The sequence below is a fragment of the Myotis myotis genome, unplaced genomic scaffold (assembly GCF_014108235.1).
Source record: "Myotis myotis isolate mMyoMyo1 unplaced genomic scaffold, mMyoMyo1.p scaffold_m19_p_21, whole genome shotgun sequence".
NCBI lineage: Eukaryota > Metazoa > Chordata > Mammalia > Chiroptera > Vespertilionidae > Myotis > Myotis myotis.
This window is the reverse complement of record NW_023416326.1, coordinates 616,059-724,161: the sequence shown is the minus strand read 5'-3', so window position 1 is coordinate 724,161 and position 108,103 is coordinate 616,059. Positions and strand designations below refer to the sequence as shown.

Sequence of the window (108,103 nt, the reverse complement as noted above, 5' to 3'; positions counted from 1 at the left end):
GGAGGGGGGCTGGGAGGGGGCCCAGCACCAGGGTCTCCGGGGACGTGGGGACCCCGGGATCCGAGGCCCGTGCGCCCCAGGCCAGCTGCATTGTGGGTAACGAGGCGCGGGGTTCGAGGACTGGAGACCATGGCCATGGGTGAGGCCCAAAGTGACCGGCAGGTCCCCAGCCACAGGCCAGGTGGCGACCGGCTCCGAGGATTGGGGGGAGTTTGGGGGAGCTGGCGGGACCCCCACACGGGGGTTTCTAAGGCGGGGGGTGGGGGGTGGGGAACGTCCGGCCCGCGGGCCGGGTAAGGCCCCCGAAATCCCTCGGTCTGGCCCTGCCAAGGCGTCGGGGGTCAGTCCGTTAAGTGTTGGGCCAAGTCCGGCGGCGCCTGTTTTTTAAAAATATTTGTATTGATTTCCGAGAGAGAGAGGGAGAGAGAAACATCCATGAGGAGAGAGGACCGCGGACCGGCTGCCTCCTGCTCGCCCCCTGCTGGGCGTCGACCTGCAGCCGGGCCTGTGCCCTGACCGGGAATCGAACCCCAACCTCCTGGCTCCGGGCTCCTCAACGGCTGAGCCAGGCCGGCTGGCGAGCAGGCTCCTGTTTAAGGGGCCCTTGTGTGTGGCCCGAGAATGAGGTTATAAATGTCCAAAGGGGCAGGAAAAACGCACCCCACCCCTGACCTAGGGGGTGCTCGTCTGGGGACCCCAAGGGCAGGGCGAGGAGACCCGGGTCAAGCAGTAGCTCCCGGTCCACAGCCGTGTCCCCGGGCCGTGTCCAGGCCTCCGGGGGCCCCTCTCCTAGGGCAGCTGGGATTGCGAATTGGGGACCAGGACAGGACGGGACGGGGGGGGGGTCTCTGCTCAGGGGGTTGGAGGGCCTCAGCGCGACTCCCGGGGGCAGAGCCATGGACGCCAGGACTGGCGGTCACTTCCAGGTCTGAGATGTCCTCCCACGGGGAGGGCCCTGGGGAGCTGGGGTGGTTCGGGCCTTCGGAGGGTCCCCCATCTTCCACAGCGAGGGACAGGGAGGCTGGAGGGGTGACCCGGCCCGGGCGCTGCTCAGCCGGCTCCTCTCCTCGCCCGGGCCCAGCGCTGCCTCCCGCGTCCTGGCCCGTCCAGCGCACCCGCTGCGTCCCTCCTGGGAAGGACCGTCTGCCCGGCCCGGCCTGGCCCCCGTCGTCATCGGGAGCTGCAGGCCACTGTCCACAGATGAACCCCGACCCCAACAGGCCGAGAGCCGGCACCAAGTCCCGGAGGCACGCCCCCTGCCTGCCTAGCCTGACAGGTGAGCCGTGGGCCCGCCCGGTCTCAGCCATGGCCACCGCCCTGCCCTCCCTCCAGAGAGAGGTCCCCGGACGGACGGACGGACGGACGGATGGCTTAGCTCAGTGATGGCGAACCTCTGACACGTGTGACACGCGAACTCATTATTTTGGTTGATTTTTCTTCATTAAATGGCATTTAAATTTATAAACTAAATATCAAAAATATACGTCTTTGTGTTACTATGGTTGCGAATATCAAAAAATTTCTCTATGTGACACGGCACCAGAGTTCAGTGAGGGTTTTTCAGAATCCTGGCACGCCGAGCTCACAAGGTTCGCCGTCCCTGGCTTAGCTCCTCTCATCCTTGCGACCAGGACAGATATGTCATCTCCCCGCTTGCACCCCCGGGAAACGGAAGTGGGGGCTCCCCTTTGCTGAAGGCCACGGGCTCATAGAGAGGAAGGCCTGAGCTTTGCATCTGGCGGTTTGACATTTCGCTGCGGACCTGGGGCTCCCCTTGGCCGGGGCTCGGGGTGTGGCCTGGGCGCACGTGTGGTTTCGGGTCCGGCGCTGACACCGTCTCTGCCCTCTCGCTTCATCCCCTCCCGACGCCCCTTGGGGTGGACGGGCTCTGTTCTCAGCCTCACGTCCTCCTGGGCCCCTGCTCAGGGAGGGTGGCCTGGATGGAGGCTTTCCCACCCCATTACAAGGGGGGGGTGGTTCCAAGGCTGATCTTTAAAAAATATATTTTTTTATTGATTTCAGAGAGGAAGGGAGAGAGAGAGAGAGAGACACATCAATGATGAGAGAGAATCACGGACCCGGTGCCTCTTGCATGCCCCACACTGGGATGGAGCCCGCAACCTGGGCCTGTGCCCCAACCGGGAATCGAACCCGACCTCCTGGTTCATAGGTCGACGCTCAGCCACGGAGCCACGCCGGCCGGGCTGATTCGGGGATTTAAGCCCGTTCACACTCAAGAATGTCAATGCCCGTGTGGGAGCAGCGTTGTGGCCGCAGGGGGTGACCCCGAGGTCTCCCTCTTCCCACGCTTCCATCCCTGGCCGCTGGCGCTGAAACCCCTGAACCAGGCCCCGCATCCTTGTCTTCCCACTGAGCTTCCGAGGTCCCGGCGGGGCCGCGGGCCTGGAGGAGCGGCTTCTCAGAGCCGGGGTCCCCACTCCTCCCCCCAGGGTCCCTGCTGGTTCCTGGGGCTCCGGGCAGAGGGTGGGGAGGGGCTCTGCTCCCCGGCGGCGTCTCAGGGGGCAGCCGAGCCCCTTGCTCCCTCCCGGTGATGTCCCTTTGCAGGATTGCGCCAGTCGGAGAGAGAGGCCTACCAGTCCATCCTGAGGTTCCTCCGACCCGGAGAAATGGTGAGGGCGTCTTTGGGGACGTTTCCTTTCGAGAGCTGAGCCGGGAGCAGGAAACAGAGGCCGCCTCCTGGGTTCTTGGGTGGTTTTTTTTGTTTGTTTTGGATTTTTTTAAATCCTTACCTGAGGGGATATATTTATATTTATATTTTTTATATTTATATTTATATTTATATTTATATTTTTTATATTTATATTTATATTTATTAGTATATATTAGTATATTTAATATTTTTTATTGATTTCAGAGAAGAAGGGGGGAGAGGGAGAGGGAGATAGAAGCATCTATGATGAGAGAGAATCAGTCATGGATCGGCTGCCTCCTGCACGCCCCCCACTGGGGATGGAGCCCGCCACCCGGGCCTGTGCCCTGACCGGGAATCGAACCCTGACCTCCTGGTTCACAGGTCGACGCTCAACCACTGAGCCACACCAGCTGGGTCTGAGGATATTTTTTCCATTGATTTTTTTTTTTTTTGAGTGAGAGTAGGGTGGGGCGGGGTGGAGAGAGAAACATCGATGTGAGAGAGAGACATCTATTAGTTGCCTCCCGCTTGCACCCTGACTGGGCTAGGGGATCAAGTTCGTAACGAAGGTACATGTTCTTGACTGGGAATCGAACCCGGGACCCTTTGGTCTGCGGGCCAACGCTCTAACCACTGAGCAATCTGGCCTTGGGTTTGGCCTAGGAGCCCTTGGCTGGGAAGCACCTGGGTGCAGCCTGTAGGCGCCTCCCCACCCGGGCGTGTGGGGTGGTCAAGACCCCAGACTGGTTGTTGCTCACAGACCCTGAGCCTGGGGCCCCGGGGGCGGCAGAGGGGCCGGGACCCTGGGGAGCGCCCGGCCGGGGGGAGTCAAGTGAGCACCCACACCTGCTGGTCTGAGGGGGGCTGGGCGTGAGCCTCCCAGGTGTGGCCGGGAGCAGGCGGGGGTCGGGGGGCAGACGGCTGCGTGCTCTGTCCTAGTCCGAGTTGGACAAGATGACGTTCCTGCGGGCTGTGGACACCCTGGCCGGCGCCGTCCGCGCCCAGGCCAGCGGCTCTATGAACAATTACATACCCAAGACCCTGCTGGCCAAGAAAATCGAGGTGAGGGAGGCCCGGCCCCGCTCCCCTGGGCGGGAGGTGGCCCCCTGGGCTGAGGGCGCAGGTCCCAGGCCTGAGGCCAGCGCCTCTCTCTTTCTCTCTCTCTCTCTCTCTCTCTCTCTCTCTGACGGGATCCCTGACTCTTCCCGGCCCTCCAGACCCTGATGCTGGAGGAGGGCGGCGGCGAGCTCTTGACCAGCAGCGTGCGTCAGCAGGCCATGCTCTCCATCGTGGCCCTGAGGTTCCCCCTGCGCCCCACTCCGGCCCCGGGGTCCCCCTGCTCAGAACACGGGGTTGGGAGGAAGGGCAAGGGTTTGGGGGTGTGGGTGTCAGGGCCCCATGACTGCCCCCTCACCTACCAGCATCCGGGGTAGGGGTGGGACCCCCGGTTCCACTACTGGGAGCCTTGGAGGATGTGGGTGTGGGGAGGGCTCTGAGGGGGAGCTCACGAGAAGGGTTTTGGGGTTCAGGACCCCATCGTTCCCTGTGCCCCCGAGACAGCAGCTGAGAAGGTCCCTCCGCGAGGTCCCAGGCCCCGGACCCGGCGCCCCCCACAGCCCCCCTGTCCTTCCCGCTGCCCCCCCCAGCCAGGTGGACCCCCCCTTCCACCTGGACCAGAAGCTGGACCTGGTGAACGCGGCCGTCGCCTGCGTGTTCTCGCTGCCGCTCATCGTGCCCAGCCAGAACCGGAAGGAGAGCGCCAGCCTCTACCTGCAGGTGAGCCCCCACCCCCTGGGGCGCCCCGACGTCCAGGCCGGCCCCAGCGCCGGCAGTCTTTCCACTGCACTGAGCTGCGTCTTAAATTCGTCTAATACGTGTGGGCTGCTTCCGTGGACTTCTTAAAACTATGTTTTTATTGATTTCGGAGGGGAAGGGAGAGGGAGAGGCAGAAACACCAACAGTTAGAGAGAATCGTGGACCGGCCGCCTCCTGCACGCCCCACACTGGGGATCAAGCCTGCAACCCTGGGAATGTGCCCTGACCGGGAATCGAACCCTGACCTCCTGGTTCATAGGTTGATGCGCAACCCCTGAGCCAGCCGGGCGGGCCACAGCCTCCGTCTCAAGAGCAGTCTAATGAGGAAACCCGGGTTCTTAGGCCTCGCGGATCATAGAATACCAAATCCTCCCGGTTTTTCGAATAGAAGTTCCCTCGATCCAGTGGAACGACTCCCATGGGGAGGGTCCCGGGGGCTGTGTGTGAGGGGAGAACCCCGACGTGCCCGCCTTCCGCTACTTGGCCGTCCTTTGGGGAGGGGGCCCGGAGCTCGGGGAGCCTGGAGTGTGGCGGCCGAGCTGGAAGGGCCCCCACTTTCTTGGCCCCTGAGGAGGGCCCGGGGGGTGGGGGGTTGCCCAGGAGCCGACGGGGACACCATGGCTGTCTGTCCCCCAAACCCCACGTGTCCTGTTTGTCAGACGGTCCAGGCCTTAGATGACATGCTGCAGGCCCTGGTGATGGACGGCCGGGACCCCAACATGGCCATGCTGCAGAGGATGCTGGAGGTGAGTGTCGGGGAGATCGGACAGGGACAGGGGACGGGCTGGGGGTCCCACCGGCCCAGGGGTGGGGAACCGTTTTTCTGCCGGGGAGCCTAGCCCCAAACAACGGGGCCCAGTCCCTAGCGTACCCCAGGGAGTCCAAATACCCATTTAGAGAGAGTGGAAGGGAGAGGGAGAGACAGAGAGAAACATCGATGTGAGAGACACACATCGATGGGTTGTCTTCTGCACGCGCCCCAACCAGGGCCCGGGCCGGGGAGGAGCCTGCAACCGAGGTCCGTGCCCTTGACCGAAATCGAACCCGGGACCCTTCAGTCCGCAGGCCGACGCTCTATCCACTGGTCCACACTGGCCAGGCCCATCTGTGTGTCTCTTTGGCCTTCTGTCGTCAGGGATGAGGGCTCAGGCCGAGGCGGGAGGGGCCGTGGACGGAAGGTGCTGACGCCCCTCCTCCCTCCAGATCGTCCTGCCGTGGCTCACGATGTCGGAGAAGGAGCAGGAGCAGGGCCGGGCGGCCTACACCATCTCCCACCTGCTGCGCTTCACCTGCAACTTCCCGGAGCTGTTGGTGAGCCAGGCGGGGCCGGCTCAGCCTGTGGCTCTGAGGGCGGCACCGGAGGGTGGGCAGGGCGCTGCTACTGCCCGGCTCGTGCCTTCTCTGCTCCTGGGGGCATTGACTGCGGCTGAGTGAGCCCCGATGGGCAGACACGTTGGTGGGGGGCCTTGGCCTAGACCCGTGGTCGGCAAACCGCGGCTCGCGAGCCACATGCGGCTCTTTGGCCCCTTGAGTGTGGCCCTTCCACAAAATACCACGTGCGGGCGCGCACGGACGGTGCGATTGAAACTTCGTGGCCCGTGTGCAGAAGGCGGTATTTTGTGGAAGAGCCGCACTCAAGGGGCCAAAGAGCCGCATGTGGCTCGTAAGCTGCAGTTTGCCGACCACTGGCCTAGACCTAGATCCACAGCTAATGGGTTTCAGGGGTTTTTTTTTTTTTGGTTTTGTTTTTATGGATTTCTTGTTTTTCTCTGTGTGTGTGTGTGAGTGTGTGTGTGTGTGTGTGTGTGTGGTTTTGGGTTTTTTTTTTTTTAATCCTCACCTGAGGACATCTTTCCATTGATGTTTAGAGACAGTGGAAGAGAGAGGGAAACCCAGAGAGAAACATATCCATTGGTCGCCTCCTGCACGCGCCCCGACCAGGGCCCGGGCCGGGGAGGAGCCTGCAACCGAGGTCCGTGCCCTTAACCAGGATCGAACCCGGGACCCTTGGTCCGCAGGCCGACGCTCTACCCACTGAGACACACCGGCCGGGCAGTTTCAGGGGTTCGGCTGCCCCATCTCCCTGGGGGCTGAGGCGGAAGGGCTCTCCCTGTGTGGAGCTGGCCAGGTGGGGGCTGCCTACGGGGTGGTGATTGAGTGAAGGTTGGGGAGGGGGCCGGCGGTCCTGGTGGGGAGACGCTGCCTCCAGAGGGTGCCCGGGGGACCGCCGCCGCCTCTTCCCGCAGCACCTGGCGGACTTCTCCATCAGCGGGAGGCTGATGGCCACCTTGGGCATCTTCTGCATGAGCCGCAGCCCCGACGCCAGTGCGGGGGCCTCGGAGGGGCTGCACTACCTGTTCAAGGTGTTAGTGCTTCACAGAAGTAAGTGAGGGGGGCCCCTGGGAGGTGTGGGGGGGCCTGTGACTGCAGCTGGGGGAACCCACTGACCCACCAGCCCAGCTCAGTGAGGGGCGGGTCCCGATGGCCAGGCACTGGCGAGCTTTTGCCGCAGGAACTCAAAACCCATGCCTGCTTCCCCCGACCCTGGGCCTGGGCGCGCTCCCCGTGCCGTTGGTCACACGTCCGTCCGTCCATCCGGATCTGAGTGGAGGGGCAGGGGCCAGGCTGTGCTCCTTCTCCCCGTGGAGGCCCTGCCCTGACGGCTGCTCTGGGTTCAGGCATGAAACACAAGACGGAGCTGATCCTGAGGGAGCTGCAGAAGCATTTCCGTGGGGAGTGGCTTGTCTACATCGAGGACCTCGCCATGGTAACGCTCCCTGCCCACGGCGTGGGGGGTGCCCGGATGGGGAGCGTGCGCAGGGGAGAAGGAGGGCCTGGCCGGGGCCACAGAGGCATAACCCGCCCCCGCCCCCCCAACACATACACACAGACAGACACAGGGGCATGTCCCCAAGGAAGGCCCATCCCCCTAGCCCAGTGACGGCGAACCTTCTGAGCTCGGCGTGTCGGCGTTTTGAAAAACCCTAACTTCACTCTGGTGCCGTGTCACATATAGAAATCTTTTGATCTTTGCAACCAGAGTAAAACAAAGACTTCTATTTTTGATATTTATCTTATATATTTAAATGCCATTTAACGAAGAAAAATCAACCCCAAAAATGAGTTCGCGTGTCACCTCTGACACGCGTGTCACAGGTTCGCCATCGCTGCCCTAGCCTCTAGGCTAGCAGCACGCGGTTGATTGAAGTTTGAGGTCACACGTTTTTCTGCGCTGCAGTCAGACAAGTCTTTCTAAGATACAAATGCCAGCCTGGTATTCCCCATCTGACTCTGCACTGACTCCCAGATTTTCTTTTTTAAATAGATTTTTATTGATTTCAGAGAGGAAGGGAGGGGAAGAGAGAGAGAGAGAAACATCCATGATAAGAGAGAATCATCGATCGACTGCCTCCTGCACGCCCCACACTGGGGATGGAGCCCGCAACCCGGGCCTGTGCCCTGACCGGGAATCGAACCCTGACTCCTGGTTCACAGGTTGATGCTCAACCCCTGAGCCCCGCCGGCCGGCCGGGCCCTTCTTAGCATGGCTCACACTCACCTCGATCAGCTGTTTACCTGATGGTCAGTTCCATGAGGGCAGAGGCGGCGGGCGTCTTGTGTGCGGTCCCCTGGCTCCCGGCAACAGGGCCAGGCCGCCTGGGGACTCAGCCCTGGGGAAGCGCCCGGAGGATGTGCAGCCTCAGACACGAGGCCCTTGCTGCCGGCGGCCAGTCGGCTCACTCTGAGCATCAGACTCACGTCCACTGGGCCACCTGACGGACTGGGTTCCAAGTTCCACACGGAAACGCCTTTTGCATGGTCCCCTGTGTCGCGTGGTCCGGGCTCTCGTTCCTACCCGGGGGGCGTCAGCGCTGGAGGCTCCTGGTGCTTGGCCAGGGACCGGCCCCCGCTGCACCCTGGTGGCTGGACTCTGGGCGTCCAGAGGCCTCAGGGGACCCCAGGGCTGGGAGGCCCCACGGCAGCGGCCACAGCGCCTTTTCTTTCTCCAGTTCTTCAGGGAATTCCTGAGCCCGGAGGAGAGGATGGACGCCGTCATGGTGTTCATGGAGGCCATGGCCAGCGACAGGGAGGACGACGTCAGGGCCGCGTCCAAGATCCTAAGAATGACCTTGAAGTCCTCGATGCCGGAAATCGGGAAGGTAGCAGACGTGAGGGGCTGGACGGTTCAAGGCCAATGTCAGGGTTCCTTCTTCCTGTTCTTTTTTAAAAAAATCTTTTGATTTCAGAGAAGAAGGAAATGGGGGGAGGGGGGAGAGAAACATCAATGATGAGAGGGAATTGCCAATAGGCTGCCTCCTGCACGCCCCCTACTGGAGATCAAGACGGCAACCCCGGTCAGGGCACATGCCTGGTTTGGCTGGATCCCCAGTAGGGGGCATGCAGGAGGCAGCCTATTGGTGGTTCTCTCTCTCTCTCCCTCTCCCTTCCTCTCTGAAATCAATAAAAAATATATTTTTAAATTTCCGTTGATCTGCACCCTGCCCTCTGCAGGGGTGCCTGGCTATGAGGGTGCCCGGCAATGGGGGTGCCAGCTATGGGGGTGCCCAGCTATGAAGGTGCCCGGCTATGGGGGTGCCCGGCAATGGGGGTGCCCGGCTATGGGGGTACCTGGCAATGGGGGTGCCTGGCAATGGGGGTGCCTGGCTATGGGGGTGCCCGGCTATGGAGGTGCCCAGCTATGGGGGTGCCCAGCTATGGAAGTGCCCAGCTATGGGGGTGCCTGGCTATGGGGGTGCCCGGCTATGGAGGTGCCCAGTTATGGAGGTGCCTGGCCCTGGGGGTGCCTGGCTATGGGGGTGCCTGGCTATGGGGGTGCCTAGCTATGGAGGTGCCCAGCTATGGGGGTGCCCGGTTATGGAGGTGCCTGGCCATGGGTCTCCTGATGAGCAGGGGTTGGGCATCCAGGAAGGAACCTTTGTCTCCCCCCGCCCTCCCATCTCAGGTCCCGGAAATGGTGGAATTCATTTACCACAATATGAACAAAATCACCGAGGCCACGGCCCAGGAGACCATGAGGAAGGTCCTGCAGCTGCTGGCCCAGGCCTACGCCGACGACGTCATCCTGACGCTGCTCCAGATGCAGGACCAGTCCCACAGGTGGGCCCCCGGCCAGCTCCAGGCGCGAGCCCCACAAACTTCTGATTCGCCCCTTCTCAAATGGATCCGACTCCTTTTTGTCCCTAATCCTCACCGGAGGACGTTTTCCCGTTGATTTAGAGAGAGAGGGGAAGAGAGAGGGAAAGACAGAGAGAAACATCGATGTGAGACAAACACATCGACTAGTTGCCTCCTGCACGCGCCCAGACCAGGGCCTGGGCTGGGGAGGAGCCTGCAACCGAGGTAGGTGCCCTGGACCGGAATCGAACCCGGGGCCCTTCCGCCCACAGGCCGACGCTCTATCCACTGGGCCACACGGGCCATTTGCTCCCCTATGGGTTTCCTGTCCCCACTTCGCTTTCTTCTGCTCGCATCGCATCGGGGTGGTGGCCTTGCTCTGCCGGCTGTGAGTTTGATGGGCAGCGGGCGGGGAGCCGCGGGGCCCCCGGAGGGTGACAAGCCGCTGCGCTGCTGCCTCCGCAGGGGGAACCGCAAACCCTGGGAGATCCTGGCGTCCATTCCGCAGAGCTACGTGGTGATCATGGAGCACCTGCTGCGGAGGCTGACGGTGCACCTGAAGCACAGGGCGCCCGAGGCCAGCGACAGGACGCAGATCTCCCCGCTGATAGTAGGCGGGCGCTGGGGCTGGGCGGGGCCATGTGGCTGGGCGGGGCCTTGGCTGGGCGGGGCCCTGTGGTTGGGCGGGGCCATGTGTCTGGGCGGGGCTCTGTGGTTGGAGGGTGCCCTGTGTCTGGGCGGGGCTCTGTGTCTGGGCGGGGCCCTGTGGTTGGGCGGGGCCATGTGTCTGGGCGGGGCTCTGTGGTTGGGCGGGGCCGTGTGTCTGGGCGGGGCCCTGTGTCAGGCGCTGGGCGGGGCCGGCCTCCTCGCTGCCCCGGCCTTGCTGTCCTGAGCTCCTTGGGCCGACGCCTTCTCCTCTCTGTCCGGTGGGCAATTGCAGAGTCTGGGGTGCGATCCGTGGGAGGGTTTCGCAGTCCACCGTGCCTCCTAGGGGGACAGGGTAGCTTCTATTTCTCCCCAGGGGGCTTAGGGAGGACCGACACCCCAGGCCCTGTTAACTCTCTAGGATGGTGAGACAATAAGCAACGGGCAGTGGGGGGAGCACTTTACTAGTAAAATCATGGCATTCTGCACAGCCCGTGTGGCTCAGCGGTGAGCGTTGACCCAGGAACCAAGAGGCTTCCAGTTCCATCTTGGCCAGGGTGCATGCCCAGTAGGGGGCGTGCAGGAGGCAGCTGACCCATGGTTCTCACTCATCATGGATGTTTTTCTTTCTCTCTCCCTCTCCCTTCCTTTCTGTAATCAATAATTTTAAAAAAAGCATTCTAAAGGGGGAAAAAAAAAGAAAAAAGAAATTAAAATAATAGCATTCTAGGAATTTCCCTTGATGTTTCCTGGCTCTGATGCCTGGGATTTCTGGACCAGCCTGTCATGGTCACTGTGGGTAGACCCAAGAGCTGAGACCAGCGTTGCCCACGCGCCCGCTCTCCGTCCACCCCAGGCCACCAGGGCCATGCATGAGCTGCTGCTGGAGCCCAGCCGGCGGATGGAGGTGCAGACGCTGTTCCCGCCTCTGTTCATGGCGCTGCTGATCCAGACGTCCTTCCTCGTGGTGGAGGGGGGTGCCGAGGCCGCCGGGGGCAGCGAGCATGCCACCAAGTGGATGGACCCGGTCAGGTACCTCTGGTCCCCAGGGCCCACCCTCTGAACACCCCCATCCAGGTACCCCCTGCCACCTCCCGACCCCGTCACACCCCCGGCCAGGGCACGCGGTTCCCCACACTCCACTGTAACACGTTTCAGTGGGCTTTTAATTTTTTTAAAAATATATATTTTATTGATTTTTTACAGAGAGGAAGGGAGAGGGATAGAGAGTTAGAAACATCGATGAGAGAGAAACATCAATCAGCTGCCTCCTGCACATCTCCTACTGGGATGTGCCGGCAACCAAGGTACATGCCCTTGACCGGAATCGAACCTGGGACCCTTCAGTCCGCAGGCCGACGCTCTATCCACTGAGCCACACCGGTTTCAGCTAATTTTTTTTTTTTTTTTTTATGTTTTATTGATTTCGGAGAGGAAGGGAGAGGAAGAGAGAGAGAGAAAAACATCCATGATGAGAGGGAAACATGGATCGGCTGCCTCCTGCACACCCCACACTGGGGATCGAGCCTACAACCCAGGCGTGTGCCCTGACCAGGAATCGAACCCTGACCTCCTGGTTCATAGGTTGATGCTCAACCACTGAGCCACACTGGCTGGGCTCAGTGGACTTATAATTTTTTTTTTTTAATTTAGTTGTTAAATCCTCACTTGAGGATATTTTCCCATTGATTTTTAGAGGGAGGGGAAGAGAGAGGGAAAGACAGAGAGAAATATCGATGTGAGAGAAACACATCGATGGGTTGCCTCCTGCATGCGCCCGGACCGGGGCCTGGGCCGGGGAGGAGCCTGCAACCGAGGTAGGTGCCCTGGACCGGAATCGAACCCAGGACCTTTCGGTCCACAGGTCGATGTTCAACTACCGAGCCACGCCGGCTGGGCTCAGTGGACATCTTAGAAGACGGTAGTTCTGGCTACTGGGCCGAGGCTGAGATTCTGTGATGCCGCTCCTGAGCCCACAGCCCTGGCCTCAGGCCCTGCCCCCTGCTGCCTCCCTGCCTCCCCTCGGGCCTCGTCCTCATGTGTGAGACGGTAGCCTGGTCTCCAAGGGCTGCCCCACCCCCAGCAGATCTCAGGGAGTTTCCAGTGGGCAGGCAGGGGAGGGGAGCTGAAGGGTGGGTGCCCCCCTGTCTGCTCTCGGTCCCTCCCCAGCTCCACCGTCGAGGCCCTGAAGACCCTGATGTGGAGCACGGGGTACGGGGACTACGTGTCATATGTGCAGACCCAGGAGGGCTGGGAGCTGCTCACCAGCCCCGAGAGGCACTACGAGGGCGTCACCGTGCTGGCCAGGTGAGCCCGTGCTGCGTGCCTGCCCCGAGCCCTCCAGGGAGTGGCCCTGTGTGCCTGCCCAGGCTCCCCCTGGGTGCCCCCTGCTAAGCCTGGGTTGCCTCTGCCCCCAGCCCTCCCGTGGGTGCCCCTGTGGGCCTGCTCAGGCTCCCCCTGAGTGCCCCAGCTAAGCCTGGGCTGTGTCCCTGGCCCCGGGCCCTCCCGGGGGTGCCCCCTCTTGTGCCCCTGCTAAGCCTGGGCTGTGTCCCTGGCCCCGGGCCCTCCCGGGGGTGCCCCCTGGGTGCCCCAGCTAAGCCTGGGCTGTGTCCCTGGCCCCGGGCCCTCCCGGGGGTGCCCCCTGGGTGCCCCAGCTAAGCCTGGGCTGTGTCCCTGGCCCCGGGCCCTCCCGGGGGTGCCCCTGTGGCCAGGCCTGACCCCCGCCCCCCGCCCCAGGGCCATGGCGACCAGGGACTGTTGGCACAACTGCCCGGTGTTCAGCCTCATCATCCAGATGCTCCGCGAGCAGGAGTACAGGGACCACCTCACGGCCTTCGTGCTCCTGGCGGAGGTGGGTCTTCCAGCTGTCAATCAAAGATGCCCATCAGAGGCTTCCCCGTGGGAACAGCGCCGCCGCCCCGGGGGCCACACGTCGGAACGCGGGCACGCACCCCCCGGCGTGGGTGGGCCCGGAAGCCGGCGCGGCCGGTCTGAACGTGTCTGGTTAGCTTTCGTCCTTTTCAATTGCGTTTCAGAGACCGCATGGGCACGTGTAGACGTAGGCAGATAGACACACGAAGTCACGCGTGCTGCGATCTTTTTTGTTGTCCCTTTAAGAACATTTCCCACTTCAGCCTTCTCCCTCCTATGACATCGGTCTTGCGCCCCTTCTGCGCGTCTCCCGGGTATCTCGCAGGCACGCAACCAAAGGCACGTCCTGCCATAGTTTTCCCCAGGCTCACGTGATCACACACAGACAGATCGGTATCTCTAGGTCCCTATCTATCTATCTATCTATCTATCATCTATCACCTATAATCTTTAGCTACCCATCCATGTATCTCTCTCTCTCTCCCTCTCTGAAATAAATAAAAATCTATTTTATCTCTATCTATCATCTATCTATATCTATCATTTATCTATATCTATACCTACCCATCTATCTGTTATCTATCTATCTATCTATCTATCTATCTATCTATCTATCTATCTATCTATCTCTCTCATCTGTCTATCATCTATATCTATCCACTAGAGGCCCAGTGCACGGATTGGTGCACCAGTGGGGTCCCTAGGCCTGGCCTGCGGGGATCGGGCTGAAACCGGCTCTCCGACATCCCCTGAGGGGTCCCAGATTGTGAAAGGGTGGTTCTTGGGTGACGCACCCCAGAATCAGGCTCCCTCCTCTCTGGTTCCGGCTGCGTCACCTGAGAACCACCACTGCCAAGTCACCGCAGCTCGGCAGCTCCTGCGTTGAGCGCCTGCCCCCCCTGGTGGTCGCTGTGTGTCATAGCTACTGGCTGGCTGGTCCGTCAGTTGCTTAGGCTTTTATATATATAGATTATCAACATCACCTATCTCTATCAACTATAGATCCGTCAATTGATCATCTATGTCTGTCTCTCTATCATCGATCTACCTACCCGCCATCTCTGAGTGCGTTCACCCCTCCAGCTCCCGGTGGGTGTCACAGATGCCCGAGGCAAACTTGTAAAATAAACCAAGGTCCCGGAGAGACAGGATACGGAGTTCCCTTCCCTGAGCTCGGCCTCTCGCCGGTCCCCCCACATCCCTCGGCACAGGTCTGTCCTCACGCCCAGCCAGGACCCCAGAGTCCACGCCGCCCCTCCATGCCTACTGTCTCCGTCCCTCTCGTCTCCTTCGCCAGCTGCTCCGGTGCCGGGAGGTGGTGGCCACCGTGGACGAGGCCACCACCCGCGTCCTGGCCAGCTGGTTCCAGTGCGAGGAGCCGGCCACGGTGAAGCTCCTGCTGCGGGTGGCCGAGACCTTCGCGCTGCACGGAAACATGGTGAGGCGGCGGGCGGCTCCCTCTGGCCGCCGCCCAGTCGGTGCCAGGATGAGAGCCTGGTCTCTCGGGTGACCGCGGCCCTGACCCGCGGGCGGGGCCGAACCGGCACGGGAACCCCTGGACTGTCCCTCCGCAGACCAGGCAGCTGGGCCTCCTGCAGCCCTACGTGCTCAACTGCTGCCACTCCGAGGATGGCGAGGTCGTCACCGAGACCTTCCTGGTGCTGAGGTGCCTGGTGGAGCACCTCACCTGGCAGAAGCTCCCCTCCTTCCTGGTGCAGCTGGCCTTCACACTCGGGCCCTTCTTCGAGGCGGTACGGCCCCCCCCTCACCCCACGGCTCATTGCCCAGCTCCAGGCGGCTGGGGAGAATGGGGTGGGGGGAGGGCGGGGGAGTTGGGGGGAATGATCTGGAAGGCCCTGCTGGCTTGGCCTGGATGCCGGGGCCGTTGGCTTTTGTCCTCTCTTTCTTCTTCTTCTTCTTTTTTTTAAAAAATATATTTTATTGATTTTTTTACAGAGCGGAAGGGAGAGGGATAGAGAGTTAGAAACATCGATGAGAGAGAAACATCGGTCGGCTGCCTCCTGCACACCCCCCACTGGGGATGTGCCCACAACCAAGGTACATGCCCTTGACCGGAATCGAACCTGGGACCTTTCAGTCCACAGGCCGACGCTCCATCCACTGAGCCAAACCAGCTAGGGCTCTTTTTTTTCTAAAATAGATTTTTATTGATCTCAGAGAGGAAGGGAGAGAGAGAGAGAGAGACATCCGTGATGAGAGAGAACCGTGGACCGGCTGCCTCCTGCACGCCCCGCACTGGGCATGAGCATGTGCATGCAGCCCGGGCCTGTGCCCTGTCCGGGAACCGAACCCGGACCTCCTGGTTCATAAGTCGATGCTCAACCCCTGAGCCACGCCGGCCGGTGGCTTGTGTCCTCTCGAATAAGGATTATAAGGGGGAGAAGGGGGCAGTGTCGGTGGGGAAGGGAGGGGCCTGGGGGGCATGCGGTCAGGGGGGTGAGATCCGGGGCCGATCCCCGGTGACGGGCCGGCGGACGGAGGCGGAGGGTGTCACCTCGCTCAGGAGTCGGAGCCCCTGCGCCTGAAGGCCTTTGAGATCTACGGGATGCTCCTAGCCAAGGTCAAGAGGTCGTTCTTTGCGTCCCCCCTGAAGCACCAGGTGCTCAACTCGCTGGTCCTCCTGGTGGTGCACCTGGCGGACAGGGACGCCCGCGTGGCCCAGGTGAGCGCCAGGCCGGTTCCCGCAGGAGGCCGATGCCGCCGGGATGGGGAGCGGGGAGCGCTCGGGAAGGGGCTTCGATTCCCCTCAAGGGCACATGCCTGGGTCGCAGGCTCGATGCCCAGCAGGGGGCGTGCGGGAGGTAGCTGATGGATGTTTCTCTCTCGTCCATGTTTCTCTCTCCCTCTCCCTTCCTCTCTGTAAAATCAGTAAAAATATATATATTTTAAAAAGTAACCCCCCGGCTGGTGGGAAAACTGCCTGGAGATACCGCCCTTCTCCCAACCCTTTGCCCTCTGTGCGCCCCTCTGCCCCTCCTGGCCCCCTCCCGGCCCCCCTCCCGGCCCCGCTCCCAGCCCCCCTCCCGGCCCCCCTCCCGGCCCCCCTCCCAGCCCCGCTCCCACTCTGGCCGCCCTCCACCAGGTCTGCCGGCTCGCCCTCTGCCGCACGGCCTCCATCCTGGGCTGGTGGCGGCTCCGCGCCGTGTTCGCCGACAGGGACCTGTGGACGATCCTCAGGGCCCTGGTGAGCGGCGGCCCCGGGGCGGGGACCCAGGCCAGGTGGTCTCCCTGCCACGCGGGGTCCTGACCGGAGCCTGTCCCCCAGCTGGAGCGGGAGGCCGGCCGCGGCCTGTGGCTGCTGACGCAGAGCCTGTCCCTGCTCCGGAGCCCGCAGGCCCCCGTCCGCCAGGCCGCCGTGTGGTTCACAGGTGGGGCCCCTCTGCTCCCAGCCACGGTGTCCTCGTCCCGGGGTCCCGGGGTCCCCCGCCACCCCCCACCGATGGCCCGGCCCTGGGACGCAGGGTCTGGGGGGCGGGTGGACTGTCTGCTCTGGGAAGCTCCTTCCTGGGGCAGAACAGGCCTCGTCCTGGGAGGCAGGTCCCAGGAGGCCGGGCCAGCCGAGCTCCCAGGCGTGGGTGTCAGGGCTGAGGGTGTCAGGGCTGGGGGTGTCAGGGCTGGGGGTGTCAGGGTTCGGGGTGTCAGGGCTGGGGGTATTAGGGCTGGGGGTGTCAGGGTTCGGGGTGTTAGGGCTGGGGGTGTCAGGGTTCGGGGTGTCAGGGTTGGGGGTATTAGGGCTGGGGGTGTCAGGGCTGGGGGTGTCAGGGTTGGGGATATTAGGGCTGGGGGTGTCAAGGTTGGGGGTGTCAGGGCTGGAGGTGTCAGGGTTGGGGTGTCAGGGCTGGGGGTGCTCTGTGGGATGCTCAGAGCCTGGTGGGAGCACAGGGGTCCCCTGTCCGTCCCCCGCCCTTCAGAGAAGCAGGGACGTCATTTCAACCTCCTGGGAAAAGTCTGAACGGGACGCTGGCCATGTCCAGTTTGGGGGGGAGAGACAGACCAGGGGCGGGGTGGGGGAGGGGCCGAGCAGGTGCAGCCAGGCCCCTCCCCCCCCCACGGGGGGCCCTGAGGTGCCGTGTGCCCCGCAGGCCAGGTCATCCAGAGCCTTGAGGTGGCCCCGGCCGCTGACATTGAGGAGGCCTGCACAGGTGAGTGGCACAGGGGCTCCCGGAGTCACCCCCGGAGAGGAGGGACGAGAGAGGCTCATCCCCAAGGCGCTGAGGTTTGGGGTGCTGGTCGGGGCTCTCCTGCCCCCCCTCCCCGTGTGCACTCACTGACCCCACTCCCACGGAGCCGTAGACCCCACCCCTGAGCCTGTGGCCCCCAGAGGAACTGAGGCTCATATTGCAACGCCACCAGCACCCCCACTCCCGTTTCTGTGCACAGCCTCCCTGGGGGGCCCCTTTCCGCTCCCAAGGCCTGGCCCCCTCGCCCAGCCCACAGCGTCTCTGTGCCAAGCACCCGGCATTTCATTTGTTTTTTTTAAATAATATATTTTTATCGATTTCAGAAAGGAAGGGAGAGAGAGAGAGAGAGAGAGAGAGAGAGAAACATCCATGATGAGAGAGAATCATGGGTCGGCTGCCTCCTGCACGCCCCGCACTGGGGATGGGGCCTGTGACCTGGCTTGGAGCCGTGACCTCCTGGTTCGACCCCTGAGCCGCACGGCCGGGCGGCCCCTCACTTCTGTTCCAGCCCTGAGGGCCATGAGCGAAGACCCCGACCCCTCGGTCCGCTGCCTCGCCACGCAGACCCTGCACGTCCTGGAAGCCAGCAAGAGCCGGCCGGCCCGAACCCGGACGCCCTGGCTCTGCTGCCGGCGGAGATGCTGAGGGAGCCACTCCGGACGGACGTACGGACGTACGGACGTACGGACGCCGTGCCCTCGGGTGGTGGCCCAGAGCGGGCGGCTCCTGAGCCCTGGGCTGGAGGTGGAGGCCTGACCTGCGCCACCTTCGAAATAAAAGGAGGAACTTCTGCCCTGGCCGGTGTGGCTCAGTGGATAGAGCGCCGGCCCAAGGACTGAAGGGTCCCGGGTTCGATTCCAGTCAAGGGCACGGACCTGGGTGGCAGGCTTGATGGGTGTGGGAGGCAACCAATCCCTGTGTCTCTCACATCGATGTTTCTCTCTCTCCCCCCATTCCTTCCACTCTCTCTAAAAATCAATGAAAAATACCCTCAGGTGAGGATTAACAAGGAGGGGCTGCTGTGGGGCAGGTCTCCTGGCCTTTCCACGCGAGTCCGTGCCCAGCGGGTGGGCGGGCCACCCCTTAAGAGCGGTCCCCGGGGCCCAGGCTCTCCCAGCCGCCCCTCCGCCCTCTCCCGCTCTGCCAGGGGCGCTGAGGCCAGAGCCGGAGGTTCTTGGGAACGCCCCCCTGCCCTCGTCCTGGGAGCTGAGTCTGCAAGCCAAGCTGGGGGTTCTGGGCGGGGCTCCTGGTTTAGGCCGGAGAGGGGTTGATTAACGGGCATTGCGAGCTCGTAACCCGCCCCCCATCCCCGGGGAGGCCCGGCCCCCACGAATCACACCCCACAGCCCTGGTCATTCGGGTTTTATTATGACAACTTCCGAGAGCACACACATCGGTCTGGGAACAGAACTGTACAGCGGGCGGGAGGCTTAAATAACTTTCATACACTATGTACAGTCGCGGGCGGAGGTACAAAACGTACATACACCTTGTGCTGGCCACGCGGGCAGGAGCGCGAGCCCAGGGAACCCTGCCGGGGGCCTGGGCAGGGCAGGGGAGGCGGCTAGAGAAGAGCTGGTGGGCGGGGCCGGGCCCGGTTCGCTGCAGGGGTCTTCTCTGACCCTTTGGCTCTTCTTCGTGGGGCAGGTTCCACTCCTGTGCAAGGACCTCAGGACTGGCCTGGGGCGTGGTCGGGTGGGATTGGGCTCATCTGAGTGCTGGGGAGGGGTCAGGGGTGGGGGTAGAACGAAGATGCCACGGAAGAGAGAGAACTTTCCTCGTCCATGGGAGGGCGGGCAGCTCAGGATCTGGGAGCCAGGAGAGGGGGCGAGGCTCGGGGGGCCTGGCCGAGCTAAGAGTATGACCCGCAGCTCCCAGTTGGGGATGGCAAGGGGGGGGGCGGAGGCCTTGGTTTGGGGCGCCCCCTGGGAAGGAGCTCGGTGCTCAAAGGCACAGCAAGGGGCCCAGGCAGCTGGAGGGGTGGTGCCCGCACCCCACCCAGACCACATGGGAGGGAGCCCGGGGCGGCCTCTGATGGAGCTGGGCACCCCCACGGCCCAGCAGCTGCCGCCTGCGTCCGGCCAAGCGGGCGGCGTGAGAAAGTGCGGCCGTGTCTGGCTGCAGCTGTTCGGCTCTTTCCTGCCTTCCAGGCCCCAGGCCCCAGAGGGCGGCAGGCGGCTGGGCTGCAGCTGCCGTGAGGGTGGGGGTCCCAGCCTCTGCCCCTGCCTCCTGCCTGGGCAGCCTCTGGAGCCAAGGCCAGCGGCCGGCCTGGGGGACTCCGGCGGCCAAGGGGAGTCACTCCACTGAGGCCAACACCGAGTGGTTAATACTGCGAACGGGGCTGGGCCAGGACGGCGCCGAGGAGGCCCCGGGGCAGCAGGAGGGACACCGTCCCCCACCCGCCCCCCGCCCCCCCAGGAGCTTGCCAAGGGCCCGGCCGGCGTGGCTCAATGATTGAGCATCGACTTATGAACCAGGAGGTCAGGGTTCGATTCCCGGCCGGGGCACAGGCCGTTGCGGGCTCCATCCCCCGTGTGGGGCGTGCAGGGGGCAGCCGGTCCATGGTTCTCTCATCATGGGTGTTTCTCTCTCTCCCTCTCCCTTCCTCTGAAATGGAAATTAAAAAAGCACTCACAGGGGTCCAGGGATGTGGGTCCGGACTCACAGGGACTCCGCATGGAAAGATTTGGGGTGCGGGGTCCAGACAGGGTGCTTGCTCCCGGGCCCACGGCACTCCCATGCGGCCTGGCCTCAGGTCCTTGCGGGGTGGGGGGGGCGGGTAGGAGGGGGTACAGAAGAGGAAGAAGACGGTGGCCCAAAATCAGGCTGAGCCCCTGGTCTGAGCAAGGCCAGCCCCCCAGAGTCTCCAGGCCCCGTGTGCGCGGCTGCCGCCATTGTGCTCAAACCACACCCATCTGTGCTTCTGACGCGCGGGATGCGTGTGCGAGGAGGCGGGGGGCCCGCCCCCACCTGTGCCCCTGGCCTCGCCCGGGCGCGGGCGGAGAGGCCGGAGCTGGGGGAGCTCAGAGGGACTTCAAGTGTTGCCAGGACGGCGGAGCCGGCGCCGTGAGGTGAGGTAGCGGACCGAGCACCGTGAGGCCTCCAGGTCACCCCGGACGGTCACCCGCGTGCGAGACGCCGGCAGCCACAGCGCGGTCGCCCCGGGCCGGCCCCCGCCCGCCCGCCCGCCCGCCCGGCGAGGACAGCAGTCTCTCTCGGAGTCTCTTCATCACTGTGTGAACATCATGCATGCGAGTCTTCCTACAGGGGGAGCTCTCTGTGGAGGTGGGGGGGCCGGGGATGCCCCTTGAGGGCCGGGAGAGGGGTCTCCAGCGTGGAAGGCAGACGGTCCTGCGGGTCGGCAAGGGCGCGTCTGTCTGCACGAGGGAGAGTTCATGCGCCCGTCCAGCTGGCCATGCACGGCAGGACTGTTCTTGGCTGGGCGGCCCCAGTAGAGCAGGGGACAGGTGGGAGCAGGTGGGAAGAGGTGGGAACAGGTGGGAAGAGGTGGGGACAGGTGGGAAGAGGTGGGGACAAGTGGGAACAGGTGGGAATAGGTGGGGACAGGTGGGAACAGGTGGGAACAGGTGGGAACAGGTGGGAAGAGGAGGAAACAGGCGGGGACAGGTCTCAGCAGGTGCGTTCCGTTCACAGCTAAGACTGCCTCCCTGCCCAGCCTGCGTGGCTCAGTGGTTGAGCGACGACTTAGGAACCAGGGGGTCACGGATGGGGGGGCGGCATCCGAGCTGCTTCCCACGGGGCCCTGGGCTGGGGGTGGGGCACCCCGCCTTCTGGGGGCGTGGGCATGACATCCCCCGAGTGAGAAGACAGGAGGCTGGTGTCAGGGTGCCCAGCGCGGTGCCGGGCCCGGACGGGTGAGGAAGGCACTGGAGCGCCAGGCGGCCGGGGGTCGGGTCACCAGGGTGGCCCCGGGGCAGTGTGGTGGCAGCCTGAGCTGCAGTCAAGAGACGGGGTGGCCCCGAGGGCCGGTGGGGTGGGTCCCAGTGGGGTTCCTGGCCCCCAAAAGCAGAGGGACAGCCGCAGGGAAGAAACTTCAAGTCCAGGAGGCGTCAATAAAAATAAATAATGGAGTGAGGGCTGCCCGTCGGCCCGAGGAGTCTTTGCAGCGGCCCCGCCCGGGCCCCGTCAGACAGGGACCCCGAGAATCGCCGTCAGAGAGGGACCCCGAGAATCGCCGGGGCGGCCGGGTGCAGCGCCAAGGGGCTGAGTTCAGCGGCAGGGCCAGCCGCCCACCCCTGTTTCCGTGGTTACCTGAGGTCTGTGGTTTGGGCTCAGAGGCAGGAGCAGTGTCCAGAGGCTTGGACGGGGGTGGGGTGGGGTGGGGAGCTGCTTGGCCAAGGAGAGAAACAAGAGGGGGAATGCCCGTGGGCGTCACAGCTTAAATGTCCCCCCACCTCTCTCTCCCCCCAAGAGGCAGGGGGTGGGGGGAGACAGGGGTCATGTCCATCATCGGGAGGCCGAGGGGGGAGGAGAGCAGGGAGGGGCCGCAGCCACGGTCCACACCCAGGCCGCTGGCCCCATCGGCCCCGGTGTCCCCTCCACGCCTTCCAGGCTGTGGGGGCCGAGGCGTGGGGTGTCCTCCGGCCTCAGCCCTAGGGTGGGCCCCGGGGTAACCGCCGCAGGCTCCAGAACTTCACCGTCAGGTCACTGCGGGGACAGCGAGTGGCTGGTCAGCTCGGACGGGCCTGGCCGGCCAGACCCGGGTGCCCCCCACTCCCCAGACGTGGCCGGGCCCAGGGGCGGGCGCTGTGAGGCCCAGGGCAGAGGGTGCCGGGCAGGGGAGGGGCCTGCTTTTCCTGATCGTGAGTTTTTCCCACTGCTGGTGGGTTCCGTCCGGCCCTGGACGGGCCCCCACTGCCGTCCACTGCCTGGCCCCCTGGCCCGGGGCCTGTCCCACTCACTGTTCATGCTCGGAGGGGGGGGCTGGAGTAGGAGGGAGGCTGGAGGAGGGGGAGGCTGGAGGAGGGGGCTGGAGCAGGAGGGAGGCTGGAGGAGGGGGGAGGCTGGAAGAAGGGGGAGGCTGGAGGAGGGGGGAGGCTGGAGGAGGGGGGAGGCTGGAGGAGGAGCGAGGCTGGAGGAGGGGGGAGGCTGGAGGAGGGGGGAGGCTGGAGGAGGAGCGAGGCTGAAGGAGGGGGGGAGGATGGAGGAGGGGGGAGGCTGGAAGGGGGAGGAGGCTGGAGGAGGGGGGAGGCTGAGGGGGGAGGCTGTGGGAGGGGGGAGGCTGGAGGAGGGGGGGCTGGAGGGGGGGGGCTGGAGAGGAGCTGGAGGAGGGGGGAGGCTTGGAGGGGGGGACTGGGGGTGAGGGGGAGCGAGGTTGGGGCGGGGGGCGGCTGGCGGAGGGGGGCGGCTGGCGGAGGGGGGGCGGCGGAGGGGGGGCGGAGGAGGGGGCGCGGCTTGAGGAGGGGGCGGCTTGAGGAGGGTGGAGGGTGGGAGGAGCGAGGGGGTGGGCGGAGGGGGGGGGCTGGTGGCGGAGGGGGGAGGGCTGGAGGAGGGGGGAGGCTGGGAGGAGGAGCGAGGCTGGAGGGGGGGGGGGGGGTGGTGGAGGAGGAGCGAGGCTGGGGAGGGGGGAGGCTGAGGCGGGGGGAGGCTGGAGGAGGGGGGCGTCTGGCGGAGGGGGAGGCTGGAGGGGAGGGCGTGAGAGTGGGGCGGCTGGAGGAGGGGGGGGCTGGAGGAGGCGGGGCTGGAGGAGGTGGGAGGGGGCTGAGGAGGAGGGTGGGGTGGAGGAGGGTGGAGGCTGGAGTGAGGGGGGAGGTGAGGAGGGGAGGGCTGGGAGGAGGAGGGAGGCTGGCGCTGGGGGGGGAGGCCTGGGGGAGGGAGGCTGGAGGAGGGGGACCTGGGACCTGGATGGAGCCAGGAGGAGTAAAACAGACTCGTACCGTGGAGAGCAGCTCAGATCGAAGTGGAGAGAGGGGGAGACAGGGGGGAGGAGGAGAGAGGAGGCGGGGTCAGGGCAGGGTGGTGGCTCGGCCCTTTATGGCCAGCACCCGGCGCGGAAGGCAGGGGGTGAGTCCGGGGACGTAATTCCACAGCTTGACCCGGCAGTCACTGTGGCGGAGAGAGGCAGAGCGAGAAGACGGGAGCGGAAGGGGAGAGAAGGGTCAAGGTCAAGTTCGGAGCCAGAAGGGAGAGAAGAGGCCTCTGTGAGCAGCGCCCCCTGGACCGGACGGAGCTGGGTCAGGCGGGCGGGTGGGCTGCGCTGTGATGGGAGATACCTGGACAGGTGTGAGGGCAGCCGGGAGTGGGGGTGGGGGGTAGGGTCTGGGGATGGTGGGCAAGGCCTGGCCGGGCCGGCGCCTGCCTGCTGCCCTGCCCCTGGGCCCTGGGGGTCCGCCCTGCACCCCTTCCCAGCCCATGGTTCTCACCGGGACCCCGCCCACCGCCCGCCCGCCCACCTGGAGGCCGTGAAGATGTGCTTGCTGTTGGTGCAGGCGGCGTTGATGGGGCTGTCGTGGCCCTTGATCTCGCCGACGGGCGTGAAGTTGTCCACGTTCCAGACCTTGATGAGGCCGGCGCGGCAGGCGCTGAGCAGCATGGGCCGGCCGGGCACGAAGGCCAGGGCGCACACCCAGTCCTTGTGCGCGTTGGGGATTTGCTGGGGTGGGGGGAGGGGAGCGTTCGGTGAGGGCCGGCAGGGGACGCGGGGACAGGACCCGCACCCGGCAGCCGCCTGCCCCGCTGCCCCCCCCCCCCCCCCCGGGTCCCCAGGAGCCAGGGCCCCAGCCGAGCCGGGACTTCTGGGCCCAGAGAGGTCATAGTTCGAATCCCGGTCGGGGCACAGGCCCGGGGTGTGGGCTCGATCCCCAGTGGAGGGCGTGCAGGAGGCAGCCGGTCCGTGATTCTCTCTCATCATGAATGTTTCTCTCCCTCCCTCTCCCTCTCCCTTCCTCTCTGAAATCAATTTAAAAAAAATATATATATATATAGAAATCAATCCTCTGGGAGAGGGGACAGGGCTGGACTTCCCCGTCAAGCCCAGGGCTGGGGGAGGAGAGGGGAGGCGGGCAGGTGCAGGGGGTTGGGGGGGAGGGGGGGCTCTGGCTGGGGCTGGGGGAGGAGAGGGGAGGCGGGCAGGTGCAGGGGGTTGGGAGGGGAAGGGGGGGGCTCTGGCCGGGGCTGGGGGAGCCCCACCCGTCCTCCGGCCACACCTGGATGAGCTCCTGCTGCTCCAGGTCCCACTTCTTGATGCCGTTGTCCCGGGAGCCGCTGAACAGCACGTCCCCGTGGATGGCCAGGCACTCGATGCCGTCGTAGTGTGGGGGCTCGAAGTTGTGGGTGGGCCCGATGGTGCCCCCCACGCACTCCCCCAGCTCGAACATCTGCGGGGGGAGGGAGGGTTGGCCCAGAGCCGCCCACTGGGGTGCAGCCCCGGGCCCAGGAGCCGGCGACCCCGAGGTCTGGCCTCCGGTGGCAGCCCAGCCCAGGGGTGCGGGAGCTGCCCCTGCAGGCGAGGGGCCCTTCCCAGGGGCGGGGTGTGGGGGGACGAACTTAAGTCCTGCAGGGGGACCCCCCAGCTCAGCATAGCTGCTACGGAGAAAGGTGGGTGCCTCCGTCTAAAATTCTCTTTATTTTTTAAAAACATATTTTTATTGATTTCAGAGAAGAAGGCAGGGGAGAGGGAGCTATCAACATCACTGTGGCCCTGGCTGGTGTGGCTCAGTGGATAGGGCGTCGGCATGGACTGAAGGGTCCCGGGTTCAATTCCCGGTCAGGGCACATGCCTGGGTTGTGGGCCCCATCCCCAGTAGGGGGTGTGTAGGAAGCAGCCAAACCATGATTCTCTCTCATCATTGCTGTTTCTCTCCCTCTCCCTCTGAAATCAATAAAATAGCCTATATAATAAAAGGCTAATATGCAAATCGACCGAATAGCAGAACGACCGGTCGCTATGACGCGCACTGACCACCAGGGGGTAGATGCTCAACGCAGGAGCTGCCCCTGGTGGTCAGTGCGCTCCCACAGGGGGAGCACTGCTGAGCCAGGAGCCGGGCAGCGCTAAGGAGCGGGCATAAGCCGTCATGGAACATCCCCCGAGGGCTCCCAGGCTCCGCGAGGGTGGGGGCCAGGCTGAGGGACCCCCCCCCCCCGAATGCATGAATTCCGTGCACAGGCCTCTAGTGTGGATATAGTTTAACCATCCCAGGAAGGGCATTCTTCCCACGGGTGTCCCGGTGCCGCAGAGGGAGGGGTGGGGGGCTGGGGGGGTGGGGGGGAGACACGGCAGTGCCCTGGGCACCTTCACGTAGTGGTCCTTGGAGCCGGTCACCACCAGGTCGTGCTGGCTGGCCGTCTGGGTGACCGTCAGGCACATCACGGGCCCGATGTGGCCGGTCAGCTTGCCGATGGGCTGGAACCTGTGGGAGGGCCCGGCAGGGGCAGGGGGGTCAGGGGGACCTGGGCTGGGAGGGGGTGGGCCCGGGAGGCATGCACCCGGCCAGGGGCCTCTCCTCCCTCCGGAGCTGCCCATCCCCGGGGGTCTCCGAGATCCAGCTGGCCTTGCGGGGGGGGTCACCCCGAGCTGAGGCTTGTGCGCCCTCCCTCGGCCATGCCCAGCCTGCCCCCCCACATCTCCCCAGGCCCCCCCCGGACCTGCTGAGCTCCCAGATGCGGACGGCGTTGCCCGAGGCGGCGTACAGCATGGTGCCCGAGGGGCTGAGCGCGATCTGGTTGATCTGGTGCTCGCCCTGCGCGCTGGTGAGGGCACGCGTGGAGGTGGCTGTGCAGGCGTCCCCCGAGATCACCTGACCTGAGGACCTGCCCGGGAGGGAGGGAGGGAAGGGAGGCGAGGTCAGAGAGGAAACCGGTCCGTCCGCACCGGCCGGCAGACCCATCTCACCTCCCTCCCAGCAGGCCCGTAAGCCACTGCCTCCAGGAAGCCCTCCCTGATTGACGGACGGGAGCCGCCGCTTCCCCCGAGACCCACGCAGAGCTCAGCTCCACTCCACCTCGGTGGACGACAGGCCCTCAGACCAGGCTGTCCTGAGTAGGGCCCCCGGGCGGCCAGCACCCCCTGCCCCTCCCCCCTCCCCAGGGAGGGGCACCTACGTGAGGGTGCGGATGCACTTGGCCGAGTCCCGGATGTCCCACACCTTGATGTAGGAGGTGGACACGGAGAAGACCAGCCCCGAGTGGCTGCAGTACTTGATGGAGACCACGTTGTTGGGGTGGCCCTTCAGGGCGGCGATCTCCTGCCCCGTGACCAGGTTCCACATCTTGCAGCTGCGGTCTGGGGGGTGGGGGGGAGAGCGGGGAGGGGAAGGCGTCAGCGCCAGGGCCAGCGAATCCCAGGCCGGGGCTGGGCGCCAGGTCCCTGGGGTGGGGACGACTCAGAGAGAAGGGGGCCCGGGCGTCAGGCAGGCCCCCCGACGCCGTCCATGCCCGCTGCCCTGACTGCTAAGAGCTGGCATCATCATCATCATTATTATTATTAAGAACTACTTTTATTTATTTTTCTAAAGAAATCTTTTTTAAAAAATTCATTTTTATGGATTTCAGAGAGGAAGGGAAAGAGAGAGAGAAACCTTGATGATGAGAGAAGCATGGATCGGCTGCCTCCTGCCTGCACACCCCCTACTGGGGATTGAGCCTGCAACCCAGGCATGTGCCCTCGACCGGAATCGAACCCGGGACCCTGTGGTCCACAGGCCAGCGCTCTACCCACTGACCCACACCGGCCGGGGCGACACCCACCTTTGGAGCCGGTGAAGAGCAGCTCGTCCGTGGCGTCCAGGCAGAGGATGGGCTTGGTGTGGCCCTCGGCCATGGAGACGCACTGCAGCGGGGCCGTCCGCCCGCCCTTGGCTGCTCCGACCGGAGTGATGATCCCCCTTCGGACAGAGGGAGAGAGGACGCCGTCAGTCAGCCGGGGACCCCGCGCCCGGCCGAGGGGGCTCCAGAGCCGCCAGCCCCGCAGGGGGAGGGGGGCCTGCCTTCCGTGGCCCGGCCGCGAGTCTCGTCCCTGTCTAGGCGCAGCCCTGCCCTCGGCCAGTTGCCACCCACGCCTGCCTGACCGCATCCTGAGACATAAGAGCGCCCAGGCCCACCGGCCGGCGTGGCTCGGGGATTGAGCCTCGACCTATGAACCAGGAGGTCACGGTTGGAGTCCCGGTCGGGGCACAGGCCCGGGTGGCGGGCTCGATCCCCAGCGTGGGGCGTGCAGGAGGCAGCCGGTCCATGATGCTCTCTCATCACTGATGTTTCTACCTCCCTCTCCCTTCCTCTCTGAATCAATGAAAATAGATTTAAAAACAAACGCCAGCTGGGCAGGCGGAGACCAGGGGCCGGAGGGGCTCCTGCAACCCCCCGACTCCCCCAGGCTGCCTCCGGGGACCCAGGGAGACCGGGTCGCCGCCCCGCACCCCGTCCCAGCATTTCCCTCCGCCCGGGCCTGTCTCCCACGCAGGGGGACTCCCACAGGCGCACACCCCACCCACGGCCCTGGGACCAGCACGGCCGGACCTGTGAGGGTCGCTGACAAAGGGCTCAACCCTTTAGGGACCTGAGCTCAGCTCTGGCTGGGGGAGGGGATGGTCTGAGCTCCCCCCCCCCCCTCCAGCCCCTGCAGGCTCAGGATGGAGATTTTATTCCTCAACGAGGGACCCCTGGGCGCGAGGCCCCCTGAAAACATGTCCTCGCTCTTCCCCAAAGAGAACGCCGTGTGGACCGACGGGGCGCGGTGGCCGAGGACGGGATGAAAGGACCCATGTCCCTCCCGCAGGCTGCTCATGGCCCCAGGGACGCAGGCAGCCCAGCCCCAAGGGCGCGGTCAGACAAGGGTCCGACAAGGGTCCGACAGGCCCAGTGCCGGTCAAGGGCGCGCACAACAGCCTCCCGCGTGTCCTGGCTCCCGCTTCTCCCCTCGCCGGGGCCCAGCTGTGGCCGGGAAGGACCGGAGGGCTGTGGGCAGCAGGTGAAAGGGCTAACCCTGCTCTCGAGGGGCTGGCAGCGTCCTGGGGGGGATGCCTGGGCCCCGGGTGGGAGGACGACAGGATGCGGCCACGGCGGGCGGTTAGCGGAGGGCTTGGCGGGAGAGCTCTCAGCTCAGCTCAGGGCCCCTGGGGCCTGGGACGCGCTCTGTGTGTGGGGTGCTGTGAGGGCCCCCCGCCCCCCGGCACTCCGGGTCCTTGTGCCAGGAGATGGGGGTGGGGGCAGAGCTGGGGTCTAAGTGTGCGGCACCGACGCAGGCAGAGCGACCCACAGACTTTCCGAGCATGGCATCCACACCCGCTCGGCCCGCCCCCCCAGGCCCCATGCCCCCCCCACCCCCCCGGCCCAGGTGACGGGAGCAGAAGACAGGCCGTGACAAGCGACCGCACGCCCCTCCCCGCGCGAGCCCCCAGCTCCAGCCGGTCGGTCAGGGGGGCAGTCAGAGGCCAGGCAGCCGCCAGGAGAGGAGGAAACAGGGGCGGGAAGGGGCCTGGGGGGCCGAGGAGAGGAGGGGTGCATGCTGAGGACAGGGTGCAGGCGGAGGGGCCGAGAGAGAGAGAGAGAGAGAGAGAGAGAGAGAGAGAGAGAGAGAGAGAGGGCTGGGAGGGGTGCGCGGCCGTCTGTGTACCTCAGGACCTCGGACATAGAGGAGTCGCTGTCATCAGACCTGGGAGGGCAGAAAGTTAGCCGGATTAGGGGGGGCGGGGCGGGCACACACAGGGCGCAGAGCAGCAGTCAGGGGCGGTTATTCTCGGCGAGGGGAGTGGAGAGAGGCAAAGGGGGGAGGCGCCGGGGGACAGCAGGGTGGGGGAGGGGGGCGGGCTGGCCTGGGCGCTGGGGAGGCCCGCAGCTGACAGGGTAGGATGGGGGGCCCCCTCCCGAGGACGACGCGGGATCGCCGGCCCCACACTCTGGGGAGACTCCTCCTGGGATGTTGTCTGCCCCATCCACAAGCTGGGGGCCCCCGCACCCCCGCAATGCTGGGGCCTGCCTGCTCCTCCCACCCGGGAGGGGACCGCCTGAGCTGGCTGTGCACCTCACATGAGCCCCAGACCCGGACCCCCGGATGGGATTGAGGTCTGGATGACCCCTGGATGGACTGGGGTCTGGACGACCCCTGGATGGACTGGGGTCTGGACGACCCCTGGATGGACTGGGGTCTGGACAACCCCCGGGCGGGACTCAGGTCTGGACGACCCCTGGATGGATTGGGGTCTGGACGACCCCTGGATGGACTGGGGTCTGGACGACCCCTGGATGGACTGGGGTCTGGACAACCCCCGGGCGGGACTCAGGTCTGGACGACCCCTGGATGGACTGGGGTCTAGATGACCCACAGGCTGGGATGGCGAGAGACTGTGAAAGCGGGCGGGAGGGGGCACTTGGTTGGGGGCACTTGGTTGGGGGCACCAGGTTGGGAGGGGACCCTGGTTGGCGGGGGCCAGGGCGGGGCCAGTAGGGAGTGTGAAGAGGAGCGCATGGAGCACAGGCCCCCCGCCCCTGGGCAGAGCCCCCGTTAGGGACACGGGCAGCTGGGTCCCAGCCCCAGGCCCTTGGCCGGCTGTGCGCTTCCTAGGCGGACACCCGCGGGCCTGCCTGAACCTCATTCCTCTCCTGTGAGGCGGGCAGGTCGTGCTCACAGCTGAGTTGTGGCTCAGGGGAAACCTTGGGGTGAAAGCAGGTGCTACATGGGATGGCTGTCACCCCCCATCACACCAGCAGGGGGCGCACCGTGGGGTGAGCCGACCCGGCCACGGGAAGGTGACAGGGGACAGTGCGCGGGGCCCGTCTGAGTGTTTGGGGAGCAGAGGGGACTGGTGAGGCGGCAGGAAGGGGCTTCCGAGAATCCAGGCACCAGCCACGGAGGATTCGGGGTCGTCTGGGGGCCTGCGGGGGCCTGAGCGCCCCTGTCCGTCCCTGCTAGCTCGCTCCCGAGGTCCCAGCTCCCTCAGGGAATAGACGGGTCCCCGGTCAAGACGGAAAAGACAGAGATGCCAGGAGTGGGGCCGGAACAGAATGTCTGGAGACTGCCCAGCTGTGCCAACCCTGCCCACGCCCACGCCCACGCCCACGCCCACGCCCACACCCACGGCCACGGCCACGACCAGTCCGCGGGCTCCCTCCCCTCAAAGAGCCCGCCCAGTGCCGGCTCTTACTTGTCCAGCGCGGAGCCCTGGCTCTGATTGCTGGTCAGACGCGAGAAGACGTTGCGATCGTTGCGTGGCCGTGTGGGCGGGGACGAGGGGGGCGTGAATCCCACGTCTGTGGACCTGCCAAACGGGGACAGAGAGCGGCATGTCAGTGTCGGACCCATTCTGACTCCGTCCGACCTCAGACACACATGTGGCTGGTGGTTCCTGGTGGTTACAGCATCGACCTAGGAACCAGGAGGTGTCGGTTCGATTCCCGGTCGGGGCACAGGCCCGGGCTGCGGGCTCGATCCCCAGTGTGGGGCGTGCAGGAGGCAGCCGGTCATTGATTCTTTCTCATCATGGATGTTTCTCTCTCTCCTTCTCTCCCTTCCTCTCTGAAATCAATAAAAATCTATTAAAAATAAAAGAAGGGGCTGAAGGACATTTGGGCAATGATGGAGACACCAGCACGGAACCCACACCCACCAGCGATTTTAGCTGCGGGCTTGGCCCCGGTTCTAGGTGCCGACAGAGGTTGTGCGTCCGGAGTCCATGCAGGACGGGGCGGGGGAGGGACCCTGGGGGCGGATGGGTGACGGCGGGGACTGGCCCGGACTAGAACGCGCCCGAAAGGATCCGTAGCGTGGACGCTGCCGCCACTCACGCCGCCCAGGCCCCGATGGGCAGCCACACTGGTGCCCAGCCCGGGACCCGCTCTCACCTGACGGGCTGCCCGCGGTCGTACGACTTCCTCCGGGTCAGAGGGGACGTGTCGGTGGCTCGGGACTGCCGGGGGCTGGAGAAGGGAGGCCAGTGAGTCCGGGTGAGCCCGGTGGGCCAGACCCCTGCCCACCCCCCGCTGCCCGCCCGCCCCGCCGCCCGCCTTACAAGGTGCTGCCTCTGGTGGGCAGGCTGACGGTGCGCGAGACCTTGTCGCGGGGGTAGGGGTCGCGCACGGAGAAGCCCACCCCGTCCTCCGTGATCTCCACCAGCGAGGCCAGGGACTTGGTGATGTTCTTGGTGGAGCTGTCCAGCGGGGGCCCCAGGCACTCGGCCGACGCCGCCTTTATCTGGGCCGACAGCTTGGGCTCGCCCTGGAAGGGAAGCGCCCGCAGGTGTGACCCGGGAGTCCCGGGGGGGTGGGGCGGACGGTGGGGCCTGGGCCGGAGGCAGAGCAACCCGGGAGGTGGACGCACCAGCCATCACCCTGAGCCCGTCTCTCAGGGCTTCTGGCCAATGCAAGGCAACAGACATGGATTGTCTGCCCTTATGTGGACTGTGTACCCCAAACGTGTACCCCAACCTGTGCACAAGTCTCTCTTAAGAAAGCCTGTTCGTGCCCGGCCGGCGTGGCTCAGTGGCTGAGCGTCGACCTAGGAACCAGGAGGTCAGGGTTCGATTCCTGCTCAGGGCACAGGCCCAGGTTGCGGGCTCCATCCCCAGTGGGGGGTGTGCCGATCCATGATTCCCTCTCATCATTGATGTTTCTCTCTCTCTCTCTCTCCCTCTCCCTTCCTCTCTCTAAAAATCAATCAATAAAAAAAAAAATCCCTTTTCTTGGTTCAAGCCTACCCGTGGCCGCACCCTCCCTGGCCCCCAAATGCCCTTACTGCCGCCCCTGCTGGTGGCCGACGGGCTGCGTGTACGACAACCAGGATCTGTTCGGTGAGTTGCTGACTTGGGTCTGGGCCGGGTAAGAGGGAGGTTTTGAAAGCGGGAAGCGGGGCCCTTGGTTATGGTGACGTCACCAGACTCGGGCTGCTCCTTCCATTTCTCTCCCTCCCCCCACTTCAAAAAGAGCAGGCTGCCCCGGGTTACACACCTGCACCCCGGGTGCCCGCCCCTCCCGTCCTAGGCTAGACCCGTCCCCACTGGAAGCAACACGGGGTCGGGCTTGGGGGGCGAGGGTAGAGGGGCCTCGCCGGCCTCCCGAGGGGGCTCACCTTGAACTTGAAGTCGTCGTGGCTGCTGGAACCTTTCATGGTGAACGACTGGGAGAAGCTAAGGGAGAAGCAGGGGGAGTTCAGGACCCCGAGAGCCCGTGTGCGCCCTGGTGCTTGGGGACCCCCCTCGGGCTGGGCCCCGGACCCCGTGGCTCCCCCACCCCCAGGTCCGCGCCGAGCTGGGACTCACCTGCCCTCGGAGAACTCCGACACCTCCTCATCGGTGCTGGCGTAGCCGTTCTCTTGGGGGGGGGGGGGAGTGATGGAGAGGGGGGGTCAGATGGGTTTGGGCAGAGTTCTGGGGAAGCCAGGGTCCCTGGGTCGGAGCCCTGGGGCCCGGGCCGCCCCCCCGCCCCCCGCATACCTTGCTGCACGTTGTAGATGAGGGCCTGCAGCTCGGGGTGCGCCTCCGCCTTCTCCCGCAGGGCGTCCAGGAGCAGGTGGTTCTGGGAGGAGCCCGCGAGGTCGGTCTGCCTCAGCCGCCCCTCCAGCAGCCGGATCTGGGCCTCCTTCTGGGCCACCTGCAGCCCCTGTGGACGGGGAGCGGGCCCAGGTGACCCTCCCCGGCCTGGGACCAGGGGCACCCCCGCCCCTGCCCTCACACCACCGGCTCCCACCCAGGGAGACACGCTGGAGGGCCCCCCCCATAACTCCCAGACGTCGCCTGTGCCTGGCTCAGACCTGGGGTGCACCCCTGTGCCCCCTGACTTTCCCCACACAGGACCTCAGAGTGTGACTGTCTTTCATGAATCATTAGGTTAAATGGGGCCTTTTGGGGGCTCCATCCCCAGCGGGGGGCGTGCAGGAGGCAGCCGGTCCAGGCTTCTCTCTCAGCATGGACGTTTCTATCTCTCTCTCCCTTCCTCTCTGACATCAATAAAAATATATTTAAAAAAAGAAGAAGAAGAAGAGGGACGGGTGAGGAGTCCGGGGTGGGGAGGGGCAGGCTCCCCCCTGTCCAGAGCTGGACTGCATGCTCCCCACGGGGTGCCTGTCCCCGAAGGCCGCAGCCCGGGACCCTGCTGTCCCAGCATAAACCCTGCTGGGGGGAATGTGGCCCGTCCGTCCGTCCGTCCGCGCTGCCCCACCCAGCACACGCGCGCACACACTTGCCCTCCGCCTCCCGCGGACTCAAGCCCAGCCCTGCTCCGGACGGGCCTGGGCCGGTGCGTAGGGTCCCCTTTACGGGAGGCCCTGCTGCGAGCCAGGCAACGGGCCAAGCTGCTCACAGGCGTCATCTCGTTAAAGCGCCGAACCAGCCACAGCCTCGGTCCGTCTGTCGTCAGCCCGTTCCCTGGGCGGAACCGGGGCTGGGCGTGAGGCGGCGGCGGCTTGCCCGAGCCTGTGAGTGACGGACGTGGCTCTGAGCAGCCAGGTGGGAGGGGGCGGGGGGGGTCCCGTCCAGGAGGCGCGCGGCCGCCCACCTGGCCGATGGCCCACCTTGTCGATGGACGCCTTGAGGAAGTTGTCCAGCAGGAGGCGGGCTTCGGCCAGGGAGCAGGAGCTGATGACCACCGACGTGTCCGTGGAGTCCAGCTCCTCCTGGGGCCGGAGGCAGAGGGCCCGGGTCAGCAGGGCTGCGCCCCGCCCCGCACCCCACTCCCTGCATCCGCACCCCCACCCCCACCCGCCCGCCGCCCCCCGCACCTTGGTCTCCTCCAGCTGCACGATGGTGGCCTGGCAGTCGGAGATGCTGTCGTTGATGTAGTCGATGTTGGCCGCCAGCGCCTCCATCTCCTCCGCCAGCTCCTGCAGCCCCTTCTCCTCGGGGCTCTCCGCCTGCAGCCGCTCCCGCTTCCGCCGCAGCGCCTCCTGCAGGAGGAACAGCTCCTCCCTTTTCTGGGGGGGGGGGGGTCGGGGAAGGCCTCAGGGTGCTGTTCAGCCCTGCCCACAGCTGCCCCCACCGGCCCCCGCGTAGCCTCATGGGGACCCCCAGCACTTCTGCATTCGAGAGCTACCATGAGGATCAGGGGACGGGGGACGAGAAAGGTCGGAAGAGCCTGCCTGAGCCGTCAAAAGTGACAGCGGACAGCCTGGCCGGTGTGGCTCAGTGGTTGAGCATCCACCTAGGAACCAGGAGGTCAGGGTTCGATTCCCGGTCAGGGCACAGGCCCGGGTTGTGGGCTCGACCCCCAGTAGGAGGCGTGCAAGAGGCAGCCGATCCATGATTCTCTCTCATCATGGATGTTTCTAACTCTCTCTCACTCCCCCTTCCTCTCTGAACTCAATAAAAAAAAAATATATATATTTTAAAGTGACAGGAGATGGCAGAGGGTTGCAGGTGGGAGGGAGGGGTGCAGAGGGAGGGAGGGGTGCAGAGGGAGGGAGGGGTGCAGAGGTAGGAGGGGTGCAGGCGGGAGGGAGAGGGAGGGTGCAGAGGTAGGAGGGGTGCAGGCGGGAGGGAGAGGTGCAGAGGTAGGAGGGGTGCAGGCGGGAGGGAGAGGTGCAGAGGTAGGAGGGGTGCAGGCGGGAGGGAGGGGTGCCGGGAGGGACAGCGCCCACCTTGATGAGCCGCTCCATGTCGGCCTCCAGGTTGACAAGGGTCATCCTCTGCATGACGATGTCGATGACCCTGCGCTCCAGCGACTGCCACTTGAGCCGCGCGGCCTTGCTGAAGCTCTGGCCGGCGCCCTTCTTCTGGAACTTCTTCCTGGAGACAGAGGCCAGCGGGTTGGGTGGGCCCACGCCAGGAGCTGACAGCCAGGGGGCGCCACGGGGATGGGGTGGGGGTGGGGGGCCCTGCTTCCCTGGGCTCGCCTCTCCCGGGCCCCCCCTCCCCCCACCTGGCAGGCCGGGTGCCGTGGACAGCGGACTGGTCCCCCACGAAGTGGTTGATCTTCCGGTTCCACTGGCGCACGATGGTGGACACGGAGCGGGCCCCCGACTCGGCCTCCGACGAGGTGGTGCTGGCGGACACCTCGGCGCCCGAGTCCAGCATGGGCGGCTTCGGCACCACGCGCCCCGCCACCCTCTCGGACATGGGCTTGGCCAGGCGCCTCAGCGCAGACACCTGGGGGCCACGGAAGGAGGGTCCCAGTGAGCGGGGGACACGGAGCCCCGAAAATGCCCAGGTCGGGGGAGGGGCAGGGAGGGAGCATCTAGGGGCCCCTCCGCCCCGGCCTGGGCTTGGGACTGAGCCAGGGGCCTCTGTTTGTTGTGAAATGAACACAGAAGAGACTTGTTCTGTTTTGTTTTGAAAGGAGGGACCAGAGCCTGCAGCCGGCCCTCCTGCCTCCGCCCAGGTCGGGCCTGTGTCCGCCGGGAAGGAGGGAGCCGGGCCCAGGCTCCCAGCTCGGGCGGAATCCGAAGGGGGCGGCCTGGGGGGGAGGCACTCCCTCACCTCCTGGGTCTTCCTCCGCAGCACCAGTTCCTGCTGTCGCTTCTGGGACTCCAGAGCTCGGATCTGAAACTGCGGGTGCGAGACGGGGGTCCCCACTCAGGGCTGGTGGGCAGAGGCCTGGCGGCTCAGAGGGGAAGGCTGAGGCCTAGGGGCTGGCCCCTGTCCCCAAGGGGCTACTACCCGGCCTCTGGTCCCCACCCTGAGCCAGGAGGCCCGGGCTGGGGGCTCTGCTTGCTGGTGACCTCGGGCAAGTCCTGCCCCTCCCTGGGTTCCGGTCTGTCCCCCCAACAACAAGGCAGGGCTGGACACACTGCTGGAGAGTGACGGGGGGCAGAACCTCAACGAGGCCCCGCCCATTGCCCCGCCCCCTGCTCCAGGCCCCGCCCACTGCCCACCGCAGCTCTGCCGGCCCCGCCCCTCCAGCTCCCCACTCCCACCCCCCAAGTCTGCAGGGCCCCGGACCCTGGGGGGTGGGAGGGTGGGGAGGGCGCCCTCACCTCCTGTCGCCGCTGCTCCTTCTTGAGCTGCGCGATCTCCCGGTTCCTCTTGGTCTCCACCAGCCGCCGCCGCTGCTGCTCCTCCCGCATCTGCTTCATCAGGGCCACCTGGCCGGGCAGAGGGGGCACCGGGACCGGGCTAAGCAGGTGTCCACTCGCTGCAGGGACTGAAGACGCTGGGCCGGGGGTGGGGGGGACGGGGCAGCCTACCAGGTAGCCCCTGAGGTCCGCCCCCCACCCCCCCGCAGGGGCTGAGCTGCCTCACCTCCTGGGCCACCCACCAGCCCAGCCATGTCCAACCCTGGCCCCCCTGCTCACGGCCCCTGGTCCCCGTCCCCCAAAGCCAACGTCCTGGGTCCGCTATTCTAGGACCTGATGTGGACGGAGCACTCTCTCTCTCCCGACAGCTGGGATGCTGACCGGGGTGGGGGTGAGGGTGTGGGGTGTGGGGGTGAGGGTGGGGAGTGGGAGGGTGGGGGTGGAGGGGGTCAGGGTTAGGGACAGCCCCAGGACCAGGTCAGGGTGCAGGAGGCGAGGGAACGGCAATGACTGCTCACCGCGGTGGGTGGGCCCTGAGGTGACACCCCGCAACCCGCCCCCTGGGCCCCACCTTGGCCTTCTTCATCTCCGCCACCTCGGCCTGCAGCTTCTTCAGCTCCCGCTCGTAGCGCGACTGGTTCTTGAGCAGCCGCGCGTGCTCCTTCTGGGCAGCCTGCAGCTTCTGCAGGTCCCGGTGCATCTCCCGCAGCCGCTTCTCGTAGTCCGCCTTGATCTTGTTGGCCTTCTCCTCCGTGTAGCACTCCATGGTGCCTGCGGGCCGGTCCCCGAGAGAGGCGGCCTCAGGATCCGTCCCCACCCGCCTGCCTGGCCTTGGGGAAGCCACGCCCCTCTCTGCACGTGTGGGCGGGGCTTGAAAAGCAGGAGGGGGCGGGGCCTGCGGAGTTGGGGCTGTGGTTGGGACCCAGGGAGCAGGAGGGGCGGGATCGGCAGAGCTGGGGCGGGGCCTTGAAGCAGGAGGGGCGGGGACTGCAGGGCTGGGTCTGTGGGCGGGATCCAGGGAGCTGGAGAGGCGTGGTCGGCAGAGATGGGGCGGGGGAGTGGGCGGGGCCTCGGGGCTGTGGCCGTGGGCGGGGCCTCGGGGCTGTGGCCGTGGGCGGGGCCTGTGGAGATGGGGCTGTGAGCGTGACCCGGCGAGCAGGAGGGGCGGGGTCGCAGAGATGGGGCGGGGCCTTGAAGGAGGAGGGGCGGGGCCTGCAGGGCTGGGCGGGGTATGGGGCGGGACCCGGGGAGCAGGAGAGGCATGGTCAGCAGAGATGGGGCGGGGAGTGGGCGGGGCCGCGGGCGGTGGGCGGGGCCTCACTGAGGTTCTGCAGCACGCGGTCGCGCTCCAGCTGCGTGTCGCGGATCTTGTTCTGCAGCAGAATCAGCTTCTCCTCGTACTGGTGCTTGAGCGTCTGCAGCCGCCGCTGGCTGTTCTCCAGCTCGTCGATCAGCTTCTGCTTGATCTCGATCTCGCACGTCAGGTCGGCCAGATCGGCCTGGAAGTTCACCTCTGCGGGCAGAGACCGGCCTGACCCAGGGCGCCAGGGTGGGCGCCAGGGCCCCGGGGCGAGGAGCGGGCAGGGGGCTGAGGGGGCCCCCAGCCCAGGCGCACGCCACGCACCCTTCGCCTCGGGGTCCGAGTCGGAGTCCACCAGGCTCTCCTCGCTGCCCGAGTCCTCGTCCTCGTCCTCGCGCCCCTCCTCCTCCTCGCAGCCACTCTCATCCGGATCTTCCTCCTCCTGCGCATCAGGCGCCATTAGGGGGATATAGGGGGGCGGGCGGTCCCTCCCCCACAAGCTGGGCCCCGCCTCAGGGAGGGGCACCCAGAAGCAGAGGCTGGTCCAGGCATCCCCGCAGGTGGGAAACGGGGGTGAGGCCCTGTCGGGGCCCCTTGTGCCCACCTCCATCCTGGAACGGAGCTTCCCATCCCCCCAGCAGCCTGGGATGAGGGAGGGGACTGAGGGATGGCGATCACCATGGCAACCCAGCAGAGAGCAGGAGGCAGACCAAGCGCAGTCCCTGTTCCCGCGGTGCACAAGGAGGTGCTGGGGCCCCACCCGGCGGGAGTGGGGTGAGTGTGCGAGGGGAGGGGAGGGGAGGAGAGGGGCGGGGAGGGGAGGGGCGGGGTGGGGAGGGCGGGCTCACCTCCTCCACCTCGTTGTCCTCATTCTCATCCGTCTCCTCGCTGTTTTCCTGTTGGAGCTTCGCCCTCTTTTTGAAGGCCTCCTTCTCCGGGCTGCCCGGGGGGAGAAGGGCAGGCGGGGTTAGGGGGCTGGACCTGGCTGAGCACGTGGCGGGGGTGTGTGTGGGGGTGTGGGGGGTGGGGGGGCAGGTCTAGTCCGGAGCTCACAGGACAGGACCAGGTTCCTGCTCTGCAGAGTGTGGCCGCCCTTCTCGTCCCCCCGCCCACAGTCACCGGGACTGGCCGCCTCCCTCTCCCGGGTGGACAAGAGCAATCGGTGGCTGTGCCCCAAAGGCGGGCTGTCTGCTCAGAGGCCCCAGGGGACCCCGGACGGCGACCGGGGGGGGGGGGGGGCACCCGGCGAGATCCCGGGCGCTCACTCGCCTCTTCCTCCGCTGCCGGACCTCCTTCTTCTTGAGCCGCTCCAGGTCCTGCTTGGCCCTGCGGATCACCTCCGAGGCCTCCTCCATGGCGCTGGCCGGGCTGCCCCCCAGCCCCGGGGCGGCCGGGGAAGCCCCCAGGGAGTAGGGGCCCCGCGCCGAGGCCCGGGAGAGGCTGCGACGCAGGGACTCGTTCATGGCCTCGCTCTCCAGCAGCTTTGTCCTGCGGGAGGGGGTGGGGGGTAGGGGTGAGGGGGCCGCCCTCGCCTGGCCAAGGCCCCCGGGGGTCCCAGGGGTGCCGGGCTCACTCACCGCAGCTCCTCAATCTCCCGGATGTAGGTCTGGATCAGAGCACCGATGGCCTCGTTGCCATCACCTGGGGGAATAAGTAACAAAAGCACCTTCAAGCCCGGCTGGCGTGGCTCAGTGGTTGAGCCTCGAGCTATGACCCAGGAGGTCAGGGTTCGATTCCCGGTCAGGGCACGTGCCCGGGTTGCAGGCTCGATCCCCAGGGCGGGGCGTGCAGGAGGCAGCCGGTCCATGCTTCTCTCTCATCACTGGCATTTCTCTCTCTCTCTCTCTTCCTCTCTGAAATCAATAAAAATATATATATTTTTAAAAAGCTAAAATTGAGTGGAAAAAGATGCATGAATGAACCGATCTGTGAGCTCCTGGGCTGGCCCAGCCCGCCCGTCTCCTGGCCAGGGGCGGGGAGGGAGCCCTAGCCTCGGTGCGCCCAGCCGGCCCGGGCACCCACTCACCGGCCTTGGCCAGCAGCAGGTTGGCCTCCTGGCTCATGAGGTGGGTGACGCGGCTGTTGATGGCGTCGATGGCGTCCTGCATGGCCTTCACCCGCAGGCGCAGGGCGCCGTTCTCCTTCTGCAGCATTGCGTTCTCCCGGAACAGGTCGCTGTAGCCCTCGCTGCCGTCCTCCCCGATCACCCTCTTGCCCTGGGAGGGGGGGCGGGCGGGGGATGGGGGGGAGTCAGAGCCCCAGGGAGTGAGGGCCCAGTGTCCCTAGAACACAGCTCCTGTCTCCCACGCTCAGAAGCCATACACGGTCGGTTTCTATAGCGACAGAAAAGCCCAAAGTCTGTGACCGGCCGTTCCAGGCTTCCCCTCAAGGTCACCTCGACCTTCCCTGCCACAGCCCACCTTCCTGTCTCCACAGACTCTAACCCAAGGGTCCAACCCGAGGGGACCTGGGCAGCTGGTGTGAGTGAGGAGGTCCATCTGGGTGTTAGACAATAGGGAGTTGGGGGGGATTGGGGCCAACAGAGTCCTTCTAGCCAACGTGGTGCCCTGCGTTGTGACATCTTCAAATATGTCAACCCAAACCCACTTGTGTGCCGGATCCAGGCCCAGGACCACTAACCGGTGACTTCCGCCTTAGTCACAGGGAACGGGGTACGTCCCCCAGGACACACGTTCACATCCCACAATGCCTGCTCCTCTTGCTTCTGCCGACAGCTCACTCGTGCTTCAAACTCCATGGAAAAGGACTCCTCCTCCATGAAGCCCTCCCTGACCACCTGAGGAAGTAGGGCCAACTCTCTCCTCTGCCTGCCCCGACCCCACCCTGCACACTGGGCGACTCGTGCGGTGCTACCCACTATCCTGATTCTCATTCTGGGCCTAGGAGCCTCAGCCGGTCAGCACAGCGGACGTGAGTCTGGGCGTCGTGAGATCCGCACCACGCAGGCCGCGGGCATGAGCTCACCGCCTTGTACTCCATGAGCTCCATCTGCAGCCGCGCGATCTCGGCCCGCAGCGCGCTGATCTGCTGGCTGGTCTTGTCCTGGTTCACCACCACCTTGTTCTTGATGTTCCGGGCCCGGTTGGCGTATTTGAGGGTGTTGAGTGTCTCCATGAAGTCCCGGTCGGAGGGGCTCACGCAGGCGATCATGATGGTCTGGCTGGGGGTGCAGGAAGCGGGGGTGAGGGTCCCAGGGCCCAGCCGGCTCCTCAGAAGCACATCACAGAGCAGAGCTCCCGCTGCCCCCTCTGCACCCCCATTTCCTGAGGACTGGGCTTCACGGGGCAGAACCTGGGTGGTGGGGACCTGGACCCCCCACAGAGCAGGTGGCGGGCAGACTGTGAGGGGCCAGCGCCAGAGAGATGGCCCTGCATCTCTTTACCATTTTCCATCTATTACCCCGGCTGAGCTCTATCACCTTTTTATTTTATTTTTTAAAAAATGTATCTTTATTGATCTCAGAGAGGAAGGGAGAGGGAGCAATAGAAACATCCGTGAGGAGAGAGAATCGTGGACCGGCTGCCTCCTGCACGCCCCCTGCTGGGGATCGAGCCCACAACCCGGGCCTGTGCCCGACCGGGAATCGAACCCTGACCTCCTGGTTCACAGGTCGATGCTCAACCACTGAGCCACGCCGGCCGGGCTGTCACTTCCTTTAGGGACTATCCCTCCCTGGGTGCAGAAGAGTCCCATCCTATTGGCCCGAGGTCAGGGGGCATCTCAGCCCAGAGCAGGGGGTCTCCTTGTCCCCGGGGGCCTTCACCCTCAAACCCTCCCACCCTGACCCCCAGGAAGCCCCGCCTCCCCGCCTGGTACCTGTTGCCCCCCAGCGAGTCCTGCAGGAGCCGCGTGAGCTTGGAGTCCCTGTAGGGCACGTGCACCACCTTCTTGCTCTGGTCCCCCAGGGCGCTGATCACATTGCCCAAGGCCAACTGCGAAGGCAGACCCGGCGCTGGAGGGGGGCCAGGGAGGGACCGCCCGGACCCCAGGCCACCTGCACCGACCCCCGACCCCACCCCCACCCCCTGCCGCCCGCCCGGCGCCTACCAGGCCGCAGTTGATGGAGATGCCCTCCTTTGCCCGCTCGCCCGTGGCCCCCGTCCGCTTCAGCCGCTCGGAGCCCGCCAGGTCCACGAAGTGAAACTTGGCCGTGAGGGTCTCGTACTCCCTGGGGGGCGCCGCGCCCTCAGGAAGCCCGGTCACCCCCTCGTGCACCTGCAGAAGGCGGGAGGCGGCCGCTGACTCGGGGTCCCGCATGGGCGTGGCTCCTGCCTCCTCCACCCTCCAAGCTGCCGCCCCCCACCCCCTTCCCGCCGGGGCCCGGGGGTCCTCACCGGGTCGGGCTGGGTGCAGACGCGCATCTGGCACAGGTGGATGGTGAAGATGGCGTGGGAACGGGAGCTCTGCACGTTCATCTGGGTGCTGGCCGTGGTGCGCGACAGGGCGCCCTGCCTCAGGCACTGGATCAGCTGGGAGGGAGGCGGCGGTCAGGCCACCCCCCCATGGCCACCCCGCCTGCCCCGACCCTGACCCCTGACCCCGGGGCACGCCCACCTCCTCCTGGGAGCTGATGAGGCGGGACGTGACGCCCGTGGTGTAGATGCCGCCGTTGGCGTCCTCATGGATCTTGATGTTGGACCGGCGGTGACGGGCGTCAGGGTCCCGGGTGGCGTCGAAGAGGTCCAGGATCTCCTCGTTGTAGAGCTAAGCAAGGAGGGGGAGGGGGGGACGGCGGCTGGGCTCACATCTATAGACCAGCTCCATTCTGCAGATGGGGAAACTGAGGCCCTGGGAGGTTCCCGGGCCGAGCCTGTCCCTCAAGTTCTGGGTTCCACGGCCTTTGGCCTGGACAGGGGTGGGGGCGGCGGGGCCCTCCCGCGGCTGCTCCCCCTGGGAACCAGGCTTCGGCAGGCCCGGCAGGAGGCCGGGAACCAGCGCCAAGGGGACTCGGGTTCTAGGTCCAGATACAGACACGACCAGGATCTGGGCAAGTCCTGTGATGTCGCTGCCTGGGAAGGACGGGATGGGGGGGCGCTCCCCGATTTGGGGGGAAGCAGAGCTCAGTGGGGGTGGTCCCTAAGGGGCCTGGTGGTGATGACGTCACAGCGGGGCAGGGACACGCCTGTGTGCCCAACATGCAGGAGCGAACATGGCCCAGCCATGTGGGGAGACCGTCACGGGAGGGGGCCTGGCCGGGAGCGGTCACCCCACTTCAGAGGGCCTGGGCCTCGGACATCCCTGCGTTTGGAATTGCTGGCCCAGGACGAGGCGGGGGGGAGGGGGTGTGGCTGGGGAGGGGAAAGGGAGCAGAATCCTGCAGGGGGAGGGGCGGCTGCAGGCCTCACACAGCTGAGGGGTTGGTGGCCTTAAAGGACAGAAATACCGACGGGAAGGGGGAGAGGAAACGGAAGGGGGACTGGGTGCCACGGTGTCTGTCCGTCTGTGTGTCCGTCGGGACAGACAGGGCACCATTTAACCCCTCCCGGTTCACCCTGGACCTGGGATTTTGCAGGAGTCGGAGTGAGGCAGGCGCCTTCCGGAGCCTTTCCTTCCGGGGGTCAGAGGGGACTCAGAGGGTCAGGAAGGACCTCAGCCAGAATGGACAGGGCCCGGGGCCGGGGAGGCCGAAGGAGGGGCGAGAGCCACGGTCCTCAAGCCCCACCAGACGCAGGAAATCCCTTCGCGTGTCCCACCCTGCGGCCTTCCAGCTCTCGCTTGGATGCTCCCAGCAGCGGGGAGCTCATCCCCTGAAGATGCCTGCGTGGCTCCCGCGGCTCATTCCTCTGCCCCGGAGGAGAGCCCAGCTCCCGTGCACGGTCTTGCGGCCCCCGTGTCCCCCACCTGCCCACCCCGCGAGGCCGCAGTACCTCCAGGAACTGGGCGCTGACTTTGAACTCGGGCCCGGCCACGCCCTGCTCCTGTGCCCGCCGCTTGCGCTCGGCGATGCCCCCAAAGAGGTGCGCGATGGCCCTGGGGATGATGCCCTGCTCCTCCTCCGTCGCCGCCGTGTCGAAGCCGGTGCCCATGGTGTACGTCTTCCCGGCCCCCGTCTGCATGGCAAAGACCCAAGGAGGGGTGAGCCGGCACCCCAACTCCCCCGCCCGCACCCCGTGGCAGTCCCTCCGGCTGAGAGCCCGCCCCTCTGTGGCATCCTGGGACGACTCGCGCTCCTGGTCCCGGCTGGTTCTGGGTTCCACAGACCCAGCTGCCTGGAGGCGGAGCTCTCGCCCGTCGCCAGCCGGTGAGGCTGGCGTGGCCGCGGTGGGTGCGCGGTGGGCTCACCTGCCCGTAGGCCAGCACCGTGGCATTGTAGCCCTCGAAGCAGCCCTCGATGAGCCTGCGCACGCAGGTGGCGTACACGTGCTCCTGCCAGGCGTCCAGGTCGAAGACAAAGTCGTAGGTGAAGGCCTTGTCCTTCCCCAGGAGCACCTGGGGCTCCCCCGGGGTGACGGAGGTGCAGATGTGACATCCCTCAATCTTCTCCTTGGGCAGCTGCGGCCGGATCCTGCCGGGAGCGGGAGCCCCGGTCAGCCCTCCGCCCGGTCTCCCCCCTGCACTTCCACTCCCCAGCCCCCCCTAGCGCCCCCCAGCACCCCCGGCTGGAGGAGAGGGGAGGGAGTTTAGGTGCACTCGTTCCCCCTCCGCCATCGCTCCCCCAGGCAGAGGACAGAGGCAGCTTCTGTAAAAGTAAAATAATAAATCCGCCCGGCGGGGCTCGGTGGCTGAGCGTCGACCTAGGAACCAGGAGGTCAGGGTTCGGTGAATCCCTCCCGTCAGCCCGGCCTGACAGGCGAGACTGGGGCGGAGGGGTTTCCATGACTGGGCCCAGGCTGAGCAATGGGAGGTGACAGCCCCCCCCCCCCCCGCCCTTGCCGGGCTGACACGAGCACGCACTCCTGCCTCCATGGGGAGCCCCCGGCAAAGCAGGGAGCTGGGTGGGGACGGAGGGACAAGCCTGGCCGCTCCCGGGGCTCCGTTCTGGAGGAGACCAGAGCCTCGCCGAGGCCTGGGGGGCCGGAGCACCTCCAGCTCAGACGCCCCCCTCCCCGAGGCAGGGCCTGGCGGACATTCTTGGGAAGCAGCTCTGGTTTCTCTCCCAGCATCCCCCCCACCCCCCCTTGCAGCATCGAGCAAGGCCAAGTTCGCTGAGGAGGGTGGGGACCTGTAGCAGGAACCCCAGACCAGCCACAGGGGGGCCCCACAGCCCAGATCCCGGTGGGGGGCGAGAAGGGTTCCCTTGCAAAAAGGAAGAAAAGTGTCATCAGTTTGAGGGGGGCGCTAGGCATGGACGGGGCTACCTCCATCCCTCAGCTGCTTCCCCCCTCCTCCAAGCAGCCGTTGCCATGACGACGTCACCATGGCAACCAGATGTGAGTCAGTGAGCATGTGCGGAGGGATTGGCAGAAAGCACCTCCCAAAATGCCTAAAGCGAAAGGGGGTGGGGTGGGCGCGAATGCCCCCGGGCTCCCCCGCACAAGCCAGCCCTTGGCTGCCAGCTGGGCCCTCACAATGAGCTGCTTGTCAGGCCCGGCTCCCTAAGCCAACATTTACCCGGAGAAGAAGAGAGAGAGAGGTCGGGGCCAGCACCCACCCGGGGCCGGGGGCGCCGGCCACCACCACTGAGCCAGGGCCTCCCGCCCCCCTGCCCCTGCCCCGGGCTGGCCCTGGCCCTGGGCTGTCTGGGAGCTGCAGGCCTGAGCTCACCTGAGCCCATCTGAGCCTGAACCCCGCTCCGCGCTGCGAGGGCCGGGGAGGGCCTGGCAGGTGCTCCGGGCCCAGAGCTCCCACAGACGGTGGCCTGGGGTCATATATATAAAATATTTTATTGATTTCAGAGAGGAAGGGAGAGGAAGAGAGAGACAGAAACATCAATGATGAAAGGGAATCATTGATTGGCTGCCTCCTGCACGCCCCCTGCTGGGGACTGAGCCCGAAACCCGGGCATGTGCCCTTGACCGGAATTGAACCCGGGACCCTTGAGTCCGCAGGCTGACGCTAACTGGCTAAGGCTATATATATATATATATATATATATATTGATTTCAGAGAGGAAGGACGAGAGAGATGGAAACACCAATGATGAGAATCATGGGACGGCCGCCTCCTGCACGCCCCGTACTGGGGACCGAACCCGCAACCCAGGCATGTGCCCTGACGGGGAATCGAACCGTGACCTCCTGGTTCCTAGGTGGATGCTCAACCACTGAGCCATTCCGGCAGTGTGTTTGCGAATCTTAAGTGACGCCGCTTTACTGTGTGGCCAAGGGCAGGGCTCAGCGTGCGGAGGGGAACGGGGTGCCGTGGCCTCGGAGCCACAGTGACCTGTGCAGGCTGTGGTGCCGGGCACAGGCACCGGGCAGGCCCTGAGCTCTGGGCCTCGGGACTCAATGTTCCCCGCCCACGGCGCCCAGGTGCGCCAGGTGCATGGGGTCAGGCCTGGGCAGCTTTGCCGGTTGGACCAGCTCCCACAGACGCCCGCCCGGCCCCGTGGGCCGCTTTCGATGGGATTTCTGGATCCAATTCAAACACCATTTAATTACCCCAGGCAGATGGCCATGCTGGCGATTGGAGGAAATCGAATCAGGGCCCCTCGAGGCCGGGGTGGTGGGGCGCAGGGGGTGGGCAGAGGGACGGCTGCTGCCCTGCCCATCAGAGCCCATCAGAGCCCGTGGGGAGGCGAACAGTCCTTCACCAGCAGCCCCGAGGCCACGGGGACCCCGCCTGCCGGGAACAGGAGAGCCGGCCCGCAGGGGACAGTGACGAGGGGGCGCCGGGATGTTAGGGCCCGGGAGTTGCGGGTCCCCTTAGGCATTCACCCCGGGACCCTCGGTGGGCCCAGCCACCTCCTGTGGGGTCCTCTGTGGTCAGAGAGGCCCCACACCAGCCCATTCTCAGCACCAGGGGGCTTTGCGGGGCACAGGAGGGTGAGGGTGGTGCCCAGAGAAAGGGGCGCGGCCGGGAGGCTGCGGCCACGGCCACGTGTGTCACTAGTTTCCCCGAGCAGCTGAGCAGGATGCGGGAGAGCGCGGTGCCAGGAGTGGGACGCGGAGGAGTGACTGGAGACGGAGGCGGAAGAGAAGGGAGATTCTCTTAAGTAAGAGATGCTCTGAGCAAGGGGTTTCTCAGCCCGTTCTCCAGGGAGCATGGGCACCAGTTCCGTGGGGGTCCCACGGCAGCCACAGGCCGAGGATCCAATTCAAACACCGTTTAATCACCGAGGAGTGTGGGCCAGATCCAGGGCCGGGGTGAGGAGGGGGAGCACAATTTAAGGTGCATGAAAAACGCAGTGGTTGAGCGCCGACCTGTGAACCAGGAGGTCAGGGTTCGATTCCTGATCCAGGCACAGGCCGGGGTTGCGGGCTCCATCCCCAGTGTGGGGTGTGCAGGAGGCAGCCGGTCCATGGCTCTCTCTCATCATGGATGTTTCTCTCTCTCTCTGTCCCTCTCCCTTCCTCTCTGAGATCAATAAAAACACACATTTAAAGAAAACCTCCATCCTCAAGGTAAATTACGATTTAACGCAATGTGTGCGAAAGTCCCACTGGCTCACTGCGGCCCGCGGGTCTGCTCCCGGCCTTTGTCAGTAACGTTTTGGGGACCGAACGCCCATCTTCGTGCAAGGACTTCGGGGATCTGCCCCTCGGGCATCTTCCCCGAGCCCCACGCCTCCCCTCCGGGGCCTCCATCCTGCAGGGAGGCCGCCTGACCCCTGCTCAGCGAGGCCTGGAACCTCCCAGAACAGAGCGAGGTCTATTCCCCGCTTGGCAGGGGCCGCCCAGCACGGCGGGAGCGGGGAGAAAGGGCCGAGCTTTTCAGAGGCAGGACTTGGCACGGGCGGGCGGGCATGGGCACCGGCACCGGCTTCCCCAGCTAGCAGCTGAGCCGGAGCTGGGCGCTGAGGGTGTGATTGGCAGATCCCTCCCCCACCGAGAAGTGAGCCCGGGCCGCGGGGACCAGACCGCACGCAGGGCCCACCCCCAGCTCGGAGCCGAAGAAAAGCTGAGCTCAGCGGTTCCTCAGACCTCGGGGAGCCAGGCGGACAGGGCAGGAGGGGAGGACAGAGGAGAGAGGGAGGACAGAGGCGGGAGGAGGCGGCCGGGGACGCACAGACACTGCCAAGGAGAAAAGGGTGCCCCGGACCCCCACCAGGCTCCATGGCAGGAGGGGGGGGGATGGGGCCAGCTCGCCGCACGCCCACCCCATCCTTAGTGACAACACGCAGCCAGCCAGTCGCGGCCCCCCAGGCTCCGCCCGGTGACCGTGGGGTCCTGGGGGCTTGCTCAGCTTTTAAGGGGAAATTCGTTCCACCCAATCCGCTGGCCAGGCCCCCCTCCTTTGTCTTCTAAGCGACCTGCCCCCCCATCTTGACCTTGAGCTCCTCAGGGTGCAGCCAACTGCCAGGTGACGGCTGTGATATTACAACAAGGAACTCGGGGCACGATGGAGGTCAGCTTCGTTCCCGGCCCTTTTCTCTGCAGGCCCCAGAGCTTCCTCCACTCCCCCCGTGGCTGAGCCCGCCACACCCAGGGGGAAATTAAGTAACTGGGTTCAAGGCCACATGGAGACAGAGTAACACGGTCCCAAGGCAGACCACCTTGACCAGCCCTCCGCCCTGACCCAGCCCAGGAGGAGAGCTGGGAGCACCCGTGGCTGGAGCGGTGGCGGCCTGCGGACTGAAGGGTCCCGGGTTCGATGCCGGTCAAGGGCACGGGCCTCGGCTGCAGGTCTGGGGCAGGCGGGAGGCAACCAATCGATGTTTCTCTCTCACATCCGTGTTTCTCTCTGTCTCTCTCCCATCCACTCTCTAAAAATCAATGGAGAAATATCCTTTGGGTGAGAATGAAAAAGAACCGAGATCTGGGCTGGCACCACCTCTCAGGAGGCCCAAATCACCACCGAGACCAGCGGTTCTCCACCTTCCGGCCCTTTCAATACAGTTCCTCACGTGGTGACCCAACCATACAATTATTTCCGTGGCTACTTCGTCACTGTCATGTGGCTACTGTGATGAATCGTCATGTAAATATCTGATCTGCAGGATGGTCTTAGGCGACCCCCGTGAAAGGGTCGTTCGACCGCCAAAGGGGTCGCGACCCACGGGTTGAGAACTGCTGACCGAGACCCTCAGGAGAAGCTGTGGGGACTTGGGGGGTAGAAGCCCGTCTGTTCTCTTCTCCTGTGGGACTCCGAATACCTGTCTGAGTCCTGAATTGGAGCCCCGAAGGCCAGTGGGCCGGCCGGCCCAGGAGGGACAGGGAAGTGAGAGGCGCATCCATCGCCCCGTCGCTGGGCGAGCGGCCTTGGAGTCCGAGGGACCGAGCAAAGGTTGCCTCGACGCCCGGCCTCCCCGCCCGGCCTACAGGCAGCCGGTTGACGCTCTTTCGTGAAGGTGTGTGTGCGTGTGTGTATGTGTGTGTGTGTGTATGTGCGTGTGTGTGTGTGTGTGCGTGTGCACGTGGCAGGGACATGGCACGGCCCGTGACCTCGGGTCTGCCTGGCTCTCTGAGTCACTGAGCTGCAGGGTGACCTGTCAGGGACCAGCTCAGAGACCAGCCAGATCAAAGGGGAGCCGGCCCGCCTGGCGGGAGGGATTTAGATAAGCTTCCTGCCTGCTCGCTCCTGCCGATCCCGGGAGGGGGCCGGGCCGGCCAGACACAGGCTTCTTCCTGGAAACCCTGGTCCCCGAGGGCACTCAGAGTCTTGGGAGCCTGTGCCCAGCTCAGGGGTGCAAGCGAACCCCGTCATGGGTTAGGACGACCCTGCAACACGCACCTCCCCATTTCCCCGAGGCTCTCACGCGCCCCAAGTCACGTGAGACTCGAGCCATCCTGTGCGGAGCCGGCTGAGGGCCCCGCACCCGGGCGGGAGGGCGGCTGGAGAAACCGGACCCCCCCCCCCCCCCGAGACCGCCCGGCTGGTCCGACCGGCAGCCCCGGGAGGGGAGCGCGGAGCCAGAACCCGGGTGCGCCTGCCCGCGGAGGCCTTCTGAGCAGACAGAGCATCCTCCTCCAACGCCGGGCAGCCCGCCAGCCGGGAGGCGGCTGAGGCAGGATCCGCTCTCCCGGGGGAGTCTGGGGCGCAGACACCGGGCCATGAGCTGACTTAGCCCCGAGGAGGAGACATCTACGCCTCCTCTTCCCACAGAGGCCAGAGAGCCACCCGAGGAACCAGGAGGTCAGGGTTCCGTTCCCGTGGCTCCGTGGTTGGACATCGACCTATGAACCAGGCCACGGTTCCATCCCAGTGAGGGGCGGGCAGGAGGCAGCCGATCAGTGATTCGCTCTCATCACTGATGTTCCTCTCTTTCCGAAATCAAGAAAGAAATACTTCTTTAAATTATAATAATAAATATATTAAAAATCGAATCATCAAACAGGGTGTGAGTCCCATCGGGGGTGCTGGCCCTTTCGCTGCAGGGGTGCAGAGAGGGGAGAGCACAGAGCCCGTGGCAGCCAGAGGGTCCCGCTGCCCGTCCCCCTCCCCCAGACCTTCTCCTGGCCTCTCAGACCCTCCCCGCCGCCCTCAGAGAAAGGACCCCAGACAAGAAGGCTTTGTGCTGTGGGGTCAAAGGGCATGGGTTGCGGAGGCCCCTGCAGGCCCGGGGAGAGGGGCCTGGGCTCCCCCGGGAAACCTCCGCGAAACCTCGGGTGTCAGCTCAGGGAGCACGGGGTTCAGAGCTGTGACCCACTCCCTCCTGGGGGGCGGGGGTCCTGGACCTTCCTCTTTCACCCCAGAGTCCGGCTCAGGGACAGGCGGTCCACTGGGGGGGGGCACCTGGGGGAGAACCTTGTCCAAGGCCCCCCCAGGGTACCCCCAGAAAGGCTGAAATCAGGCAAGGGGAGGAAACGGGCCAGCAGAGCGGGATGACAGTCAGAAGTCGGGGAGCAGACAGGGGTGCGAGGAGCCGAGAGACGGGGCCAGACCCTGCCCGGAGCTGGACAGACCCCACATGCTCCGCCCGTGTGAGTCCGAGGCCGGGGCCGGAGCCTGGGAAGCACAAGCCCAGCTCAGGGACCCGTTCAGCTGCCGCCGGTCTCAGGGCATCTGGCGGGGTTTCCCATGACCTCCCGGGAGACGGAGCTGCGGCGCCCAGAGCTGGCGTGTGACAGCATCAGCACGTGGGGGGCGGGGGGGGGGGGAGCTCAGGGCAGGGGCCCTGGGGACGGTCCCTGCGGAGGAATGCGGAGCAACAGGCAGGGCTGAGCGCGGGCCGCGGGGACGGGGAGCCTCGCCCCCCACATGGGCCCCGGGCCCAGGCCACCGTCTCGGGAACAGGACGGAGACCGCACGTCCAGGGGAATTGACGCTCCCTCAGCACGAGAGGGAAGCGGGATTTGTTTTTTATCTTATTTTTAATATATTTTTATTGGTTTCAGAGAGAGACACACACATCAATGATGAGAGAGAATTGTGGATGGGCTGCCTCCTGCATGCCCCCCACTGGGGATCGCACCGTGACCTCCTGGTTCCTAGGTCGGTCGGTGCTCAACCACGGAGCCAGGCCGGCCGGCCGGGCAGGGCTTATTTCCAAACACTTTATGCCCACCCACTGCTGAGGAGCCGACCCGCTGTCCCCATTCTGCGGAGGGTGAAACTGAGGCCCAGATGCGGACAGAACAGGCACCCGGGGCCCCGCCCTGCCCTGCGCCCCGCGATGGAAGAGTGAGGGTGTCGCCCGGACACTTCCCCGGCCCGGCCCCACCCCACCTCTCTCCGGTAGAGGTTTTGAAAAGCCTTCATCCAATCAGGTCGGCTGCCGGGCGGGGGAGGGGAGCGGCTTCCGGGGCTGTGGTTCCTACAGGCCACTTCCTTGCGATGACATAAGCCCTGTGCCTGCACGGGAGGCCTCCCCAAGGGCTCAGGTCTGGGGGGCCGCCTGCCCGGGGCCCGGGTGGGACGGCGCGGCCCTTACACGCTTGTTTCTGTCTCCTCGGTCTCTCCGTCCCGTCACCGATTCTCTCTCTTTTTTAAAAAAATATTCTTATTGATTTCAGAGAGGAAGGGAGAGGGAGAGAGAGAAACATCAATGAGAGAATCATCCATCGGCTGCCTCCTGCACGCCCGCTACTGGGGGTCGAGCCGGCAGCCCTAGGCATGCGCCCTTGACCGGAATCGAACCCGGGACCCTGCAGTCCCCAGGCTGACACTCTATCCACTGAGCCACATGGGCCAGAGCAGTCACCAATTCTCTCGATCCAAAATTCAGATGGACACGGACGATGTCAGAGTAGCGGGAACTAGGGAAATATGGCAGCCCCTCCCCCCCCCCCCGCCCCCCAGTCCTCTTCCCAGTCCCTGCTCCGCTGGCCGAGGCCCCCCCTCCCAGCAGCCTGAAGGAAGGAAGCTTAAGGAAATGGGGCAGAGATAAGGGGAGGGGGTCAGGCCGCACTGAGGGCGCCCGTGGTGGGGGCCCAGAGGCGGCGGGGGGGGGGGGGGGGGGGGGGAAGAAGGGTCTTAAATAAACATGCCATGTGGTTGGCTTCCTTCCCCAATTTGAACTCTGCCAGCTTGCACTTCCTAGCAGCTGCCCCCCCCAACACACACACTCTCTCCCGCCCTGAGGCAGCGGCGCCCCCTCCCCCGGGGAGGCCGGCTCTAGGTCCTTATCCTGCAGGGGATTAGTGGAGGGAGGGAGGGCGGGCAGATGCGCCCTGGCCTGGCCATCTCCTGGTGCCAAGGGTGCAGAGGCCGAGGGGCCAGGATCCAGGAGGCCTGGAGGGGGGGGCTCTAGGGGGGGGTCTCACACCTAGACCTTCCTACCCCCTTCCCCACAGCCCAGGTCCTGAAAGTGCCCCTCAGGCTCTGCCCCAGCCCAGGCCTCCTCTGCAGGGACCGGCGGACAGGACAGCGGCTCTGGCCCTGGTCCCTGGAGCTCTGGGCCTGGCACTTCTCAGCTGGGCTAAAAGCTGCCCCGCAACCCCCGGCCCTGGCCTCCGGGCCCCATGAGCTGGACCTGGGCTCGCTGGACGCTGGGCTCAGGGCAAGTGATGCTCACAGGGCGTCAGAAAGCAGCCCAGTTACAGACAAGAGAGGACTCCAGCCTGGCTGGCACGGCTCCGCGGTCCAGTGTCGACCTGTGAACCAGGAGGTCACGGTTCGATTCCCGGTCGGGGCACAGGCCCGGGTTGCGGGCTCCGTCCCCAGTGTGGGGCGTGCAGGAGGCAGCCGGTCCACGATTCTCTCTCATCATGGATGTTTCTCTCTCTCTCTCTGAAATCAGTAAAAATATATTAAAAAACAAAAAAGAAGGGACTTGTACAAAGTCCGAGAGCACGGCACCGGTGATGGGCAAGCCTCGGTGACCCCCAAACCTCGGTCGTCCCCAGTCTATTCCAGCCCCCCATGCGGTGCTTTAGGGGGGCAAGAGGTTCCTGGGGGTGGGGGTGGGGTTGGCGGGGGACCCGGGAACCGAGGAACTCTCCCTGACAGCCGGGCCCGTCCTCAGCTGTGTCCGGCATGTGTGCCTTCCACGGCCCGCTGCCCATTGAGGTCTGCCATGTGCCAGGCCGTGTGCCAGGCCGTGTGCCAGGCGGGCACTCCCGCTGAGGTGGGAGGGCGACCCGGGCGGGCCCTCACCTTCCAGGAGCCCTGAAACCGGGGCTTGTCTGATTCTCGAATCCCCCCACCCGTCACCCAATCAGCAGCTCAGGCGAGGAGTGGGCACCCCCCTCTCCCTGGGCGAGCTGAGTGGGCAGCAGAGATGAGGCCAGTCCCTGCGAAGAATGGGGTGCAGTGGGCGGGCCCAGTCCCCTTTCTGTGGCAAGCATCCCAGGGACCTCTGTTGGGGGGGAAGGGAACCCCAGCTCTCTCTCCCTCAGTCCTCCACCCCTGGCCGCGCCCCGGGGCACCCTCTGGCACAGGGAGGGGGCTTTGGCTGGCGCTCTCCTGCAAGATGGAGTCGAAAGCAAAGACCCCCCACCCCCAAGCCTGGTTCCTGGTGGTGGGTGGGGGCTTTTCTGGGCACACGGACTCCTCCGGTCTGCTAGCGATGCCAGACTTACACTTCTCGCTCCTACCCCACCCCCACCCAGACCCCCATCTGTCCGTCTTCCCTCCCTCCCTCCCTCCCTCCCTCGACCTCCACCGCTTCCTGCTGCAAAGTCAGCCCTGCAGCAGCCTGGCCCCGCCCGCCAGCCCACCAGGCACCTGCGGGCTCCCCTTTGTCTGCTGGGCGGGCAGAGCTGTGCCCCAGCGACACCCCAGTGGTGCAGCCTGGCACGTGGCGGTGTGGGGGGAGTGGGCACCTTGGTCTCCCAGCCTCGACCCCAGAGGCCCAGCGGTAGCCCCCCTGACCCCCCTCTCTCTGGGCCGCAGGGGCCTGGCCAGGTGGCTGGGGACTTGTGTCCTGGGGCAGGAGGGGGGGCGCTTTACCACCGTCTAGGTGACCCCCCCTTTCCCGGGCTCCTGGAATATGGGTCACTTACCACCTGGCTCAGAGACCTGGACCCCAGACCCCCACCCACCACCCAGGGCTGGGCATTCCTCTCCACCGCCCCTGCCTCATGGGGACCCCCCTCCAAGGGACAAACCCAGCACGAGGACAGCGAGAGGGCGTGTGGTCTAGGGGGGTCTTCCCCCAACAAAGGGCACCTGGTGCTCAACTTTGCAGCCTTCCCCGCCCCCCCAGCCTGTCCGCTCCCCAACCTCAAAGGTCAGGCCATCCCTTCAGGTCCCAGACGCGCTGGGCGGCCCCTGAGGCGGAGCCCCAGGTACATCCCTTCCTCTGTCCCCAGTTGCCCTCTCCGCCCGGGGCAGGGACAGCGGGGTCCTCGCCTCCCCACGGAGCAGGCACCAATCTTTGTCTGCAGGCTCCCGGGCGGGGAGCTGCCGGCCCGGACTGACCCAGAGCGAGAGACCCAGCCCGCCCGGGCGAGGGGGGAGGGGGGACGAGGGGAAATGTCCCCCCGACATCCCGCTGCGAGACAGCAGCCCCGTGGGGAGGCGAAGAGGAAACACGCCGACGCCCCGCCTGGGCCAGGGCTTGGGTGTGAAATACCGGATTTCCTTGTTTGTTCGATTTTCGGATCATTAAGGGCTCCCCAGAGGGGGCCCGGCATGACCACCCAAACAAAGCCGCCTTCCCGCAGCCCGCGCTCGGGGTGCCCGCGGGGCCCACGCGGCGCCTCCTCCGGGGCGGGGGGTGCGGGGTGCGGGCTCCGGGACCCAGCGGCCCCTCGCCCACGCGACACAAAGCCCGAGCCCCTCGCGCGCTCCCCGCCCGCCGGCCCCTACCTGACGGCCACCTTGACGCAGCAGTCCCCCTGGCCGGCCATGGCCGGGGTCGGGGCGGGGATCGGGGACCCGGGTCCGGGGGGGCCGGGGCCCCAGGCGGCGGGAGGCGGGAGGCGCGGCGCCGCAGCGGGGACGGCCGGGGACCCGCGCGCACACCTCCCGCCCGCGCGCACCGCCCACCTCGCCGCCACCAGCGCGCACCACCGCGCGGACAAAGGGGGCGGGGGCCGGCCCGGTCCAGGCCCCGCCCCTAGCCTAGGCCCCCGCCCCGCCCTCGGCCCCGCCCTCGGCCCAGCCCGCCAATCGAAGGCCGGATCCGGCAGCAGGGGGCGTGGCTGGAGCCTTTAAAACGACCTCTTGGCGCGCCTCCGAGCCGTGCGCTGGGTATGGGGAGGGGGGCGCCGGCGGGAGTGGGGGCCCCGGGGGAGGGGCCACGCGTGGCGACCCGTGGGCCGCGCGGGACCCCCGGCTTGGAGGGGAACCCCGGCTTGGGGGGGAACCCCGTTTTCTAAATGAGGAAGCTGGGACGCAGAGAGGGAACTACCCAGGGTCACAGCGAGTTAGTGGCTGCACGCGGGTAAGAACCCAGGTCTCCCGGCACCGCAGAGATGAGCAGCTGTGGGGGGGGCCCCCCCCTCTGTCCCAGCGAACCTGCCGGCCTGGAGGGAGGGGGTCCAGGCCGGTGTTTCCTGTCCCTGCCCCTCCAGCCTGCGGCTCCATTCAGCCCATCTTTCCGCGAGTCCCTGGCCCGGGCCTTGCCCTCCCAAGGTGACCTTTGCGGCCACAGGCTCACACTCTGCTCCTTGTGGTCTCGGGGGGCAGAGGGCCCGTGTGGGAGGCCCCAGGTGCCCCGAGGACAGGAGGGGACAAAGGGGCCACTCAACTGGGCACCTGGGGAGGGGCTGGGGGGCGAGGTGGGTGGGGGATAGGGGCATAAAGGACAAGGGTGCCCTGGGCCTTTAAACGCAGGGAGATGATGGCGGAGAAGTCTGTCCATCTGCCTCCCCTCCCGCTGAGCCCAGGCCCCTTCTCTCCGCCTCCGATGCCCAACATTGGGGCCATTCACAGGCCCCCTCGCCAGCTGCCTGCCCACCCTCGTGTCCACCAGCGCCCTTCCTGGGCAGGGACCCAGCCCAGGACCCAGATGTGGAGGGAGCTCTCTGGGGTGGGGGTGGGGAGGATGGGGAGCCTGGCCCCGAGCCTCTTGCATCACCCGGGGATGATGAAACCACGTGAGCGACTGGGGCGAGGGTGCGGGGCGGGGTCTGAGGGTGTACCCCGGGGTGCCAGCCTCTCTCCCCTTCTCCCCACCCAGCCCACAGGTCCCTGCTCCATCCGGGAGCCCAGATCCCTTATAAACACCCCCGCCTCCTTCCTGATGGAGAGCAGGATGGGAACCTGCAGGTGGAGGCGGGGAGCGAGGCCCCGTGGGGCCTGCACCTTCCACTCCCTGCGGATCTAGAGGGAGCTGCAGGGCTGGTAGGTCCTCCGCCCAGAGCAGGCGGCCTGGGTCACGTTCTGGGCATTCTCTCCCCGTCCATCCACCAAAGGGGGGGTGCGGGGGGGGGGTGGCGGGGGAAACCACGCTTATGGGCCATGGACGTGAACAAGGTACTTTATTATATGCATGTTCTTTCATTAAAAAATGTATTTTTATTGATTTCAGAGAAGAAAGGAGAGGGAGAGCGAGAGAGAGAAACATCCATGATGAGAGAGAATCCTTGATCGGCTGCCTCCTGCACGCCCCCCCACTGGAGATGGAGCCCGCAACCCAGGCCTGTGCCCTGACCGGGAATCGAACCCTGACCTCCTGGTGCCTAGGTCGCTGGTCAACCCCTGAGCCACACCGGCCGGGCTGCGTGTTCTCCTTTCATTCTCACAACCTTGGGAGGTAGGCGTTATCACTCCTGTGAGGTTTTGCAGAGGGGAAACGGGTCTCACCCAGCATAGAAGCAGCAGACGCAGGATTCGAACTCGTGTGCCTGGGTCCAGATTCCCCAGATCGCTTCCCAGCAGCTGCCCGGGCGGCGGGAGCCAGGCTGGCCCTGGCCTTTGCTGCAGGGCAGCCCTCCCCATGGCCCTGGCAATGGCGAGGCTGCATTTTGTAAAGCCTCCTGCCCGCCCAGTCAGACTGTGCATTCTCTGGGGCCCAACTCGGGCTTCCTGCCTCCAGGAAGTCCCCCCGTCTTCCGAGAGTAGGTGACCCTCTGACACACAGCCTCACTGCCAGGAAGTGGCACCAGAGCCGCTGCCTCACCCACCCTCCCGGCCACAGGGTGTCAGGTAAACCTGAACCGGGAGGCTCAGCAGCTGGAAACTCCTGGAGGGCCTCCTGGAGGCGGGGGCCTTGGGTCAGCCACACCAGCCCCTCAGCGTGCCTCCTGGGCTTCCAGGGAGCGGCAGGGCAGCCAGAGGTCCAGACCCCGACTCCCGGGCACTGCTGCCCGGAGGCGAGGCGGTCACTGGTCACAGCGGTCAGCGGTCAGATGCAGCCCGAGAGGCAGGGAGAGGTTCAAACAGCAGCTTGGGGAGGCTCAGGCAGGCAGGTCAGAGGCAGCCTGGGACAGTCCCCTCCGCCTCTGTCCAGCTTCAGCGCAGCCAGGGCCTCCTCGCTGGGCCGTTCCCACCCCACCCCCCTCCCAGCTGCCTTCTCTGCTCCCTCCTTCCCAAACCCCGAAGTTCCTTCAGATCAGACGCCTGTATGCATTTCCCACCCACCCCAACCCTGTCCTTGGGCCCAACAGACAGACAGACACACACACTCGCACACCCACACACTTACACTCACTCACACACATACACACACACACACACTGCCCTGTGCCTGGCCCTGAGCCCCTCATGGACTGGAGTTTGGGCCCCACTCATGCCCTGAGCTGCGGCCCTACCCCCAGGCATCCTGGGCCTCCATCATGACTCCTGCCAGGGATCCGGGGGAGGGGGGAGTGGGGTGGGGGGTGCTCTCCAGGCAGGAAGCTCCCACGCTATGGCAGTTAAAATACTCAGCGGGACTGGGGGCCGCCATCTGGCCCAGATCTCTCAGGCGCAGACCCACAGCGACAAATCAAAGCCCCGAGAGCTGCCCTCAGGCCCTAGCAGGATGGGGGGGGGGGGGTGGCCTGGCCTTGAGTCCACTTCCGCTTCATCTTCTGTCTTTTTTTTAACCCTCACCCAGGGAGTGAGGACATTTTTCCCATGGATTTTTGGAGAGAGTGGAAGAGAGGGGGTCGAGAGAGGGAGGGAGGGAGGGAGGGAGAGGAGAGGAGCATCGATGTATCAGAGACACATCGATTGGTTGCCTCCCGCACATGCCCCCCTCCCCCCGCCCCCGACCCTGACCCTGACCCTGACCGGGGGCAGGGATCAGACCAGCAACCCAGGCAGGAGCCCTTGACAGGAATCGAACCCAAGACCGTCTGGTGTGCAGGCCGACACTCTAACCACTGGGCAACACCAACCAGGGCCCCTCTAGGGCTAGAAGTAGGCGTTGGCACCTGCAGGAGCCGTCTGAGCTTTGACCTAACATCCTGGGTGGCAAGTCCAGAGTTCGGGGCCGCCAGCCCCACCCCAGCAGCTGTACTCGGTTCCGTGGGAGACCCTGCGGGCAGCGGGCTGGCCACACCCTCCAGTGCCCACCCGGAGGCGGAGCCCAGACGCCCCCTGTCCGCAGGGCCCCAGCCCCCCGAGAGGGTCTGTTATCGGGGTGCAGACTCTGAGGTCTTAGCTCGGACGCGGGCTGGGCCTGACTTCCTCTGTTGCGAAGGAGACAAACTTAGCCGTAGAGGAAACCAGACTTGGTTATAAATAGCGAGGGAGAGAGAGAGAGCCGCTGTGGATCACCAACACCCCAAAAACCAGCTATTTTTGGTTTCAAGTGTTACTGGGGGTTTAATGGCGACCCGTATCCCCTCAGACACAAGCTCTATACCCAATCCTGTCCCCAGTAACAGCTTCTCTCTCTTTTTTTAAATCCTCACTCAGGGATATTTTTCTATTGATTTTTAGGGAGAGCAGAAGAGAGAGGGAGAGACAGAGAGAAACGTCGATGTGAGAGAGACGCATCAATGGGTTGCCTCGTGCACGCGCCTGCAACCGAGGTCCGTGCCCTTGGCCGGAATCGAACCCGGGACCCTTCGGTCTGCAGGCCGACGCTCTACCCACTGAGCCACACCGGCCGGGGCTCCAGTAGCTTCTATTACAGTTCGGGGGCCAAAGGCAGGAGCGGGTGTGGGTGACCCTCACTCTCACGGACCCTCGAGTGGGGAAGAGCCCCCCCACGACCACCTAGTGCCACCCCTTCACCTTCAGGTGGAGAAACTGAGGCCCAGGGAGGTGGAGAGACTTGTCCAGACCGGGGCGTCTCCACGGCCCCACACGCGCCAGGACCAAAGGTCAGCCTCTGACGCGGAGCCGCAGGGGAGCTCACAGTTCAGGTCAAAGTCCAGTCGGCACAAAAGGACCAGAGACAGCCGAGAAGCCACCGGGCGGAGCCCCGAGTCACGGAGATGCCGGGTCGAGTTCCAGCCCCGCCCCTGCCCGGCCCCGAGACCTGGGCGGCCACGGGAGGGACTCCCCGTGTCGGGTCCCCGGCCGCAACGCGAAGATGACCACGTGCTCCTCTCGCCATGGGACTGAAGGGAGACCCCAGGTGAGCACGAAAGGGGGTCATGAGGGCAAGCGCTCTGTAGGGAGGAGGGGGGGCCCGGGGCGAGGCCTGTGGCTGGGGTACAGGAGGCACTGGGTCCCCTGTGGCCAGAGGGGCCTGGCGCTGGGACCTTGGACGCCCACGGCCACACACAGGCACAGCTGGCCGCTGAGGCCAGAGCGGGCAGCGGCCTCCGTCCAGTGAGACCCGGTCACGGCCGCCAAGGAGGGGGCTGGGCTGGCACCTGCCCTCGGGCCGCCGGGCTCTCCCCGCAGAACGACCGTCCAGATGGCCCCTCTGGCCTCCCTGGGCCTGGCCCCCAGCCACGGCGGGCTCCTGGGGAAGGGACGGGGGCGGGGGAGGGGAGGCCTGGAACAGGAGACAAGCAGAGGCCAGGTGCCCGGTCTCAGGCCTGAGACTTTAATGTCCAGACACGACGGGGCAATGATGCTGGGACCGACCTGGAACTGCGCCCCCTGCTGGCGAGGAGAGGGGCCTGCGGCCTCCTCCAACTTCGCTGTGAGACGGGCGGCTGCCCCGATGGCTGACAATGTCCCTCCTGCACCCCCCCCTCACCCCACCCCCTGGCGCGGAGGCCCCAGCCCAGGCCGAGGCCGAGGGTTTCAGGGCCCCGGGGGAATGAGGGTCTCCTGGGAGCCCTGACGCTGGTCGAGGCTGCCCACGGAGGACCGCAGGCTCGGGGGTCCCAGGGCGCCAGCCGTGACCTTGGGGGACTCTCGTCTTCTCAGTAGCTCGGTGGCCGCCACCTCCACCTGCTCCGGCTCCATCTGGCAGGCCTCCGCCAGGGCCTGGCCCGTCGCCGACACGAAGCCGGCGTCTGCCGCCAAGCTGTCCAGGCCGCCTCGAAGCAGAGCCTTCAGGGAGGAGAGGAGGTGGCGGGTCTCGCTGGGGGGCTGCCCCGGGGTCCGGCCACCCCCACCCCAGGGCCCCCCCTGCATGTAGCCCAGCCTCACCTGCTGGATCAGCAGGGCCGTGGCTGGAGCCAGACCCCTGGACGGGCTCTCGGGGGTCCGGCTTCTGGGGGCGGCTTCCTCGGCCTCAGACATCAGGGCCTCCGCCCCGGGGCGCTGTTCCAAAGGCACAAAACAGACCCCAAGAGGACGCTGGAGCCCAGGGGGACCCAGTGAACCCCAGCTCTTCCGAGGGGACCTTAGCCCAGACCCACAGAAAGGGGTGGTCCCGACGGCCGGCGTGGCTCAGTCATTGAGCCTCAACCTATGAACCAGGAGGTCAGGGTTCGATTCCCGGTCAGGGCACAGGCCCGGGTTGCGGGCTCCATCCCCAGTGTGGGGCGTGCGGGAGGCAGCCGATCCGTGATTCTCTCTCATCATTGATGTTTCTCTCTCCCTCTCCCTTCCTCTCTGAAATAAATAAAAAGTATGTTTTAAAAAGAAAAAAAGGGGGTGTCCCAGGACTGGGGTCCCCTCTGTCATTGATGGGCAGCCCCTGCCACGCCCCCACCATCTGCACCCAGTTCCTCCCAGGCTCTGCCCCTACCTGGCCGGGGGCTGGAGGCGCTTGGTCTCGGGGCACCGCTCTCAGGGAAAGCTGTCCTTCCCGCCTTGGCTGTTTCACGCGGGACTGGCTGCGGGGTCCTGTGGGCAGATGGGCGAGGCCAGGACTCGTGCCTGCCCTGAGCCTGCGGAGCCTGCCCGCCCTCAGCCCCTCTGAGACCGGGGGGAGCAGCATCCAGAGGGTGGACTGTGCTGGGGGCCAAGTCCGCACTGTACCACCTTTCCCCCCCCCCAGAAGGCTCAGCCTCTGGCCGCCCAGAGAGACTCACCCCGGACCCCTCCTCTGGCAGCGGGCATCTCGATCTCCCCAGGGCACTCCCGTTCACAGCGGACCCTGGAATGGAAGGGAAGGAAGGCCGTGCAGCGGGGAGGGCGCCCGGCCTCCCGCCACCCTGCCCCTCTGTGGGCCACAGGGGCTCCCCCTGAGGGTCCGGCCCCAACAGCTCATCAGCATCAGCGTCATCCGTGGCTGCAGCCCAGACTCGCGGCTGGTGCCCCGGCTCTCCCACACCAGGCCAGACCCATCCCGGCCTCGCGCCCCTGCTCCCGGGGTTCTCCCGGCAGACACGCCCCTGCCCCCTGCCCACACCTGTCCCCCAGCCTCCAGGCCACCGGTTCTCGGCCAGGGTGGCACCTGGCTCACCTGGCAGCTTTCAGAACCAGGAGTGACCGTGTCCCACCCCAGAGCCTGCCGTGGGGGCCAGGCACAGCCCCCCAGATGGTCCCCGATTCTGACAGCCCCCCAGATGATCCCTAGCTCTTCCCTGAGCGCCCAGCACCACTCAGCATTGGTGGCCACGCCCACAGGAGCTGCCCCTGCGCCCAGGCCTGCCTCTCGCGTTCAGGCGCCTGAGGGACTCACAGGGGCACAAAGGCGAGCCAAGAGCACCCCACACACTTTGGGGCGACGCCTCCCAAACCAGCCTGGGGCCCACTCACCAGGCCTTCCCAGACCTAACCCCCCAGAACCCCGACACCCAGGGCTGGCAGTGGCCGCCTCTACCTGGAAAACGCCTGGCGGTTGCTATGGCGGCTGGTGCCCGTGGCAACGTTGGCGTTGGCGTTGTTGGTGTTGGCGCGGGCCAGCGGGTGGGTGCTGGGGTCCTGGGGGAAGTCCTCCAGGAAGACGGGCGACTCCAGCTCCTCCATCTCGATGTCGGAGAACTGCAGGGGCCTCTGGTTGGCCAGCACGGGCGCCAGGGAGCTGGGCCGGTCCAGGAAGTTGTCCACTTGGCCGAACAGGCCTCCGGTCCTCTAGGGGCGGGAGGAGGGAGGGAGGACTGAGCGCGGGCCGGGCGAGGGCTGGGCGGGGATATTGGACATCGCAGGTGCCCTCCTGCGTCACCATCTCCTCATGGAGACCCCAAGAAGGGCCCGGCCGGAGTGGCTCAGCGGTTGAGCATCGACCTATGAACCAGGAGGTCACGGTTCCATTCCTGATCAGGGCACAGGCCTGGGTTGTGGGTTTGATCCCCAGTGTGGGGCGTGCAGGAGGCAGCCGATCCATGATGCTCTCTCATCATGGATGTTTCTCTCTCTCTCTCCCCCTCTCCCTTCCTCTCTGAAATCAATAAAAAAGAACCCAGGAAGGTTTTGCCAGGCGGTCTTTAAGGGGCCGTGGGGCACTAGACAGAGCTGAGGCTGGAGCACAGGTAACCAGGACAGGTGGGCATCTGACCACGGAGGGCTCGCGGGAGACGAGGGCTGACTGGGGCTGGGGCGGGAGGAAAGGGCGAGACTTGGTGGGGCGGGCAGGCGGGGAAGGAAGCGTTTTGTTATATTTGTTCCCTCGAGGAAGTTGGTTCATGGATTCTGAGCCCTCAGAGCTGTGGGTGGTGGGCGTCTCCGGCTTCCACGCCCCCCTCCTGTGGGGTCTCCCGTCCGTGATAGGTGGCTCCCCCCCCCACCCCCCCACGCTCACCCGGAATATCCCCTCCTCCATGGCGGCCTCCACCATGGCCCGCTCCAGCTCCTCCTCGGCCGTGAGGTCGCCCGAGATGGTCCGGCGGATCTCGGGCGCGGCCTCCTCCTCTATGGTCCGCAGTCCGGCCTGGGGGATGGAGAAGGGACCCCCTGACCCCTCCGGCCCAGGAGGGGGACCCGACGACACCCCACGGCCTCCCTCGTTTCTAACCCTTGCAACGGGGGCTTCGGCTCCGGCCCCACCCTCTCTCCCTCGCCCTTCCTCTCGGAAATCAAATAAAAAAATTTTTTTTTTAAAAAAAAAGGTTCTTGCATTATATGTGTGCAACTTTCTAAATTGTAAGATTGTTTCAAACTAAAAAAAAAAATTGCTGTAGAAATATATTTATGGGCACACAACCCACGGGCATGTGCATTTTTTGAATTTATAAATTATGTGCATCATAATGGACACCAAAGACTGGAAACAGCCCGGCCGGCCTGGCTCCGTGGTTGAGCGTCGACCTAGGAACCAGGAGGTCAGAGTTCGATTCCCACTCAGGGCACAGGCCCGGGTTGCAGGCTCCACCCCCAGTGGGGGGCGTGCAGGAGGCAGCTGGTCCATGAGAATATTGCTCTCATCCAACTCCTACCTCCCCTTTGGACAAACCCTGTCACCCTGAGATGGACCGGCTCCTGGTTCTTCTCTTCAGATTGGAACGTCTCCCATCACAGCCACCCCCTCATCCCCAGAACTGCCTTCCTGTCCCGTCTCCACCCTGGTCCCCTTCTCCCCTCCGCTGTGCCTCCATCCCTGGCCCTCAAGGATGCGGGGCCGCGGGGCCCCAAGGCCTGGCTCAGCCACGGGCCCGGAGCCGCCGGCTCACCTGGATCTGCACAGCGTCCTTCTTGGGCCGGTAGCCGTAATACTCCTCCTGGCGCTTCATGAACTTGCGGAAGTGCTCCTGGATGAGGAAGGTGGCGTAGAACTTGCCCACGGTCACCTCGTCGTCTGCGGGGGGCCGACAAGGGGTGTCCTGAAGGCTGGGGAGAGCCGGAGGGCGGGGGAGCCCCAGGTCGGGGCAGAGGAGCCACCCCTCTTGTCTCTGACCTGGCCTGAGGCCGCCATGGGGTCCGTCCAAGGTATTTAGGGCCAGGAGGGTCTGGGCCATCCCCAGGCGTGAATTCTCTCTCTCTCTCTCTCTCTCTCTCTCTCTCTCTCTCTCTCTCTCTCTCTCTCCCTCTCAGAATTCTCTCCAGGCCTGGAACCCCTTTCTTGGGCTTTGCTTGAGCTGGTTGGGGGCTCCTGGGCCGTATTAATAGAGGTAGAGGGTATGGACCGAGGGAGGTGGAAGTGCACCTAGGACCTGTCTCATGGGCCATCGTGCGAGGGGTCGCTTCTGCGTGGGCAGGTGTCGGAGTGAGGAACTCGGTGCCTCGCCGGGCACTCAGAGTGTGGCCCCCTGACCCGCAGCCCCTCCTCAGCCGCCCCTGGACCCCGGACCCCGGGCCCCACGCACCTCCGATTGGAGGGATGACCTGGTCCAGGAGCTTCATGCTGGTCCTCTTCCAGATCTTCTTGATGATGGCCCGCAGCTCCTCGTTGGCCTGCTCGAAGTTACCTGGGCGGAGGGCAGGCAGGGATGGCCCTAAAGCCACCCAGCTGGGCCGAGCCAACCCCGCTGGACGCAGCCGCCTGGGGCTCTGCCACCCTTTCACCTTCCCTCTCATTCTCTCTTTTTTTAAAAAAAATATGTTTTTATTGATTCCAGAGAGGAAGGGAGAGGGAGAGAGAGAGAAACATCCATGATGAGAGGGAATCATGGACCGGCCGCCTCCTGCACGCCCCACACTGGGGATCGAGCCCGCCACCCGGGCCTGTGCCCCGACCGGGAATCGAACCCTGACCTCCTGGTTCCTAGGCCGATGCTCAACCACGAGCCACGCCGGCCGGGCTCACCTTCCGTCTTGATCTTGAGGGCCGTGCGCACCAGGGCGAAGAGGGTGGCGTTGAAGGTGACGGTGCCGTCGCTGTTGAGGGGCATGTTCATGCCCACCAGCCGCTGTGCGGGGAGAGGGGGGGTTCGCTGCAGGCGGGACCCGGCCAAACCGGGCAGGCCACCCTCACCCGGTCCTTCTGGGGGCCAGGAGGGGCGGGGACATGAGGGCTTGGGGGGGCAGGATGCCCTTCACGGGGGTGGGGGAGGATAGAAGGATGAGTTGGGGGCGTTGTCAAGACTGTAGGTCCTGGCGGGGGGTGGACCTGGGAGATGACCGCTCTGAAGTGGCTCCCCAGCTCCCCGCCCCGGGATCCTGTGCCTCTGCCCGTCCCCGGGGCCCCTCCCTGGTGCTGGGGTTACCTTACAGGCCACCCGGTGGGGGCAGAACTTCCCGAAGCCCAGCGGGGGCTGGATCCGCCGCAGGAGCGTCACCACGTCCAGGTGTTTGATGCGGCCCCTGCGGAGACACGCCGTGCACCTGGGGGCCGCCCACAGCCCCTCCCGGCTCGGGGAACGGGCGCGGGGCAGGGGCGGGACAGGCGAGCGCGGCCTTATTTCCCAGCCAGGCTTTGGACGGGGAAACAGCCTCCCTTCTTGATTTTTTAAAATATGTTTTTATTAATTTTGTTTTCAGAGAGAGAATCATCATCCATCGGCTGCCTCCTGCACGCCCCCCGCTGGGGATCGAGTCTGAGACCCTGACCTGGTGCATAGGTCGACGCTCAACCACTGAGCCACACGGGCCGGGCCACCAGCTCCTCTCTCTCTCTCTCTCTCTCTCTCTCTCTCTCTCTCTCTCTCTCTCTCTCATAGAAGCCAGAATTCTCTCTCTCTCCAGGCCTGGAGTCTGGACCTCGTTGGGGCTCTCGGGCTGTATTAATAGAAGCAGAGGCTATGGGTCCAGGGAGGTGGAAGTTCACCTACGTGTGACCCGTCTCCTGGGTCGCTGTTAAATGAGATAATACACGCAGGGGCCAGCGCAGTGCCTGTCGCCTGGGAGACAGCCCTCAAACGTGGACTGTGGCGAGGCAGAGCCGGCCCGGTCTGTCTGGGTGGGGCCGGGTTCTGCGTTTTGATCAACGCTGATGGTCAGGCCCTGGCTGGTTTGGCTCGGTGGATAGAGCGTCAGCCTGCGGACGGAAGGGTTCCGGGTTCGATTCCGGTCAAGGGCATGTACCTTGGTTGTGGGCACATCCCCAGTGGGGGGTGTGCAGGGGGCAGCTGATCTATGTTTCTCTCTCATCGATGTTTCTAACTCTCTATCCCTCTCCCTTCCTCTCTGTAAAAAGTCAATAAAATATATTTAAAAACACACACACACACACACAAAACTGATGGTCAGATGGCCACGCTCTGAGAGCCTGGTCCGGCACTGAGCTCCCCGCTCCTACCCCCGTCCACTCAGACCCTGGGTGGCCATTTCCCAAGAAAGCCAGGAGGGGGCACTGTGGGGTCCCTTCCGACCCCCCGGGAAGTCCCGTTCTCTGAGCGGGGACCTCGGATGTTGAAGGGACAGGCAGCCGGCTCCTTCCTAGCCCAGCAAACTGGTCGCCGGACGGGGTCTGAGATGGCAGCGCGCAGGCGAGGGAGGGCCCGGCGTCTGCGGCCTGGACTCACGTGGCCTCCGGGTCGTACTCCGCCCAGATGGCCTTGAACTCGTCCAGGTGGTGCGGGCCCAGGATGGACCAGTCCCGCGTGAGGTAGTCGAAGTTGTCCATGATGACCGCCACGAAGAGGTTGATGATCTGTCAGAGGGGACCCAGGGCCCCAACACGGAAGGGGACCAGGTGGGGGGTGCAGCCTGTGGCCTGAGACACCCAGCCTCCCACCGCCCGCGCCCCTGAGGCCGACCCTGGAGAGAGGGTGCCGGCCAGGGAGGTCGGCCCGGTGCCTCCCGCCCGCCCCGAGGCCCGCCGTGCCCCCCGCCCGCCCCGAGGCCCCCCGTGCCCCCCGCCCGCCCCGAGGCCCCGTGCCCGCCGCGGGCTCACCAGGAAGGCGCAGAGCATGTAGAAGCTGATGAAGTAGTAGTAGGCGAAGTTGGTGCCGCACGAGTACTCCTCGCCGGGCGCGTACTCGGACGCGGGGTCGCACAGCTTCCCGTAGCTGCTGGCCAGCAGGACCTCCTGCCAGGCCTCGCCGGTCGCGCACCTGGAAGGGAGGGGCTCGTGGGCGGGGGCCGGTGAGCAGACCGGGGCTGCCCCCGAGTCGGGAGGTCGTGTGAGCTGGGCCTCGGTTTCCCCTCTGCACCGCAGTCCCCCTGCTCTACCTATCGGGGCAGCAGGAGCAGGAGGTAACAGATAAAAACAAAAAAAAGGGGGTGTTTCCTGGATGGAGGGGCCAAACCACTCCATGAGGCAAGTCGCTGGGAGGGGGCGGCAGGAGCGAGCCCTGTCCAGACCCAGCGGAGGCAGGGTCAGAGGTCTGCGAGGCCTCACCGTGCCTCTGTCTCCCGCTCCTGGGATGGGGTTCGGGGAACAGATGCATGCGCTCCGGCCCGGCTACGTCCGGCTACGTGCGGATCCCGGGGGACATGGAGACGCCCCGGATGTGATGGGGACAGCAGAGCGCTAGCTGCCTGAGCGCAGGGCCCGTGTGGCCGCACGGCCAGCCCGGCCTCCCGTGCAAAGGCCCTGGGGTCCGCGGGGCGGGGCCTCGTGCCTGAAGAGCAGCAGCACGGCCTGTGGGAAGGTCTGGAAGTTGTTGTTGCGGTTGATTTGGGTCCCGTCCACCAAGGCGATCTTCCCGAACATCTGCAAGCACACGGGGCTGCCTGAGGGGCCGGGCAGGGTCTGCAGGCCGCTGCCTCCCGCCGGGCCCAGGCCCCCCTCCCCTGAGCTCCTCCGGGCCCCTCCCTCCCGGCCGCCTCAGCCCTGAAGGGCGCACATGGGCCCGTTAGCGAGGGTGGGTGAGCTTCTTTAGGTTGAGCCCAAGCAAAGCAGGGGGGTGAGGGGTGGGGAGGGGGGGGGGACAAGCTTCCCTACCAGCGGCCGGCGGGGGGTCGGGGCTCGCTGCAGAGAAGGGGCTGCTCTCACGGGAGGTGGGCTGAGCCCGCCCGGGCCTCTAATGGGCCCCAGACACAGTCTGGCCCTGGGGTTGCCTCCGCCTGATTCACTCACACGGCAACACTGGGGACCACAGGCTGCCAGGAGGGGCCGGCAGGAGGGGGCGCCCAGCCCCCCAGGACCCACCGGTGCCTCTGACGTGGGAGGCCCTCGGCGCCCTCACCTGCATGCCGATGACGGCGTAGATGAAGAACAGCATGACGATGAGCAGGGCCACGTAGGGCAGGGCCTGGGGGGGGTGGTGCATGAGGCTCTCCGGCTCCGGACCTGCCTCCCCCAGCTCAGCAGGGACCCCAGGCCCCCCCGGACCGGGCAGGCGGGCGGAGGCCCGGGGGTCCCCGCGGGCGCACCTGGAAGGACTTGATGAAGGTCCAGAGCAGCGTGCGCACGCCCTCCGCCCGGCTCAGCAGCTTGATGAGCCTCATGACCCGGAACAGGCGGAAGAAGGCGCTGGAGATGCGGGCGCTCTCGTCGGGGTCCTGCGGGCGGCAGCCCCAGAGGCCGGGGTCAGGGGTCAGGGGTCGGGGCGGGAAGGCGCAGGGGCAGTGTGTGGGGGCGACAAGAGCCCCCCGTGGGGCGTGTGGCCCCAGCGCTGGCCCTGCCTGGGCTCCAGGAGGCTCTGGGCTCTCAGCTGGGAGGAGGGAGGTGGGAGGAGCGCTGAGCAGGCCTGGGCCACCCCGTCGCGGGCCTGGGCCTGGGTGAGGCTGTGACCAGGCCGGCCGCCTGCCCTCTGGGCCTCCTGCCTCATCTCACCTTATCTCTCTCTCTCTTTCTCTCTTTTTTTTTAAAAAAAAATATTTGTATTGATTTCAGAGAGGAAGGGAGAGGGAGAGAGAGACATCCATGATGAGAGAGAATCATGGGTCGGCTGCCTCCTACACGCCCCACACTGGGGGTCGAGGACAACCCGGGCATGTGCCCTTGACAGGAATCGAACCCGGGACCCTTCGGTCCGCAGGCCGGTGCTCTAGCCACTGTGCCACACAGGCCAGGGCTCATCTCACCTGCTCTTGAAGCTGCCCCTGAGCAGCTCCCCCCTCGCCCCGCCCCCAGGTCCTCCCAGCGCAGAGCGTCCCTACGGCTCACTCACAGCTCTGTCCCGAGACCTGGCCACGCCCCAGCCAGGCGGCCTCTGCCCTGTGCTCCCCTCAGATGCCCGGTGACCCTGGAGGGGGAGAGCCCCCCGCCTGGTTTCCAGGGCGCTGGGAACCCCACGACATCCACGCGTGACCCATGCGTGTTCTGCCACAGAGCCTGCCCCACCCGGACCCGGGCCCTGGGCGGGGGGGACACTGCTCTGGGGGAGGGAGTCCTGAGTGCGGGTCCCGCCATGCACCCGGCCAGGCCTCAGCGTGCAGGCGGCAGGCGCATGCAGCCGGGAATTACCACGGTGCCGCAGCCGCCACCCAGGCAGTACAGCCCCCCGCTGGAGGCCAGGAAGGTCTGTGGAGAGAAGCAAGGGGTGGGGGGGGGGAGGAGGGACACGGTGGGAGGGCAAGAGAGAAAAAGACAGTGAGGCCAGGCATGAGACCCAAGGGGCAGCCCGTCGGGGGTGCGAGTGGGGGGTGTGGGACAGGGAGGCCACAGCCTGGGGGGGGCCGGGGAGCAGGAAGAGGAGGGGAGACACCAGACCCAGGTCCCGCCTCACCCCCACCCCCACTCACGTCGATCTCGCTGAGGATCACGTCGATGATGCTGCCGATGACGATCAGGAAGTCAAACACGTTCCAGGGGTCCCCGAAGTAGCCCTGGGGGGACAGGGACGGGAATGGGGGTGAGGCACGGGGAGAGGCGTTCTGGAGGGAGGCCAGCGCGGGGGGTGGGGGGGATTGCAGACTCAGGGCCAGGCCCAGGGGGCTCCCCTCTCCTGGAGCTCCTACCTGGTGGACTTGGGAGCCAAGGGGATCCCCCCACCCCACAGCCATGGGCTGAGCCTCAGAAGCCAGGCTCAGGGGGTGGGGGGTGGGGCGCAGCCTGACTCTCTTGCCCGTCCACGTCTGAAGGTGGACATGGCCACGGGGGTGAGTAGCTTGGGAGCCCATGAAGGGCCTTCTGTAGAACAGGCCGGGGGGCGTGGGGTAGGAGAAGGCCCCTCCCCGGCCTCAGCCGCTTGCCAGCACTGGGGCCGGCGCTCACCTTGGCCTTGAACGCCAGGAGCTTCAGGATCATCTCCAGGGTGAAGATGATGGTGAAGGCCACGTTGAGGATGTCAGAGATGTGGTTCATCTCCTCCGACTGGTTGTAGTGCTGGGGGGGGGGGCACAGGAGAGGGCTGGGGGGGGGGTCTGGCTTCTCCATCCCGCAGATGGCATTCCCAGATCCTCCCCCTCCTCTTCCCCAGGCCCCCGGCCCACTGCTCTCTTTAATCTCAAAATCCTGGGAGCCAGCCCGGCCGGCTGGCGTGGCTCAGTGGGTGAGCGTTGACCTATGAACCAGGAATTCACGGTTCGATTCCCGGTCAGGGGCACACGCCTGGGTTGTGGGCTGATCCCCAGCAGAGGGGCGTGCAGGAAGCAGCCGATCCATGATTCTCTCTCATCATGGATGCTTCTCTCTTTGTCCCTCTCCCTTCCTCTCTGAAATCCATAAAAATGTATTAATAGATCCTGGGCAGTTCACGCCTCTATCCCGAGGGGCACTGGGAAGAGGAGATGGGGTTCCAGTCCGGACCCCGGCCCACCCCGGCCCCAGCCCGGCCCCGGCCCCTCAGGCCTTGCGTCCGTGCCTCACCTGCATGCCCAGGCAGATGGTGTTGAGCATGATGAGGGCGAACATCAGGTACTCGAAGTAGGACGAGGTGACCACGTACCACACCTGGTACTGGTACGGGTTCTTGGGGATGTAGCACTTCAGGGGGCGGGCCTTCAGGGCGTACTGCACACACTGGCGCTGAGACACACACACACAGGGGCCGTCAGCCGGGAGCGCCCACCCCCTCCGCGCCCACACCCCCCGGCGGGAGGGAGGGGACACCCCCTCTGGCACGTCCGGAGCCTGTGGCTGAGGGTCTCTGCTGGACCCTGCAGGGCAGGGGTGGGGAACCTTTTTTCCTGCCAGGGGCCATTCGGCATCATTCGTGGGCCATACGAAACGATCCACTCAAACATGAGCCCGCTACAGCCTATCGATGATTCTCTCTCTCTCTCTCTCTCTCCCTCCCTTCATCTCTCAAATCAATACAAATATATGTTAAAAACAAATCGGCCTGCTATCTATTTGGTCAAACATTTAATGACCTCACCCCTAACGCCTCGGCAGGGACAAACCAAATGATTTCACGGGCCTTATACGGCCCGCGGGCCGGACGCTCCCCGCCCCTGCTTTAGGGGAAGGGTCTGTGGGTTGGGGGGCTCCCCCTTGGTCATCACGGGCCTTTGTTAACATGACCCTTGTCCAGAGCAGGGCTCTGAAGGGCTTCCCTTCCTCTGGGCATCACAAGGGTCCTATGAGAAGACCCCTACCCATCAGCTCGTATGGCTTCCCATTGGCGATGGGGGGGAGACGGGGTGGGTGCATGGAGGCTGCAAGGGGAGGATCTGGGTCACCCCAGCCCAGGACTCTCCAGAGAGAAAGGGAGAGGGAGAGAGAGAGAGAAGCACCAATGATGAGAGAGCATCGTGGGTCGGCTGCCTCTGCACAGCCGCCTGCTGGGGGTCGAGCCCACAGGAGCCGGGACGGGAATGGAACCGTGACCTCCTGGTTTATGCTTTGATGCTCAGCTGCTGAGCCGGCCGGGCTGGGCCGGGCCGGGCACCTGGTTCTTGTCCAGCTCGCAGTTCTTGTACTCGGTCTCGCCCTGCTCCTGGAAGGTGACGATGACAAAGCCCACGAAGATGTTCATCATGAAGAAGGCGATGAGGATGATGTAGACGATGAAGAAGATGGCCATCTCCACCCGGTGGTTGTAGACGGGGCCCTTGTCCTCCTCGTACGCGTCGATGGCCTTGTACAGGAGCCTGGGGCGGGCGGGCGGGCGGGCGGGGGAGAGGAGACGGGCTGGGCGGCCGGGCAGGGGGCCAGGCCAGGGCGGGGGCTTTGGCCCCCGGGGGAGCTTGTGCGCAGTGAGCGAAGGGAGAGCAAGTCAGATCGCGCCGGGGAAGGTTGGGACCGATCCCAGGATGCACCTGCCTTTCCCCGGGGTGTCCCTCTCCCCCATCCCTCAGCCCTACGCCGATGGAGACATGGCTCCGAGCCCCTGCTCTGGCTGCCTTTGGAGTGACAAGTCCTCTAGACCGGTGGTCGGCAAACTCATTAGCCAACAGAGCCAAATATCCACAGGACAAGCACTGAAATTTCTTCTGAGAGCCAAATTTTTAAAACTTAAACTATACAGGTAGGTACATTGTTATTCACTTAATTAGGGTCCTCCTAAGGCTTAGGAAGAGCCACACTCAAGGGGCCAGAGAGCCGCCTGTGGCTCCCGAGCCGCAGTTTGCCGGCCATGGCTCTCTAGACCAGGCATGTCGACTCAAAGGCTAACACGGGCCAAATAAACGAGGCTTGCGGCCCGCTAGCCTCGAGTTTGACATGCTTGGTTTAGACCAGCGGTTCTCGACCTGTGGGTCGCGGCCCCTTTGGGGGTGGAACGACCCTTTCACAGGGGTCGCCTCAGACCATCGGAAAACACATCTATCATTGCATCTTGTTGTGGTGATGAATCACTGTGCTTGAATGATGCCCCATGTGTCACGATGGCATTGGGGTCACCACCACATGGGGAGCTGTATGAAAGGGTCGCGGCATGAGGAAGGCTGAGAACCCCTGGTCTAGACCATCGGAGCCTGGGGCTGGCTGAGCATCCCCCAGGGGCCGGGGGGGCTGGGGAGGGACCGGGGGACCCCTGGCCCTGCCCCGACCAGGCCCTGGTGGCCCCGGGCCCCGCCCTCACTCACTGCGGCCACCCCTCGAAGGTGGAGACCGTGAAGAGGGACATCATGGCCGACAGCACGTTGTCGAAGTGGAAGTCGCTGAGCACCCACTCGCGGTGGCGCAGCTCCACCTGCGTGGGGTCCCCGTCCTTGTAGACGTAGTAGTAGCCCCTTCAGGGGGTTGCGGGGGAGTCACTGCACTGGGCATGGCTGGGCCGCCCCCGTCCCCGCCCCCCATGTCCTCCGGGCCCTGGGCAGTGAGTGTGCAGGACAAATGGAGATCCAGATCGGACCTGAGGGGACATGGCTGGGCACCCCTCCTGGGACGAGGGGCTTCGTCCGATTCCCCCAGCCTGAAGGGCTGCCTGCCCCTCTCAGGTGTTCCCACAAGGGGCCCTTCTGCCAGTTACACCCCCCCACTTCCCCCCAGACCCCTGCCCCAGAGCCCCGCACACCTGCATTCCTCCTCCGTCATCTTGGACAAGTCAGTGCAGCTGAAGAACTTCCCCTGCACCCAGGACAGGGAGGGAGGGAGGGAGGGAGATGTGTTGTCATGGTAACAGCAATCCAATGATGGGCAGGAGAAGGAAGGCAGAATGTCCGGACCGAGGAGCCTGGGTCTTCCTCCCAGAGGGTGGCCCAACCAGGGAGCGGGGCCCAGACCAGTCCTCCAGCACCGAGGCCCACGCCCTCAGCCTGCTCCCGGCCCCCAGCCCAGGCCCTGACCCGGGGAAGCAGCCCTGGGCCTGTGTGATGAATGAATGAATGAATGAATGAACGAATGTCATTGCATGTCTACGCCTGGCTGAGGCTCTGTCTGGTGATTTTGAAACAGGACACGTGGGGGCAGGAGACGACCAGGTCCTGGGAGGAGGAGCCGCGGGGTCGGGGCCAATCGCTACGTCCCGCAGGTGGTCCCAAAGCCGGGTGTCCACAGGGACACCCAGCAGGGCTGGTCCCTGGAGAGGAACCAAGCACCAAGCGCCGTGCTCTCCCCGAAAGTGAGGACAGAATGGGGTCGGCGCCCAGACGTGTGAAGATGGGGCCCCTGCCCTCGGTGCTCCTGGGAGACGGAATGAGGCCGGACACCCCAGCCGGCCCTCGGGGTGCAGGAGCCCAGGCGACGAGGAGGGGGATCTGACGGGCTGGGAGGGGTGGGTGCAGGCCGGGAGGGTGTGAGGTGTCACCTTCCTCCTCAAGGGGAAGCCAGGAAGACAGCGGACACTCGGGGAGCCTTGAGGACCCCTGTTTCCCCAGGTGGGGGCTCCCTGGGCTGAGGCAGAACGGCCGGCCGCTCTGGCCTTGGCCCCTGGCGGGCACCTGGGGGTCACCTGGGCGAGGGGCTCACCTTGAAGAGCTGGACCCCGACGCAGGCGAAGATGAACTGCAGGAGGGTGGTGACCAGCACGATGTTGCCGATGGTGCGGATGGCCACGAACACGCACTGCACCACGTGCTGCGGAGGGAGGGCGGTGGGGCCGGGGGCAGCAGCCCGCCCCCTCGTCCGGCGGAGGGGACCCCGAACCGGCAGCCTCCCGGATCCCCGATGGTTGCAGGCAGCGAGGTGGGTTGGGGTGGGGTGGGGTGGGGTGGGAGTGGGGGGGCCCTAGCTGCCCAGCCTCATCCTCAGCCCATAGGACGGGCAGAGGCCACGGGAAGTGCCCAGACGCTGGGTTGAGGACCCTGGAGGCGCCCCCACGCCCACTGGGTGCCGCCAGGTCCGCTCACCTTCAGCCCTTTGGCTCGGTTGATGGCTCGCAGGGGCCGGAGCACCCTCAGCACCCTCAGGATCTTCACCACCGAGATGGAGCTGGACCTGGGGGGTCGGCAGGGCGGGGCTGAGGACGAGAGGGTGGGGGCGGGGCCTAGAGTGGGAGCAGGGCTGAGGACGAGGGGGTATGGCCAAGAACAGGACAGGGTGGGACCTAGAGTGGGGCTTGGTTAAGGGCGGGGCCAAGGGTGGGACTGGAGGCGGGGCTAAGGGCAGCAGCTCCAGCCTCCACCTCCTCTACCATCCTGCTCGCTGGGGCCTCTTTCTGCCTCCTTCCCGCCTTTCCCTGGGCTGGGTGTGGGCCGCCCAGGTAAAGCTGCCTCCAGCTAAAGGGCCGAGTTCCCGTCCCCCACTAGCAGCACAGAGAGGGCCTCCTGTATGGGGAGGGGGTGCAGTCTTGGCCCCCCCATCAGACTGGGAGCACCAGGCGTCGGGGCCATGCTCCCCCCAGGGCTCTGCTGGGACTGCCTTCTCCTCGCTGATCCCCTCCTGGCCACCAGCTCTGCCCACCAAGCATGGGCAGTCAGTCCCGTGGGTGACACCCTGGGGCCTGGATCCTGTCAATGTCTGTGGGCGCCCCCCCCTCGCCCCTGGGGCTTGGTGCCCTGAGGCCCTGGCTCAGAGCAGAGGGGCCCGCGCCCCAGCTGGCCGGCCCTGCCCCAGCTCACGGGAGCCCCATGGAGATGAGGGACACGGCCACCACCAGCAGGTCCAGGATGTTGAAGTAGTTGCGGCAGAAGGAGCCCTTGTGCAGGAAGGCGCCGTAGGTGGTCATCTGGGGAGATAAGCAGCACCCTGGCTGGGACGAGCTGCCGATGGGCCTGTGCCCCCCGAGGAGGGGCCTCACCCCGGGCTGTGAGCTGAGCCCCCATCTGCTCTCCCGGGTTCTGCCCTGTCCCCACCTCTCTCCACCTTCCCTCACCCCTGCCACCGGCCCTGGGGTGAGTGCTGAGTCAGTGACAGCCACAGCAGGTCGGTTCCCCGGCCCAGAGACACCACGCCCAAGCGGAAGCCACCCCAGGGCCTTCGCTCACCTTGAGGACAATCTCCACAGTGAAGACAGAGGTGAAGGCGATGTCAAAATACCCGAGGATCTGGGGGCAGGGCCGGGAGAGGAAGTCAGTGAGAGGAAGGGCAGAGCAATGATATCATTACAGCCACCATCACCATGACCACCATGACCACCATCATCATCACCACCACCACCATCATCACCACCATCATCACCACCATCATCACCACCACCATCACCACCATCATCACCACCACCACCATCACCATGACCACCATCATCACCACCACCATCACCACCATCACCACCATCATCATCACCACCATCATCACCACCATCATCATCACCACCACCATCATCATCACCACCACCACCATCATCACCACCATCATCACCACCATCATCATCACCACCACCATCATCATCACCACCACCACCATCATCACCACCATCATCATCACCACCACCATCACCACCATCACCACCATCATCATCACCATCATTATCATCATCACCACCACCATCACCACCATGACCACCATCACCATCATCACCATCAATCACCATCATCACCACCACTACAACCACCACACCAACATCATCACCATCACCGTCACCACCATCACCATCACTGTCACTGTCACCATCACCATCACCATCACCATCACCATCATCCTCACCATCACCATCACCATCACCATCCCCATCCCCATCACCGTCACTATCACCATCACCATCACCACCACCATCACCGTCACCGTCACCGTCACCACCATCCCCATCCCCGTCACCATCACCATCACCATCACCGTCACCGTCACCGTCACCGTCACCATTAAACTCAAGCAACAAGAGCCCGTCTGTGCCGCACGCTGTGACAGCTGTTGAGAAGGCGTGGACTGGGCGTCTCGGCCCTCCAGGGACTTAGAACTCTGAGAGCCACATAGAGGATGCCGCTGACATCAACACAGAGTGAGGCGTGCGGAGCCTGAGGTCTGGGCGGGGGGTGCGGAGCCGCCCTCACCTGGTTCCTCATGGACTCGGCCTGGATGGGGTCCTCGGCGGCCAGGGCGGCGCTGCTGAGCATGATGAAGAGCAGGATGAAGTTGGTGAACCAGGTGGCGTTGACGATGCGATGGCAGAGGACGCGGAACCTGTGGGGACGGGAGGGTCCGGGGAACTGAGTTCCTGGGCACTCGGGCCTCCCCGGCTGCCTCTGTCCTGCAGGGGGCACTGGCTCCCTCCCTCCCGGTCAGGGGAGAATAGCGGGCACCTGGGCGGCCCTCTGGCTGGCCATGCAGCGGCCCTGCCACCATTCTGTCCCAGCAGCCTCAGCTCCATCTCCCACCCCGCCCCTCCCATCACCCTCTCCTCCCCAGGACTCCACCACCTACAGCTTCCCCCCAAAGAAGGGGACAGGCCCGTCTCCATCCCAGAGGCAGGCGGAAGGAACTCTTTGAAGACTATAGTCTGTGTGTTGTTAAAGGCGTGAAGTTGGGACCTGGCTGGCGTGCTCAGTGGTTGAGCCGCGATCCATGAACCAGGAGGTCAGGGTTCGATTCCCGGTCGGGGCACAGGCCCGGGTTGTGGGATCGGTCCCCAGTGTGGGGCGTGCAGGAGGCAGCCGATCCATGACTCTCTCGCGTCCTGGATGTTTCTCTCTCTTTCTCCCTCTCCCTTCCTCTCTGGAATCAATAAAAATCTATTTCAAAAAAATTAAAAGTAAATAAAATTACTCTCAGAAAGGAGCCAGTGTAGCCAGTCTCATAGGTGCCAGTACTCCCCCCCCCCCCCGCCCCCCAGGGATGCTGGCGTGTTAGACGGGGCACAAGGCCTTCAGCTCAAGGAATGAGGTTCTCCCAGTGCAACTGCACCATCACCACCACCACCACCATCATCACCATCATCACCATCTTCCCAGAGCAGGAGGCGGCCCCCCTCAGAGCCTGCACGGCCCCCCGCCCCCAGCCCCAGCCCCCCAACGCAGCCGTGAGGGGCCACCCACTTGTTGGTGGGGCTGAAGATGAAGAAGGAGCTGGCTTCCGGGATGGGCACCGCCTTCTCTTTCAGCTGCAGCTCGGCCAGGGGCCGCGGGCGCGGGCTTGCTGGGATCTCGGGCTCATCTTCTTCATCGTCCCCTGTGGGGAGGGAGGAGAGGCCCAGGAGCCTCGAGGTGGCACCCTCTGTCCCGGATGCTCACAGCCCGGGGGTGGGGGAGGGGGCATGGGGGAGGGGGCGCACGAGGGCCTGTCCCCCAAGAGGAAGCCGGGCCACTCACCCGGGAAGTCAGCCGAGGGGTAGGGGTCCTTCACCTCATTGACGTTGGACTCGAACTCATCGACCTTCAGCTGCCGGAAGGGGCACAAGGAAGAGGATGGTGATGAGGGAGACCTGCAGTTGCCACGCGGGGGGGACGTTCCCTGGGGGCAGGGCCGGTGTCGGCTCTGCCCACTAACTCTCCCTGCTGCCTGGGACACGACGCCATTCCCTTTTTATGTTTTAAATATATTTGCATTGATTTCCGAGAGGAAGGGAGAGGGAAACATCCATGATGAGAGAGGATCATGGGCCGGCTGCCTCCCACACGTCCGCACTGGGGATGGAGCCCGCAACCCGGGCCTGTGCCCTGACCGGGAATCCAACCGTGACCTCCTGGTTCCTAGGTCGATGCTCAACCGCTGAGCCCCGCCGGCCGGGCTGGGCGACTGTACTTCTCAGGACGAAGGTCCCGCTCCTGCGGGCGCTGTCCCCAGTGGAGTGGAGGGCGGTGCCCCCACCTGGCTGAGAGCCTCTCTCTACCTCCCCCCCCAGCACCCCCAGGCTCGGGGGGGGGGGGGAACCAGGGGACTTCCAGAGTTGAGCACCCCTGCCTCCCACCATCACCAATCTCGGGAACCGCCCGGGGCCCAGCTCACCTTGGCCGTGGTCGGGATGCCCTCGCCCTTGGGCTTCTGGTCTGGCTTCTTGGCCACGGCCGCCTTCTCCTCCTCGGGCCGGCCTGGGAGACCCCTGGTGGGAGAACAGAGAGCCGGACACGGAGGCCCAGCTAGAACGTTCTCGGGGGTCTGCTCAGCCTGGGGACGCCCCGGGGGACCCGCACCAAGGGCTCAGGGGGCCCCGTGGGGTCAGGGCAGGGCCGGCCACCAGGTGGGACCGGCTATGGGCACTGCCAGGGCAGCATGTCCTGGCCCCGGTGCATTGGGCCCCAGGGAGCCGCCTGCCCCCCCCACCCCCACCCGCTGAGCCCTGCAGGTCCCGTGCAGGAGGCCGCTCTCACTTGGACATCTTCCTGCGCTTCCGCTCCTCAGCCTTGGCCTTCTGGGCGGAGGTCAGGCTCCCGGCCTCGGCCAGGTTGTCCACGGCGATGGCCAGGAAGACGTTGAGCAGGATATCTGAGCGCCGCGGCTAAGGAGCCTGGCGTGTGGGGGAGGGGCCGGAGCTGCCCTGCCCTCCCTGGGGGACCATGGAGACCCTCCTCCTGTCAGGGCCCCCCCACGGGAGGGCTGGAGCACAGGGACACGGCCAGCATCCTCCAGGAGCGCCTGAATCCACGCGGCCCTGGGCACCATCAGCTCCCGCCCGGGACTGGCCCAGCCCTCACACCGGGCAGGTGGGGCGCCGAGGCCCTCAGGGGAGACCCTGCCTGGCCCCCAGGAGCTCAGGGGCTGGGGTTCCTGCCCTCCCTTGCTCAGGACATCACATTCTGTGCTGCAGGCATCGGCCCGGCACTGCGGTCCTGTCTCCCGGGTCCCCGCCCCTCCCAGCCTGCACCGTCCTCTGGCTCACCTGGCCCAGGGCCCCGGCCCCACCCACCTGCCTCCGCCTTCGCACCTGCCTGACCCACTATCTCATGGCTCCTCGCCAAGCCCTGCCCTTTCTCCTCCCTGCTCCAGGCTCGTCAGCCTCCCGGGATGCTGTCCTCCACCTGTACCCAGTCACCTGGCTCTCCTGGCTCTCCTGGCTCCCCTGACTCCCCCCTGGCTCTCCCCCGGCTCTCCCCTGGCTCTCTCTCCCGGCTGCTGGAAGGACTCCTCCCACAGCTCTACCCGGCTGCCTGGCTGAGGCGCCCTTGGCCCCCGGGAAGCCCTCTCCCAGCCCCTCCCTGAGCCGGTCCTGCACCTGCTGGGGGCGGGCGGGGCGGATACAGTTGCCGCAGACGAAGAGGATGATGAAGTAGATGCACACCAGCACCCCGGGGTAGGAGGGCCCGCCGTAGGCCATGATGCCGTTGTACATCACGGAGTTCCAGTCTTCCCCTGTCAGGACCTGGGGCGGGAGGGGGGAGGGGGCACGTGGGATGGCGGGTCCTCCGTGGGGGCCTCTGAGGGGGCTCCCAGGCCCCGCCTCCCGAGAGAGAGATGGTGTGAGCTTCCCAGGGGAGACCGGCCTTGCGGGGGGGGCGGGAGGGCTCATCCTGCCCAGCTTTGTGCTCAGAGGCACCTGGGAGAGAGAGCAGGCGCCTGGACGCCCAGCCCACCCCGACACCACTCATTCATAAACTGCCATCCGGCTGTGCGCTGGCACACTGCCGGGCACCGGGGACAGGCCCGTGGCACAAGCTGGGCAGGGCTCCCAGCCCCGGAGCGCGGAGGAGACGGGCAAGCCGCCCGAGAGCCTGCAGAGGGACCTCGAACCCCAGCCCACAGATCTGGGAGGGCTCCCCGGAGGAGGCGCCCCCCTCCGTCCGGCCCGCAGGCAGGCGGAGGGGCAGGGAGCGGCAGGGGCGGCCCACCTGGAAGACGCTGACGAGGGCCTGCGGGAAGCTGTCGAAGTTGCTGCGTCGAACCTCCGTGTCCTCGAAGTCGTAGCGGCCCCCGAAGAGCTGCATGCCCAGCAGCGCGAAGATGACGATGAAGAGGAAGAGCAGCAGCAGCAGCGAGGCGATGGAGCGGATGGAGTTCAGCAGCGAGGCCACCAGGTTGCTCAGCGACGTCCAGTACCTGCCGGGGGGGGGGGGGGGGGGGGCGTGGGGTGGAGCCGGGCAGCCCCGCTCACAGGTGTGCGTGCGTGGGGTCTGGGGGAAGGAAGGCTCAGGGCTGGGGGCAGGCAGGGGAGAGGGCTGCCTGGAGGCGGAGGCCCTGGATTTGTGGCACCCCCCCCTTCTTCCCTTCCTTCCCAGCATGCCTCTCTCTCTCTCTCTCTCTCTCTCTCTCTCTCTCTCTCTCTCTCTCTCTCTCTCCTCCCTTCCAGCCTCTCTAGAAATCAATGGGGAAAACATCCTTGGTGAGGACTTAAGAAATAATAATAAAAATAAAAAGGGAGGACTGAGGCCCCGAGCTGGGGGTGGTTTCGTGTGAGCTTGCAGGACCTGGACCGGGGGGATGAGCTGGGCCCGCACCTGCCGGTGGCTGAGCCCCCCGCCCGCTGGCTGGTGCCCGTGGCTGGTGCCTGTGGCTGGTGCCCGTGGCTGGCGCCCGCTCACTTGGTGACCTTGAAGAGCCGCAGGAGGCGGATGCAGCGCAGCACGGAGATGCCCAGGGGCGTCATGGCGCCCGACTCCACCAGCAGGATCTCCAGGAGCCCGCTGCACACCACGAAGCAGTCGAAGCGGTTGAAGACGGACATGAAGTACTGCCGCAGGCCCAGCCCGTACATCTTCAGCAGCATCTCCAGGGTGAAGAGGGACAGCAGCACCCGGTTGGCGACGTCTGGGGGGGTCACAGCGCGGGCTCAGCGTCGCCCTCCGTCCCCGCCCACCTCCGAGCCTCTGCCTGGGGGAGCCCTCCCCCCAACACCCAGGGGCGCCCGGGGCGTTTTTGCCCATTGGACGAACACTGACCCAGCCTGGCCCGCGTGGCTCAGGGGCAGAGCGTCAACCTAGGAACCAGGAGGTCAGGGTTCGATTCCCAGTCAGGGCACAGGCCCGGGTTGCAGGCTCCATCCCCAGTGTGGGGCGTGCAGGAGGCAGCCGATTAGTGTATCTCATGGACCTCATGGACCTCTTATGCAAAGCCCAAGGCACCACTCCCTGGCTGGCTGTGGCCATCGGCCCTGTCTGGCTTTTTCCCGGCCGGCCTCACCCTGCAGGTGGGTGAGCAGGTGGGTGAGCAGGTGGGTGAGCAGGTGGGACTCTCACCTTGCAGGTGAGTCAGCCACAGCGGCTGGTTGTGGTGCTCAGAGGCGATGGACAGGGTGTTGAGGGCCACGATCAGGATCACCAGCCAGTAGAAGGCCCGGGACTTGACCAGGTCGTGGCATTTCCAGCGAAAGATCCGGTTCCACTGCCTCCAGTGTCGGCTGCGGGGTGGGGGGGGGGGGGGGGGGGGGGGAGACAGAGCGGAGGAAGGCCGCTTTACCAAGCCCCACCTTCCCGGCCGCCCCTGGCCACACTGGGTCTGACCACCCCTCCCTGTAGTCACGTGAGTGGTGGAGCCGGCTGTTCTACAATCTCAGGTCTTTTTAAAAATATATATTTGTGTTGATTTCAGGGAGGAAGGGAGAGGGAGAGAGAAACATCAATGATGAGAGAGAATCATGCCTCCTGCACGCCCCCCACACTGGGGACCAAGCCCGCAGCCCCGGGCATGTGACCTCCTGGTTCATAGGTCAACGCTCAACCACGGAGCCACGCCCGCTGGTGTGCAGTCTCGCCTCTTACTCGCAGGTCCTCCCTCTCTCAAAGGCCTGTGATGACGGTGCCAGCCTCAGAGCGAAGCGGAGACACCCACAGTGCCGGGCACGGAGCCCCACGATCAGTGTCCAGTCCAGCGAGGCCCGCGCTGGCCCGCTCCGCCCCGCCCGCCACGAAAGCACTCCCGTCACAGCGAGCGGTGCCCGGCCCTGGGAGGCTGTGGACAGGCCCTGGGGCAGCAGGTGCCGGCTTTTGGGAGAGTTTACCAAGGTTTAAAACCTGCACACCGTGTGACCCAGCGAGTCCTCTGGGGGGATCTGCCAGCAGCTGCGCCCCGGGGCCTGTTGGTGTGTGGCCCCAACTGGAGAGCTCGCTTGGATCTATGTAGCTGAGTGTCCGAACCGTGACACTGAGTGTCCACACGGGGGCAGGGGGTGGGGGGCAGGGAGGAGCCCGGGGCAGGGAGTGGGGGGGCAGGGAGGAGCCCAGGGCTGGGAGGACCCTGGGGCTGGGAGGAGCCCGGGGCAGGGAGGAGCCTGGGGCTGGGAGGACCCTGGGGCTGGGAGGAGCCCGGGGCAGGGAGGAGCCTGGGGCTGGGAGGAGCCTGGGGCAGGGAGGAGCCTGGGGCAGGGAGGACCCTGGGGCAGGGAGGAGCCTGGGGCAGGGAGGACCCTGGGGCTGGGAGGAGCCTGGGGCTGGGAGGAGCCCGGGGCAGGGAGGACCCTGTGGCTGGGAGGACCCGGGCGCAGGTAGGAGCCTGGGGCTTGGGGGAGCCTGGTCAGGGAGGACCCTGGGGCTGGGAGGAGCCTGTGGCTGGGAGGACCCTGGCGCAGGTAGGAGCCTGGGGCTTGGAGGAGCCTGGGGCAGGGAGGAGCCTGGGCAGGGAGGAGCCTGGGGCAGGGAGGACCCTGGGGCTGGGAGGAGCCTGGGGCTGGGAGGAGCCCGGGGCAGGGAGGACCCTGTGGCTGGGAGGACCCTGGCGCAGGTAGGAGCCTGGGGCTTGGAGGAGCCTGGGGCAGGGAGGAGCCTGGGCAGGGAGGACCCCGGGGCTGGGAGGACCCTGTGGCTGGGAGGACCCTGGGGCTGGGAGGAGCCTGGGGCAGGGAGGAGCCTGGGGCAGGGAGGACCCTGGGGCAGGGAGGAGCCTGGGGCAGGGAGGACCCTGGGGCTGGGAGGAGCCTGGGGCTGGGAGGAGCCCGGGGCAGGGAGGACCCTGTGGCTGGGAGGACCCTGGCGCAGGTAGGAGCCTGGGGCTTGGAGGAGCCTGGGGCAGGGAGGAGCCTGGGCAGGGAGGACCCTGGGGCTGGGAGGAGCCTGTGGCTGGGAGGACCCTGGCGCAGGTAGGAGCCTGGGGCTTGGAGGAGCCTGGGGCAGGGAGGAGCCTGGGCAGGGAGGACCCCGGGGCAGGGAGGAGCCTGTGGCTGGGAAGACCCTGGCGCAGGTAGGAGCCTGGGGCTGGGAGGAGCCCGGGGCTGGGAGGACCCTGTGGCTGGGAGGACCCTGGGGCTGGGAGGAGCCTGGGGCAGGGAGGAGCCTGGGGCAGGGAGGACCCTGGGGCAGGGAGGAGCCTGGGGCAGGGAGGAGCCTGGGGCAGGGAGGACCCTGGGGCTGGGAGGAGCCTGGGGCAGGGAGGAGCCTGGGGCAGGGAGGACCCTGGGGCAGGGAGGAGCCTGGGGCTTGGAGGAGCCTGGGCAGGGAGGAGCCTGGGCAGGGAGGAGCCCGGGGCAGGGAGGAGCCCGGGGCAGGGAGGACCCTGGGGCAGGGAGGAGCCTGGGGCAGGGAGGAGCCCAGGGCAGGGAGGAGCCTGGGGCTTGGAGGAGCCTGGGGCAGGGAGGAGCCTGGGGCTTGGAGGAGCCTGGGGCAGGGAGGAGCCTGGGGCAGGGAGGAGCCTGGGCAGGGAGGACCCTGGGGCAGGGAGGAGCCTGGGGCAGGGAGGAGCCCGGGGCAGGGAGGAGCCTGGGGCAGGGAGGAGCCTGGGCAGGGAGGAGCCCGGGGCAGGGAGGAGCCTGGGGCAGGGAGGAGCCTGGGGCAGGGAGGAGCCCGGGGCAGGGAGGAGCCTGGGGCTTGAAGGAGCCTGGGGCAGGGAGGAGCCTGGGGCAGGGAGGAGCCTGGGCAGGCAGGACCCTGGGGCAGGGAGGAGCCTGGGGCAGGGAGGAGCCCGGGGCAGGGAGGAGCCTGGGGCTTGAAGGAGCCTGGGGCAGGGAGGAGCCCGGGGCAGGGAGGAGCCCGGGGCAGGGAGGAGCCTGGGGCTGGGAGGAGCCCGGGGCAGGGAGGAGCCCGGGGCAGGGAGGAGCCTGGGGCAGGGAGGAGCCCGGGGCAGGGAGGAGCCCGGGGCTGGAAGGACCCTGGGGCAGGGAGGAGCCTGGGGCAGGGAGGAGCCCGGGGCAGGGAGGAGCCCGGGGCAGGGAGGAGCATGGGGCAGGGAGGAGCCCGGGGCAGGGAGGAGCCTGGGGCAGGGAGGAGCCCGGGGCAGGGAGGAGCCTGGGGCTGGGAGGAGCCCGGGGCAGGGAGGAGCCCGGGGCAGGGAGGAGCATGGGGCAGGGAGGAGCCCGGGGCAGGGAGGAGCCCGGGGCAGGGAGGAGCATGGGGCAGGGAGGAGCCCGGGGCAGGGAGGAGCCCGGGGCAGGGAGGACCCTGGGGCTGGGAGGAGCATGGGGCAGGGAGGAGCCCGGGGCAGGGAGGAGCCTGGGGCTGGAAGGAGCCTGGGGCAGGGAGGAGCCCGGGGCAGGGAGGAGCCCGGGGCAGGGAGGAGCCTGGGGCTGGGAGGAGCCCGGGCAGGGAGGAGCCTGGGGCAGGGAGGAGCCCGGGGCAGGGAGGAGCCTGGGGCAGGGAGGAGCCTGGGCAGGGAGGAGCCCGGGGCAGGGAGGAGCCTGGGGCAGGGAGGAGCCTGGGGCAGGGAGGAGCCCGGGGCAGGGAGGAGCCTGGGGCTTGAAGGAGCCTGGGGCAGGGAGGAGCCTGGGGCAGGGAGGAGCCTGGGCAGGCAGGACCCTGGGGCAGGGAGGAGCCTGGGGCAGGGAGGAGCCCGGGGCAGGGAGGAGCCTGGGGCTTGAAGGAGCCTGGGGCAGGGAGGAGCCCGGGGCAGGGAGGAGCCCGGGGCAGGGAGGAGCCTGGGGCTGGGAGGAGCCCGGGGCAGGGAGGAGCCCGGGGCTGGAAGGACCCTGGGGCAGGGAGGAGCCTGGGGCAGGGAGGAGCCCGGGGCAGGGAGGAGCCCGGGGCAGGGAGGAGCATGGGGCAGGGAGGAGCCCGGGGCAGGGAGGAGCCTGGGGCAGGGAGGAGCCCGGGGCAGGGAGGAGCCTGGGGCTGGGAGGAGCCCGGGGCAGGGAGGAGCCCGGGGCAGGGAGGAGCATGGGGCAGGGAGGAGCCCGGGGCAGGGAGGAGCCCGGGGCAGGGAGGAGCATGGGGCAGGGAGGAGCCCGGGGCAGGGAGGAGCCCGGGGCAGGGAGGACCCTGGGGCTGGGAGGAGCATGGGGCAGGGAGGAGCCCGGGGCAGGGAGGAGCCTGGGGCTGGAAGGACCCTGGGGCAGGGAGGAGCCCGGGGCAGGGAGGAGCCCGGGGCTGGAAGGAGCCTGGGGCAGGGAGGAGCCTGGGGCAGGGAGGAGCCCGGGGCAGGGAGGAGCATGGGGCAGGGAGGAGCCCCGGGCTGGAAGGACCCTGGGGCAGGGAGGAGCCTGGGGCAGGGAGGAGCCTGGGGCAGGGAGGAGCCCGGGGCAGGGAGGAGCCTGGGGCTGGGAGGAGCCCGGGGTAGGGAGGAGCCCGGGGCAGGGAGGAGCATGGGGCAGGGAGGAGCCTGGGGCTGGGAGGAGCCCGGGGTAGGGAGGAGCCCGGGGCCGGGAGGACCCTGGGGCTGGGAGGAGCATGGGGCAGGGAGGAGCCCGGGGCAGGGAGGAGCCTGGGGCTGGAAGGACCCTGGGGCAGGGAGGAGCCCGGGGCAGGGAGGAGCCCGGGGCAGGGAGGAGCCCGGGGCAGGGAGGACCCTGGGGCTGGGAGGAGCATGGGGCAGGGAGGAGCCTGGGGCAGGGAGGAGCCCGGGGCAGGGAGGAGCCCGGGGCTGGGAGGAGCCTGGGGCTGGAAGGAGCCCGGGGCAGGGAGGACCCTGGGGCTGGGAGGAGCATGGGGCAGGGAGGAGCCCGGGGCAGGGAGGAGCCCGGGGCAGGGAGGAGCCTGGGGCTGGAAGGACCCTGGGGCAGGGAGGAGCCTGGGGCAGGGAGGAGCCCGGGGCAGGGAGGAGCCCGGGGCTGGGAGGAGCCTGGGGCTGGAAGGAGCCCGGGGCAGGGAGGAGCCTGGGGCTGGGAGGAGCCCGGGGCTGGGAGGAGCATGGGGCAGGGAGGAGCATGGGGCAGGGAGGAGCCCGGGGCAGGGAGGAGCCCGGGGCTGGGAGGAGCCCGGGGCAGGGAGGACCCTGGGGCAGGGAGGAGCCTGGGGCAGGGAGGAGCATGGGGAAGGGAGGAGCCCGGGGCTGGGAGGAGCCTGGGGCTGGGAGGAGCCCGGGGCAGGGAGGAGCATGGGGCTGGGAGGAGCCCGGGGCTGGGAGGAGCATGGGGCTGGGAGGAGCCCGGGGCAGGGAGGAGCATGGGGCAGGGAGGAGCCCGGGGCAGGGAGGAGCCCGGGGCTGGGAGGAGCCCGGGGCAGGGAGGACCCTGGGGCAGGGAGGAGCCTGGGGCAGGGAGGAGCCGGGGGCTGGGAGGACCCGGGCGCTGGGGTGGGCCCACACTCACACAAACTGGATGATCTTGTTCAAGCCCTCGATCTCATACAGGCTCTCGGTGTCCGAGCCGCCTTCCTCCAAGGACAGCTTCCCTGGGGACGAGAGAGGCACGTGGGCCGGCTTGCTGGGCCCCTGGGGCTGGACGCACCTGGGAAGGGCCACGGACCCAGACGCCTGGACAGGGCCCGCGTGGGCCGGGCTCTCTCTGCCTTCCCGAGGGCGGATTCCCGGGGACCCCAGAGGGAAGGGGCCGTGAGGACCTGCGTGTGGTACCTCGTACCCCAGGAGGGGCCCCGGGAGCCGCGAGGCTTTAGGCCAGTCCCGAGCCCTCTCGGCCGTGGTTTCCTTCTCTGCAAAGCGGCTCCACCTGCTCCACGGCCTCCCAGGTGTGCAGGGGTGGGGGGGGGGGGGGGGTCAGGGAGGCGGGGCTCCTGGGAGGGCAGATGGGGAGGGGCCTGTGACCATGGCCTCGGCTCGCACCTTCTCTCAGGTCGTCCACGTCCATGACCTCGCCCTGCGTGATCCAGCTCATGTAGCCCCGGAGGTCCTCCTCCAGCTGCTGCTTCTCCCGCAGCTTCTGGAAGGTTCCCCTGGACTTGGCCTTCTCCCGCTCCTTGGTGAACTCCCTGCAGGGGAGGGGGAGGAGGGGGGAGGTGGGGGGTGGACCCCCAGGCACAGAGCGGTTAGGTCATAGGTCACGCAGCCAGGAGGCCGAAGCACAAGGATCCGAACGGGACCAGCTGGCCCCAGAGTCGGGGCTGAGCCGGAGCCACCCTGACACCTGGTGCTGAGCCCCGGCTCCTCCAGGGCCAGGGGTGGGGCGTGAGGGACAGAGGCAGCCGGATGGAGGGGGCTCCAGGGGCGGGAGAGGAATGAAACAGGACGGGCTCCCGCCTGCGCCCTCTGCCTCTTCCTCGCTGACCAGGGAGCAGGCTCCTGGCTCAAGGGGACCCGGGCATGAGCGGAGGTTCTGATGCATGTCTCCCTGTCCTGGTTCTGCTCCTCCCTCCTCCTCCTCCTTCCCCTCCTCCCCCCTCCACTGTCTTCCTAATCCCCCTTCCTCCTCCTCCCTCTTCCTCCTCCCCTCCATCCTCCCTCCTCCCTCCTTCTTCCTCCTCCTCCCCCTCCCCCTCCCCTCCCCCTCCCTCTCCTCACCCGCTCAGCACACCCAGCACCAGGTTGAGGATGAAGAAGGAACCCAGCAGGATGAGGGTGACAAAGTAGATCCAGGGCCACTCGTTCCCGATGGCATCGTTGACCTGGTGGGACGAAGGCGGGGGTCTCACCCCCTGACCTGAGGCCTCGGGCCCCCTGCCTGAGTGGCCCAGCCCACCAACCCCGGGGACCAGGAGGGGGGCCGTCCAGCCGCGGGAGGGCGCCTGTTCTCTCCTGAAAACCTGGAACCGGGAGATCCAGGGCCTCCAGAGGGCGGGGAGGAGGGGGTCACCAGCTGGGCGTAGGGACCAGCTGGGAAGTGCCCGGCTGCCACCTCTCCTCCTCTTGCGTCCTGCAAGGGGCTTCCCAGGGCGCTGGACACACCTGGGGGCCAGGGCCGCGCCCCTGCACGGGTTTCGCAGGGAAGGGTGAGGGGAGCAGGACACGCCCTGCCTACCCCGCGGCCCCGGATGAAGGGGGGAGAAAGCGGGGTGCTGGGGGGGGGCGGGCCGGGGGCCACGCACCCAGTACAGGACGTCGGTCCAGCCCTCCATGGTGATGCACTGGTACACGGTGAGCATGGAGAAGCCGAAGTTGTCGAAGTGGGTGATGCCGTGGTTGGGCCCCGGCCAGCCGCCCCGGCACTCGCTGCCGTTGATGGTGCAGGGGCGGCCCGAGCCCGTCCGGGCGCAGGGCGATGGCTTCTCGTTCTCCTCCGTGGCCACGATGTCTGCAGGCCGCAGCACCGGACGGCGGGAGGCCGGGGACGAGGCGGGGAGAAAAGTTGTGAAAATGATCATGTCACCGCCAGCCGGCGCAGCCCAGGGATTCAGCGTCGACCTATGAACCTGGAGGCTGCGGCTCGATTCCCGGCCAACGGGATGTCTTATCTCCTTTCCTGCTCAGGGATGGGGGTCGCTCCCCAGAACTGAGGCCCGAGGTCACGGGCCCCGGCCGGCCGGGCTGTCCTTCCTCCAGGCCCTGGCTCCCCAGGCCGGCAGGGCACCGGAGCCCTCAGACCTATCGCTCACGGGCTCCGTAACCGTGGGCAAGTGGCTGAACCTCTCCCAGCCTCAGTTTCCCGCCCTGTGAAATGGGAACAACGCCTTCCGTCGAGGGCGATTGATTCTCTAGGAAATGCAACCTCGCTCTTGTGGCTTCTTTTTAGTCTTTCTCAAATATATTTTTATTGATTTCAGAGAGGAGGGGAGAGAGAGAGAGAGAGAGACATCCATGATGAGAGAGAATCATGGACCGGCTGCCTCCTGCACGCCCCACCCTGGGGATGGAGCCCACACCCCGGGCCTGTGCCCTGACCGGGAATCGAACCGTGACCTCCTGGTTCCTAAGGCGACGCTCACCCACTGAGCCACGCCGCCCTGGGCTCCTGTGGCGTCTTCATGGCGGTCCCCCTGAGCTGTCCCGGGACCTCGTCTGGCGCCCGCCCCGCCCGCCCGCCTGCCCTCACCGGTCCCGACATAGTAGCAGGTCTTGTGCATCTTGCCCTTGAAGAGCTCGAGGCCGATGATGGCGTAGATGGTGACCATGAAGAGGACCAGCAGGGCGATGTGGAACAGCGGCAGCATGGCCTTGAAGATGGAGTTGAGCACCACCTGCAGGCCTGGGGGCCGGGGGGGGGGGGCGGGCGCAGAGAACGAGGGTCAGCCCCCCGCCGTCGCCTCCCACTCGCCACACCCCGGGAACCCTCCGGGACACCCAGGGAGGAGGAGGACCCAGAACCGGGCCAGGGCGCAGGCTGGGGAGCAGGAGGGGCTGCGGGGAGACGGGGCCACCCACTGGGCACCCCCGACACCAGCCGGAGGGGGCGCAGCACGCGGAAGGCTCGGAGCGCCTTGACGTCCAGGCCGGCGCCCTTGCTGCTCAGGGGCGTGGTGTTGCTCTGGATGAGGTTCACCTGCTCCAGGATCACCGTGAAGACCCTGGGGGGCGGGGGGGCGGTGAGCGCAGGCCCAGTGCTGGGGACCCTGGGCGCCCCCTCTGTGCTCAGGGGCAGGTACGGTTTGCCCACGGCTAATGCTGACTCGTAAGGTAACATGGGGGGGTGGACAGAGAGAGAGGAACATCTTGTGAGAGAGACACATCCATTGGTTGCCTCCTGCATGAGCCCTCACCCGGGCTGGGATGGAGCCTGCAACCCAGGTACGTGCCCTTGGCCAGAATCGAACCTGGGACCCTTCAGTCCGTGGGCAGATGCTCTAACCACTGAGACACAACAGCTGGGGCTGGGCCTGAGTGATGCCTCCTGCCAGGGCCTGTCCCTCCCGTCCCTGGCCTCCTCGTCTCTCTATGGTCAGACTTCACAGTCCAATAGCCTTTGAAATCCACCCAAGTCCTCCCTCACGAAACCTGCTTTGGACGCCAAACCCTCGGACCCACTGTGCGGGGCAGAGCCGAGCCCCCGGACGCACTGGGCGGGGACAGCCGAGCCCCCGGACGCACTGGGCGGGGACAGCCGAGCCCCCGGACCCACTGTGCGGGGACAGCGAGCCCCCGGACCCACTGGGCGGGGACAGCCGAGCCCCCGGACCCACTGTGCGGGGACAGCGAGCCCCCGGACGCACTGGGCGGGGACAGCGCTCTCTTGGGGGCCTGTCTCTGACGCCCTCGTTCTGGACGCGTGTGTCTGGGGCTCCAGGCAGAGGCTGGATGGCGAGGGTTGTTCCCTTCCTGCACACCCCCCACCCCCCCGCAAGGCTGCTCCCCGGCCCAGAGCTGGGGTCTGTCTTGCCTCTGGGGTGCTGGCCCCTTGGACCTCCCCCCTCCACCGCTGCCACCCTCCCCCGCCCCTCCGCCAGGCCTCACCCCAGGAAGACAATGATGAAGTCCAGCACGTTCCAGCCGCTGCGCAGGTAGGCGTCCGGGTGGAAGACGAAGCCGTAGGCGATGATCTTCATGGCGGCCTCGATGGAGAAGACGATGAGGAAGAAGTACTCCAGCTTCTCCTGTGGGGGCGCGAGCGGCCGGCCGTCTGTCCTCTGAGCATCCCCAGCGCACGCTGCCCTTCCCCCCCCAGGCACACTGTTCCCAGCGGCCTCCGGACCTCGGCACCTGCCCGAATTCCCTCCTCCGCCCCCCACCTCGCGGCCACACAGGCCTCCCTTGGGAGGCATCCCTCCCCAGGCCTCTGCTCACATTCACGTCTCTCCCTCTGTGCGCGTGGACCCCTCGCTGAAATAAACCCCCGGGCCCGTTTCTGTCCCGTTGGCCTTCACTCCCACCCACTGAGCGATCAACTCTGTGAAGTGGGGGGACTGTTCGTTTTTTTAATTTAATTTATTTTTTATCCTTCTTCTGCCGGAGCCCAGAATTTCGTGAATAAGGGAGTCGTCTGGAGCCGGGGGTGGGGAACGCCCGGCCCGCGGGCCCTAGAGGGCCGTGAAATCCGTTGGTCTGGCTCTGCCAAGGTGAGGGGTGAGTTCATTATGTGGTTGACCACATACAGCGTGGCTCCGTGGGTGAGCATGACCTGGGAACCAGGAGGTCAGGGTTCGATTCCCGGTCGGGGCACAGGCCCGGGTTGCGGGCTGGATCCCCAGTGTGGGGCGTGCAGGAGGCAGCCGGTCCATGATTCTCATCATCCATGTTCCTCTCTCCCTCTCCTTCTCCCTCTCCCTTCCTCTCTCTGAAATCAATACAAATATATTAATAATAATGAAGAATATACAGAGCTTTCTTAACAACAAAAACAAGGTGGTGGTGGGGGTGGGGGGGACACGGTCCCAGAATCCCCCCGACATGCTCTTCAGAGCCGTTCCCTGGACGGGGTGGGGGGAGCCTGCTGTCCCGGCCGCACCGCCCACAGGTGTCCGGGCCCCGCCTGGGTCTCCGTGGCCACCTCAGCCTCCAGGTTTGGAAGATGAGCCGCTGGGGATGAGGGAAGCGGCTATATTTAGCCCGATGGACTCCGGCTCCAAAGCCAAGGCCTGACCGGGTGAGCCCTGCCTCCTGCCCCCACCTCACCCCAGGCCTGGGCTGGGGACCTTGTCGGGGGGAGGGCTGGGCAGGCAGAGGAGCACAGAGGGGCAGCTTTCCCGAGCCCCTCTGAGCTCAGGCGGGACAGGAGTGGGCGCTCGGGGGCAGCACTGCCTGGAGGTGGACACTGGGGTCCTGGCCACAGATCGGGGGACAGAGGCCCAGGGGCGGGGTGGGGGAGCCACCGTAGGAGGCGAGCGCGGAGGCGGGAGGGCACAGCTGGGCAGGGTGCTGGGGTGTCCCTGTCCATGCTCAGTGGGGGAGGGTTGGGGGTGGGGGTGGGACAAGCACTGGGTATCTCTGGGGGGGCGGGCAATCTAGAGGTGGGGTCTCCGGCCATCTCGCCAGGACTCTTGTGGGGCGGCCCCGCCCCCGGCCTGTGCCCCTCGAGGCCAGCACTTCGCCCTCCCGAGGTGAGCGCAGCCACCCTGGCACATTCCTGACCCTATAAAAAGGCCCCGGCCTGGATGCCAGAGGCTCAGCCGCAGCCTCTCCCAGGCTGTGCAGCAACCTGAGCCCAGGACGGTCCCGGGGGCTGGACGCCACGGTGAGGCCCGGGCGGGGGGGGCGGGTGGCGGGGCCCCGATTCGGACCATCCCTCCAGCTGTGTGTGTCTGTGGCTCTATCACGTGTTACAGACGGGGCAAGGATAAAGGGGTGCAGAACCCCAAAAGGCCCTCTGCTGCCCGTCCTCGGTGGGAAAGGGCTCTCCCGAGTCTCACCAGGAAGGGACACGGGCAGGCAGCACTGGCTGAGCCCCTGAGCCTCAGTTTCTGCATCTGTGAAATGGGACTTCTCTGCGGGGCTGTGCTGGGAGGTGCTGGCCCAGGGCGCCCCCTGGAGGGCGGGGGGCAACGTTACCGAATCAAGGAGAGCAGCCCAGCCGGTGAGGAGGCCTGCAGGTGGTTTGGGGGTTCCCTAGCCTTGGGGGTCCCAGGCACGCAGCCCACCTGGGGGAGGGGGCCCCAGCCCGGCGCAGGCCCAGGGCGGGGGCGGGAGGGAGGGCCGCTCACCAGGCCGACGTTCAGCGAGTTGTTGTCATCCTCGGGCATCGGCAGGTACACGGCCAGGGCCACGCAGTTGGCGAAGATGGTCAGTAAGATGATGGTCTCGAAGGGTCTGGGGCCCGAGTTAAGGAGATCCCCCGAGGGAGGCGTGGGTGTGCCGGGCGAAGGGTCAGAGGGCGCCGGGGGTCAGCCTGGAGGAGGCTGTAAGGCCCGGCTGCGGAGGCGGAGGGAGGCCTGGTCCCCGCTCTCCCGGGAGCAGGGAACTCACTCGCAGCTCTGAGGCCGCGAGGTCCGGTTCTGGCCCAGAAGCCTCAGCTTTTCGGGCATCTTAGGGCTCCTCTCTCAGCATCTGCCCCCCACCCCCACCTGCCCGCTCCCCGGAGCCATGAATTTCTGAGATTCTGGCCAGACCACGGGGGAGGGGCTCCCTCGGAGAAATGGGGCGGATCGGGGACAGGCCAGGTGCCTGCAGGCCCGACCAGGAAAGGGGGTGGTGGGCAGGTGACACCCGAACCTCAGAGCCTGAGGAAGGAGGGGCTGGCCAGCCCCTGGACAGCACCCCCAGATCCCCACATCCCTCAGACACGCCCCCCTGAATAACCGTCTCCCAGAGGCAGCCCAGGCTGGGCCAGGGCGGGGTTGCTGAGGGAAGAGAGCGAGGGAGGGCCCGCCGGCGTGGCTCCGTGGCTGAGCATCGACCTGTGAACCAGGAGGTCACGGTTCCATTCCCATCAGGGCCCAGGCCCGGGTTGTGGGCTCCATCCCCAGTGGGGGGCGTGCAGGAGGCAGCCGATCCGTGATTCTCTCTCATTGGTGTTTCTATTTCTCTATTCCTCTCCCTTCCTCTTTCTCTAAAAAAAAATCAATAAAAACATATTTTTAAAAAGAGAAAGAGGGAGGGAGGGGGTGGGAGGCCCGCTGTGGAGCCGCCTTGGGTGGCCACCCCGTTCCCCAGGCGCTGCAGGTGCAGAGCAGGGAGAGAGCCCCCCCCCCCGCCCCCCAGGAGGGAGGCCCCCGAGGAGGGAGGAGATCCTGCCCCCCCAGACCTGACCAGGCCCGAGAGGCAGGGCGGTCGGCCGGGGGGACTGGATGGGGTGTGCGCAGCCATGGCGGCAGGGCTGGCTCTGACCCCAACGATTCCAACCTGGGCCCACATTTTCCGTGTCTGTCTCTTCGCCCATCCTCCCGGGGACAGCTGGCCGGAGCCCGGCTCCCAGACCCTTTAGAAAAATCTAAACTATTCCCGACCCTCCCTGACAGTCCCCCGCCAGCCTCCTCCCTCCCTCCCTCCCTCCCTCCCGCCTCTCCCCTCCCCCCTCCACCAAGTAACCCAGACACCCCTCGCTCTTCCTCCCAGAGCCCATGCCACACAAGAGGGGCCTCCAGCCCCCCGGGTCCAGGTGGGGTGCGCCCTGCGCCTGGCCGCCCGGTCCCCGCACCTCCCCCACCCCCAACAGCGGCTCCTGCTCAGCTCCTGTCTCCCCCCTCCCTCTCTCTCTCTCACACCCTCCCATCAAGGGGAAGGTTTCCTTGCAGGCCCCCCCACTCTACTCTCCCCCATCCTCGCTCAAAAAGGAGGCTGCTGCTTCAGAAACCTGAGGGGAGCCCCGGGACGCTAAAGCACCCCACCTCGCCACAGACGGCCAGGGGGCATCACCAGGCCCCCCCCAGATCTTCCTCCCCCACCCCCACCCCCGCTGAGGCCTTCTTTCCCGGCGGCTCCTCCTGGGCAGCCACCCTGTCTCCAGGTCCCCATCTCCCGGCCCCCGCGTGTGGTCCGTGGCCACCCTCCCTCGCCCGCGTTGCACACGCGTGGCCGCCCTGCGCGCGAGGATACTTCCACTCGACGATGCTGATGCAGGCCTTCCGCAGCGGGTTCTCCAGCGTCAGGCACAGCAGGGCCCGGGGCGGCCGGGGCAGGATCTCGGGGGCCGGCTTCTTGGCCTGCTTCTTCCTCTGGCCCTCGTCCTGGGGGGAGGCCGGGGGCTCCATGTTCCCGGCGGCCTGGCTCTCCGGCTCCCCGCCCGGCAGCCCTCTCCTCCCTGCGTCCCCGGTGCCCTCGCCCTGCCGTGGGGACTGGCCGCAGTGTGCAGGGCCAGGCCTGCCCCGGGCCAGCAGGGTGGGGCGGGAGGATTACTCTCCGCTCCCGGGAGTAAAATTAGCCCCTGAAGCCAGGCAGCTGTCACTCCTCCCCAGCCCGCAGCCAGTCAGTCGCTCCCTAGCTCCCTAGGCTGCCCCGGGGCGGCTGGGGGTGGGGTGGCCGCCGGCAGGGCCCGGGGTGGGCAGTGGGGGACTGGATGGAGGGTCAAGGCTGGCGAGACCTCAGGAAGGGCGGACCCCGATACCGGCACACACACACACACACACACACACACACATACACCCCTTCCTGACAGACTGGCTCCCTTGTGCCAAGATGAGCCCTGCAGGCCCAAGCCCCATGACGCTGCCCAGCAAAGGTGAGGGGGCCCCTCAGCGCCAGGAACAGCCACCTCCCACCGCAGCCCCGCCCCCTCGGGGAAGGGAACCTCTGCAGGCAGGTGGAGGCCCCCTGGACACAGCCCCTGCCACACCCCGAGGTGCGGTCTGCTTTGTGTTGCCCCCCTCTGACTGTGAGAGGGTTGAGGGCTTTCTCTCAGGGACTCTGCCCGCACCCCCCAGCCCTGTCCCTGGGGGGGGGGGGGCATGTGCTCAACTTAAACGGTGGTGGAGAGCACCTCACGCCCCACACCCCACAACCCACAGCTAGTGCCACGACGGAGTGGGAAGGAGAGAGAGACACAGGGCACACGAGGGCAGACTGTGGTCCAGGCATCAGAACTCAACACGTATTTTATTTCATCCTTCGGTGCCAACGGTGCCGATCTGCCCATTCGGTGCCACGGCCAGGGGCCCAGCTGGGAGCGAAGGCAGGCGGAGGCCACGCTGCGGGTGGAGGACAGGACGGCGCCCTCCATCAGGGAGGCCAGGGAGCGCCACTTAGGGGTGTGTGTGTGTGTGTGTGTGTGTGTGTGTGTGTGTGTGTCTGTGTGCGCGCGCGCAGACCAGCTCCCAGAAGGCGCGGTGTTTGAGGCAACCTTGTGGCGCGAGGGACAGGTGCATCCGAATCTGAGCGCGACTCGCCTCCTGCGGCCTCGCGGACACAGACTGTGATCCGGCGGCCGGCGCAGGGCCCCGCGGCCCCGTGCACACCCCGGAGCTGGGCCCCGTGCACACCCCGGAGCTGGACCCAGGCGTTCCACGCGCGAGGCCGAAGCGGAGGCGGAGCCAGTCCCCGGGTGACGGTCCAGGGCGCCCTCCTCCGGGCTCTGGCCAGCGCGGCTGGCGGGCTTCCCCGGGGCCCGTCGCCCCTGCTCCTCAGTCCGCGTTGGCCCCTCGCACCCGCTCAGACGGCGAGGAGAGGCGGGCGGTGGCGGGGACGGAGGGGTCCTAGGCGCGGAGAGCGCGCATCTCCGAGGGTCTGGGCACGGCGCGCCCCTGCGCACCGCAGTCACTGCCTGGACGCCTCGGGCTCCGGGCCCGGCGAGGCGGGGAGGCGGGCGCCCGCGGGCGGCGGGGCGTCGCGCGGGGGCTCGGGCCGCGGGGGGCCGTCGGGCGCGCGCAGCAGCTCCTGCAGGTGCCGGATGTAGCGGATGGCGGCGCGCAGCGTCTCCACTTTGCTCAGCCGCCGCTCGGCCAGCGCGCGCGGCAGGTGCCCGCGGAGGCGCGCGTAGCCCTCGTTCACGCAGCGCACGCGGTGCCGCTCGCGCTCGTTGCGCTTGTGGACGAAGGCGGGCTCGAAGGCGCCGTCGTAGGCGCCCAGGGCGCCGGGTCCGGGCGCGCAGGGGAACAGGCCGGCGTAGGCGGCGGCGGCGGGGCCCGGGAGCAGCAGGAAGGGCACGGCGCCCGGGGGCTCCGCGGGCAGGGGCGCGGGCCGGGGCGGGGGCGCGGGCCCCAGCTGCAGGCCGCCGCCGGGGGGCGCCGTCGGCCCCCGCTCCATCAGCGCCCGGCAGAAGTGACCGTTCATGGTCTGTGGTCCACGGTTCATGGCGCCGCGGGGCGCTGCGCCCAGGGCCAGACCCTCCCCGCACCGCCCCCGCTCGGGGTCTGCGCGTCCCCACCGCGGGGGCGCGTCACATCGCCAGCAGCCGCTCGGGGGTTCCAGGACTGGTTAGGGGTTCTCCGCGCTCCGTGCGAGGGCTGCCGCGGTCCCCCTAAGGGGCGCCATCGCTGCGGACCAGGGGGGCGCCTCCAGGCAGCGGCTCAGCGCGCACAGGCTAGGACCCAGCCCAGGGCCAGGCCTCGGGCCCGCACCCTCCTCCGCGGGCCATGGGCACCCGCCTCGCCGGCAGCCCCGCGCAGGAGCCTCCCGAGGGCGCGAACCCTGCGGCTCTGCGCCGGGGCCACGGCGCTGGGGCCTGGTTTCTCGCTGGATCCTCGCGGCGCGTTGGAGAACCCAGGCCGCTTGGGGCGTCGGGAACTGACCGCTGATGCTAGGCCTGCGCCCGAGGGTCCCGGAGAACCGTCCTAAAGGAGAGGAACGGACAGACACACGGACACTCGGGTTAGGCGAGGCCCGCGATGACGGCCGGGTCACCCCACCCTCGAATGGGGTGTCGCAGGCGTTGTCAGGGGGGCGGGGTCCCTGCTGAAGGCGAGACCCCAGAGCAGGGGTCCCTGCGGTCGCCTCTGTGGACGCCTCTCCGAGTGCCGCCCACCGACGGAGGGAAGTACCCCCCCACACACAGGAGGGGAGGGTCCCTGAGAATCGGAGGAGAAACAACATGCCCCACACCTGCCCGGGCCTGGCGTAGGGACAGCACCAGACGTGCCATGTCCTTGGGGAGCGGGGAGGCGTCTTACCCCTGGCACCTTCCAGGGCCTCCCACCCAGGGGCGCATGGGCCCCTTGTCGAGTTGCCACGGAAATTCAGTGCTGCCTGGCCGTATTGCTCAGTGGTTGGCGTCAACCTATGAGCCCGGAGGTCAGGGTTCGATTCCTGGTCAGGGCACAGGCCTGGGTGTGGGCTCCATCCCCAGTAGGGGGCGTGCGGGAGGCAGCCGATCAGTGATTCTCTTTCATCATTGATGTTTCTCCTCTCTCACCCTTCCTCTCTGAAATCAATAAAAAATATATTTTAAAAAATAAATGCTGATTCCTGTGGGTGGGGCGTCCCTCGCAGGTTCGGATGCCCGCGCTGTAGGTGACGGTCCGCTCTGGTGGGGGCGGCGCCGGGTGCCCTGGGGGTGTCCTTAGGAGGGCGACCGTGGGAATCAGACGGAGTCCAGCGCCAGGAGCGGCGCCCCTGGGAACTGACGAGGAGCCCCCTTGCCTCAGCTCAGAAGTGGGACCCCTCCCCCCCCGCCGCCCCCCAAAGCCTGGCAGGACCTGGTCGGTCCTCGCAGACCAATGGACTGGGCAGAACCGGTGGCCAACAGCGCCACCGTGTGTCCGCGAGGAGCAATGGCAGCAGATGGGTGGAATTCGGGGTCCAGGCCTGGGGGGCGCGGGGAGGAGGGGGGGGGCGTGGAGGTTTGAACTCCGCGTTCTAACTGCCCGTGGGGTCCCCAGGTCTTCGGGGGACACTGAGGCGGCGCCTGGGGGGAGCGGAGTTTGCCAGCGAGGCGGGGCAGCCTGGGGAAGCGCTCCCAGGGGCGCTGAGACCCTGAGATGTGGCCACCAAAGGCCCCAGACGGCCGTGCCACCCCCGCGTTGCCAGGGCGCAGCGCTGACGCCCACGCCCAGGGCTGCCCACGGTCACACCCGTCCTGGGCGAAGTCTACAGGGAAATTCCGCACCCACGGGCTTGGTTTCCTTTCCTCGGGCCTTTAAGGCTCAGGGTAAGGGAAAAGGTGGAATGGATTCAGGGCGGGTCCTACTCCCGTCCATGTCCACGTTGTGGTCTCCATCCCCAGTGCGGGCCGTGCAGGAGGCAGCCCACCGATGATTCTCTCTCATCATGGATGCTTCTATCTCTCTCCCTCTTCCTTCCTCTCTGGAATCAATAAAATATATTTAAAAACAAAAAATACCAGGAGATGCTTGTATAGTCCCAACTCTGTGCCGGACACGCTTCTACACTCACGTGACTCCCAGGGCAGACCCACGGGCAGACGCTAGTGCTGAGCCTGTAGCAGCGGATGGGATGGAGCCCCAGACCAGCAGATGGCCTTGGTCACCCAGCCGCTCAGGGACGGAGCTGGGCCCTGACCCTGGCCGTCCGCCCTGGAGGCTGTGCCCCCACCCTGGACACTGCAGCCCTCAGCCGTCTCCCTCAGCCACACGCAGCCCAGCTGCTCCGGTCTCCACCCTCTGCCTGTTCGCTCCTGTCCAGGGATCCCTGGCGGGCGTCTGCCTGGAAAAGCTGCTTTAGTCTCCGGGGCATCGGACCCCCCTGTGTCCGTGGACAGGTCCACGGCCGTGTCTGCCACCGCCCGGCTCACCCCCTCCCCAGCCTGCGGGGCCGGGCTGCTCGGCTCCCTCTGGGAGCCAAGCCTCCCCGGTAACTGAGCCCCAGCAAATGCGTCCCCGGCCTCGCGTCCCCGCCACTGCCTGCGGTTACCTCCCGGCCGGCCCCTCCAGCGCTCGGCCTGTGGACTCGGGTGGGGATGGTGCGGTCTCCGTGCGCCCGGCTGGCCCGGCTCCTCACAGCCTCTGCCCCGCGTCCCCCGCGGCCCAGGAGCCAGGTACGCTCTACCTGCGGGAGCTTCAAACGCGACGCGACACACCCAGAAGGGGAGGGCAGAGGGCAGGGGGCTCCTCTGATCTGGGACCCGCCCCGAGGGGGAGAGAGGGCCGCTCCCGGCCTCCTGATTGGCCCCCTGAGCCCCTGCAGGGGCAGGTGGGGATGCGGTGCCCCAGGGTGCTGCCCGCGGAGTGCCCAGGAGGGATGGCCCCTGGGAGGGGAAGGGTGTGGGGTGGAGCCGAGGGGGCGCCCGTGAGTGTGCGGGGCAGGAAAACGGGGGTGTCTCGTGGGGGAAGCCCCAGGTATGGGAGCCTCTCTGAGTGGCTCTGACGACGCCAGCGTGGGTGTCGGGGGCTGGGAGGTGACCCTGGGTGCTCCCGGCTGGACAGGGACCAGGAGGCTGCAGTGTCGGGTCCCCTTGGCGTCTGGTCTGAGCCCCATGGCCCCATGGGGAGCCCGGGACGGAGGCAGCTGACAGAGGGGGTCTGGACAGGGGGACCCAACCAGCACACGTGCAGGTCCTCCCAGAGTTCCTGCCCCAGCCAATGGCACAGCGTTCGGCTAATATTTTCTTTGAAATTCTATATATTATTGATGTCAGAGAGGAAGGGAGAGGGAGAGATGGAAACATCAATGAGGAGAGAGAATCATGGACCGGCTGCCTCCTGCTCGCCCCCCACTGGGGACCGAGCCTGCAACCCAGGCAGGCACCTTGATGGGAATCGAACCGTGACCTCCTGGTCCACAGGTCAACACTCAGCCACTGAGTCACGCGGGCCGGCCAGGCTAATATTTCCTGTACATGCACTTGGCCCCCTTTGCTCGTCCTTCACAGGACTACCCACCAGGCCTGCAGCGGATGTGCTAACGTCCCTGGTTCTTCTAATGCTCATTGAGACAGGAGCACAACCATGAGAGTTACCAGTGCTGGTCCGGGCCCCTCCCGCCGCCGCCTGCAGGTGTGAGCCCCGCTGCGTCTAACTTCCTCACTCTTGGTCGGGAGAAACTGAGGCACAGGGAGGGGACCTGCTGCTCCAGGTCACTCAGTGGGCCAGGCGGGACCAGGGCTCCTAGCTCGCAGCTAGGGCCCTACCCTCGATGCCCGCCCTGATCGAGGAGCCCGGCGCTCTCAGCCAGCTCAGCTCCACGCCTGAGGACGCCAGGGGCCAAGACGCCCTGTATCATCACCCCCCTCACTCTCCCCTCCCCCCACAGAGCAGGAGGTCCACCTGGGTGAGCATCTGTGCCCAGGGGTCCACCAACGCCCCCCCCCCCCAGGGGCTTGCAGGGCCCCCCGTCCCTCCTGCCAATTGGTGCTGGAGCCACAGGTCAGAGGGGCCGGAGGTCAGGGCCTCGATGAGGAACTCGAGCCTGGGAAGGCGGGGAGCCACGGGCAGTTCTGTAGGGGGGAGGGGATGTGAGCTCCGGTGGCCCCCAGACCGGCAGTGGCCCCCGGGGAAGAGTGAGGACAGGGATGGGACTGTGGGGACAGGGCGGAGGGGACGGGAGAGGACGCACTGCTCGGCCACCGGGAGGGGCAGCGCTGGGGCCTGTGAGGGTGGACAGGGGGTGGCAGACAAGCGCCTGCGGGTTTCAGGGGAACAGCTTGGTGGGGGACGGTGCCCCCCCCCCCCCGTTCAGATAAACATAGAAGCCAGGCAGGGGCGAGTTGAGTCTCGGACACGCATTGTGATGGGCTCCGTGGGACCGCGGGGCGCGGGGGGCATCCAGCCGAGGGCAGGTGACCAGGTGACCAGGCCCGGAGGGCGGGTCGGGTCTGGGTGGAGGCAGAGATTCCGGCACCGACCCGGGAACCTCGGGGTCCCATCGACTCGGGGCCCTCGCGCTGTGTCCCTCGCCGGCTGGGGGTCACCCGTCTCTGCCCCCCTTGAGCGTGTGCTCTTGGCTCTGAACTTGTCAAATCTCTGCAACCGGAACCCCCGGGTCCCCCAGGGCCCTGCCCGGGGCTGCATGTGAGGGTCTCGGGCAGACGCCCTCGGACACGTGGGGGACAGTCCCGATGGCTGGTCCCTGCCCCGCGGCCTCTGCCTGGGCCCCGGACACCCCACTCGGCCCTTCCTGGTGGGACGGAGGTGCCGGCGCTGGGGCCTCCGCCAGCTCTGGCCCGGGGAGTGGCTCCCTCCCGGCTCCCTCGCTGCCGCCCCCCCCCCACCTGGCGGTTTCCGTTTGGGTTCGGCGGGAGCACACGGACTGTGAGCCACGGACTGTGTGAGACACGGACTGTGAGACATGGACTGTGTGACACGGAATATGAGACACGGACAGTGAGACATGGACTGTGAGACATGGACTGTGTGACACGGAATATGAGACACGGACAGTGAGACATGGACTGTGTGAGACACGGACTGTGTGACACGAACTGTGTGACACGGACTGTGAGACATGGACTGTGTGACACGGAATATGAGACACGGACAGTGAGACGCGGACTGTGAGACACGGACTGTGAGACACAGGTCGCCCAGCAGCCTAGCCAACCCCGTGGCCGCGTCCCTGCCCAGACCTGCCAAGGGCAACGCTCGGGCCCTTTCTGACCCTGGACGCACTTACCGGCCACACGTGAGACACTTGTCACAACAGAGTGAGGGAGCGAGAGGTTTAATGGCGGCTTCCTGACTGACGGGCAGCGGGGACCGTCCTCCCTGTGCCCTGGGACTGTGGAGCCCGGGATGGGGGCCCTGGGACTGTGGGGCCCGGGATGGGGGCCCTGGGACTGTGGGGCCCGGGATGGGGGCCAAGGACGGGGCTGGTGCCCAGAGCCTCTCGTGTCCCGTGGGCCCCCCCCACGTGGGGCAGGTGAGCGGCCGCAGCCCCAAGGGCCCAGCCCCACCCGCTTCTGGGCGAGGGTCGCAGGGCAGAGGGAGACGGACCTCCTGGGGCTCTACAGGCACCAAGCGGCCAGGGACGTGGGCCGTCCCGTCAGAGCCCCTGGGCCCGGCCGAGGTGTCGGGGGCGGGAGGTCGGGAGGAAGGAGCGCGAGCTGACGCTGCCGGACTGGCTCCGCCCCCCGGAGGGCGAGGACATGCCGACTTTGGGGACTGGAAACGTGGCCCCCGAAACACCTCTCCCTCCTTCCCCACGGGCCTGCGTCCCCTCCCCTGGACCCGAGACCCGCGTGGACGGGCTGGAGGCCAGGACCCGCCCCGCTTCCCGGGTTAAATCAGCGGGAACACGGCCGCAGCGATGAGGACGCCCCAGATGCTCCCACAGGGACGGCCCGGGAGGGGCCCCGGCTGGTCCGCCCGGCGGTGGCGCCCGCCTAGCTGAGCATCTTGTGCCGGTCGAACACCGTCTTCCTCTGCTCCTGCACCTGCAGCTTCCAGCGCTGCTGCGCGCCCTCCACGCGCTCCAGCACCGTGTTGGCGCGGGGCCCGCCCAGGGAGGCCACGGCGGCGGCCACGGAGCGGGCGTCCTGCAGGGGGAGGAAGAGAGGCGATGAGGGGTCCCCGAAGCAATCCCGAGGTCTGGGCCCCCAGGGCAGGCCCCCCCTCGAGGCCGTGGTCCCCGCAGATCCTGGAGGGACACCCCATGCGTGGAGTCTGCAGGACGACCCCTGTCCCCCCCCCCCCAGAGCCTGGGGAAGGGGTGCTCAGGAGGAGTACCTTCTGGGCACCCTTATTTAAAAAAAAAAATATTTTTATTGATTTCAGAGAGAGGAAGGGAGGGGAAGAGAGAGATAGGAACATCCATGATGAGAGAGAATCACCCATCGGCAGCCTCCTGCACGCCCCCCACTGGGGATCGAGCCGCAACCTGGCACGTGCCCTTGACCAGAATCGAACTCGGGACCCTTCGGTCTGCAGGCCGACGCTCTATCCACTGAGCCACACCGGCCAGGGCTGGCCCCCTTATGACCTGGGCCCCGCACAGGAGAGGGAGACGAGTGTGGCCCAGGAGGTCGCAGGGGCGGCGTGAGGCTGTGGGTGGGAGGAGGGGCGCGGAGGAGTCCGCCTGGCTGCTGCGTGGATGCGATGTCACGCAGGGCACGGGGCAGCGTTGGGAGCCGGAGCTGGAGCCGGAACCCCCCGTCCAGAGCCCGGCCTGGCCCCCCTCTCCCCGTCCAGAGCCCGGCCTGGCCCCCGTCTCCTCGGACAGAGCGGGCGGTCGGCGCCCCCCGCCCTGCCCCGATGGACCCCGTCCTCTCTGCTCCCCGGCCACCCTCGTCCTCAGAGGCGGCATCCGCCCTAATTACCACCTCGCTGCTCCGACGCCCCTGCATTTCCTGCGGGACCCGAACCTGATCTTTGGGGGAATTAGAGCCGAGGGCCGCCCCCCCGCGGGGATTTCCTCCGGGCCTCCCGGCCTCTCATCTCCTGCCACCGGCTCTCAGGGGATTAACGCGGCGCTCCCAGCCCAGAGCCGCCCAGTCAGTGCAGCTCTGCTGCTAGCGCCCGGCTGGCACGGCTTCTGTCGCCACGCAGCTGCCAGGCGGGGAGAGGGGGTGCCCAGGGGAGCGTGGGGGGGCCGGGGTGCGGGCAGTGGCAGAGAGGGGCCTGGCGAGGGGGGAGGACGGGAGGTGCTCCCCGCCCCGCAGAGCTGGTCACGCGTCCTGTGAGCACTGCCCACGGTGCTGTAGAGACGGACAGCGGCCCCGGGAGGTGTGTCCAGGGCCGAGGGACAGTCCCGTACGGGGGGGGGGGGGCAGCTGCAGGGGCACCCAGAGAGCCCTCGGCAATACCGTGCACCCGGCTCTGGCGGCCCAGGCAGAAACGGGGTGAGGGCGCCGCCCCGGGAAGACTCCGTGGGCTGGCACACCCGTCGGCTCTGTCCTTCCCGGCTCGGCTCACGGTGGGCGCTCGTCCCACGGTGCCACGGACAGGCCTCAGCGTGGCCGTCTGGTCGAGGTGGGCGCTGAGGCCAGCCTGGGACGCTGCGGGCACCAGGACCTCGCCACCCGGGTGTGGGGCCACAGGGCCTCTGTCACGACCCAGGCCCAACCTTGTCCCTTCTGGGGGCAGCGAGGAGCTGGGGGAGCCCCAAGGGGGTGGGGGGAAAAGGAGGAGGCAGCCAGGGGCCGGGCAGCGCATCGGGGAGCATGCCCCGCCCCCCACGCCCCAGCTTCAGCCCTCACCCTCTCCCTTCTTCAGTGGGGGCTGCCACGAAGGCTCAGGGCTAATGGTCGGGTGAAAGGTATTAAAGGCTCCACGTCGTGTCCGGACGCCCAGCCCGGCCTCGCCCTCGCGGGCAGGACCAACGCCGTGCCAGCCCTCTCCCCTCTGAGGCCGTGTCTCTGGAGCCTGAGCTGGCGGACCTCGAACCCCTGGCCTCGCCTCCCCACAGTCCTCGCGGCCGCCCGGTGACACGGTGCCGGCCCCTCTGCCCCTGCTGCCTGAGCCGCCCCTCCTACAGCCACGACGCGCGGGTGTGAGGACTCACAGGGGAACAGCTCGTCCTTAAAGACCAGCCAGCGCCCTCGGGCTGGGCCAGAACCACCTGGGTCGGAACCACCGCCCGGATTCCAGGCTCAGGGAGGGACGCTGGGTTCAGCACCGCGGACAGCGGCCGGCGGGGCAGGGACTGGGGAGCCACAGCTGTCCGGACCAAGGCTGGGGGCCAGGGCTGGTCTGGAGGCGCCTGTGGATGCCACCCCTGCCTGTGTGTCCTCCCAGGGGACAAGGGGCGGTCCCTCTCCGCGGGTGCCTTCTCCACGTCTCCTCGCCAGCTCCCCGGACGAGGGGCCCCTGGGAGGAGGGTGCCGTTCTCGTGGCCCCGAGTCCTCGCCACCCCAGGCCTTTGGGTCCCCAGGGCGGTCCCCATCTTCCCTCGATTCCCGCTCACCCTGATTCCCGCTCACCCCGCGCAAGGCCAGCGCTGCCCCCGCGCCCGGGTGGGGGACGGGGGGCCACGCCGTGAGCAGCACACCCCCTGCGCCCCACGCCAGCCGGCTCTCCCTCTTCAAAGAGGACCAAACCCCTACATCTGAGCAGCCCCGTTTCTGTCCCAGCAAACACGCTGGCTTCCTCCCCTCAAAGGGCGTCTGAGCCCGGGGATTAGGCCTAATGCCGCCGGAATCCCGGGAGGCAGCGCCCAGCGCTGGGCCTGCCAGGCTTTCAAAGGGACACACTGGCTTTCATCTCCCGGCACGGAGCTCCTCGCTGCGGGGCCAGGGGATGGAGCCAGGACCCCCAAGCCTGGGGCGGGGGCGGCCTCCAGAGCTGACCTGGGGGGGGGGTTGGGGCGCAGGGGGCATGGACAGCTCCCTCCTCGTGGTCGCCAAGTCGTAGGGGCCGGGGTGAACCTCAAAGACCCGGCGAGGCCTGTCCGGACGCTCCTCCTCTCGGGGTGAAAGCTAAGACCCCCCCCAAGCCCAGTGGAGGCCCCTCCTTGTTTCCTTAAGGGAAACCCTCCAGACCACGAACAAAGCCAGGGACACAGCCTCCGCCCAGCGGTCAGCTGAGTGGCTTTGGGACCTGCTGTTCTGCCTCAACCCCACACCCCCTGACACACCCCTGTCCCCAGGTGCCCTGAGCGGGGGAGGGCTGGCAGAGGGTCCTCACCATCCAGGACCAGAGAGGACCCCTGGGCTCTACTCAGCCCTGCTGCCCCCCAGCAGCTGAGCAGTCATTGTCCTGAGAGCTGGCTTCCTCTGCCAGGAAGCCCTCCTGGATTAACACAAAGGAACAGTAAGTCCCTGGCTGACCCTGGTCTAGGAGAGGCCCCCCCCTGCCCCCCCGGCGGCCTCCTCCCTAACTGTCCGTCTCCTAAACCTGGAGCAACAAATGGGGGGCATCCTGATTTGGGGCGCCGGCAGGAGCGCAGGCCCCTCATGCTGCCCGGAAGACATCCCTCCTCCCCCGTAACCACTGTGCAGAGCTGGGTGCCCCTCAGGTCCGGTCTCAGAGCCTGAACACACACTTGATCACCTGCCTCTCCCAGGATCCGCTGCCCTGCCTCCCGGGCACCCCGACACTGGCCACCGAGCCCCTCACTGCGGGCCATCCTCCTTCCTACTCAGCCAAAACCAGCACCCCGCCCCCCCCCGGGTGTCCACTCTACGATTCGATTCCGGTTCTGCTCCAGGAGCCAGGCTGACCCCATCTGACCCCTCCCCACCCCTGGGCCCCCCACCCAGAGGCAACTGTGACTTCGGACTCGATGTGGGGAGCGTCCCCAGGGCCGGGGGCCGGGCTCAGACCCCAGGGCGGGGCCGCCCCTCCTCCGGCTCCCCGCGGGAAGCCGGGAGCCGCGCATTCCGGGGAAGTCACGGGGCTGTAATCACCGCGCACCTCGCAATTACCCGGGCCAGGCTGCAATTACCGCCGCGCCCTAATCGCCGAGTGTTTATTAGCGGTGCCCCCGCCCAGAGCTGCGATTACGGCGCATTAATAACCAGGTAGGCACGGGGCTTCCTCCCGCACACGGACCACCCAGCGCCAGCGCCACCTCGCCGGGCCCGGCTCGGGCTCTGCCCACCTCTGGCCAAACACATGAGCCGGAGGCGGGGCGGCGGGCAGCGGGCGGCGGGCGGCGGGCAGGCACGAGCCCAGACCCACGTCACCCCCAGCTGTGCACTCGGATCTGAGCCCCTCGACCTTCGTGCTGGGAACCTGCCCCTCCCACCTCCATCCTGTGCCACAAATGCTCTGAGCTGAACCCCGAAATTCCTGGGGACGGCTTCTCACCCCCGAGGCTGCCCAATGCCGGACATCAGGAGAGATCCAGGCCCCTCTCCCCCTGCCTCATCGGGCGCACAGGGCAGTTCCCACGAGGCAAAAACAGGAGTCTGGCCCGGCCGGCGTGGCTCAGTGGTTAAGCATCGACCTAGGAACCAGGAGGTCAGGGTTCGATTCCCCGTCAGGGCACAGGCCCGGGTTGCAGGCTCCATCCCCAGTGGGGGGCGTGCAGGAGGCAGCCGATCCATGATTCTCTCTCATCATGGATGTTTCTCTCCCTCTCCCTCTCCCTTCCTCTCTGAAATCAATAGTCTGGGTGATGAAGGGCGCACGGAGCAGGAGGGGGAGCAGGGGCCTGGGGGAGGGCAGGACCCCCCCCCCCCCCATGTGCGTAGGCGCCCTCACCTCGCTCTCCTCCTCGTGCAGCCGCTCGGTGTAGGCGTCGGGCTTGCGGATCAGAGGGTCCACCAGCATCAGGAAGGCCATGTACAGCAGCAGGGCGCCCACCACCGACAGGTAGATGACGATGATCACCTGGGGGACGGCCGCCCTGTGACCAGCCGGCCTCGGCCCGGAGACACAGGGCCCCACGGACACCATCCTCCCTCCCGCAGCCAGAGAGACAAGAAACGGCGAAACGAAACGTGTGGATCGGGGCGCCCTGGGATGCCCGGGGGGCGGTGGGGAGAGGGTCCGGCTCAGGGTGCACAGTACGCAGGGGTAGGGGCTGGGCTCGGAGGAGGATGGACCGGGGCTCCCCCCGCCCCCCACGGCTGGGAGCAGGACGGCTGAGAGGGAAGCTTCAG

At 66.5% G+C, this 108,103-nt stretch overlaps 5 protein-coding genes, 1 long non-coding RNA gene and 1 pseudogene across 14 annotated transcripts in view; 3 read left to right on the top strand and 4 right to left on the bottom strand.

Moving 5' to 3' along the window:
- The first annotated feature begins 4,960 nt into the window (after window positions 1-4,960).
- On the top strand, window positions 4,961-11,312 carry LOC118678949. The gene is made up of 8 exons (XM_036355190.1): window positions 4,961-5,214; window positions 5,672-5,860; window positions 6,715-6,850; window positions 7,117-7,235; window positions 8,479-8,628; window positions 9,432-9,586; window positions 10,070-10,214; window positions 11,106-11,312. Exons 1-8 carry the CDS (start codon window positions 5,086-5,088, stop codon window positions 11,310-11,312), a joined length of 1,230 nt encoding a protein of 409 aa, XP_036211083.1. The 5' UTR covers window positions 4,961-5,085.
- A 740-nt stretch (window positions 11,313-12,052) lies between these two features.
- LOC118678884 lies at window positions 12,053-15,121 on the top strand (annotated as a pseudogene).
- Window positions 15,122-20,499: 5,378 nt separating this feature from the next.
- On the bottom strand, window positions 20,500-54,903 carry KIF21B (kinesin family member 21B). Of its 4 annotated transcripts, XR_004975061.1 has the most exons (36): window positions 54,771-54,903; window positions 43,821-44,043; window positions 43,406-43,588; window positions 42,093-42,242; window positions 41,873-42,007; window positions 41,586-41,753; window positions 41,355-41,470; window positions 40,503-40,698; window positions 39,544-39,733; window positions 39,095-39,158; window positions 38,787-39,005; window positions 38,366-38,456; window positions 37,842-37,959; window positions 37,539-37,730; window positions 36,789-36,988; window positions 36,179-36,286; window positions 35,682-35,750; window positions 35,125-35,351; window positions 34,844-34,991; window positions 33,989-34,180; window positions 33,782-33,883; window positions 32,706-32,871; window positions 32,532-32,583; window positions 32,342-32,399; window positions 31,287-31,492; window positions 31,120-31,194; window positions 30,423-30,536; window positions 28,895-28,933; window positions 27,031-27,167; window positions 26,386-26,566; window positions 25,930-26,094; window positions 25,577-25,694; window positions 24,489-24,659; window positions 23,736-23,935; window positions 23,220-23,388; window positions 20,500-21,990 (listed from the first exon to the last, which is right to left on the bottom strand). XR_004975061.1 is itself a non-coding variant. In XM_036355120.1 (35 exons), exons 1-35 carry the CDS (start codon window positions 54,809-54,811, stop codon window positions 21,936-21,938), a joined length of 4,869 nt encoding a protein of 1,622 aa, XP_036211013.1. In that variant the 5' UTR covers window positions 54,812-54,903; the 3' UTR covers window positions 20,500-21,935. The 4 variants fall into 4 exon arrangements, 2 of the variants coding, with proteins under 2 accessions (XP_036211013.1, XP_036211014.1); XR_004975062.1 differs by lacking the exon at window positions 28,895-28,933; XM_036355120.1 differs by lacking the exon at window positions 23,220-23,388.
- Window positions 54,904-55,179: 276 nt separating this feature from the next.
- Window positions 55,180-59,440, top strand: LOC118678863. The gene is made up of 3 exons (XR_004975055.1): window positions 55,180-55,347; window positions 56,086-56,249; window positions 59,079-59,440. It is a non-coding gene; the product is annotated as an uncharacterized LOC118678863 (long non-coding RNA).
- Window positions 59,441-59,814: 374 nt separating this feature from the next.
- CACNA1S (calcium voltage-gated channel subunit alpha1 S) lies at window positions 59,815-95,090 on the bottom strand. Of its 3 annotated transcripts, none has more exons than XM_036354967.1 (44): window positions 94,834-95,090; window positions 93,003-93,108; window positions 90,820-90,959; window positions 89,794-89,936; window positions 89,465-89,617; window positions 88,521-88,726; window positions 87,997-88,100; window positions 87,322-87,467; window positions 86,852-86,933; window positions 81,642-81,802; window positions 80,988-81,213; window positions 80,298-80,505; window positions 79,711-79,831; window positions 78,843-78,957; window positions 78,481-78,574; window positions 77,844-77,913; window positions 77,571-77,703; window positions 76,590-76,719; window positions 75,588-75,647; window positions 75,222-75,328; window positions 74,511-74,598; window positions 74,131-74,238; window positions 73,238-73,290; window positions 72,807-72,953; window positions 71,669-71,870; window positions 70,645-70,803; window positions 70,051-70,161; window positions 69,579-69,662; window positions 69,301-69,357; window positions 68,265-68,393; window positions 68,078-68,143; window positions 67,511-67,602; window positions 66,841-67,000; window positions 66,470-66,597; window positions 65,213-65,309; window positions 64,813-64,915; window positions 64,373-64,474; window positions 63,740-63,864; window positions 62,872-63,000; window positions 61,954-62,204; window positions 61,220-61,284; window positions 60,934-61,031; window positions 60,390-60,539; window positions 59,815-60,290 (listed from the first exon to the last, which is right to left on the bottom strand). In XM_036354967.1, exons 1-44 carry the CDS (start codon window positions 94,986-94,988, stop codon window positions 60,039-60,041), a joined length of 5,616 nt encoding a protein of 1,871 aa, XP_036210860.1. In that variant the 5' UTR covers window positions 94,989-95,090; the 3' UTR covers window positions 59,815-60,038. The 3 variants fall into 3 exon arrangements, with proteins under 3 accessions (XP_036210860.1, XP_036210861.1, XP_036210863.1); XM_036354968.1 differs by having other exon boundaries at window positions 60,390-60,503; XM_036354970.1 differs by lacking the exon at window positions 69,301-69,357.
- Window positions 95,091-96,486: 1,396 nt separating this feature from the next.
- On the bottom strand, window positions 96,487-97,391 carry ASCL5 (achaete-scute family bHLH transcription factor 5). The gene has a single exon (XM_036355189.1). The coding sequence runs from the start codon at window positions 97,021-97,023 to the stop codon at window positions 96,487-96,489; it is 537 nt and encodes a 178-aa protein (XP_036211082.1). The 5' UTR covers window positions 97,024-97,391.
- Window positions 97,392-102,266: 4,875 nt separating this feature from the next.
- Window positions 102,267-108,103, bottom strand: part of TMEM9 (transmembrane protein 9) — a 9,699-nt gene continuing 3,862 nt past the window's right edge. For all 4 annotated transcript variants that reach the window (XM_036355108.1, XM_036355107.1, XM_036355110.1 and 1 more), the window contains exons 5-6: window positions 107,703-107,831; window positions 102,267-103,096 (exon numbers count right to left, since the gene is read on the bottom strand). In XM_036355108.1, the coding sequence (XP_036211001.1) occupies window positions 102,944-103,096; window positions 107,703-107,831 (282 nt within the window). In that variant the 3' untranslated portion in view covers window positions 102,267-102,943. The remainder of the gene's footprint in view (window positions 103,097-107,702; window positions 107,832-108,103) is intronic.

What these genes read in the sequence shown, in the direction of transcription:
- LOC118678949 (XM_036355190.1), top strand. Translation starts at nt 5,086, where the DNA reads ATGGCTGTCTGTCCCCCAAACCCCACGTGTCCTGTTTGTCAGACGGTC. An exon ending in TGCTGCAGAGGATGCTGGAG is followed by an intron (nt 5,215 to 5,671) that starts GTGAGTGTCGGG and finishes TCCTCCCTCCAG; the next exon opens with ATCGTCCTGCCGTGGCTCAC. An exon ending in ACATCGAGGACCTCGCCATG is followed by an intron (nt 7,236 to 8,478) that starts GTAACGCTCCCT and finishes TTCTTTCTCCAG; the next exon opens with TTCTTCAGGGAATTCCTGAG.
- KIF21B (XM_036355120.1), bottom strand. Translation starts at nt 54,811, where the DNA reads ATGGCCGGCCAGGGGGACTGCTGCGTCAAGGTGGCCGTCAG. An exon ending in GACCGCGGGCAGCCCGTCAG is followed by an intron (nt 30,537 to 31,119) that starts GTGAGAGCGGGT and finishes CCCGTTTGGCAG; the next exon opens with GTCCACAGACGTGGGATTCA. An exon ending in CAGGGCTCCGCGCTGGACAA is followed by an intron (nt 28,934 to 30,422) that starts GTAAGAGCCGGC and finishes CTGCCCTCCCAG; the next exon opens with GTCTGATGACAGCGACTCCT.
- CACNA1S (XM_036354967.1), bottom strand. Translation starts at nt 94,988, where the DNA reads ATGGAGCCCCCGGCCTCCCCCCAGGACGAGGGCCAGAGGAAGAAGCAG. An exon ending in CCATCTGCCTGGGCATGCAG is followed by an intron (nt 70,162 to 70,644) that starts GTGAGGCACGGA and finishes CCCCCCCCCCAG; the next exon opens with CACTACAACCAGTCGGAGGA. An exon ending in CCTCAAGATCAAGACGGAAG is followed by an intron (nt 64,475 to 64,812) that starts GTGAGCCCGGCC and finishes CCCTCCGCCCAG; the next exon opens with GTAACTTCGAGCAGGCCAAC.
- ASCL5 (XM_036355189.1), bottom strand. Translation starts at nt 97,023, where the DNA reads ATGAACCGTGGACCACAGACCATGAACGGTCACTTCTGCCGGGCGCTG.